This window comes from Lissotriton vulgaris, chromosome 3_1, assembly GCF_964263255.1.
Source record: "Lissotriton vulgaris chromosome 3_1, aLisVul1.2, whole genome shotgun sequence".
Classification (NCBI taxonomy): Eukaryota; Metazoa; Chordata; class Amphibia; order Caudata; family Salamandridae; genus Lissotriton; species Lissotriton vulgaris.
Window position 1 is genome coordinate 314,272,048 of NC_141689.1, and position 144,179 is coordinate 314,416,226.

Below are 144,179 nucleotides of genomic sequence, written 5' to 3' on the forward strand. Positions count from 1 at the left end.
GGCATTGTGTCAATTTACTTCCCATTTTAAAAGCCTTCAGGTGTGAGTGCCTGCCAACCCTTAATGAACAATCCCCTCTGTCCTTTATGCTCATTTATATAATTAGGAAGGTGGCGGTCTGGTTTGCCACATTTTGTTGTCCTGGATTGACAGGCATTCTTCTTTTGTTTTACATACGGCTCCATGAAATTGCACAAAACTACATTAAAAACACATTACCACCGTAATGGGATTCTGTGCCATTTGATTTAACATGTATTACTAATTTTATATGGACTCAAAATGTGAAGGCTATCTGCCTCATTTTTCATAGAACGTGATCTGGAGCAGCAACTGAGCAGAGGCAAGGCCCACTGCTCATTTTACGATTGTAGTAATGGAGTAGTTTGCAGTTCTAGCTCCAACCCATCCAGTTGTAGGTCAGGCAAAACAGTGATCAGTGCAATCTCTCGGAAGACCAGGCCACATGCAGGAGACCGGTTTGGAGGCGATGGTGTCTTGCTGTTTGTCTGGGTTAGAGCTTAGAGGATTGTTAAATAATTTCTGGGCCATTCCCCTTCCTGAGCTTGCAGACAGCATAAAATAATCATGTTTTGCACATTAGACTGTCCAGCCAGTTGTCTCTGGAATCACAATTTCAAAACACAACTTATGGGAGGATGGGAGGGAGGAGCTGGGCACAGCCTCCCATTTACACCTGAAATAGGGCTGAATATCCCCTTGTATTGAACCAGGGCAGGAAGAGGACCTCTGTGCTCTTCAAAAATCCTCCTTTAAAGTCTCTCCCACTTCAAAGGCACAACTGGGTATGGGACACCACCAACTCTCTACTCTACTGGGCCTGTGACCACTCTTCCAGGAAGAAGAAATGCTATGCTGCTGAAAAGACTGCCACTCTGCTGGACTGCTGCATTGCTGGACATCTGTCTTACTGTGCTGCCCTGCTGCATGCTGTTCCCCTGCCTGGATGAGAAAGACTGGACCTTCATTACTTGAACTCAAAGTGCCTTCAGGCGCTTGCTGGCTTGTCTCCAGATTTTAAGTCTGTGGACTTAAAATGCTTCAACCTTACCTTCATCTGCATCTGGACCCTGCAAAGTTGTGCCTTCCCAGTCCTGGACCCTTGGAAGTGAGGCCTAAGGTGCTTCTCCAAACCAACCCATGCATTCTCATCGGAACCAGCGTATTGTCACCTTTACGTGGCTTGGAACTGATGCATCTTCGCCTTTGTGTGGATTGGAACTAGCATATTCTTGTCGGAATGTGGAGCGGACCTGGTGTATAGTTTTTGGAGCTAGGCATCACCCTCGGATCCAACACATCCTCTGCTGGGGGGCAGGACAATGCATTCAGAATTAGCGCACTGCACTCAGACATAACGCATCGGCGCCGTTGCTTGGAGAATATCAATGCATCTCATCCACTGCGTGGCTCGACACCGACACATCGTTTCAGCTGCACCTCGTATCTTTGTCGTTGCTGACGCAGTACAGAGCAAGGTATTTTTATTCACCTGAGCCTAACTGGGTCCCTGTATCTGGCCCGTGCTCTATCGCAGTCGGCCTGAACTTTTGATACAGTCCCAATGCGGCGCGACCAGATATCCCACTTAAGCGCTTATTGCTTGTAAGCGCTATTTTTCAGTTTATTCTTAGAAATTCATATCTCGACTTCTACTTATTGGATTTTTGTTGTTTTGGTCTGGGTCTATTTATAAATATATTCTCTACTTTTCTAATCTTGTGTGTTACTGTCTAAAGTGTTGCACAGACACTTTACAGATGTCTTCTTAAGTTAAGCCTGACTGCTCTGTGCTAAGCTACCAGAGGGTGAGCACAGGATTATGTAGGGTGTGATGTGACTTACACTGACTAGGATTGTGGTTACTACTTGGAGAGGGTAACTTACCTCTGCCAGCCAGAAACTTAAATTCTAACAGTAAGACGCTTAACCCCTTACATGCTGATGACGGCCGGGAGCCGTCATGGCACACAGTGCTCATGTGCTGATGACGGCTCCCGGCCGTCATGACCGCACCCGCGATCGGAATGTGCTGCAAAGGCGCAGAATCGCGGCAGCATGCAAGGAGTTAATGTGCAACACAATCTTTAGTGTTTGAAGAGAAGCCCACCATTTAAAAGAACAGTGAGCTGTCTTTACTCAATGAGGTGCTAGACTAGGTATAAACTACTTTGGTACTGGGTAGCCTAAAACTTACCAGGGACTACAACTGATTGTTTTCTGCAAAGCATCAATGATGATGAACAGAGCTTGCTCCACAGATATCAACAGCAGACAACACATACTTAGCTGAGTGCAGAGCAAAGCAAAGATCACATGGTCACTAGGCAGATCCCACACCTCACCTAGGAAGACTTGCTGAAGTGTTTTGCTTACTTCATAAAACACATAAAACACTACAATAGAACTGCACAGTTAAGAAAGTAAAAATTAAAATAACAGCACTGTTAGCAGGTCTGAAAAAGTGCAAAACTGATATCAGTTAAGACATTGTTGGGTGATAAGGTGTTGCGACCAAAGCGTCTCAGCTGTCTGGACACCAGAGAACCACAATACCATGAGAAATCCTGTAGTTCCTCAATCTAGGAAAACACAGCATGAAGCTTGCAGCTACATTTAGTGAGTTTCACACACGCAGCACTGCCTGCCCTTATGCTCCTGGGCTTCTAGTGGCTGCTCCTTTTTCTCCCTACTCCAAAAAGGCAATCACCTGCCTGAGAGTTTACAGCTGCCTCTGGAAGTTCCACTGGAGCCAGTCCAGGAATTCATTCCTCTAGCTTTCTATTTTCCACCATGGGTGTTTCATCCCATATTCCCTTTTGGCTTTCCCAATCCTTTGTGTTTCCTGTCATTTCCATTTCCTGTTTGTGGTAAATGAAGATGCCGGGTAGCCAGTAGTAAAGTGAAACAGAATCAGGTTCAATCATAGGTAGGAGTCCCAGGCTACAGGTAAAGTAGGTATGAAGAAAGCCCCACTGGGACCAGCATCATTGCTGCTCAGAACACGCATTTAATGGACACTCTCTCAAACCATGCACCCACCAGTATTCTAATTACATCACAGCCAATCAGGCTGAGCAGCAGTGGATATAGCACTAAGAGGAGAATGCATGGCAAAGGTGACAATACCACACTCCTCCCTTCTTTATGGAAAAAATAGACAATATAACTACAAATAAGATAGTAATACACATGATCCATAAAAATTAAAACGAAGAAAGGAAGTAGACATTTAATCGACCAAAGCATAAAAACAAAAGGACCAAAGACGAGAACAATTATACAAGGATAAGACTAACATATATAAATATCACTCAGGAGAAGCACCCACACTCTCCCCCTTTCACAGACAATAAAATATGGAGGAGCAACAAAGGTGACACCTAAAAATAGAATCACCGAGATAGTACATGGGTGCAATTGTGTGTGCCCTTGAGGTTGCCATACACTTGCCCAATAAATACATGGCCCTGTGGGGGCAACACTTAAGCCCCATACACAAGGGTGCGATACACGTGCCACTACAGATCCCATACGATTGCTCAGTATTAAAGTGCGGAGTATATGCCCCTGTGGCTGCAACTCATATGCCCCAAAATGTAACTGTAAGAATGGTTTGAGTGTATTGCAAATGCCCACCACCATGATATGTAAGTACAATTTGTGGTTATAATTAACATATCCCACAACAAGTAAATGTGAGAATGGTTTGAGTTTAACATAGATGCTCACCACCATTTTTTTTTTTTTTACAGAGTTTTATATAGCGCAAACTTGACCCGAATCGGGTATCAGAGCGCTTTACATGGCACCAGTTGCATTACTTGAGGACAGATTCATTTTTGTTAGGCACAGGGAGATTAAGCGATTTGCCCAAAATCACAGGATGTTCAGCGTCATTGCCGAGACTCAAACCCAGTTCCCCAGATTCGAGGTCGACCACCCTAGTCTTTGGCCAACTCCTCTCCCCAAACCATTAAATATAAGTACTGTTTGGGGTTTACCCAATATACCCCACAACAGGTAAACATAAAAATGGTTTGAGCGTAATGCAAATGCCCACCACCATGAAACATAAATGTAAGTATGGCTTGAGTCGCAAGATCCTTGCCAACCACCATGTAACGTATATATAAGTACAGCTTGGAATGTAAGGTTCCTGCCCCAACCACCATGAAATGTAGCTATAAGTACTGCTTGGGTTGCAAGATCCCTGCTCCACCACCATGAATCGTATATATACGTACGGTTTGGGTTGCAAGATTCCTGCCCTATCACCAAAACTGTAAGAATTGATTGGGATGCAATAAACATGACCCAGCTCAAACAAAAGGACAGGCGAAAAGCATAACCCCCACAACAAGTAAAAGAAAGTATAATTTGCACAAGGTGCCACACACCTCCCTATACAGTATGAATCCAATAATCAAAAATAGGCTAACTTAGCATTACTCACACATGCAAGCAGCAATACTGAATAGCAAAATATATATGCTAACTAGGCATTTCAAACACATCCAGTCAGCATAGCAAAACAAAAATGATTAGTTGGACTTTCAAACTCATGCAGATAGCTTAGCATAAATTAATAGACAATACATGTAGAATAGCACTCCAAACAATGCCAAAATGGATTCACACACAAACTCAGAATGGCATAGAATGTCACTACTGCTGACAGTAGCCCAGTTGGAAATGAACTAACTAGAATACTTCAAGGTGTACTTAGCACCGTGTAATAGTAATACAAAGCAAACAGGGCACAGCCCTAGAAATAAATGCCTCCAACACAGGCTGCATAGTTGGTTCCCAAGGACACGATGCAGGCAGATCACCTTTGGCGGACTCCCGGTCTTCTTGTTCTGGCTCCACGAGAAGAGAATAGAGAAGAGAGAGCTTGATCAGCATTTCAAAAGCCACTGACAGAGGTAAGTGCCTTACATGACAACTCACATGGCATTCTTTTCAAAAGCAGCAATGAAATAAATAATGGTGCAGCTCACCAGTCACATCCCTACAATGGGGGACAACCAGTCACATACTCCACAGAAGGGTAATCCCAGGTTGACGCTGCAAATGCATCCACCATGTTTACATGTGGCCGGTTCGAACCTCACCAGCATATTTTTCAACACGATCAAACGCTGTAAATGTTAGTACCAGTCACAGCAACACAGCATACAGTTCAAGATGAATCAAAACAAACGCTCAGGATTTTGTTGGAAGTCGGCTGTATCTGCTCGTCTGTCACACTGCGCTGAGGGGTAATGGACAGAGTCAGCAGAAATGTAATGAATAGTAATTCACGTGGTGAAGCCCTGCAGGGGCTGACTCACTGCTCAAAAACAGCTTAGATTCCTTGGCAGTGTCACATAAATCAGAAGTTCAGCAGGCCCATTACTTGGTACTTTATTAGCTGAAAAGAAGGTTGAACACCCCAGACTGCAGGCTGCCAGTAGTTGAGAGATACTGGTGGGGCCTTGGGGCATTTCAAATCCTTGAGGTTGCAATTATTTTCTGAAAAGTAGAAGGTTCCCTTAGTTTCTTCTAATGGTTCAATTGTCCTTCAATTACAATATCTTCTCTTCTCCTGTTCCTGCAGTATTCACCCTGGTCCTTTCTCCACTTGTCGCCAATGTGGTAAATAAAGAAGAAGATAGCCACTAGTAAGGTGAAACAGGATCAGGTTTATTCATTAGGAAGAGGTCTCGGGTTACAGGTAAAATAGGTATGAAAGAAGCCCCACTGTGAGCAGCATCCTTGCTATTCAGCCCACGCTTTCAGTTGACACTCTCCTAAACCATGCACACTCCAGCATTCTAAGTACACCACAGTCACTCTGGCTGAGCAGCAGAGGACATAGCACTTAGGGGACAATGCATGGCAAAGATGAAGATGCCACACACCTCTCTTTTTTATGGAAAAAATAGACAATATAAATGCAAGTAAGACAGTAATAAACATCATCCATAATGGATGCTAATCCATAGTGCTTTGCATGTGTGGGTGCGGATCCCGTCCTCGTCGCCATTGTTGTAAATGAAGAGTCTGGGTAGCCAGTAGTGAGGTGAAACAGGATCAGGTTTATTCATCAGTTAGAAGTTGCAGGTTACAGGTAAAGTAAGTGTGAAGAAAGCCCCACCGGGAGCAGCATTTTTGCAGCTCAGCCCACGCATTCAACTAACACTCTCTCAAACCATGGATGCACCAGCATTCTAATTATATCAAAGTCACTTTGGTTGAGCAGCAGGGGACATAACGCTAAGAGGAGAATCCATGGCAAAGATGAAGATACCATACAGTTATTTTACTATATAAAGTATTTAGTAGGGTTGGAAAGTATGTCGCAACTAAGCCCAGATCCTTTGTTTATTTCCTCACACCCTCTACTTGAGATCCTGACTCCTTGCTTCTGAAGAATTTTACAAGCAAATGCTTGGTTCCTGATTTACTCCAATCCTCTGAAGTCTTCATCCAGCAAGGAGGTTTTTTATGCCTCTGGCTTCTTCCTCCCGAGAAAGTGGAAGGTTCTTTAGCACACTTTGCTATCACATATTCCAGTGTGTGGTGACATCATGGCTTGCGAAAACAGTCATTTGTACATCCAAAAACAGTGAAAAATCTGGTCCTGGATTACAGCTAAATGCCTAGACCTGAACATATGCAAATCCTTCAAGGGAAAGATAAAGCAAATTAGTAGCATATAAAATCCATGGCCCAATTGGAACATCTGGAGATTTTCCCCAAAGCCATGGCAGAACTGCAGGTATAGCAGTTTACAAATTGTAAGGGCCTGTAATAGTGGTCTCACATGGATAAGGTGCAAATTTGAAATTAGGAAAGAAGGAAAGCAAAACGAGAGGTCTATATCAATATATCACCAAGCTCTTCAAGGTCCATTACAAGAGGACTCCTCCTATCTAATATCTATGCAACAAGTAGGGAGAAGAAGTGCAAGGAATTCCCAAAAAAAAACAGGGAAATATTAATGACAATATTCCCTTTCACATTTTAATCACAATATTCTGCTACCCTTTGAAGCAGCTGATTATAAATGCAAGAGCAATAGGGCAGGGTCAGTTTTTGAGCATCGCCACCTCTCTATTCCAAAATGTCAGTGGTGACTCTGCTCAAGATCCTGCAATTCCATACAGTTTTTAAAATGTGAGTGGTAAGAAACAGCTACTGATGGATGTTCCCAATGGTCAATTCCCAATAGAGAAGTGGCCACTGTCAGTGTGGAGGACAGGGGGAAAATCCTTTGTCTAGAAGAAGATGACAATGGTTGCCTAAAGCAGGAGGAGCACAAATGGGATGCAGGAAGAAAGAAGAGGACTCAGGAACACCAGAAAGATAGAAGAACCAGGGATCAACATTCTAAGGAGGAGGACGTTTTCCCTGAAACAAACAGAGAGTTTACCTTGAAGAGGAGGGGTCAAGGGACATCCCAAAGGGTGAGAGGGGATATATGAGTACAGCCATGGGCAAGAAACTCTTGTGTGAAATCAAGCCTTACTCCCATATGGTAAGCCATTTAGTTGGCTTCCAATTGGAAACGCTAAATATTGATCATGCTTCCACTGACTGAGTGACTCACAGCTGGAGTGAACTAGGCTTATCTAATCCATTTTACTGCCTTACATTATGTTCGCTTTTTACTTGCCTTATAAACTAGGTACACCCATATCAGAAGGTTTCCTTTATACACCTCCATGGAGTTCCCTTGTTACCTGCGCTAACAAAATTTGAGGGATTGCAGATTAAATTCATCAGTATTGCTAGAAATATTTTTTATCACTTGCTGAATCATTTGTTTGGGAGGCTTACACTTTCACTTGTACAAGGGGTGATCTACAGAAGTGAAGCATCACACAGAGATTCTGAACGTACAGCACTATGATTCATCTAACATGTCAGAAAGTGAGGGGGCTACATTTGTCCATAGAATGAATGCCATTTTAGCAAAAATTGACTACCTCAGCCCACTATTAGTATATATGCAAGATACCCACCTGTTGAAACAGGACTAGTTTGGAGTGTATCTCAGTGGCAGGCAATTCCAAGCGCAGGTTTGAGTCGAAGTGACTTAAGTGAGAGGAGTTTCTATCATGGTTAGTAACAGTTCGACGCACACTATAGTTCAGACATCCACACATTCCCACCGTTGATTTGCCATTAACAAAGCAAACATGAGTGTGATGTCTGCTACATTGGCTAATTCCAATGCCTATGCTCCTTATGCAGAACAGGAACAATTACTGGATATGGTATCAGAGTTTGCCGATGTGTTGGGTTGTGCCTCAACGTTGTCACTTCCGTAGAAGTGGGGGAGCTGTTCCTTGTACATTAAATGAAATTAAAGATGTTTCCAATTTACCCCAGTACATCAGTTCATTGATAGGTTGCAGTTGTATTCATTGCCTCTTTTAAATAACGTTGTATTGTGAGGCTCTTTGACAAATACATTTTTGCAAATATATACAAATAATGAACTAATTTCTATCTGTTAATGTAATACTTTTCATTGTGTTGCAGATCATGTGACGTGAAGGAAATAACAAAGAAAGAAAAAAAATACTACATGAAGCATTCAAGAAAAATACAGTTACATGAAGGGTGAGGTAAGCACCTTTATGAGTCTGCGAGGGAACCTTTTTTTTAGAAGCACCTTATGGTGATTAACTAAAAAACAGTTTGAAGTTAGTTACATTGGGCAGTACAGCCTCCTATCTTTGGTATGCAGTTTAATTAATATTTGACACTAGATCTAAAAATGTATGCAAACAAAGGGAGATCGTATGTGTGATGACTTAAAAGACAATTACTTTGTGCACCCTCCTCAGAAAAAAATATATTGCAATGTACAGTGTGAATATCGCACTGTTTTATTGCTGGATTCATCTGTCCACATTACTGTATTTTTTATTTATATAAAAGTATTCCGTACAGCAAACTCTTACTCTCCACTTGGAATTGCCATAATTAGTATTCTCTTTGATACTCTTCCCTACGTTTTCCCAAAAGCCCCTACACCTTTGATATATCAGATTGAATTGTGTGCAGCTGCCCATATTCATTGATTCCTGGGTGCATGCCTTTCAAATGCCTACCCTGCACATAACCTACCACACCGTAACAAACTTTCCACTTTTTTAAAAATAGCACACAATGTCTCTTTGTTGAGCCAACCGTATAACTGAATTCATATATTATCTACGATGGTCTTGTGGTAACTCTATATAAAGTATACTTATTTTTGTGGTGTCCAGTTGTAGTGTGTCACTGGGTTACTGTATGTGGTCACAAATGCTTACCACACAACGCCTCTGAGATAAAGTTTGTCTGCTCGTGCCAAGCTACCAAGGGGGTGAGCAGGGGTTATTTTAGAAGGGTAATCCCCTTATCCTGACTAGAGACGAGGGTCCCTATTTGTCACAAGTACCTACCTGTACCAACTAGAGACCCCCAAATCTAACACTAGTCAGACACTGAAGCAGTGGTTCCCATGCATCAAGGTAATGGGTAATATTGTGACAATATCAACTTGGTCCACAGCCAGAAAAATAACTTCACCTGTTATTGTGGAAACTACATAAATCTGAGTAAATTTTTCATAGTTCGAGTGATGATCTCCTGGATCATTGCTGACATCAGCAAAGGAGCAACAGCTCCCTGTTTCTTGGGAATGGGGTCTGCATAGGGGGCATCGCTTGATGGCATTAAGTTCACAAGTGTGGTCCATGTACCAGTTTCTCTTTAGCCCTGATGTTCTGGGGGAAGCTACTGATGGAAGCTCACCAGCTACAAGTTCCTTTCCTTACTCTGAAAGAGAACAAGTAATTGGGACACCAAAATATATATGTTATCAAATGTTTGCAGATGGAAACATTCCAGCTCCAACCAGTGGGCCCAAAAAATCTAACATATACACTGAGCATGACAGGAAGTCGTGTCTGTGCTCCCAAATCAAGCATAACGCCCCTTCAATAACCTATTCTGCCACACGTGCAACTGGTTGGTGCTCTCGTGTCCTGATCAATATATTCAAAATTACATAAACCCTGGACTGAATTTTCTCCTCTTTGAAATCATTCTGGATTGTGCTTGCTCTTTTGCCACTTGCTGCTTTTCGGTCAAAAGACTTGCCTTTGTGTTTAAGATTGATCATGGAATATCCTTTGGATTTGTTTTAATAACACTTGTGCCTCTGTGAGAATTGTGTTTGTTTAGTAATTTCCCTGTGGGTTAGCACCATCCTGCACTCTTTGGAATGAAAATTCTCTTTATGCCCTCTTGACTGCTCCTTGTAGGATCTGGAGGTCAGATGTACAAACATTAGATAAAGGTGGTCTCAATTTGGACATCGAATTTTAGATAATCTAATGGTCTTTTGTGAACCAACAAATGTACTAATAGTTGGGATGCAAAATATCGAATCTTAGTCGGCTATAATTTGACCTACCTCATTAGTATTAATAAGGAAGGTTGCGAATTGTGCCCCTCTACGCCTTGTTGGCATTGCAGGGATGGTGGCCTACTGGGGACAGCAGAGCACATTGTCTGTGACTGATTTTGAATAAAAACAATCTTTTTTTGATGCAGCCCATTTTCTTTAAATTTTGGAATGCAGAAATGTTCACATGTATTACAATCTTAAGCAAAGCATATGAATGTAAATGTTTCTACATTTTTACCCCCATGGACATTTTTGACTCATGCCTCTGTCAGAGTTGCAAGGATATAAAATACTCAAAGTTAGAAAGGCATTGAAGGATTTCTTAATTGTATGTCATTTTAAATAGTAAGTGGTGGCTGATGTGAAAACAGTGTATACTTGGGCTGCAGGGCCACTTGATGACATTATTGTAGATATGTATGTTGCAGGTCTATCAAGTTAATAGTTGTAGTATTTTGTTTTGCAGAAAGTGTCCATATTGTTGGGTAACCAATAAACTTTTTCAGGTAGTCCATAAAATTGCTTCCTTGCCTAGTAAATCCATTGAAGAAAGTAGTCAAAGCTTCTGTGACATTATCGCCAACACCTTTAGGGACAAAGTTCATAACATCTAAGATCCATTTGAGGTCTCTACCTATGACGAGCCAAGTGAGGAACCTCACAATTCTAGTCCAGATCAAAATAGATTTTACACTTCACCCCGATATCAAGCGAGCAGGTAGAAAAACGTATGATGGAAGCTAAGTCAGGATCCCCAATGGTTCCCTGCCCCACTTCAGCTCTGAGAAGTATAGCCAGCAAAGTATGTACCTCTCTGGCAAAAAAATGTTATTCCATGTTTAAATCTGGAATTTTTCCTTCCATATGGAAGGACAATACTGTTCTCCCGCTCATAAAAAACTAATTTGGACACCTCCAATCCAAGTAATTATCGTCCAATCTCCAGTTTGCCTTTACTTGCCAAACTAGCTGAACAATTCATGAATCAACAGGTAGTTCAATATATTCAAGAGAATGAATTGCTTGATCCATTCCAATTTGGATTCCGTCTGGAACATAGCATGGAGACTTCACTAATCAAGGCTACAGAGGAGATTAGGGCAGTGTTGGACACAGGTGGGGTCAGCTGCCCTAATTCTCCTTGATTTATCAGCAGCGTTCAATACCGTTGACCATAAGCTGCTGAAATTACGCCTCTTAAAAATTGGGTGTAAAGATTTTTCCCTCTCCCTATTATCTTCCTTCTTGACGAACAGAAGACAATCAGTCACCCTGGACCATTTTAAATCGACTCCTTATGCGTTACCTTGTGGGGTTTCACAGGGTTCACCGTTGAGTCAGTCACTTTTTAATATTTATGTGTCCAAACTCGCCCCTCTGAAACAGCAATTTGGTTTTAATCTGACATTTTATGCAGACAACACATACATTGTGGTGGCTGCCTATAGAAATGAATCCTTTCCCCCAGCCCGGTTTCAAAGTTGCATGCTGGAAATTAACAGCTGGATGAGTCAGCACTGTCTGAAACTTAAATCAGACAAAACCGAGATAATGATCTATGGCAATCTCCAACCAGCATGGGATGCTTCTTGGTGGCATGCAGAGTTAGGGGAATTGCATAAACCGGAGCCAAAGCTAAAAATGTAGGTGTTTCTTTGATGATAAGCTCTCCTATGTTCATCAAATAAATGCCATTGTCTCAGCTTCCTTTATTCTTATCAGGAAACTTAAGAAAATCATTCTTTATGTACCAATTGGCTCCAGGAGGACGGTTGTGACTGCACTTGTATTATTGAAGTTGGATTATTGCAATGGGCTCATCAGAACATGCAAAGTCAACATCTAAAAAAGTTACAGATGATACAAAATGCAACCGGAAGAATCCTACTGAATCTTCCCAAATGCCAATCAGTCTCCTAAGAACTTCGGAAATTTCACTGGCTACCTGTAGCGAGCCGCATCAAGTTCAAAGCACTGTGCCTGGCTTATAAAATGTTGAATAATTCAGGGCCCACCTTCCTAAGAAGTATTTTTAAAAGGTACCAACTGTGTAGACAGCTTTGCTCCATTGATGCCAGGTGCACTTCCAATTGGGGTGGCGGAAGCCTTAGTTAAGGAACCGCCAAACTCTGGAATTCGCTCCCTATACATATTAGATCAGCAAAATCATTAACACTTTTTAGGAAGAGTTTTAAAAACAGTTGTTTTCAGAGTTAGGTCCTGACCTAGTTGTGTTTACATTGAACATCAGCTCCAAGACACCTCAGGGTATTTGCATGCTTAATAAGTTGATATAACATAACATAGCATAACATATTGTGTGAAAGAGCCCAGGCACAGAATCAACTCAACACTGAGGGTCTAAATATGAGTGGCCTCAGTAATTCCAGTGGGGGCTGTAGTGGAAAATGCTGTGGAATCGGAATCATGAGTTGTGGTCTTTCACTCAGAGACTTTGACAGGACCAAATCCCCGGGTGAAACTCTGAGGGAAACTAATAAGGAATCAGTTTGAAAACAAAACTTCCTGCATGTTGTTTCCCTAAAACACCCACACTTATTGGTAACTCTGATAGGTGGAGCATCTGGCCATAATCCACCTCAAAATTAATAAGGATCTAAATGAATAACATTATGAAGTAAAAATGTTTTCATAATGACTTCTCCACCTCGAAATTTAACTCGACCAAAATCAAGTATGAAAGTCTGGCATGTCTGCATTGGTCTGTTTGTAGTCAACCAAAACACCAATAGTTAAAAAAATACTAACTTTAAATTATCAACAACAAAAGTTGTGAAGTTTGTTCAACTAAACGATTCAAATATGCTTCAATAAATCTGTCAAAAGACTAGAATGAAAATAAATTACTCACTTAAACCCATACTCCTATGATGATACTGTAAAGAACTATTGCACAACTTTAAGGTTCATGCAACAAAAGTGCAAGTAGCGATAGACGAGGTTTATTAAAATGTCAAGAATTAACATGTCCTATGGTGACAAAGACAAAGAACACACACTCAATCAATCAATCAATGGTTTGTAAAGTGCACTACTCACCCATGAGAGTCTTAAGGCGCTAGGAGGGGTGGCAAAGCTCCAGATCAGTCATAGCTATGGATCAGTTGAAGAGCGAGGTCTTTAGGTCCTTCCTGAATATTTGCAGGGCTGGGGACCATCTGATGATCACGGGGAGCTCGTTCCAGGTCTTGGCTGCGATGTAGAAGGCTCTTCCACCTGTTCTGCTTATGCAGATGGGGGACCTTTGCCAGAGCATAGTTGGAGGAGCGGAGGTTCTTCTTGGGTATGTGGAAGGATACTCTCTAGTTGAGGTATTTGGGTCTGATGTTGTTGAGGAATTTGTAGGCGTGCGTGAGGAGCTTGAAGGTGACCCTCTTCTTGATGGGGAGCCAGTGGAAGTCTCGCAGGTGTTGGGACATGTGTTCATATCGCGGGGTCCCGAGGATGAGTCTGGCAGCGTCTAGAATCTGCATAGTAGGGCTCTGTTGATTTCGGCATATAGGGTGTTGCCGAAGTCTAATCTGCTGGTTATGAGCGCGTGGGTGATGGTTTTTCTGAAGTCAGGGGGGATCTATTTGAAGGTCTTGCGGAGGATGCGCAGGCAGTTGAAGCTGGTGTAAGTGACGGCGTTGAGCTGGCGGTTCATGGAGAGGGAAGAGTCAAGGATGAGGCTGAGGTTTCGAGCGTGTTCCGTGGGAGTGGGTAGATTACCGAGGGTGAAGGGCCACCTCCAGGTGGAGGTGCAGGGTCCAAGGATAAGGACCTCAGTTTTATTTGAGTTGAGCTTTAAGCAGCTGTCTTTCAACCAGTCTGCCACGTTCTTCATTCCTTCCTGGAAGCAGAGTCTGGTGTATTCGGGATTCTTCGTGAGTGAGAGGCGTAGATACAATGCTAAGCCCATGCTGTCTTATGATGGAGGTGAGTGGGGCCATGTAAATGTTGAAGAGCCCCCGCAGTTGATGTCGGTGGGTTTGGAGATGACGGGAGGGAGTCTGATCCTCTGTGTTCCTCTCTGATCCTCATCGCTCCTGCCCTGAGTGGTCGCTCCCCTGTCTCTCTGCCGAGACGCGGTATCGTTGCACTGTGCTGCTTTGTGTATAACTTTATAATATTTGCGCCAGGAATTTAATTGCGTTAACCTTGCTTGGTTGCTGCTTAGCTGGCTTGCTCTATATCTGACTTGCAGTTTCATTACGCGATATCCCCGGGCGCCCTGCTCTTCTCCCCCCTCCATTTTGTTTTTGTTGTTGTTGTGCTCCGTGTGCGTTCCCTTGAGCCCGCCCCGCCTCCCAGCTGAGCCGCCCTCCCACTAACTATTTACAGTGCTCCCGGACCTAGAAGCGCTGTGATCCCCTCATCGCTCCTGCCCTGAGTGGTCGCTCCCCTGTCTCTCTGCCGAGACGCGGTATCGTTGCACTGTGCTGCTTTGTGTATAACTTTATAATATTTGCGCCAGGAATTTAATTGCGTTAACCTTGCTTGGTTGCTGCTTAGCTGGCTTGCTCTATATCTGACTTGCAGTTTCATTACGCGATATCCCCCGGCGCCCTGCTCTGCTCCCCCCTCCATTTTGTTTTTGTTGTTGTTGTGCCCGTGTGCGTTCCCTTGAGCCCGCCCCGCCTCCCAGCTGAGCCGCCCTCCCACTAACTATTTACAGCGCTCCCGGACCTAGAAGCGCTGTGATCCCCTCATCGCTCCTGCCCTGAGTGGTCGCTCCCCTGTCTCTCTGCCGAGACGCGGTATCGTTGCACTGTGCTGCTTTGTGTATAACTTTATAATATTTGCGCCAGGAATTTAATTGCGTTAACCTTGCTTGGTTGCTGCTTAGCTGGCTTGCTCTATATCTGACTTGCAGTTTCATTACGCGATATCCCCCGGCGCCCTGCTCTGCTCCCCCCTCCATTTTGTTTTTGTTGTTGTTGTGCTCCATGTGCGTTCCCTTGAGCCCGCCCCGCCTCCCAGCTGAGCCGCCCTCGCCCCTCCCCCTTTCCACTACCCATATATGACCGTCGCACTTGCGCGCAGCGTTCACGCGCAGCGATCGCGCCCCATCCGCGCCGAAGGTGCGCCAAAGGTAAGCCCGTCTACGCCCGTCCGCGCCTGGACCGCGCCCAGCGCCAGAGCCCCTGGTCCTCGTAATGTCCACCCCTCCCGCATTACTTACGATGCCACCACGCTCCTAGCCCTCAACCCCGGCCGCTCCCTCAACTGCGTCCAAGCCGCTCCTGGACACACCCATGGACCCTTTTCCTGCAACTCCTGCAAGTTCGACGGTACCAAGAACAACTCCTCATCTACGAACACACAACAGATATCCAACCCCAACCACCTACAATGCATCCTGCTCAACACCCGATCGGTCCACAGACACGCCATTGACCTCTGGAATCTACTAGACACAATGTCTCCGGACGTCGCCTTCCTAACAGAAACATGGATGAACGCCACATCAGCCCCAGACATCACCATTGCCATCCCGGAAGACTATAAGATCATACGCAAGGACCGCACCGGCCACACAGGAGGAGGTATCGCTATCGTCCATAAGAAATCCATCCGCATCTCAACCAGCTCAGACGTCAATCTCGCCAACTCTGAACACCTTCACTTCCAGATCCACATCGACCCCAAGACCACACTCAGAGGCACCCTCCTTTACAGGCCACCAGGACCCCGCGCACAGTTTAGTGAAGACATCACGGACTTCATCACTCCACACGCACTCCCCTCCGAGGATTACATCCTTTTGGGAGACCTCAACTTTCACCTTGAAAAGAACACCGACCGCAACACCACCACCCTTTTGGACAACCTCGCCAACCTCGGACTTGAACAACTTGTCACTACCCCCACCCACATCGCAGGTCACACACTCAACCCTATCTTCACCTCCAGCAAACATGTCTCCTTCAGCCACACCACAGCTCTCCTTTGGACTGACCACAGCTGTGTTCACTTCACCTACAACAAGCCCACTTCCAACAACCACCCCCAACCCACTCTGCAAAGAAACTGGAACAAAATCACCATCGACCAGATCTCCTCATCGCTTCTTCAAAACCCCCCAGCCCACTCCTCAAACCCAGACCAAGCAGCCACCAACCTCACCCAATGGTTATCCAACAGCGCCGACATCTTAGCACCACTGAAAAAACGACAAATCAAACTAGGCAGCAAGAAGGCCTCCTGGTTCAATGATTATCTTAAGAAATCCAAGAAACTCTGCCGCTCCCTTGAGAAGGCCTGGAAAAAAGACCCAACCACCAGCACCAAGGACGCCTTCAAAAACGCCACCCGCATACACCACCAACTGATCCGGAATGCCAAGAAAGCCGCTTTCAAGGACCGACAAGATAACAACGCCCACAACAGCAAGGAATTATTCAACATCGTCAAGGAATTTACCAACCCCTCAGCCAACTCCAACGACATCACCCCCTCTCAAGCCCTCTGCCACTCCCTAGTCTCATTCTTCCACAACAAAATTGCAGACATCCACAACAGCTTCGACAACCGACCCGAAGACCAACCCACCCAACCCCCTGCAGGACCCCCAGCCCCCCTGAACATCCTCAATGACTGGAAGCCAATCTCCACTGAGGACACCATCCGTCTGATGAACTCTATCCACTCAGGATCCACCACAGACCCATGCCCTCACCACATCTTTAACAAAGCAGACTCCATTATAGCACCGCACCTCCGAGACGTCATCAACTGCTCCCTCAACTCCGCAACCTTCCCGGAAAGCTGGAAACATGCCGAACTCAGCGCCCTCCTGAAGAAACCCACAGCTGACCCCACCGAACTAAAAAACTACCGCCCTATCTCACTCCTTCCATTCCCGGCCAAAGTCATCGAGAAAGCGGTCAACAACCAGCTCGCCGCATTCCTCGAAACCAACAAATCCCTCGACTCCTCACAATCCGGCTTCCGAGCCAAGCACAGCACTGAAACCGCCCTCATCGCAGCAACAGGCGACATTCGAACTCTACTGGACAATGGAGACACAGTCGCCCTCATCCTCCTCGACCTCTCCGCAGCCTTCGACACGGTCTGTCATAGCACACTTTTACAACGCCTCAGAAACGTCGGAATCTATGGAAAAGCACTGGAATGGATCACCTCGTTCCTCACCGGAAGACCCCAGAGAGTCCACCTCCCACCATTCAAGTCAGAGCCCACTGAAGTCATCTGCGGCGTACCACAAGGATCTTCACTCAGCCCCACCCTCTTCAACGTATACATGAGCCCCCTCACGGTCAGCGCACGCCAACACAACCTCAACATCATATCCTACGCCGATGACACTCAACTGATCCTATCACTCACCAGAGACCCTAACACTGCCAAAACCAACCTGCATGAAGGAATGAAAGAAGTAGCCGAATGGATGAAGCACAGCCGTCTGAAACTGAACTCAGACAAAACAGAAGTCCTCATCCTAGGCACCTCCCCCTCCGCCTGGGATGACTCTTGGTGGCCAGAGGCCCTTGGAAAAGCACCTATCCCGACGGACCACGCACGGAACCTGGGCGTCATCCTGGATTCCTCACTCTCGATGAACAGACAGGTCAACGCCGTTTCTTCATCTTGCTTCAACATTCTTCGCTTGCTCAAAAAAACATTTCGCTGGATCCCCACCGAAACTAGAAAAACAGTCACTCACGCTCTGGTCACGAGCCGACTGGACTACGGAAACACCCTCTACGTCGGTACCACCGCAAAAATCCAGAAAAAACTCCAACGCATCCAGAACGCTTCAGCCAGGCTCATATTAGACATCCCGCGTAAAGAACACATCTCTGGCCACCTGAAAAACCTCCACTGGCTCCCCGTCAATAAGAGGATTACTTTCCGGCTCCTAACCCACGCACACAAAGCACTCTACGAAATCGGACCCGAATGCCTCAACACACGACTGTCCTTCTACACCCCCTCCCGCCAGCTACGATCCTCCAACCAAGCCCTTGCCACTGTACCTCGCATCAACAAAACCACCATGGGAGGTAGATCCTTCTCCTACCTGGCAGCTAAAACCTGGAACTCACTTCCCACTCACCTTCGCCTTACTCAGAACCACCTAGAATTCAGAAAGCAACTTAAAACGTGGATATTTGACAAGTAATTCCCCACCCTTCTTCAAGCGCCTTGAGACCCTCTGGGTATGTAGCGCGCTATACAAATGTATTGACTTGACTTGTGTTCTGCAGGCGAGAAAAGATCGGATCCAGTCAACGGCGGTTCCTTGTATCCTTGCATCATGAAGTCTGGCTGTGAGAGTGCGGTGAGACACAGTCTCCAAGGCTGCGGAGAGGTCTAGGAGGATGAGGGCCATGGTGTGACCCTGGTCAAGTAGGGTGCAGTTGCCATCAGTGGCAGCAAGGCGGTGCTGTGTTTGCAGCGGAATTCAGACTGGGAAGCATCTAGGATTGAGTGCTCTTCGATCAGCTGGGCGTTCACGAGTCTGTCGGTGACTTTGCCCATGAAAGGGAGGAGAGAGATGGGCTGGTAGTTTTTCAGGTCCGTTGGGTCTGCCGTGGGATTCTTGAGGAGTGGTTTAACCTCCGCCCTCTTCCAGTCATCAGGGAAGATGCCCGACATGAAGGAGGCGTTGATGGTCAGACCAAATTCGGGTGAGATGGCGGCGGCGGTCCTGTGGAATATGTGCGGTGGGCAGGGGTCCGTCAGGGCTCCTGAGTGGGTTTTCTTCATGGTAGCAGCGATGCATTCGATGGTGGCGGGATTCCAGGTCGTGATGGTTGGCTTATCGGTGGCGTGAGGGGGGGTGGTGTCCTGTGTCTGTTCATTGAAGTTATCGTAGAGGACCTTTATCTTCAGATAGAAGTATGAACTTAGCTTGTCGCAGAGTTCCTGGGAAGGTGTAACATCTGTGGCTTCACTGGAGGGTTTGTGAACTGCTGTATGACGTTGACAGTTCCTTGGCATTGTTCTCGTTGGTCTGGACTTTGTCTTTTATGAAGGTCCATTTGGTTTCTCTAATGTGCTGGTGGTATGCCTTCAGGGCGCTCCTGTGGTTGTTCCGTGCTTCCGTGGTTTTCTGGTTTCACCAGGTTTTCTCAAGATATCTGCAAGAGCGTCTGGCTTCATGTAGTTCTGTGGTGAACCAGGCGGCCTTCAGAGGGAGTTTGGTAGGGTGGCAGAGGGGTGCGAGTTTGTCGGCGCAGCAGGAGATCCAGTGGTGAAGTTCTGTGACTGCGGAGTTGGTTTCGGGCAAGGCCCTGGAGGGGTCTTCGGAGGAGATGAGGAGTACCTCTGTGACCTTACTCCAGCTCCTTCGTGATGGTCAAGGGGCGGGCTTGGGTGTGGTGGTGGTATTGAAGGTGAAGTAGACGCAGTGGTGGTCCATCCAGAGGGGCTAGGTGGTGTGGTGAAACAGATGTTTGTTCCACCCATGAAGACTGGGTCGAGGGTGTGTCCGGCTTAGTGGGTGGGCAGTTTGACCACCTGCTTCAGTCCGAGGTTGGCGAAGTTGTCGAGAAGAGTGATGGAGTTGGGGTTGTTGCTGTTGTCGAGGTGGAAGTTCAGGTCCCCAAATGGAATGTAGTCCATGAAGGTGATTGCGTGGGGTGCAGCGAGCTTGGCGATGGGGGTTGCTGCCTGGGTGTGAGGCCCCAGCGGTCTGTAGATGAGGGTCCCTCATAGCGTGGTCCTGGGGCTAGTCTGGATCTGGAAGTTGAGGTGTTATTTTTGGAGTGGGGGTTGCTTGTGCTGGATGTGGAGAGTCGCGGGGGGTCTTGTGTGGAATGGGGGCGGTCCTTTCTCTGGATCTTGTAGCTGTCAAGGATGGCAGTGGCGATGTCGGGCCGGGTGTGGCATTGGTCCATGTTTCTGTGAAGAAGGGGACGTTCGGCGAGAGGGTGTCGATCAGGTCCCAGATCTCTACAGCGTGTTGGTGCAGGGAGCGCATGTTGAGGAGAATGCATGTCTGGGGATTTGTGGTGTGTGTGTCAGGTGGGCCTTCGGTGGTAGTGGGGGTGTTGTCGATTGTGAAGGATCTGTGGCAGGTTCTGAAAGAGAACTGTCCTTCGGTGGTGTTCGGCGCGGATCTTACGCAGTCGGTGTTCTGCCAGGCATGAGTGTATGGAGGCTGGCGGGGTGGTAGAGGAGCGGCCTCGGAGAGCCAGGGTTCTGGCGCTGGACGCTGTCGGGTCGCGGTCGGGCGCAGACGAGCTTGCCTTAGGCGCACCTTTACAGACTTTGACATGTCATTTTAATGATTCACCTTGAGAGATGTTGGACAAGTATTAGTTCCCATTAGAGGATGAGCAAAGACAGAATTCTGTAATGTACTGCGTTAAGATTATTGGTGCTAGGATTGCGGTAAAAGTTAAACTGATAACCCTGTGTGACGAGAAGACTTCACAATGACTAAAGATCGAGACGTCTGTCAAACCGAATTTGAGTGTCGCGAGCTCTCAACGAACATGGGCTACCACTTTTTTTCTTTTGCAGAAAGTGTCCAAATTGTTGGGTAAGCTATAAACTCTTGTGTGAACAAACCCAGGCATAAGATTAACATTTAAAGTGTAATTTTGAGTGGCAAGAAGAAGTCTAGTGAAACCAGCTGTGGAAAGTGGCCAGTCGTATCTACTATGACCTACAAATCAAGTACCAAGTACACCCCTTTAGCACTTCACTCCCAATGGTAGATTGTGTAGTCCTTTAAAACATACTTTATTGATTCTGAGTCTCTGACCACAAAAGATTTCAAGAGAGTTTCACAGCTAGGTTTACTGGCTACAGCTTAGGAAGCCACAGCCTTTTTTCCTCAGACATTAGCTGGAAGGAAGGAGGCTCTGGAAAGCTCTTTTTTTAAGCTATCCAAAACACTGGCACACAAAGAGAGGACAGCATTCACACTTGCCAATCAACTAACTTTTGTCTGTGACAAAGTCTGTCGAAAGGAAAAGCAGGTCATGCTCAGGGAAACATTTGCACTTCAAAAACAGAGCTAGCTCATGTCATCCCACAGCCAGTGATTTAATTAACTACTGAATAGCTAAGATTGGGTCAGGGTTCTGAAATTCTATTTGTTTGCCTGGAAGGTGACATCGACCCTTCTTTTTGTGAACATTACCAACCTAATCGAATCAAAATTAATTCAACACAGTTGCTAGGCTATCATGCAACACATACTCCTTGCACCCTTCAGCCATTCAAGGCAGGTATGCCTGAGTGCAAACACATACACTCACGCACACAGAGTTATAGTGAATGAACCTAACAATTTACGCAGCAAGACTGCGAGGCCATTCAACTATAAGAATCATGAAAAAGACCTACCCTACTATTAACAATACATGCTTCTATCACTTTAAGTATCCTACAAACCAGTGAAGGGGAAGTAGGTTGACTCTCTACTAAGTATGGGCGGAAAATCCGTTACGCTCGCGGATTTTGCGGATTTTCGGTAAATTTCCAATCCGCGAGATTTGCGAATTTCCCGCAAATCCGCAAATTCGCACGCAGCGGATTTTTTTTTTCTTGGTGATACAATTTTGCGGCGCGCGGCGTTTATCATCGTTTGCCGAGTTGTTTTTCTCGATATTTTGCGAGTGCTGCGCCATTTTGGATCTTGCTGCGGGATCCCGCGGGAATTTGGCAAGCGCGATTACGTAATCGCGGCTTGCCAACTTTTGCAGCGAGCGTTTGTCAACGCGAGTTCGCCGAGATCACGTCTCGCGGTACTTCGCAATTGCGAGATTTGAGATGCGTCGAGCAGCAATAATCTCGCACACGCGAAAATATAAAATTTGCAATTCTGCACAAGAAATCCACCAGCAAGCAGCATAAACCTTCTTGAAATGATGATTTTTATCTGAATAACTCCTTAGGTTGACATGTGCCTGCACTTTTTTAGCGAGGAGTCCATTTTGGGGACGGGGGGAGGAGGGTGGGAGGAAGGAAGTGCCCCACAGTCTTCAACTTCCTGTTCCTGTCCAGCAGGCTCCTCCCAGTGCTTTGTCCATCTCCTGGTCACTTTTCATTTGGATCTGGAGCTGGAAGGATTACTTTTTGTGGATGCTGCTGGATATTTGGATTTGAGGCCTTTTTGACTTTCTTTGGATCACTGTTGGATTAGAAATTTTACAAGTAAGTTTGTTTGGGGCATTACAGTTGCTGCAACTACAATTTTGGAATTTTTGATTTTTGGGCTGTTTGCTTTTGGGGCCTTTTGCCCAGGGGTACTCAGTGGTGGGTGGACTGAGTCTTTCTGTGGGGTGTCTTGAACTTAAACATCATGGAGGGCATGGATGGATTGGGATTGTGCTGATTTTTCAGTGATTTTCGTTTTTTGTGGCTGTACTTGTGGCCTTTTCACCAGGGGTATTTGAGTCTAGCATGGGCCTAGTCTTTCTGTGGGGTGTCTTGAACTTAAACATCACGGAGGGCATGGATGGAATGGGATTGTGCTGATTTTTCAGTTATTTTCGTTTTTTGGGGCTGTACTTGTGGCCTTTTCACCAGGGGTATTAAGTCTAGCATGGGCCTAGTCTTTTTGTGGGGTGTCTTGAACTTAAACATCATGGAGGGCATGGATGGAATGGGATTGTGCTGATTTTTCAGTGATTTTCGTTTTTTGGGGGTGTTCATGGGGAGGGACAGGCCATGTGGCTGGGGGCCATTTTGAGTGCTGCTACAGGCCCTGGCCATGTGCAGGGAGGCAAGTGGCCATTTTGAATGTAGGCATTGTTGTTAGGCCTGCAACCATTTTGCCTATTTTTCAACCTTTATGCCCAGGGGTAGTGAGTCTTGCATGGGCCTAGTCTTTCTGTGGGTTGTCTTGAATTTAAACATCATGGAGGGCATGGATGGAATGGGATTGTGCTGATTTTTCAGTGATTTTCGTTTTTGGGGGCTGTACTTGTGGCCTTTTCACCAGGGGTATTGAGTCTAGCATGGGCCTAGTCTTTTTGTTGGGTGTCTTGAACTTAAACATCATGGATGGCATGGATGGAATTGGATTGTGCTGATTTAGCAGTGTTTTTCGATTTTTGGGGGTGTTCATGGGGAGGGACAGGCCATGTGGCTGGGGGCCATTTTGAGTATTGCTACAGGCCCTGGCCATGTGCTGGGAGGCAAGTGGCCATTTTGAATGTAGGCATTGTTGTTAGGCCTGCAACCATTTTGCCTACTTTTCAACCTTTATGCCCAGGGGTAGTGAGTCTTGCATGGGCTAGTCTTCCGGTGGGGTGTCTTGAATTTAAACATCATGGAGGGCATGGATGGAATGGGATTGTGCAGATTTTTCAGTGATTTTCGTTTTTGGGGGCTGTACTTGTGGCCTTTTCACTAGGGGTATTTGAGTCTAGCATGGGCCTAGTCTTTCTGTGGGGTGTCTTGAACTTAAACATCATGGAGGGCATGGATGGAATGGGATTGTGCTGATTTTTCAGTGATTTTCGTTTTTTAGGGCTGTACTTGTGGCCTTTTCACCAGGGGTATTGAGTCTTGCATGGGCCTAGTCTTTCTGTGGGGTGTCTTGAACTTAAACATCATGGAGGGCATGGATGGAATGGGATTGTGCTGATTGTTCAGTGATTTTCGATTTTTGGGGGTGTTCATGGGGAGGGACAGGCCATGTGGCTGGGGGCCATTTTGAGTGCTGCTACAGGCCCTGGCCATGTGCTGGGAGGCAAGTGGCCATTTTGAATGTAGGCATTGTTGTTAGGCCTGCAACCATTTTGCCTACTTTTCAACCTTTATGCCCAGGGGTAGTGAGTCTTGCATGGGCCTAGTCTTTCTGTGGGTTGTCTTGAATTTAAACATCATGGAGGGCATGGATGGAATGGGATTGTGCTGATTTTTCAGTTATTTTCGTTTTTGGGGGCTGTACTTGTGGCCTTTTCACCAGGGGTATTTGAGTCTAGCATTGGCCTAGTCTTTCTGTGGGGTGTCTTGAACTTAAACATCATGGAGGGCATGGATGGAATGGGATTGTGCTGATTTTTCTGGGTTTTTGTTTCGATTTTTTTGGGGTGTATAACTGAACTGATGTTCCTCTGTCTTCCATTGTTTTTAGGTGCACAAGACTCAAGAGAACCACCAGTGCCAGGAAGAAGTCCTGCAGCGGTGTGTGTGTGCAGCATAACGTCACGCGACGTCACGTCTGGCCTCAGACAACTCTACAATTCGTGCAACTGCGGCCTGCTGTCTGACCTGCTCTGAAGAAGATGGCCCTAAAAAAAGGTCTCCGTAGCTCCTCTAGCAAGAAAGTTGCTAGTAAGGAGCAGAAGAAGCAAGTTACCAAGGAGGCTGGTGTGCCAACCGCCACGTTTTCTGGGAGCAAAATAAAAAGTACGCCTGCAGCAGCAGGATCTGCTGGGGACCAAGCTGGGAGCAGCACCCTCGCTCCATTGGGTTCAGTGCCTCCACCACCACGCCAACTTAAGTCAAAGCCCTTGAGTGCGTCAGAGGCAGTCAGTGTACTTCTCCAATCACCATCGACCAGTGATGTTGGCTCATCGCAAGAAAGTAGCAGCAATGTCCCTGAATCAACACAGGTTGTTGTAACTCATCTGACAAGTGTTGAACAACCACAGCCTCAACAACAACATGTGCAAGTAGTACAAGCCCAAGTACATGTGGAAGGAGAGGCAGCGTAAGGAGATGCGCAAGCAGAGGTGCATGGAGGGTCACAAGTGCCCACAATAGTTGTTCCTCCCGAAGTAGGGGCGCATCAGGAAATTGACAATCAGACCGAGGTATCATTTGAGGAAGCCACTCCTCCTGATGATCATTCATTGTCTTCCACATCCCTAGCAAGGAAAAGATCAAGGGAGGTGTCTACATCTTCTTCAACCCACCTCCTACTGATGATCTGGATGACGATTGGGTACCACCACGGCAGCCTGAGAGTGAGGCACACCATGATCTGACAAAGATACCTAAGCGTAAAAGGAAGGTCGTCGAAAAACTCATAGCTATGGAGTGTGATGAGGCTCAACAAGAAGTGACGCATACTGCTGCTGATGAAGCCCTTCACGACGACGATCCAGTCATCATAATGGTCACTGCAGCCCCAGCGGGCATGCAGCAAAGAGACATTTTGACCCTATCCCGAGAAGCTGCTGAGCGTGATGATGATGTCGACGAGGAGTCAATGGAAACACAACAATCATTGGATTTGGAGTTAACTAGTACACCAACACCTACCGCTTCCATATTTCTTCCTCGCAAGAAGGGACTTCCATCCACCTCGATCACAATTAGTGGGGGTGAAAGTGCAAAACGTACTGAAGTTCGGCAATCCACATCCTCCACTTTATCTGGCATTAGCAGCAGGACCACCACCACCAGTATCGCCGCCTCCTCCGGCCCCCAAAGTCATTTCAAGTCTCCAGTTTGGGACTTCTTTAGTGTTTGCCCAAGAATGGAAAACGTAGCCATTTGTGGCATGTGTAAGCTTCGAGTTAGTCGTGGTAAGTTTGGTATCAACTATGGTACCGGAGGCCAGAGAGGTCATCTTAGGAGAGCGCACCCTGTCCAATGGTTTGCGCACCTAGAGGCGGTCAAGGAAGCCCGAATTGCACGTAATGAAAACATTGATTTTTCATCTGATGATGACGAGGAGGAAGAAGACGATTCAAACACTTCACTTACACCCAGTACCCCTGTCAGCAGCACACCCCATGTGGGCCACACTAAGAGTGTGGGAGAGAGTGAGACATCAATGCGGAAAAGTTCATCAGCGAGCGTAACTGGGTCGAAGATATCATCATCATCCCGTAAATCCTTGGTCCAGGGCAACATTAAAAAGATGTTGTTTACAGAAGCGCAATATGAACGCAACAACCCACTGACGCGTCTGTATAACACTAAGCTGGCTAAAATGCTAGCTCTGGACCTTCTCCCTTTTTCTTTTGTAGAAGGGGTTGGTTTTCTAGAATTAGTGGCAGCGCTCTGCCCTAAATGGAAGGTTCCTAGCCGGTTCTATTTTGCCCGAGTTGCAGTTCCAGCACTACATGAAGATGTTCTGAAGGTGATTGGGGCAGCTTTGCAGAAGAGTGCTGTTCACACTATACATCTGACAACAGACATGTGGACCAGTGGCGCAGGCGCTGCTTACATGTGCATCACTGCACACTGGGTCTCTTTTTCAGGGGCTAAAGCAAAGCTAAACGCAGGTGTTGACGCGGACATTGTTTTTAAAGCTGCTCGGAAACATGCAACACTAGCCATGTTTGGTTTGGAGAAACGTCACACAGCAGAAAACATTTTGGATGTCTTTAACACAAAGGTCCTTAACTGGCTGACCCCAAGAAAACGCCAGGTTGGTTATGTTTTCACGGACAATGGCGCCAATATAGTTAAGGCCATGAGGCTGGGTGACTATTTCAGTGCCGTGTTTGGCGCATTGTATAAACCTGGTTGTCCAAAAATTCTTGGGTAATAAAGCCAGTGCAGCGTACAGAGTATTGGACACCTGCCGAAAAATGTGCAACCATTTCAGCCATTCTTTTAAGGCCCGGAAGCAGCTGAGGAGCCTGCTATATCAACGCCAAATGCCAGTGAAAGCACTCATCCAGGAGGTGGTAACACGTTGGAACTCAACCTTCTACATGCTTGAGCGTCTGTATGAGCAGTATACGGTACTCGATCTATATTTCTTAACAGAGGGTACAGCTCAGGAGGACCTGAGGATGGGTGCGGCGCAATGGAACATAGTTCAAAGCCTGACACGCATGCTTCGTCCTTTTGAGTTCTTCACGCGTGCAGTCAGCAAGGAGGACTGTCATTTGGGAAAAGCTATCCCATTGTTGTACATGCTGGAGCACCAACTGAAGGAGGTGTGTTCTGTGTTTGAAAAAGATGTAAAAAACCAAGACTCTTTTGTTCTGGCTGAGAAATTATTAGAGCTCCTACAAGGTGATGAACGTCTTAAAATGATCCACTCAGAAGAGCATTACATTTGTGCTACTATTCTGGATCCACGCTACAAAAAGGCGCTGGCAGGCCAAGCATTCTTTCCTTTTGATGATGAACATGTTCCAAAGTACAAACGTTGGCTAGTCTTGTCAGCCAAGAAGTTTGAAAGAGAACGGCAGAAAATTGAAGGAAATGGCAGTACATCAGCAGGCCATCCCCAGTCAAAACAATCCACTTCTGCACCTGTGGCTGTGGCACAAGTGACCTCTCAGCCGTTAAAGACACTGGCAACCGGATCATCTGCACCAGACACAACAGAAACATTGGAGGCTGAAGAGGATTGGCTAGCTCGGCTTGGGTTTGGTTCTCAAAAGGTCAGAGGCACAGCAACAGCTAAGCAAAGTGGAGGAACCTTGGATGAGGACCTTGAGTCGATGGTGAAGGACTATCTGAATGATTCAACAGAGGTCTATGTTAATGCTGACCCATTGGCGTATTGGCATGGGAAAAAAGAATTGTGGCAACAGCTCACCAACCTGGCTTTAAACTACTTGTCTTGCCCACTCGCAAGCGTGTCTTCTGAACGTGTTTTCAGTGCTGCTGGTGGCATTGTAACTTCCAAACGGAGCCGCCTCTCGCCCAAAAATGTGGAGAGGTTAACAATGATCAAGATGAATCAGCACCTCATACCACCAGATTTCAGAGTACGAGAAAGTGCGCCGGATGAAGACGAGGTGGCCAGCAACATAGATGAGGGAATTTCTACTCTGTCGGGTGACACTGAGCTCACCCTGCCTGAATTCGCAGAGTATGATGACGAAGCCTTATTCTTATTCCTGGACCGTGATACCGAGCCCTGAAAATGAGACAACGAATCAATAACTTTCTTTTTCGTCCTTATTCACTTTTATTCCTGTGTGTCTGTCTTTCTTTGTTGTGCACAGTTAATATATTTCAATCAGATAATTACAAAAACAAGCCCATCAGCAGAACTGTCTTCACTGGTTTGCTAATTGATTTGAAGGTGCCGCAGTCTGCATTCCTCAGGTTCACAAGTTCAGAAGAACATGCTCCTCTATCCTCCTCCTCCAGACTCCTATTTCCATCAAAGCAGAGGGCTGGTTTACGCCCAATGAAGAAAGACTCAGCACTTGTGGGGGTGTTGTTCTACCTCTTTGCAGGTGAGTTGACGGCTCTGGGACCATTGTTGGGAAGCTCTAATACCGGATAAAAGTGGTTTGGACCAAATCCGAGGTGCAAATTTTTTAGTGTTTTTGCTGACTTGCTTGCCTTTGAGGTGCTCTTAGGGGGGGTTCCGTCTGTTTGTGGGTGAGTTTCGGGGTCTGTCAGCACTGCTGGGACACTCTAATCTTGATTGCATTTGCTTTTCAGGAAATCCGTGGTGGCAACCCCGACTTATGGCCTAGCTACGCACCGCGTTTGGACCAAAGGCCGAGAAATATTGTAAGTAGGAGATGTTGCTTTTGGCCTGTTTGGGGGTGTTGTGCTTTTTGGCGGGTGGGTTGGCGGGTCTTGGGGCATTCCTGGGAAGGTCTAATACCGGGTAGAAGTGGTTGGGACAAAATCCACGCCGATTTTTTTTTGCTATTTCTGACATTTTGCTCAATGTAGCGTTTTCGGGGGCCTGTTTGGGGGGCTTCCTGGTGTTTGTGGGTGAGTTTTGGGGTCTGGGAGCACTGCTGGGACACTCTAATCTTGATTGCATTTGCTTTTCAGGAAATCCGTGGTGGCAACCCCGACTTATGGCCTAGCTACGCACCGCGTTTGGACCAAAGGCCGAGAAATATTGTAAGTAGGAGATGTTGCTTTTGGCCTGTTTGGGGGTGTTGTGCTTTTTGGCGGGTGGGTTGGCGGGTCTTGGGGCATTCCTGGGAAGGTCTAATACCGGGTAGAAGTGGTTGGGACAAAATCCACGCCGATTTTTTGTTGTTGCTATTTCTGACATTTTGCTCAATGTAGCGTTTTCGGGGGCCTGTTTGGGGGGCTTCCTGGTGTTTGTGGGTGAGTTTTGGGGTCTGGGAGCACTGCTGGGACACTCTAATCTTGATTGCATTTGCTTTTCAGGAAATCCGTGGTGGCAAACCGGACCTATGGCCTAGCTACGCAGCGCGTTTGGACCGAAGGCCGAGAAATATTGCAAGTATGAGATTTTGCTTTTGGCCTGTTTGGGGGTGTTATGCTTTTTGGCGGGTGGGTTGGCGGGTCTTGGGGCATTCCTGGGAAGGTCTAATACCGGGTAGAAGTGGTTGGGACAAAATCCTCGCGGAAAAGCCTTTTGGCACTTTTTGTAACTTAGGGTTCGTTAGGGTTAACCCTAGCAGCAGGATTGCATGTGTTTCGGGGTGTTCTAGATTTTTGCAACTGAGTTCTGGGGTCTTAGAGCACTCGTGAGAATGTGTAATTTTGGTGGCAAGTCATTTGAAGAAAATCCATGGTGGGAAAGGGGGGATTTGGCATAGTTAAAGAAAGCCTTTGCCACTATTCTTAACTTAGGGTTCGTTAGGGTTAGCAGTATTTCTATTGCATGTGGGGGGGTTTTCGAGTCTTGGAGCGATGCTGGCTATGGATACTTTTGCTTGGTTGCTTGCAAGTGGTTTGAATGTAATCCACGGTGGGTAAGGGGGTACTTGGGCCTACTTTTACTTTCAAAGTACGTTTTGTCACCAATTTTCTGCTAGGCCTCGTTTTTTGAGATTTGATTGGGGGTCTTCTACATTTTTGCGACTGGCTTTAGTAAGGGTCTGGGTGGGAGCACTGCTGGGAAGATCTAATTTTGTTCTAAAACACAGTTTACAGTACACCTAGCTTGAGGGGAAAGATCCGCTACATTAATTTGCCCATACTTATTTATCCTTCAAAAGGTGACTCAGACAGAGTACGCACTTTCAAAAATAAGGTACTGTCTACTAGGAAAATCAAAGTGTGACTTTTTGCACTCCACAGCCTACATACCTTATATTTATTTATCAGTGGTGTTGTAATATTATATCACTTCCTGTTTTTCGTTGAATAATTACAGGCCGGGTTTCAGTCTGTGCAATGGGGAAAAAAGGATGGAGTCAGGCTTCACATTAGCGAGCCACAATTCAGCATCAGGCAGGCAGTGGACAGGGTGTCTTCTGGTCACCAACATTGATGGACGAAGCGTCAGCTGCAATGGAGGAGTGCCGCTAATGAGAGGAATTTTTTTCTGCATGCAACTTACTTACCAAATTCAACAGGACAACTACAACAACATACAGATACAGTTTCCTTTGTCTTTTTCTCTGACTGTGACTGCATTTCTTGGATCTCTCTCTGCTTCTAAATTGATCCCTTAACACATCACTTAGTCCACTCCACAATCACATCTGCACCACACATAGCCATTTGTAAGTGCTCCTACGTAATTCTCAAGTCGCAGCACGCCCCAGCCCGTAGAGGACTGGGATGGCCCCAATGATGAAGCATGTCACCAAGGGGCAACCCTGGTGAGTGAGGGGACACCTAGAAAATGAGCAATTTCTCCTTTTCTATCTACTATACGTTCCAGACCAACCCCATTGAGTGTTGTGAATTGATTTATAGTGACCAGCAAGGCTCTCAGGTATCTGGCAACAGAGACCTTATGTTGAATATAGTTATCAATAATTCCACACACGCCCTGTACTGTTGCATTCTTTCTTCCACAGTTGTCGAAAGTACTACTTACTTTTCACTGACATGCATGCAGTAGTGCATGCACTTTCAAAGATTGATGGATAGGTTTGTACCCAAAGATTTGTTTATGTTCAATTGTTTGTCCATGCTGTGCTTTTTTTACAGGGTGTCTTCTGGTGACCAACATTGATGGACGAAGCGTCAGCTGCAATGGAGGAGTGCCGCTAATGAGAGGAATTTTTTTCTGCATGCAACTTACTTACCAAATTCAACAGGACAACTACAACAACATACAGATACAGTTTCCTTTGTCTTTTTCTCTGACTGTGACTGCATTTCTTGGATCTCTCTCTGCTTCTAAATTGATCCCTTAACACATCACTTAGTCCACTCCACAATCACATCTGCACCACACATAGCCATTTGTAAGTGCTCCTACGTAATTCTCAAGTCGCAGCACGCCCCAGCCCGTAGAGGACTGGGATGGCCCCAATGATGAAGCATGTCACCAAGGGGCAACCCTGGTGAGTGAGGGGACACCTAGAAAAAGAGCAATTTCTCCTTTTCTATCTACTATACCTTCCAGACCAACCCCATTGAGTGTTGTGAATGGATTTATAGTGACCAGCAAGGCTCTCAGGTATCTGGCAACAGAGACCTTATGTTGAATATAGTTATCAATTATTCCACACACGCCCTGTACTGTCACATTCTTTCTTACACAGTTGTCGAAAGTACTACTTACTTTTCACTGACATGCATGCAGTAGTGCATGCACTTTCAAAGATTGATGGATAGGTTTGTACCCAAAGATTTGTTTATGTTCACAATTGTTTGTCCATGCTGTGCTATTTTTTCTTGTCTCCCAAAACCTTTCCCAAAAACCCCCGTACCCATCCATTTTTCAAACCCTAACCCTCTTCCCCCGGGCTGTGTGGTTTTGATTGATGTGTGACTAAATTACAGCAATAAATCCACACACTTGCTGGGGAGGATAAGGTGATAGCAACAGGCTGGTGAAGAAATCCGAGGATATATTCTTACTCTGCTTGACAAAGACCCATGGCTAATGTCAAAGAACTTCAACCGAATTAGTCATACTTTACCATTTGTTAGGCTACAATGTGGCACTGTTCTAGTGTACTTCTGTCACCTGCTATATTCTCTATTGTACCGTTGTATTGCTCAGGAGGACAAACCAGATTTCATTTCCTTTTTTTCATACGCATGCAACTGCCACTGTGTCACACCTCTAGTAGCACCGCTATGAGGAAATTCTATCCGCCCAGGATTGCCAACCTTATTCGCTGTTTCCCGTGGAGCCAGCCCTGGGCCTAGCCCTACTTGCAAACAGAAATTACAGGTAAGATAGGCGTTTGGTTGGAGGTAGTATAATGGAGTATTAGGAGAGACGAGAGATTGGATTGACAGTAGTACTACTAAAGTCCTAGGACTATTCAGGAAAACAAACTTACTGTTAAACCCCCACCCACCAGACTCAAAAGCAGTAAAAAACAGGTATGGTCAGATAAAGTTTCAAAAATTATATTTTTATAGCCCTAACAAAATAATCTCCCGCAAGACCCTCCCTAACCGCAACGATTGTCCTTCAAAAGTCCCCAAAAAACCCAACTCCCAATTCCCACCCCCCAAAAGTCTCTAAAAAAGGGGCAAGGGACACTATGCAGGGTGCTGTTGGATTTAGCAGCCAGGGCATCATGCTCCTTTGAGGAGGGTGGCAAGTTTGAAGCGGAGGCCCTCCACCGAGTTCTTACAGTTATGGACCTCCTGCTCCAGGTAGGACAGTCTGAGGGATAAGCGGCGCCGGTGTGCCTTGCAAATCTTGTGAGGGGCAGCTGCTTTCTTTGCTGCTCGGCGGTGGTGTTTGGCTTTGGTAGCCCGGCTCCGTACCGCTGGAGCACTGCGCTGGCTGGCAGCCCGCACGGAGGAGGATGCAGCTGTCCCAGTGGACGTTGTTGTTGTACCAGACTGCGCCTCCTCCTCCTCCAAGGCCACCAGCCGCCGATATTCAGCGACAGTGGCATCCAGCCTCCGTTGCCGGGCCATTCGAGCCAGCTCCTTCCTCCTTGATGGTGTCTTTGATTTGGAAGGAGCAACTACATGAAGAAAGAAAGACATAGTCTGTAACCAATGCTCCTTAAGATTAACACAAAATGATTGAGCAGAAAGTTGTCACAGTACACGTAGCAAATTGAAAGCACAGTACATAACTATTGAGGACAGTATCTATGTAACCTCCGACTTCTTCATCCTTGCTTTAACATTAGTGGGAGTTTAAGGAACAAATTCTACGAGCACTATGGACTTCCATTACAGTCGACTATGACAGTACACCACTCTTATTCTTCTTCTTCTCTCTTGTTTAGGAAAATTGGTACGTTATCTTATGCAAGCCGGCATAATGCCAGCGCAGTGAACTTGCACCCGAGAAAAACAGACGCACACCATGGTGAGTGAGACAGACTTGCGTTACTGTACCGGTCCAGTACATGCAGGTGGTGAAGCTCTTACTTTTCTATTACGGGTGGCACTGAGAAAACTCTGTTAAAAGGGCTACTGCTTAATTAATTTAGCTTTCACCCTACAGTGCAAATGAGTATTAGAAAAGGAAAATGAAGAAGCTAAATTATCTGATTATCTATCACTTCACATGGGATGTATTTGATGACATATGGGATGACTTTAGGTGCTTTGCTTATTATTGAGTGAACAGTGATACCCCCACACATGAATGACGTACTACTACTAAACTAAAATTATTAAGAGAGGTAGGGAGTGTCCACCGTAATAACCGGATATATGCTGTGCTTGCAGTTGCAATACAAACTACTGCTACTATTCATGGTAGTATTTGGACAACGTTACAACTTCTTTTCCTTGCCTTTCCTACACTGGAACGGACGTGCGGGTGCGGTGTTACATGCTCTTCAAAGTAACACTTAGTTCATCCAGTGACCGTCTACTCTCTCTAGATACACATATGCTATCTAAGAGTCAGATAGCACCATGAATGATCCAGGCATCCATCCATTCAAAGTATATGCACACATACAGTTTCTGTCTCACCCACCCAGGCTGTTCTCCTTCCACCCATCCTTGCTTCATCATTCACCCAGCCATGCACCATACCATATTCTTTCCTTCCCAGCCACCTCGGGGACCAAGCAAACACATATCATTCTTCTTTGTCAGTCATCATTACATTTCTCGTCCTTCCACACTTACTTACACCCTTCTTTCGCTTTTCGTTCATCCCATCCATCAAGTTCACCTCAGATCTGATTGGGATTCTTCTCGCCAAAAACTTCACAGCTAAGTCGAAGTACATTTAGAGGAGGCTACTACCTGGTTTATTTATAATACACCCGTGCAGAAAGCACACTCTGCAGTCTTTAATCTCAATGACTAAGGAATGTATAGCTTACCTCTGCCCGCCACCACCGTGTGAACCCTCACAGGCATGTCCTTGTCCGGCACTTGCACCGCCTCCTCCCCAGAGTTGTCCTCCTCGTCCAATGCCACCACCACCTCCGCGCTGGCCCCGTCTCCAGATGTTCCACCTACAAAGTACATTTAATAATGTTAGAATACACCACTCACTACTATATAATATTTGGTCTAGGAGGAAGAAAGAAATGTGAAAAAAACAGTTTACAATTTAATAATTTATGACTGTGTACTCTAAAGTAAAAATGTCCCTTTTTCCAGGGAAGGCTGTTGTCTTGCTGCACTTTTTGGCACAACTGATGAATGTTTGCTTTTTACTTTTTAACACGCAACACTTTTTCTCCTAACAGACAGAAGCTTGACTTCTAAGAACACGAGCGGGATCAAGTTCAATGTGTCCAATTAATCGTCAGCACTAAGCACTTTTCCATTTTCAGTTACACGTTCACTTTTATGACAAACTTGATTTTAATAAATGTGTTTACTTTTACTAAAGCTTTTAAACTTAAATAGACTCTGTGGTTTTTGGTCCTCCAGACTAGAGTGGATGAGCTAAAGGTTTTGGAATTTTTGCAAGCATGAGTCCGTGCCTCTGCCATCGGTGACTTTGGGAGCTAAATGACTCTGCCACACTATCTAGTCAGTAAGGAGATTGGGGGTTCAACTACAAAGTCTGTTATCACTGAGGTATGTGGAAAGTCTAACAGCACCTATTATAATTGATAAGCTAAGCAATGCATTATTTAGTGTCCATAGTTCTATTTGTGCAGATTTGTCCCTGCAACAGTAGTAGAATGGATTGTCCTCCTATCCAAACCAAAACTAAAGTAGTATCTTATTCTTTCTTGGTGGTCATTCACCTTTTTATTGTTGGCAATGGTCAAAGCATAAACATTTAGAATACTTGAAAAGACATTATGGACAATCCCAGAGGACTGCACTCAGTGCATAGAGCTATTGCTGACTAGAATGGGAGTCCAATGGAAATGCCAAATGTGCAATCTTAGTTAGCTACACAGACAGACTAATAAGAATAATCTAGTAATACCACACAGAGTCATAGTCGAGGCAGGATAAGAATTTAGATCCTGTCTACAAGAAGATCAAAGACGATTTAGAAAAAATCGAATGAGGAACGCTAGGAAAAAATAAGTACTCTATATTAAAATTAAAACTTACTGGGGCCAGCAAAGGAGCCATCGCCTGCCCGGTCCTGGCCTGCCTCGTCAACAGCACCCTCCTCCTCCTCCTCCTGTGTCCTCCTCTTGCCCCTGGGGGAAGCTGATGTACAACATGAAAGAAAGAAAAACAGAAAACATGGATGATATTTCTCAACCAAATCAAACATTTCAAAAGAACTAACAAAATATTTTTGCGAAATAGCAAATAGGGAACGACTCCACGGGATATATTATTGACCAATCTCATGTGGTCGACTACGTTATTACTTTAGTATTGCTTGATTTCCGGACCGTCGAATTGGAAACTACCCTATGTAACTCACTAAACAAAGTACTAAAAAGGTTTGCCTAGGATTGGTAGGCAGCAGTCCGCAGCACGCAAAGTGACAGCCAAAGTCCATCGTGATTGAAGATCAGCGACAACACTAAAGTTTCCTACTACATTAACCAGTCATTAAAATACTCAAACTATTAATCCACCACCACTATTTCTTCTTATCGCCATGTGTACAAAGGAAGGACTGGACTTGAGTCTGTAGGGGCTGATTTAGAAGCCCCTTGCGGCTCTTTTGCTCCATTGTTGCGTGACTTTTGTGACGCAGTGACAGCACAAAAGAGGCGCAATGGTGCGGCATATATTAAAAACGTGACGCATATGGGAGATTCATCACGTTGTAAAGCCCTGCGCCAATAGGGGGCGTTCCGGCACAAGGGAGGGCGTTCCTGCGCAGGAACGCATCCTAAAAGTGGCTGAGGGAAATCTACAAGATTTCAATCAGTCCCTTTGAGGACAATGATGCGTGACTCAAACCCTGCGCCTGCTTGAAGCAGACGTACGGCTTGACGCAGCATTGGGGACATAGGGCACCCCAGAGCATTGATGGAGCTGCACCATCGTTGCGGCGCAACTCCAGCAATGAGCCGCATTTACGGCACAGATGCGTAACGCTTTGTTCACGTTTTGGGCCCATGGTGCTCCGCATTGTAAATACGGCGCACCATGGGTAATGGTGGCGTGACGCACAATTACTGGCGCATCCCTGCTACTTTGCAGGGATGCGCCGGTAATTAAAAATCAGAACCTTAGTGTGTAGCATTACGCAGTTCTTTAAACTACACTCATACATAATTTCACAGGCCAATTAAATGAACACAAAATCTAAAACAAATAAGCATAGTAGCAACACTACTGACAAGAAGGAGAGCAGTGTACCTGAAATGCACAGAAGATTTTGAAATATAATTTACCTACAATGTAATGAGCAGCATTATTGCTCTTGGTAAAAAACAAAAATGTGCAATATAATAACACAGCAGGAGAAAACATAGTAGTAAAGAAATAGCTACTACTACTCACCAAGCCCGGGGATCTCAAGGCCAAGGAGGTCGAGCAGATCTCGCTCACGGGTCAGGACATCTGTCCAGCGGTGGGTGGCCTGGTTGTAGATGCGCCAGACCCGAGAGTGGTGGTAAATGGCCTGGCACACCTTCTCCTACCGCTTCCGGCGCTCCCTGACCCCGTACCCGGCACTGATCTTGCCGCCTCCCATGATGGTCCTGGGGAGGCGGCGCTGAACCTAAAAAATGAGTTGGCCCACCTCCTCCGGGTTAAAGATCTCCCTGGGTACGACCTCCTCCCCCCTCAAACGCCCGCATGGGAGCCGGACACGGGGTGCGGGACCCTTCCCCTTCTCGGGATGCTTCCCGGCTCCCTTCACCATGGTCTGGGCGGAAAGGAATAAAGAAAATAGAATAGGGAAGAGAAGAAAAGAAAAGAGTTTAAAAAAGTAGTTTAAAATTAACCAAAAGTAGCAGTAAACACAAAAATATAGGGCTAGAAAAATAGAGGGATAGATAATAAGTAAAATAGATCAAAAAAAACTTCAAACAAGCAAAGGATGGCAGAGATTGACAGAGGATACAAAGACCATGCCCAGAACCATAGCAATGAATGAGAAACAAGATGGCCGCGCCCGTTCACGACCGCGCGGGTAAGTTCGCGCGAGATTTTCCTTGCGAACATGCGCGAAACTGTACTGGCAAGCCGCAGACTTTGCGAGATTACACTTCGCGCCCGGAAACGGAAATACGTCAGGCAAACAAGATGGCCGTGCCCTTGCACGACCGCGAGGGTAACTTCGCGCCTTGCGCTACGAGCGGCTTGCAAAAACGCACATAACCTTGACAACGAACACGCCGCAAAAAAACAAATTGCATATTCGCACGAATTTGCGGCTTCCGAATCCGTTCTCGCGCGTGTTCGCGCCCCGCGAATCCCGCGAAATTGCAGAAAAACGAATTTTTCAAAACTGAAAGCACTCGGCAGGGGCAAGAGTTCAAACTCATCATTAGAAACAATTCCCTGTAGTGCTTCCTGACTGGGGCCCCTCCAGAATTCAGTTGCTAGTTGCAACAATTGTATGACCTTGCTCTGACCCTCACAGCAGGCTCATAGAATAGCTACAAGTAGGCCACAAAGGTCCTGGGAAAAAAAAATGCACTGCAACAGAAAGCAAATTACAGATAAGGAAGCAGGTGCCAGACTGGAATTTTAAAACAGTGCACATTAATAAACTAACCCCAAATTAATTCATGTCAGTTGAAGCAGGGCTGGTGTGCTTGCTTTTGCCCCCCATAATCTACAGTGATGATGAACCAGAGGGTGGCATTGATGTAACAGAGGGTTGCAGTGGTGAAACAGAGGGTGCTGGGAACCTGTGATGATGAACCAGACGTAGAAACAACATAATCGCGACCGCTGCGTGCCGAAATGTAAGTTCGCAATTGCGAACTGGTACGAAACCCTCGCGAACTGGCAGAAATCCTTGCGAACACAAAAAAAATCCGCAAATTCGCTAGAATTCGCGGATTTTGCGGATTGCGAGTTCGCAAATCCGCAAAATTTGCGAACAGGAGATTCGCAAAATTAGCCCATGCTTACTCTCTACAGACCACAGATGGCGCCTCTGGGTGACAGCACATTGTCTGGGTAACAGCACATTACAGTATCAAGCTACATCGTCTTTTATCACAAAACTATGATTTACATGATTACTGAGACCACAAAGAAAATGAAAAATTGGACAGAAACCTGCATGATAGTCCACTCAAGGCAGAGGTTCATGGCCGCAAATCAAGCAAAGGAAGCATATAATAAAGCTCCTTAAATGTATAGGAATTTTGCAAAAAATAAATTGTTAACTTAAGAACTTTATTTGTACTTAATTGAAAAGTCATCTTCTTATATTCTTATAAAGTAAATGTTTCCTTTCATGTTTTTCCATTCTAAAGTCTTCCCATCACCCTTGATTACTTTTTACAGCAACTCCAGTCTGTAATGGTGGCATGGGGTTAGCCAACTTCACTGCTTGTCCCAATACCTTGGGCAAGTACAGACAGGAGCCCCACATCAATGGTCAGACAGCTGTGGCCTATAGGGACACAGGGGCTAGTATCACCATGGTGACAGAGAAACTAGTGCCCCCAGAACAGCTTTTACCTGGGTTCACATACCAGGTGACCAATATTGATGGAGTCAGGTCAGACCATGCCATGGCAGTAATAAATCTCAGCTGGGGATGTGTCACTGGTCCAAAGAGAGTGGCAGTGTCTACAAACTTGCCTGTAGATTGTTTACTGGGCAATGATCTGGAGATCTCAGCCTGGGCTGAGATAGAAAAAGAAACCCATTCCAAAATGGTAGGCCTTCCTGGAAAGGTTGGTAGGGCTGTGATGGCCACAGCCTTAAACTATGGATCACTCCACTCAGACAGAAAGCATTGGGGAGGAAGAAAAGTATCCCTACCAACAGACTTTAAGTGAGGGTCAGCCTCCTCAGGCAACTGACCCTACCCGTTGTGAAGGAACTGCCCCAGAGGTAGTCAGGACTAGCCTGGCAGAGCCCCTGATGACAGTGGACCCTTCCAAGGTGATACCCAGTCTTGAGCAGGTAACCTGCCCCTCTCTACCCTGCCTCAGCCAGCCCAGGGCTGTAGAGGTCAGGGAGGCCAGTGGACCCCAAAGGGCCCCCTGTACAGAGGAACCCCCCATCAGCAGATTAGGGGCACCCAGTCTAGTAGCCCTAGCCAGGTGAAAATTCCTCAACCCTCTGAGGCATCTCCCTTACCCTTGTGTAGGAACCTCCCCCTGATGGACTCTGTTGGGCACAGGCAAACCTGGGACCCAGTGGCCCCAAACCTGACCTGTCCCTCCAGTGGTCCAACCAAAGGGACCCAGCCTCCAGCTGTAGGCAGCCAGAGGTTGACCCTGAGAGCACAGTGCAACTCAGTCATCGAAAGAAAGGCATGCATGGTGGATAGTGATTGGAGAAAGCTGAGCCCAACGTCAGTAGGGCCTCACTTCAGTACTCCGTCCCAGCACCAGCCACTTAGTCAATATAGGCTTACCTGGACAAGGATAGCCTTATCGTCTTTCATTTTGGGGAGGGAGTTGTGTAGGAAGGTGGATATCTGACTATATGGTTACTCCCACTTTCTTCCTGGTGTTTTGCTGGTTTTCGACTTAGTTGGCCTGGGACTCTGCTATTCAGGGCCCCAGTCTATCTGCTTTCTCTATAAAATGGTCCCAACGTACTTTAGGTACATACCAGATTGGTTACTGGGTCACCCTTGTGAGCCCTTGTATAGTGCACCATAGGTACCCAGGGCATAGGTGCACCCTAGGCCTACCAGGGGCTGCAGCATGTATTGTGCCACCCCTGGTCTCCTTCCAAACTGACACCACAGGTCTGTTCACACAACCTGGGTAAGGTGGTGTAATCACCCCTTACTTAGATATAGTATACCTATATCTATATATACATATAGACACATATACACCTATAAGTCACTCCTATGCCAGGCCTTAACAATCCTAGAAGCAGAGTGCTTGGTTTTATGTGAGAGGGTGCAATAGCATGAGCTGAGACCCTCTCCAGCTTTCTGAATCATCTCCTTATAGCTGTTCTATGATATAGCCATACCATATACTCTTAAATGCATTATAATCCTCGCGGTTAATGCTAACTTTGGTTTGGCTTTATCAAAACATGTTGTGTAAGGTGTCAAACATTTTGGAATACTACCCACTCTCCCCCACCCCACGCCAGTCCTGGCGGCGGGGGTAGTATCCCACCCTTCTAGAGGGAGAAGACATGTAGTTACTGGTTTACCCGGTTAAAGTTAAACAGAGCCTCAGCATCACAAAATGGATGCTGCTACCACAGACACGAGTCTGACCTCCTGTTGCTGGACGAAACTCCGGCAGGGGAGGCTTGGACATTAGGTTTCCTGTCCAGCGAGGTGCCAGCATCTCCCCAGACAGGCTTTTGTGTATTGGGGCAGGGAGGGCTGCATTCAGTGAATGCTTTCCAGACACTCCATGCATTTCCCAGTTCAAACTAGTTGCTGGGGCACTCTGGCCCAACTCTGGCGTGAACATGGACAAAGGGAAAGGGGTGGAACCACCCCCTTCCCAGGTCCACCCATAGGAGGGACCATAAGGGTAGTCCAGCCCCTAAACTTAGTATAAGTATAGGAGCCCAGTCACTAGGACTTTAGATTACCCTGGACGAAAATCTGAAACATAAATCCTGGACCTCTGACATTCCATATCGACTGGAAGACGGAAGACATCTCCCTTGTGGTCAAGGAGTGACCACCCTGTCCAAACAGGCACCAACAGCAACTTTGCCATTCTGCATTTTTGAGGCTCCTGCCAGATCCTGAAGAATCTGTGACACAGGACACAGACTTCCAGACATCTCTGACCCTGACCTTCGCTCACAGCAAACCTGAGACCCATAGCGGACACGAGAGATGTGGGCCGGAACTCCTGGACAAAAGGCATTTTGCAAGGTGTACTCACTTCACGAGGCAACTCGAAGTTGTGCATTGGGTTGCTTGAAGCCCCAGACCCGAGCACTATTTGCACCGAAGCTCAGAGACCCCCACTCCACGGGTGACCCGTGGGCCCCACTTTTGCATTTCAAATTGATGCGTCTTTGCGGTTCCTAGACTGTTGGCTAGTGAGCCCCCCGAAAAATTTCCTTTACATCTTACTTGCTTTCCTGGTTGCTCTAGGCTTGCTTCAACTTCCCTACAAAGGAGAAATTCCTCAGACCTTGCTGGTCTGCTCTGAAGTCAATCTTGACATTGTGCATGGGTTGCGTTTGCCAAGGCTTGGGTCCAGTCTGGATACCAACACCGCAGTCAACTAGATCCTTTGTGGGACAGCTAAAATCCCGCTCCTGGTTGTCGTCGACGCCTCCTGGCTGAAGAGACAAACTTCACATCTTCACCTGGAATCACCCGACATCTGGTGGCATCTTCCTATCGCCGCCCTGGTCACTGGCAAGTGACCCAGACTCTGTCCCTTCTGCTTTCAGGTTCTACAGATCTTCGATCCACCCTTGGATCCACCCGGACACTTTTCCTTGGATTGCCAGCAGCACTTCTTTGCAGCTCTCCATTGAAAACGACAATGAAACCCGACACGAAAAGAAACCTATGCACCCGGCTTCCCTGGGTGAGGTAACACGAGTACTCCGGTGATCCCGTGGGTCTTGACTCTCGAAGTGTCCTCGTTTAAAAGGGTTCCATCCTAGTCCATCCGGAAGTGCCCTTAACTTGTATATTTGCAACTTTTTTGTTTCCCATAGAAATTCAATAGTAACCCGTGGCTGTGTTTAGACACTGCACGCGTCTCCCGTGGGCCTCCTACTTCCTAACCTTTGGTTGTTTAGAGTAGCCCCAGCGATTCCACAGGCCCCAGGCCTGCTTTCTAATTCTCTCATGGTTCTTATACCACTATTTTAGTATATGGTTTGTGAGGCCCCTAGGGCATAACGTATACTGTGCAACTTATCGTATAGTAATTGAGTAACTTGTATTGTACTTTTACCTCTGACCTCATAAAGAGTGCAAAGGGGTTGTGTTTAGAATAAATACATATATATTTGATATATACCTTGTGTGGTGTCCTTCCATTTGGTACTCAAAGGATTATAATTGGTAAAACAACTTGCTTAATACGCTCCCTGAAGTCCTAGCCTGATGACTGCTGGTCCATGCTACCACTAGGATAGCTTTCTATAAGGTTAACTTTACAACCACCATCAATAAGGGTCGATTAGACTGGTGCAAGGTGCCCACTGGAACTAGTGGACATCATATGCCAGGCTAACTTCTCACAAATGTTATTCGGAATTAATTTAATGATATTAGCAGCTTTTGTTAAATGATTTTTTACATGTCAATTTAAAAAAAACTCTGTTTTTGAGTAGCTTTTAATTACATCAATATTTTAATTTAGAACTAACAATTACACGAAACGAATGTGTATATTCAGACTGGTCCTATCATATTTATTTAAACAAATATGGAAAAACCATCTGCCTTTTAAAGAAATGCGCGTGACCTGCAGTAGAATGTGCAATCCGCTATTCTCAGATTTAGCAGGATGTCTGATTGCCTCTTTGACCGTCTTGTGCCACTAACCCTAACATTTTGTCAAGTGCACTCGAAAAGCCAATCAATCCAGGTTGCGAACCAATAAAAACTCATCTTGTGAGGAAAGATTGGGGGCATCAGTGCAGTAAAGCATCAGAATGACTAGCTGTACACCTTCACACCTCACAGATTTGTTTTAATGAGTGCGGCATGGCTATGGTATTCTGCTTCTAGGTAGGAGGTGGCATTTTGGTTTGTTTTCTTCAGAAACTCGATAGTATTTCAACACTGCCCATCAAGTTTAACTTTGGAGATTACGCTCACTTCATGATAATCACAGGCATGAGTCTAGCTCGCAAGGGGCAATGGGAGGTGGCCTTTTCCTTTTCTAGCCTTTTTTCACTGCTCCTAAGTTGCAGGTTTCAAGGGGGCATTTACAATAGAAGAGACGGAGTGCTGCGTTAGCCTCCTTCGCTTAACCCTGCACACCGCCACTTCAGAAACGCAGGGGTGAACCAAATGCACAAAAATATGGCACAGACCTGCGTTTCCTTCGATCTGGCAATACATTTAGCTACGTAGCGCTCACGCAGGCACCCTTGCAAAATAGTGCAAGGGTGCCTGCGTTGCATTGCAAAATAGTGTTTTGTCATTTCTATGTGTGCTGCTTAATGCAGCACACATAGAAGTTGCACAACATCATCTTTTAAATGATTGTTTATGTGCAGGAAGGGACACCTTCCTGCACATAAACAATCAATGGTGTTTTGCTGTTTCCATGTGTGTTGCACAACGCAGCACACATGGAAACAGCAAAAACAAGGAGAAATTAAACATGTCTTCTCACTGTGCCAGGATAAGATGAAGTTTTTGCTAGTCTTAATTTTGGCGCTGCCCCATACTGTTATGTTATGTTATGTTATTCACTCTTATATAGCACTCAAATCACCCTGGGGCATCTTGGCGCTGCCTAGAGTGGCACATCGCTGACAGGTCAGCTGAGCTGGGTTGCAGTTTAGTACAAAAAGGCTTTTAGGTGCTTCCTAAATTAAGTACACAATGGGATTTCCCTAAGGTATTTGGGGAGACTTACACCACCCTTTTAAATATGGGCCAGCATCAAAATCAATGGGTGTTGTGGTGGAACGCCCACCGCAACACCCATTGCCCTTCCCTTTCACGCTAAGTGTGGCGCGAAAGGGTGCCTTATTTACAAGGCAGTGTTAAGCCACGTTAAGTGGCTTAAAGTTTCCTTGTAAATAAGGCGAATCCCCTAAGGCCACCACAACATCATGAAAAGTGATGCTGTTGTGGCAATAGGGGCTTGTAAAATATCCCTAGGTCTCTTTCCTATGCCAGATCGGTAACAAAAAGTTTCCTTCTCTTTCTAAGCTGCAAACATCTTTTTTCATTTTATTTGTATTTACTCCAACTAATAACAACTGTCGAACCAGTAGAAAACAATCTGGTCACACCTGATTCCCTACGGTATGGGCACATGTAAGGTGAACCTAACTATGTAAATAACCTTATTTATAACTTGAAAAGCATTTACACCGATAACATTTTGCTTTCACAGCCAGACAATTCTCATGTGTATCTACTTGTCAAAAACTTCCACAGCTAAAACACTGAGTTTTGTTCTTTCTGTATAATTATCAGATGATTTCAACTTGCATGAACATTGTTTTGGTCGCAACATTCACTTCCTGCAAGTTTACTTCACAACAATCTATATGTGAAGTAACTTTGTCTTCAGACTTCAAAACAGATTAATAGATGGAAGTGTCTGCCATCTTTTTGGCAATTGCAATTGCTTTTTCAAAAGTAGGGCCATTTATGCTCAATTACTAGTCCTGTTGATGAACTGATCTTTTATGATCTCATCATGCAAGTCTTTTAACTTTCATGAAGCTGCTAGCACACGTAAACATCCCACATAAAAGGCAGGACATATACTTTTAAGTTTTACATGTCCTGGCAGTGGAAAACCCTCAAATTAGTTTTTCTCTACAGGAAGGCCTATCTTTCCCATAGGATAACACTAGGATTTCTTCATTACACTTTATGAGTGTAATGCCCAATTATGAATAGGTAGACTTTTCAAGTTTGGTGTCTCTGGAATCAAAATTTAAAATCTAATTTACAGTGAAGTCGGATTTTAAATTGCAATTCCTAAAATGTCACTTATTGAAAGCTGGCATTTTCTTACCATAGCCATATGGGACCTGCTGCCTGTCTCTGATCGGGTGACAGCTGGGCATTGAGCGGGTGACACCTGGGCATTGTGTATTCTCCATTGACAGCCAGACACAATTGAAGCTTAGGTATGACCTGATGGGCCATCCTGGACCGAGCCTCACTTAAAACTGAATGGGCTGTTTCCTATCCCCACACAAAGGGCTGCATAACTCCCTGTAGTGCGTTTGCAGCCTGAGCAGAAAGGGAGAAACTCTGTGCACATCCAAAGGCATGTATTTGATGCCCCTCCACTTCAAAGGCACAACTGGGTATAACAATCCATTTCTATCAAATGTCGAAAGACAAATAATGAAATTGTTTATATCCTAGGTAAATATAAATTGAGATATATGTTACCTAAGCCCCCTGTGGGTAACACAGAAATACAAAATGTATACACTATTAAAATACCAGAAGACACAAATAGGTGTCTGGATGTAATCCCGCCTCTCAAATGTAAAAGCAAAAGGAAAATCCTTGGGCTGTTAAGTAGTGAGTTTCAATAAAGGGGGTCAGTGAAAAAATGTTTATTCTGTGAAGTTCAAATTCAATAATTTGATAAAGAAGTATTCATTTTGAGAAAGGGTTGTGGCCAGTATTGTGGAGGAGCTCAAAGAGGTGAATGCACCAAAGGATGACCATAGGTTAGAACACATGGGGCCTTATTTATGAAGGCCTTGCGCCACCGGTGCGTCACTTTTTCCCATGTTAAAAGTGACGCACCGGTGGCAAGGCTTTCATAAATGAGGCCCATGGGCTGGAGTAAAATGAAGATCAATAATTTAGTCTAGATATTGCATGACCTGTTTGAGAGCAAATATATTGATTTGACTCACAAAACATTAGAAATGGATAAGGAGAAAGTATTGAGTGCACCTAGCGTGACAATGGTTATGTCTGTTCTCCACGCTACGCACTTGCTCTGATTTAGAGAGCTCTATATATTAAAGTCGCATCTCTCACCAACACCCACTAGAAATGAAAACTTCCTGTTGATCGTCTCACATCTTCTGCCTACGATTTAGTACTAAAGTAATACATTTCATTAAAAATTAAAAAGAAAGGTTCTTAAAAGCCTTTCAAATAACCCCTACATTTAAAATATTATATTGTTTTAAAATGTTTACTTGAACAAATGTAATGTTTAAAATCCTAAAACTATTCATATATTCATTGTATTTTATACATTTTGTGATATTTTAATGAGCAATTACAAATTTAAAATAATTATTACAAATCTGTTTTAAGTTTGTACATTTAAAAAAAATTCATAGAAACATTTTAGAATGTTCTAGGTAATGATAGGCAACAGTACTTCTTACCAATAGGCAAAGGTCTTTGTTATAATCCATAGTATTTATTTACATGTTACAGGTTGCTATATTAGTCCTATCCACAATGTGTTCAGATGCTTATTATAGATTGCTTAATTACTATTATTAATATTGGGCTATTAGCTGGCCCTACACTGGGTAAGGTATTTGGTTTATACCTGAAGGTTACATTGTACTTGGTATCTTCCTCCACCCCTCCCTTTCCTACCCCTTGGAAGGTTCTGACCCCTGGAGGCTGCTGTAGAATGTTGACAGTAGGAGACTGTTCGTGAGGGAAGAATGAACTGTTGTGTCCTGATATTCTGCTGGCGCTGTGGAGGCCGTGATTAAAGGAGAAGTTAAATCAGACCTGGTCTGTTATCTTTTCAACAGTCTTCTTGACAGCAATGTGATTGGAACCTGGTATATTGTCCAGTTGGACACTTGTGTTACAGGCAAACTTTAAAAAGAAATCCATTTGCTGGTTAACAGTTGATACAGTGGAATAATCGTTTCCATCGAATTTGCCCCAATGACTCAATGGCCACTCTTCTGCATTTCTTTCCTTTTGTACATCTTGATTATTTTAATGAGGTGGGATTATCTGAACATTTAATGGACATGTTGATAGGCCCAAATAAAAGTTTAGATATAAACATGCATTTAAAGGTTTTCACGTGAGGCTTATTTCTACAGTAGGAGTTTGAAATATTGATATTCGTTACATTGCAATCTGACAAAGAATAGTCATTCTGACACGTATAAAATTGAATCCACTTTTAACTCTTGATAAGATCTTCAAGTGGCACAGCAAAGCACTTTTTAAATACCTTAAGCGGCTAATCAGGCAGAAACTTTAAGCATTAGTGCATGTAATAATTCATTATCAGCCTAAGCACAGTTACGCATTAATTATCATAAATGCTTTGTTGACTTTGTATGCTACATCTTGACTCATTATGTAAATTACCATGCTACCTTATCTGTCACAAGAGAACAGTGATAAACAATTTTAAACAGTTGTATGCTTACTAAAGTGAAAGTTCATTTTCTATTTAAATTATATGCACTTTACTTTTGTTCAATAATTGCATTGTTCGGCATTGCATTGATAAATGTTTCTATGGTTTTCGACCCACCAAAAAAGATTTAAATATTAAATAAATTAGTTACTGCTTAAAAATATTAGCGCATGTATTTAACTGATATTAATTTCAACAATTTTCAACTTTGTGTGCAGATTATGTAGTCATGTTATTTTGCAGAGCGTCACCTAATTTTGTAAAAAAAACATAAATTAATTGCCAAAACAATTTTCACTCAAGTTTTTGTCAAGCTTTGTTTTAGAATTTTCAATAGTAATACAAATAACCGAACATTATAAACTATAACTCAAGTGGCATGCAGCGTCTGAGGAGAATGAGAATAAGGACTCTTAAGAGCAATTCACTAGCTAATGCTGTGAAATGTCAAATGCAAAAACCACAGTTGATGGACAGAATGCAGAACAATGTCATACATTCACCCCAGTAGAGAGATCTGGTCCTAAATTCATCGTTTTTTTTGCACTCCACGCCACCCCAGTTCAGACATGGCCATATGCAAATCAGTCTGACCCTGTGCCTCATGGGAACAGTCCAGCCCGAACTGCCAAGCCATGCCTTCCCTGGACCGGAAACAAGCTTCCGAGAACCGGTTTCTGGCATTCCAGCCGTCTTCAGCCCAGCTTGCTTGAATCCAGTGGTGTGGAGAGAATGGGACTCACGTCTGAGCATACCCATCCCACTCGGGGTCACAAATGCAAAAACCACAGTTGATGGACAGAATGAAGAACAATGTCATACATTCACCCCAGTACAGAGATCTGGGCCTAAATCTATCGTTTTTTTGCACTCCACACCAACCCAGAAGGCATGGTGAGCAAAAAAACGATGGATTTATGCCCAGATCTCTGTACTGGGGTGAATGTATGACATTGTTCTGTATTCTGTCCATCGCCTGTTATTTGTGAAATGCCAAATGGGCAAAGGTAACTAACTTGAGAGTTTGAAAATATATTTACCTCCCTTTACCCTAGAAAATGGGCGCATTTCATCCTCGCTTAGATGAAGTGTAGATCCTACACAACATTTCCGGTTCCTCTCATATTACGTCCTTACCTGTCACACCATTTTTCTGTGCTTTCTTGATGTAATAAAACAAAAGAATTGAATCACAGACATTTGCTCCCCTCAAGTTTTTTTTTAAACAGTAGATTTCCCACTATTATGGGATTCGCAAAAATGTACTGTAATGGCTTATATTTACTACTACATTATTCTTATTCTGAAAAACGTTGTCCTCGTCCGTCCATGTCTGTTTAAGTATGGCAGACAAGTATTTGCATGAGAATGTTCCATTTATTCACTGCAGGGGGGAGTCTTTGTTAAGAAACCTCTTCCCCTGCATTCCATTCATGTACAGAGGTGTTTCCTTTTCCACCCAGCACAGACCAGCTGATACTGATAGATCGATCAAGTAGATGTACTTTTCCTTATCGGCAAGGCGGTTTTTGCTGTCAAAAATGCTATTTGTGTATACATAGTGTTTCACCTTAGAAATTCAAATCCAAAAGTTCTCTCCTCTAAATAATATTTAGGAGCGCAAGGGTTTCACAGCCTCATTTAGTTCTGGGCGGTGGCCTGCCAGCCCATGACATCAGCACCTGATTTCCACCTCCTCCCTCTCTTTAGTCGAGTACCTTCTATAATATCAGGTGATCCCTATCTCTCTTACAACAAAGCAAGCCTGTGAGTCAAGCCATTGGACAGTAGGTTTCTGTCGATTGAGTCAAATAAGGGCTATCCACCGTAAACTTGGTGCATCCTCATTTCCAAATGGTGCAGGGGAACAGCGAGGTTAAAAGAGGTACCACTTGTTCAAACTATAAACTATAAAGGCTGCTGCCTTCCACGCAGCAGCCCTCTTGTTATCCAACATTATTCGAATCACTTGTCTACTGCACAAAATCTTCACATGGAATATCCTCAGTAGCTGGCAGCTCCAGAGAAAGTGGGTCCTGTTGTCCACTGAACCACCGGTCACCACCCCCTGCGTTAACACAAAGGCCACCTTAGTTGCCATTATGATGTGTCATTCATCTGGCTCGATTGAGAACAATATTCAACAAGACATCACAAAGATATTAAAAAAGTAATCTTTTAATGTGAGTGTCTGGACTATTCATTTTATATACCGTCTTTCCACACATTTTCAATCCATTCATGGATTGACTCCTGTGCCACCTGACAGTTCTCCTGCATGCCCCCTGCCCACATCTTGCTGCAGTCTCCACTGCACATTCACCTCCCAACTAAGTGTGAGCGTCAAACTCCACTCCGTGGACGGAATTGGCATAGTTTTACCACTCCGCGCCTCCGTTTATGGCACAGAGTTTTGGGAAAACTCTGACTCCGCCACGTAGTGGAGTTTTACATTTTTTTACTAAGGGTGAGTGTTAAACTCACCAGGTTCTGTTCAAGCTCGAAGATGCAGTGGCTTCTCGCTGTTGTGGTAACCAGGCGCCAGTAGGGGACAACCACATTTGGTCCCACCATGTCACGTGACTCATGTCACCTCCAGTGCAGGACTCAGGAGGGATCAGGATGAGCTTCTGCTGGAGTGGCAAAAAGTAAATGTGAGAACTGTCGTGGGCGGGCACATGACCAAGCCGCTTCCTGTGGCTGCCACTGTCTGAGCCTGACCTGAGGGACCATCGTCGATGGACAGAAAAAGGTAAGGACTGGAGGATCCCCGGCCTATGGCGGCCTCCTCTAAGCCCCCGCACCAGAGTCCTAATGGATCTGGAATGAGCTAGCATCTTCCCCTCAGCACTTAGTCAGTGGAGGAGCCAGTAAATTGGCCTGTTAACAGAACACCGCGTATTGCTGTGGAGTAGGTCTTTCACTTCACAGAGTTCTGCATAGCGTGGCTACGCTGACTCCACCCGGGGTTACTCCAAACACGCATACACCCACCCACACACTTCACATCAGTTCCTCTCACAGCTCTCTGTCCACCCTGTCATGCCTCCTCCTTAACACCAGCTCACTCTTCAGACACACCATCGAAGTCTGGGACCTCCTGCAAGACACATTGTAAATAAAACCTGGCTCACCCAAACTTAGGTCGCCTATATTACCACAACTATCTCCAATCGAGAAATGTGTGAATTTTGTAACCCCCCCTCCAATGATCTTAAGACTGTAGTGCAATTGTGTGTTCTCTGTAAACTGGACTATGGTAATACCATCATCACTGGAACTCCAAAACCCCCTAAGAGCCAATCTCAATGCGGCAACCAGACTTCTCACAGGATACAAGTGGTTTGATGACATCTCGCTTGCCTCTAAGAGTCTCAACTGGCTTCCTATTGAATGAAGATGCATCTTCATGACTGCCTGCATCACCCATAAAGCCCTTCATACAAAAATAAATCCAAATGCGTAGAAACCAAACTTTCCAGAGCAGGCAGACGCCAGGCAGTGAGAATTGACAACTCACTTCTTCTCATAGCCCCTAAGACGAAAAAGAAATCCACCTAGGCCTGCACGTTCTCAGGAAATGCTCCCAGCATATGGAACTCACTCCCCAAAGATCTTCAAGGCAACCATTTCTTTTCTTGCTTTAAACGAGATCTCAAATCTCTGCTACTTAACAACTGCTTCAACTCTCATACAAGTTATACACGTTTCCCAAAGACCTTTCCCCGCTCTACAGACTCACTGTGGTCTCCTGACCCAGTCAGTGACTACTTTCACACTAACATCATTACCTTTTTGCTCTATTGTGTAACATCATCATGTTATTGTGTACTTTGCTCGTGGGATCTCACTATTTTAAATATGTTAAGTATATACTTCCTGCTGACTGCATTTAACCTACAAGTATCCTCACATGTATCTCGAAGTAACCTATGCACATAATTTGTAAAGTGCACTGATACCTTCAGGTCAAGCTAGCGCTATATAAAACTCTAAATAAATACAAAATAAAGAAGTTTAAGATATTGTGGTTCACATATAGTGCATGTCATACATTGTGTATGCCTACACCTAGTGACATGTGTACAGGCCTTGATATAATGTGGCAGATATATCAGTAGTGAAAATCTGTGCCTTGGGATATATAGCTGATTCATATGTTTGTCGAGTGTGCGGTAAGTGGGTAAAGTAGGATGAAAGGTATGCTCTCAATAGTTGTGTGTTTTCAGATAAACACTCCAAAAGTGAAATAGTATTAGGAAACATTTATTTTTCATAAAACATTTTAAACAGCTTAGCTAAAGAGTGTTATAATTATATGTTAGTGTGATCTTGTACATTCATAAATAATGTACTGTTACTCTAGGGACTTACAAATCTACACCCACCAAGGTGACCAAGGGGGTCCCGCCGGGCTCGTGTCTGAGCCTCACCCTTTTTAATATTTATGTTACCCCCTGGCTAAACTCATGAGATCCTTAGGGTTTAATCCCATATCATATGCAGACGACACCCAGCTCCCCCTCACATTTGGTAAAAACAGACCAGATACAGCTCATCTTCTCTGAAGGCATGAAAGCTATTGCTGCCTGAAAGCGGATTAATTTTCTCCAATTAAATGCCGAAAAATCTGAAATCATGCTGTTTGGAGAAGCAGCTATATGCTGGTCGCCCAGTTGGTGGCCTGAGGAGCTGGGAAATGCCCCGTCCCCCAAGGAAGTGGTCAAGAATCAGGATCAATCAAAACCTCACTTTTGACTCTCAACACCACTGCTGGCACTTGCTTCTACATTCCTAGTCCACTTAGGAGGATCTTCCCCCTTCTACCCTCTTCCACTAAAAAAAACCTTGATGCAAGCCCTGGTACTAAGTAGACTAGATTATTGTAACGCTCCTCTATTTTTGGCAAACAAAGCCTCCCTTAATAAGTTACAAGTGGTGCAAAACACGGCCGCCCGTCTCATAGCAGATGCCACATCCAGAACAGCCTCTGTTCCGTCCTCCTCAATAAACTCCATTGGCTCCCCGTGAGAAAGCGGGCAAAATTCAAAATAGGCGGCACCATCTTTAAGGCCCTTAATGAACAAGGTCCTTCCTATCTCTTTAACAAACTGATCAACTACACCCCTTCACGTCCTCTTAGATCAGGCTCTAAACTTTTATTATGCACCCCTAGAATTAAAAAGGCATGCATCGGCGGCAAGGCTTTCTCTTACCTTGCCCCTGCCTTCTGGAATGAGCTACCCCTTCCGCTCCGTAACTGTCAGAACCTTTCTCAGTTCAGGAAGCTTCTGAAAACCCACCTTTTCTGAGCCCTTTGCTCTGGGTGTTACCCTCCTTCCAAAGCGCAGAGATACCCCTTGGGGTGATTCAGCGCTATACAAATCAATAAAACCAAATCAAATGTGCATTTAATTACTAACTTGAGGTGAAGGGGGAGTAAAATTGTACTAGGTGAGTATTTAATTTGGTCCTCTAGAGTGAGACATGTGGCCAGACAGGGAGACTGGATTTATTGCTGTTAGATGCGGTTTAGTGTTCATAAAGTTAATAATAGTGGCATTGATACTTACAAATCACATTTTAAAATGCTTTAAAAATATTCTACTAACTTCTTTTGCCAGATTGGAGATGGAGTACCAGGGACTTGTTGTTTGAGTAGGTGGTTGTAGTGGGCACGGTTGAGCTATTTATTCTCTTTTCCCTCCAACAAAGACATTGAGGATGAACTGCCATGTCAACAGAATATATACTCTAAAGGCAGTGAAGAGAGTAGTTGCTTTATTTTGCTCCACCTGTCATATATAGTATATAACTCTGTCAATGCAGGAAGGTGGTGGATGCAGCAGATGGTTGACGAACATTTGCCCATTAAACTGCTATATCTAAATGTAGTATCTTCATGTTGTGTTATAATGTTCTATGTTATCTTGTTCCTAGCTGCTCAGCCAGTGTGAGTGTTCGGTGTGGAATGCTTGGGTGACTGGTGTGAGTGGTGACAGTTGGTGGATGGGCTGAGCAGCTAGCAGGCTGGTGGGGCTGCTGTACAGGATCTATGCTACATGTTGTCTACTTCAATAAACCTACTTAAACAACATATACTAGCGTGGACTACGTTATTGCATTATTTTTGGCGATGAGTTGGAGACTTGTTACTACACTAAATCATACAGATGGAGCTCTATTGATGCAGATGTGGCAATACTCAATACACAAACGCATTTCACGCTAAAATAATAGTAAAAAAGCACAGTGAACAACAACTGCTCATATTCTGCAAAATGCGATGCAGTGCGCGCTACGAAATTCGTTTCATTATTTAAATTGTTTACTTACCTCCAATTATCCATTTGCTGGGTTTTAGCATCCCCCCACCCTGCCCCTCCTCGTCCCGCCTCTCTGCCCCACCGCAACTCCCTCCACAGGCCGCTTGACAATGGTGGCTATCTGCCGTAAATACTATAAAATTGCGCTAAAAGAGCAGAGGTCCTCATTACAGAAACAGGCCTGGGAGGAGATGGTATAAGCTAGTGAACTAAAGGATAGCACACTTTTCTGGAAGGTTATTAATAGACCTTGTTTCGCAGAACCGGATAAACTGAACCTTGGCCATCGTATAACCCAGGTCCAATGGAAGGATCGTTTCCAGGTGGTTTATAATCATGGGAATGGACAACAAGGTATTAATGATTTGGTGTTTTTCCCATGTGATGTGCATATTAACTTTCTTCTTGATGAGGTTAAAATTGCCATTGAGGGACTGTCCCGGAATAAGGCCCCAGGTGGGATTCCCCCAGACCTGTTCCGGAATAATATAGGTGTGTGGGCCCGGTTCTGACTAAGGTATGAAACGCAGCATCGCTATCATCCATACCTCAGTCATGGTCCTCCCATTATTGTCCCCATCTACAAGAAGGGTGATAGGGACAACCTTCACTGTTATCGTCCCATATCCTTGATAGACGCTACTGTTAGGGTTATGGGTTGGGTCTACCTAAATAGGCTATCTGAGTGGGCAAAGAACAATCAAATCATTTTGGAGGTTCAATATGGCTTCAGAGTAGGTAAATCAACAATTGGCCTGTTGATATCAAAATACACACTCGCCAAAGCAGGCTCTATCTATCTAGGATTTATGGATCTCAGGGCAGCGTTCGACAGAGTGAACCATAGTAAACTGTTCACTACTAGATGAGTTAGGGGTTGAGCGCACAAAAATAAATGTTTTAATGACTGTATATGGCCATACATCAGCTGCAGTCCGATTTACACAAGAGGGGGAGTCACCGATAATTTTAAATGCTCAAGAGGTGTGCGTCAAAGGTGCATTCTTGCTTCTTTTTTATTTACATTGTATATTAATGGGCTAGAATCTGCCTTGTTAACACTGCAGGCCGATACTCTGAGAATAGACAGCAAACCAGTACCAGTTCTGTTGTATGCGGACAATGCTGTGCCTATAGCATCCACGGTTGTACCTCGGCTAGTACAGCTACACACTTTTCCAGACCTGGTCTGCTCTGTTGTGTTTTCTGTATCTTGTATTAGGGGAATGAGCAGACAGGTCATTAAATATTCCCCTCGACCCTCCACATACCTGTTTTGTTTTTTGGTGCCTATAGCATGTACAGTCAGAGCATTGCAAGCCCTAATTGGCCTGTTTGTCTCCTTCATGAATGGGTTGGATTTGTCCCCCAATTTCACCAAGTCATTTGTGATGGAAATAGGGTGTTGCGGGACTAGTACAAAAACGTATAAGGTACGCCCTTTTAGCTTAGCCAAAGTCCCGGTTTTAACGTATCTTGGTGTTCTATTTGACGCCAAATCAAATTGGAATAATCTGAAGGACGAGAAGGTAAGGGACACATGAATAAAGCCCTGGGAGCTATTGCAAATTATGCTCACAGGGGTGATTTTAATTAATTGTGGGTTTCTAATGCTAGAATCGACTCCTGAAGGAGTATCGACTCCTGAAGGAGTATCTCTGCGCAATAGACCGCCGGGGAACCCGTCCTGGCTTTCCCTGTGAGATGGTCCCTACTGGGTATCTCCAAGGTGAAACCAGGCATCCCCGGCGTATGTGGGGGCCGTTGTGGAGATGAGGCAAGCTAATGCCCAGAGTTGCCAAGTGTGATCCCTGGTTAGAATAGGCTCAGAGGTGAGAATTATCAAGTCCGCTGACCCTGGTCCACGACCCTGCCGAGTCAGGAATTGAACCCTGGTCCTGGGCAGTCCTCTGCTCCTGGGTCTGCCGCCTCTAACCAATGAGCCACACCACTCCACAATCTAATTTTAAAATTAGATTAGTAATTTTGTATTTCCAAGGCCTTGTACGGGAAAGAGATTTGGGGCTACAAGGCAGCTGATAAATTACAGATTAAGCAAAATAAATGGAGTCATCTTTTAACCAAGCAGTAATTTTGTACTGCCTTAAAAAAATTCCTGGTTAAGATATATTAAGGAAACACTCTGTGCCCTCGGAAGAACAGATATTTTTATGAATTATAATACAGTGAAGAGGGAGGATAAAAAATGAATTAAAGGTTTGCTTCTTTAAAACAGCTTGTGCTGAGCGCGAAGGAAAGGAACTCAATAAACCTATGGTAAGAGCACACACTCTAGTCAAATCAGTGCCGGGAATGGAGTCTTATCTTGCCATTTTAACCAGTGCCCATGACCGTTTTTTAATTACCCTTTTTATATTAAATATGTCTCATCACTTAGTGGCCTTTCCTCCTGGCTTTGCTGTACGAGCCGAGGATAGAGGGCCCTGTGGCTGCGACAATAGGTCTCAACAGGATATTTCACATTTTGTTTTTTTACGTTCATGTTTTACGCACACCATGCAACAGTATCTTAAACCTTATTTAAAAGAAATGGTATTCAGGCAGGCTCGTATAGCACTTTTGCACTTGCAACTTTTGCAGAATGATCGCATATTGTTTGTTGTTACGCACCTTTTGAGAGCAATGATAAGATCAAGGAAATCCAGATATGATTGAGATAATGAGGGCCATTTGTGAACTGTGTTATGATAATAGAAGGCTTTAATGAACTGGTAATGTTTTTATGGACAGGTCTATTCCACAGGATATTTATATGACTGTACAAAGCCGATGCTATGAACTTTTGAAAGCAATACTAAGACTAAGAAAGTTTAGACACGGCTGAGAAAGGTAGGGACATGTGTGAGATTTATTATATGATGAAATATGTTTTTAATGGATTTGCTACTGTCTTTTTAATGTATTGTATCTTTTATGGCTGTGTTCACTGCAGAATATAGATTGTTTATTCTTATTCCTATTATCAGGTTGGTGCCAATAGAAGCCATATCGAAAGAATTCGCATTTTGCTTCTTTAACTACCTAATCCAATGATATTTCATTTTTGGTGTAATGCATGTTTCCATGCACTGACACACATTTAGCACTATGTTCTTTATAATGTTCATTGTTATAGCTAGTAAGCATTTGTATTGAACACATTCTTTCATTATATAAGTTCCACAATTTTCGGTAGTCTGGGCTTCCATTTCCAAACATTTCTATTGCAGACTGGATTCTGATTTAGTTGTGAGGAATTGTGGGGTATGTAAACATCTGCAGCTGGGTGGTCAAACACTGAACAATTTCACAAATCCATATTTACTCATATCCTACTAGAAAACAGCTCCCTGAGCGAAACCAAAACTATTTTGACAGTGTTTCTAGGTCTGCCCAGAGTGCAAGCTTATGTGGGCTGGCACTTGTTAAAATGTAACACACGTTCAGAAATATGAAGGGAAGCGTTCCCGGAATGTTCCTGGCACTCCTTGTTCAGATGTTTCTTTACAGTAGGTCATATGAAACAACTCCACTCTCTAAAAGTGTTCAACGAAGAAAAGAAAACTCTGCTACAGGCTGCACATAGCATCTTGCCTGCAGATAAACAGACAAACGCCAGAAACCCTTACATAAACAATACAAGCATTTGATCGAGCAAAAGCAACGACCACAGTCTGGTAATGGTTTAAATTGTCATGCACAGAAAATACCCTCTCTAACACCAAGGCCTTTATTGTGAGTTGACCTGAGTTCCTATTGAGGTCGGTAATAGGGTTCATTTAACATCCCCAGGCCTTTCTATAAACATATTTATAATAAGAATTTCTTTTTTCCTATTTACTCCCACTCCTTTCATCAGCAGTCTGGCCATATTTGTAGAAGTTTGCATCTGGGGGTAGAGTTGTGCAGTTTGGACAATGCAGTGTGGGGTTCATCTTAACACAGGATCCATCTTTCAAGTCAATAATAGCAATTAGCAAGAGAGAAAGTACACTGATGTCTTGTGCTTGTTATTGTAAGTATGCTTGTAATATGCTGGTAACAAGATAGAATCAGATAGGGTAAATTAGGCTTTCTTCCTTCTGAACTCAATGACGTGTGTTCAATTGGTTCTGAAGAGATAATTCAGAATATTTCCTGTACTATTTATGTGGATGTATGCCAATGTGGGCCAAGGAAGGGTGGATCCATGACAGATATTCATGACACAAGACTGGTAAGATTCCCTTTCTACATTTTTTTGGAAACGGTCATTGCAATTTATAATTCCTTCCCACATTATGACACTAACAAAGTAAAGAATCCTCAAAACGATACTGAAGACGCTCTCCCTTTGTTACAAGAGTTCTCCATGTTTACCTCAGAGGAAGTGATAACCGCCCTGGCTAAAATTAAATCAGGTTCTGTAGTAGACCCGGTTCCACCACGTTTCTTTCCCACCATTGCCCCATTACTTGTTTGAAATCTTACTGACCTATTTAACATGTCACTTGCACAAGCAGCAGTCCCAGTCATATGGAAAGGTGCTAGGGTCAGGCCTGTTCTAAAAAAAATGACTGCTGACCCCAAGACGCCAAGTAATTATCGGCCCATATTGTTGCTCCCTTATTTTGGAAACGTGCTTGTGTCGCTGATTAACCAGCAACTTACTGTACATCTAGAGAATCATGGACTACTGGATCCCTCACAGTCCGGCTTTAGGGCTGCACATAGCACCGAAACAGCACTGGTAGAAGTCATGGATAACATCAGCCTAGCCCTGGACAACGGGCAGTCAGCCATGCTCATCTTGCTGGACTTGTCAGCCGCCTTTGACACCATCTGCCACAGCATTTTAAAACAACAGCTCTGGGAGGTGGGTTGTCAGAGGTAGGGTTCTAAATTGGCTTTGTGACTACCTGACGGACCGGACCACTACTGTTCAGATGGGAAAGATGGTCTCTCACAGCTGACCAGTAAAGATGGGAGTTCTGCAGGGCTCTATTTTGAGCCCTCTGCTCTTTAATCTTTATGTGGCACCGTTGGCAAAGGAGGTCAGAACCTATGGTTTTGATGTAGTGTCATACGCTGATAGCACTCAGATTCTGATCACCCTAGGACCTGATCCCATTGATAAAACTCTGATTTAAAAACTGCATGATCCATATAGATGACTGGATGAGTGCCAATCATCTACAGCTGAACGTGAGCAAGACCAAGGTCATTAATTTTGTAAGCACAGGAAGTTTGGTCCGAGGACTGGTGGCCTCTCAAACTAGGTCCCTGTCCATCTCCAAAAATAGTGGTGCAAAATCTGGGTGTGTTGATTGATAACCAACGATCAATGAAAAATCACATAGATCACCTAATAGGTACTTGCTATGGAATTATCCGTAGGTTAAGAATAATCTTCCAGTGGATCCCAATCTAATCAAGGAAGCCACTGATTCATGGCTTGATCATAGGTCGTATTGACTATGGTAATGCCTTGCTGTCCTCAATCAATGAAGAACTCTTTTCCAGGTTCGGATCCTGCAGAACACAGCGGCCAGGCTGGTATTGAATCTTCCTTTCAGACCCTAGCCTGAAACACCTTCAGTGGCTTCCCATAAGGAAACATACTTGTTTCAAAATCCTCTGTCTATTACATAAAACTATGCATGGAAGAGGACCCAGATATTTGACAAAAAAACGTAGCTGGAATAAGCCAACGAGGATGCACAGATCTAGCACTAAATCCTATCTCACTTCACTCAGAGTGCGTACCTCAATAAAGGGCAGGAGATCATTTTCCTTTCTTGCTTCCACTATCTGGAACAAACTTCCATCCCATCTGCTCTCCATTATAGAGCATAACCGATTTTGTAGAGAATTAAAAACATGGTTGCTTGATTCCTAGTACCTTCCGATCTTTCTCTTAGCAGGTTCTGGAGTCGTACGCTAGCACCATGAGACCCTTGGGTGATATGTGCTCTTAATAAATATACTTGAATTGACTTGACATCAATTCAAAATTACATGAAATTAATCTACACTGAAAATCTGACAGAAATCCAACCATTCTTCACCTTATAATAACGAGCACCCATTGGCTAAGTATAGTCTCTGTATACATACACGCTAAGTGCTACTGACTGGACTAGAGTCATTTAGCAGAACATCCATCCTTCATGCAAGAGCTGATGCTAGCAACATGTGTCCAAAGCTGGACTGTCACAGTGGAAGTTCCCCACCGGACTGTAGTTGGTGAGCTCTCTGTGGCTGGCTATATTCTTAACTCATGCATACATAACAATTTTAAACCCTGCTGCAGGGAGATAGACACATTGGGCCATATTTATGACCTGGTATGCATCGCTCTTGCACCACGCAATGTGATGCAAAAGAAATGCAAACCTTAAGTCAGGTTTTGGAAGACATGCAAAAGCTCTTTGTGTGGCTTTGAGTGCCTCCAAAAATCTGGAGTAACGCAAGGCAGCTCAAATCGCTGAGTTGTGTTACTCTGCCCTGGGTAGGCATTCCATAGGCGTCACGTGGGTTTTCCCACTCAACTGCCATGGTTTATGACACATTTTTAGATTTGCAAGACTTTGTAAGCCTAGAAATGCGCTACAAAGATACTCATCCCCAGGAGAGGCATAATGCGGAGAGATATCTTTATTTCTCCTTGTTACTTCCTCTTTCTGTGCTGAATTACATCAGCACACATAGAAAGAGGAAAATACCTCTCAGGATTGTTTTTGTGCAAGAAGGTGCGCATTCCTGCAGAAAAACAATCCTGCATGCAATGCAGGCACCCTTGACCCATGGCGCAAGGGTGCCTGCATTAGTGCTAGCCAGTTCCCAGTGACACAGTGCAGCACAGCAAGGTGGCTTACTGCCCTGCACTGCACTATTTCATAAATATTCCCCTTTGTGTCTAGTCAATGTAGTAAGTAATACTGACAGAGCCCTCCTTGCTGCTCCTCTACCATATGTTCAGCAATGCATCTTTCACAATATTTCCTCATATCATCACTGGACTGGGCATGAGGCACACCGGCAGAACATAAAGAAAATAAATGAGTGCTTAAATCAGGCTGCAGATTCAGTAAGCCTTCTTTCCTGTACAGTACCTCAACAAAACAGCTCTTCTCTCACAACACACAGCTACCCATCAGATCCACAAAATCTGCTATGATAATGTAAGGGTTCCAAAGAGAAGGCCTGTACTGCTGGGATCTTGATGTTCACTGTTAACAGAGTTCCACAATTGCTTGATGTTGGGCATGGCCCTTTTTGCAGGGTCATCCCTGAACGTTTTGCCTTCCTCCTGTATTTTTTCTGACCTGTTGTTGGCTGTTTTATGACTTTGGGAACTTTACCACTGCTGATCAGTGCTAAAGTGCATATGCTCTCCGTATTGTAAAATTGATGTATGGATAAGTGATTCCAGGATTGGCAGGTTTGGTTTACCTGCCAGACCCTAGTACAGTGCACCAGGAGCACGCAGGGCTGGTAATCCTAATGCTGTTGGTGGACTTGCAGCACTGGTTGTTGCACCCACAGAAGCAGCCTGTAAAAGTGTGTCTAAGGCTTGCCATTGCAGAACCTGTGTGCAGTCTGGTACTGCCATGCTGACTGGGCAAATGCACCCACTTGCCAGTCCCTGAACCATCCCTTTTCTTAATATTAGATAACAGTGAATTACAGCCATTTTTGCTTTTCACTATGGCAAGGCTACCTATTCCCCATAGGCCAGAATGGGCGGTTTGATTATTACATCTTATAATCCTAACTGACTCAGGGAACTAGGTAGAAATTTGAGTTTAGTATGCCTGAACTCAGAATGATAAACTACATTTGTTAGTGATGTCGGTTTTAGCATTCTGTGTTTGAAAATACCACTTTTAGGAAGTAGGTATTTTCTTGTCTAACTATCCAAGCCTGCCACAGCTAGGTTGCGTATTCCTTCTATGGAGTTTGAGTGACAGGGGCTGGGGGATTCCAGGAGACAGAGAAAGTCAGCCCAGTGGTGAATAGAGAGATCTGCATCTAGATGGTAGGGAGGAGTTGCACCTGGGACCTGAATAGGACTGTGCCTTCCCTCCACAATGCTGGCTCCACCTCCTGTGGTGCATCTGATGTCTCTGCCCTGCACTATGAAAGGAAAGAAGGAGTCACGTCAACAGAGTGCTCCGGGATTGTCCAGAACTGGTTTGGACTTGGCAAAGGCCTCTCTGCCTTCAGAGAACAAAGAGAAACTGTGTATAAAAGAGGCGACCCAAACCCCAGAGGATTAGATCACTTTTGGACAACAAGGAGAAACCTTTGCTGAGGAGTGGAACCACAGAAACTGAGGAGAGATTATCCCTAAGCTGGAGTACAGCTTGGGGGATTGGCCTGCAGTGGTTGCCTGACTGCCAAATAAAGGAGAAAGGAACTCTGTATGCTTTATTCAACTTGTGAAGGATCTCCAAGGGCTTGAGAGAAGAGCTTACCTCCTGCTGAATTCTCAGAGACAACAGGCTTAAACCACCAGCTCCCCGAGAGTTCTTTGGAAGTGACTGCAGCTGTTTTGAGGCCTTCTGAGGGACTGTGTGTCACAAGGAGCTGGAAGTGTGACTCACGAAGAAGAAGCGTGTCGCCGTCGCAGCTGCTGCTGTCGCATTCCTGAAATGAAGCCGCTGTAGCTGTCGCATTGCACCGCATCACGAGAAACGTCTCGTAACACCGAATAAGCGCGTCGCCGTCGCAGCTGCTGCCGTCGCATCTCTGAGCAAGGGTGTTGCCGCTGAAGCTGTCACATTGCACCTCAGAAGCACCTCGCATTCACGGAGAAGCGTGCCGCCGTCGCAGCTGCTGTCGTCGCATCACTGAACAAGGGTGTCACTGCTGCAGCTGTTGCATTGAGCAGAAGCGTCTTGCATCGTCGGAGAAGAGTGTCACCGGCAAAGCCGTTGTCATCGCATCACTGGACAAGGGTGTCGCCGCTGCAGCTGTCGCATTGAGGTGAGAATCGAAGAAGCGTGTTGCATCATGAAGGAAGCGCAATCTTTGTTTCTTTGCATTGGATCTTAAACGCATCACCGTCTTTGCCTGCAAGGGACTGCTGCATCACCATCCCTGCAACACTTTCGTTGTAGAAGCGTTACGCATCTTAAAAGTCACACTCAAAGTATTGCACTTTAAGATCTAAAGAGAACTAAGCTAATTCTACCATTTTAAGTACTGTCTTGTGTGTTTTTTGCTTGTGGTCTTGTGTTAAATCTATATAAAGAATACTTATTTTTAATATAAAACTTCTTGTGGTGTCCAACTGTAGTGTTGTCACAGTAGTATATGTTCATAAATGCTGTACACACTGCCTCTGAGATAAGCCTGTCTACTTGTGACAAACTACCAAGGGGGTGAGCAGGGGTTATTTTAGGAGTGCACCCCCTTACCCTGACTAGAGGCAAGGGTCCCTATTTGTCACAAGTGCCAACCAGTGCCAACTAGAGACCCCCAAATCTAACACTTGGAAATAGGTGTGGTGTTTTATTTGTCAAGAAACACCCTACACCCTAGACATATACACCATACCTCAGTAGTTACAGCCCCATTGCAGGTCTCTTATTACTGTCAAACACTAATAAACCTGAGTAGGTCAGATGTAATTGAGCTGGTTACGGAAAAAAACGGTTGAATGACTACTTATCTGGCTCCAGACAAGGGTGAATCATTGAAACCTCAGCCTTGCAGGTCTTGATGTCCTTTCCACATTTAAAACTATATAATTTCACACTGTCCTATTGTATCTTCAAGCAGTATTTGGTACAGAGAATTACCAGACACCACGCAACAGTTTGAAGATCTTAATAGGTGTTAATGGCCCTGTCCGCAGATAGTTCACCTCCTTCCTAAAGAACCAAGACCGGTTGATGCACAATTAAGATTCTTAATTTTGCCTGTACTTGATGCTCCACAAGGTAAACCTAGGATCATTCCATCTGGATGCACTTTGGACTGCACATGAAACACTGTACAAAATACAAATAAATCATGGGTCTAACAATCCAGTGACACAAAAATGACACTGAACTGCGTGTGGGTTACTTCTTACTAAGGCACTGTCTACTTGACTAAGGGCCACAGGCATCAAGGTAAGGAATTGCGATTCCTAAATTGCGATGTTTAAGGAATCGCAATTTAGGAATAGCACAAGTTGATTATAATTTGCGATTCTTAACTGCGAAAACACAATTTGCAATTGCATAATGCATCGCATTTAGGGGATCACAATTTGCGATTCCCTAACTGCATTCGCAATGAAGAGAATGGCAAAAAAATGTAATTTCCTTAATTGCAAATTGCAAAAGAGGTACATGCAACTCAAAAGGCCATTTTTGCAATCGCAAATGGCAGAATTTTGCGATTCGATGTGATCACAAAATGGTTTGATGCATGTGCCCCTAAGTGCTCTAATAAAACACGGTGCTGGGTGTCACAACGATACACACACAGGAAGAGCACCATTTTTCTTCATCTTCTTCACATTATAGTAACAGGTGTTTGGATTTTTCAAGCAGAATTAATTTCAAGGTTGGTTCCTCATGCAAATGTTTTGACAGAAATCTGGATCTCGTACATCATTCCAACATTGTAGTCATGGCTGATATAGGGAGGGGCACACGACAGGGATGCCCGCCATCGCTACTGTTGTTTGCTTTTGCGATGGAGTGACTCGCTATATATCCTATAGGTCGGATGCAGGTCTGGAGTATACTGGTTTGAAATGGACGACAAGTTGTGTCATCGTATGTGAATGACACGTTGGTGCATGTGAAGGAACCAGAGAATCGGTCCCCCTCCTCTTGCGGTTGCTAGAGTACTTTGATGAAACATCACAGCTTCATGTTAATTGTCACAAAGCGGTCCTTTATCCTCTGGCCACTTCGGTGGGTAGGGAGAATGTGGATCTCCAAAGTGTGGGTCTGCACACACTTTACGGTACCTTGGGCTCCAGATCACGCTTGATAGTCACCTCAATATGAGTTGAATATGGGAAGAATCTTGGATGGACTTGAGCGATCAATTCGGTTTTGGACCACATTCCCTCTGTCGGTGATGGGCAAGGTGGCACTGAGTAGGAGGGTTTTCTTACCCTGCTGCCTCTAATCAATGCAAAACTCCTTCTATACACTGCCCCGGGTGATGTTTCGTCATAAAGATAGGCTCCCAGATGAATTGGTGTGGTCAGGCAGAGGATGTAGATTGCGACTTGAAATACTTAAGTTGGATCTCAGTGAGGGTGGACTGGATCTTCTCGATCTGAAGCTGTATTATTTGATGGGCCTCTTACAGTATGCAGCGTTTTGGTGTGACGATGACATTAATTGGGAAACAGGTTTGATGTCAGGATCTGTTGAGACTGAGCAACTCCCCAAGTTACTGATGTGTGGCGGGGGTACCATCAGATACTTCTCTCTGCGTTATTATAGTGGCCTGGGAATGGGATCTTGCAGTTAGAAAAGTTATTATTAAAGCACTGTATATCCCACTTTTTTAGAGTCTATGCAAAATGATGGTAACAAGATAGAATCTGATAGGATAAACTAAGCTTTCTTCCTTCTTTAGGCAATAAAAAGTGTTCAGTTAGGTATGAGGAGATAATTCAGATTATTCCTTATACTAGTTATGTGGCTGTAAGCCAACGAAGGTCAAGGAAGGCTAGATCAGTGCCAAATTTTTACGACATCAATTTAAAATTACATGGAATTAACCTAAACTGAAAATCTGAAAGAAATCCTGCCATGCTTCACCTATTCTGAACACCACTGGTATATAACATTCCAAGAAATTATGATTACAACCACTCAAAGGCTATGTATATTCTCTACAGACATACACGCTAAGTGCTTCTGACTGGACTAGAGATATTTTGCAGAAGAATGTAACAGGAGTCCATCCTTCATGCAATACTAGCAACATGTGTCCAAAGCTACCCCAGTTCTGAGTTGGATAGCGGAAGGCTGTCGGACAGCGGGGAACGTGTACTTAAATAGCTCCATTATGTCTCTGGGGGATATGGAAACTAACTAGGGAACTGATGATCAACAGTATTAATAGTATGCGAGTATTTCAAGTACTACACATGAGATATAGCCAACCTTCCCAGAGGAGCCAGAGCATCTCACATACTTGAAGTGATCCTAGATCTGGGCTCCTTTAAAGGTATCATATCTTGCCTGAATGTGGCCATGATGGCGGATAGGAAGATGGCGACAGAAGAATGTAAGAGGATGTGGGACAAGGATTTGGAGTCTCCACTGACGGACATAGAGTGGCGTAGGGGGACAACACAGGTACGAGAGGTGATAGTAATACTCCTTTCAAATTAGTGCACTTTTATTTTCTCTACCATGCCTATCTGACTCCGGCTAGATTACACAGGGTGTACCCGGCCAGCAAGGACCCCAGGATGTAGTAGATGTGGGCTATCCTGGCTGACTACAGTCACGTGGCATTGATTTACCCACATCTCGGCTCGTACTGGAGTCCGGTGGGTGAGGAAATGTGCAGAGTGACAAGATTGGTAGTGGAAAAAGTTGTGATATAAATTTGCCCGGTTGGGCCTGTTATTGACCCGCTGACAGATAGCCATACACTGGGTTAGTTTTATGCCCCCGGCAATTGCGAAATGTAGGGCTCATTTGTTGGAGTGGGCGGTAGCCGAGGAGTGTAGACTCTGGAGAGTGCACAGAATAAACATATGGAGCAGGGCCTTGACTTGTGGTCGAGTATGTTGGACAAACTAGAGGAAACTATCAGGGAACAGTATGGAGGGGAAAACTCAGATGGTAGTGATGGGTGGGGTAGCAGTACAAACAAGGATTCTGAACGGAGAGAGTCATCTGTCACTGTTGGCTGGTGACAGCATATTGGTGGCTTAGACCAGCTCTGATTGTGGTGTATCTGAATAGCCCCAGAGCTGGGTTTGGTTGTAGGGGCTGGTTGCCCGACTCCTGTCAGCCGCACCTCAACACATAAAGGGGGGTGGGGGGTGGGGGGTGAGGAGTGGGGGGGTATGTTCCCCTTTCTTCTACCCATTGTGAGGTGGAGGGCTGGCAGCAGGCTCCCCTACCCAGAGACTATACACAACACACACACCTGAAGGTAACTGTATGGAATCCTTGTAACTGTGCTGCTATATTGTTTTTCTGTATTGTTTTTGTTGAACAACTTAATAAACAAACATTTTTTTTAAAACAATGTGGTCAAGGAAGCTCAATCTTAAGAAGGTTAAATGCAGTATTCACAGTGTTTGATTTAGATCTGTCTCACAAGTGGTGGATGTAGGTGGTAGTGCAGCACATGCCTTTTCAAAGTTATGCTAAAATTGCTACCTTCCAATATTTTGAATCTGAAATATATGTATACCTTGAACAAATGTGCAGCAAATAAAGTTTCATTCAAAATATACTTTTACAGAAGAATTCTAAAATTTGATTTTGTTTTTTTTTCCCTCCTAGAACACATGCCTTATACAGGATTGACCAAACTCCAATATGTCAACTTTGTAGGCTAAAATACCATATCCTCCCTTGCTTAGCCTTTTAAAAAAACAGCTTGCTCAGGTAAAAACAATACAACACCAAGCCTTCGTGGTTATAGGCACACACTTTAAAACACATCGTGCTATTCATTTGTGGTTTACAATGAAAGACCCTGGCGGGACAATCTCTCAATTTCTCTGACGTAAGGTGGAAAGAGGTCAAGCTGGATATTTACTGCATCAAAAGGATATTTGTAACCAAATCATTCTCAGAATTTACCCCAAAATCTTCGAGCACACGTTCTCTTAAGCTTCCTTTGACTCTATTGCTCTTCATGATCTACAGTGTTCGCAGATGCTTGTTTTTGAACAGCTCACCGGTGATGAATAAGGTTTTTTTATTCCAAACTATCCTATTCAGTCTTCGTAACAGATGTCCCCTCCTTTTACTCCGTCTCATCTCCTGAACTGAAAAACTTTTGTGCATGACTAGACTTGGAACGTATCCATGTTTGCTCCACGCACCTTCTCTAGTGTAATACTAATATCTGTTCGCTATTATACCAGGCAGTGACTGGTTTGCAAACTGTCAGGTTTTGGAAACTGCCCTCGGCTGTGTAGAACTGTTTCAGCCTCCTTTGCTTAGGTTTCCTCCCAACCTTTATCATGGTTCTTTTCAGATGAGTTCAAGTAACTTCTGTAGCTACAACATACACATTTAGCTGACACCTATTGGAGCCTGATCCTCCCTGTAACAAAATGTGTGGATACTCAAGTTGACCAAATATAAGTCCTTTCTAATATTCAGAAAGGTTTTGTCACTTCATTTCTGATCAATCTTCAGCCTACAATAATGACAGTGTTTTATAGCAGTGTTTCCTCCATAGCATTAGCAAGTCAGCTTTACAGATGGAGGCAAGAACTTAGAAAGATTATTATAATGAATGTCATTTTCCCTTTTAGTAAAGGAGACAGCATCAAATTGCATCTGCCTTTGGTGACAATTTTGACAAGCACGACCTGAAAGGTAGTGTTTTTAAAAAGAACGATACAAATGTGCCTTCATCTAAGCAGTAAACTGTTGTTAAAACACAATTAAACAATATAGCTTATTTCAAAGTAGATAAAAAAAAGTATCATATGCATTTAATCAAACCATCAGTTTGATTAAATGTAGTTATTTTTAATCGTTAGGCATTGTTGCTTTTTAATTTTGAATAGCTAATTTGCACAAAAATGTTCTCCTTTATTTGGCAACGGGGACGATCTGTATCACATTTCCCATTAAAGCCCTGATTATGGTGAAGAGGTAAAAAATGGGGGCCAGGCTCACGTTAACTAGCCACTGCAAAACTGAAGACTTGATTATGGAGTTGATTGTGTGTACAGCCAGAGAAAAGATAGTCTCATCACTTCATTATATTTATTTGTATGCACTAAATAGATTAACCATAAACATATTAGTACACCAAGATTTGCTTAATGTAGTGTCCTCAGGGATCAAGCCACGTGCAAGTTTGTATTGTCCAAAGGTCGCCAGATATATTTATACTGTAATAACACAGGGCAACCATAATATTTTACCTGATAATTAATGACACATTTTGAGCTTGCAGTTTGGAGCTGATTTTGTGATCCCAATCCTCAAATCCAGGAGAAAATGTTAAAAGAAGTTATCTCGGGTTAGAAAGGTCGAAATGAGTAATCATTTTTACTTGATCATTCAAGGCTAGTGTCGATCCTGGAGCACTTCACTGATTCACAGCTATCTGTCTTAAGAAAAGTGCAAGGTAATCAGTCTCGAACAGGCATACATGAGGCTGATTGAATTACGAATTCTAGGACAAATGATTGTTAAATATTCATAACTGCCTGAATTTGCAAGAAGCTGGAATGAAGCAATCGAGGAGACTATATATATATATATATATATATATATGTGTGTGTCGCCAGTAGGTAGTTATAGTTAGGATTATTTCCAATAGGGAAATCGCAAAATTCTATTGGGAATAACTTTGGCGCCCGTTGAGGAATCTGCTTGAAAATTTCCTCAAATTTGCCTTGCGACGCTCCGGTCCTTGCCTGAAAGTTTGGGGGGGATTTGTCAAGCGGGGGCCGAGAAAAAAGGGGGGTCCCAAAACGTGTTTTCCCCATGTTAATTTCCATAGGGCGGTCGACCTCACTTTTAGCCCGAACGGCTGAATGGATTTCCACGAAACTTGGCAAAATTGTAGGAACTGGTAGCCCGATGTGCCTTTGCTATGTCTCAAGATATGTGCTCCAGTTGATTTTGAGTAATTTAGGTTAAAAAAACATATATATATCTATTAGCGCGCCCCGGTACGCGCACCGGGGAGCTAACCAGCTCGCTACGCGAGTTCGCGCACGGAAAGTTGATTGGCTCTCGGGTGTCTGTAAACATTCGAAACAGTCCGGAGCGGCCGCCATCTTGTGTCTCGGTAGGATCGAGACACAAGAGGTGGCAATAACAAAGAGGGAAATGACCAAAGGGGGCAGGATAGACCCCCCTGATCCACTAGGTTTGATGTGGGGGCCATAAAAGGGCCCAGCGGGGCAAACAAAAAAAATAAAAAATGTCGATTTGCGCGGGGGGATCGCCTGGTACGCGCACCAGGGAGCGGACCGGGGAGCGTACCATTGGGAAAAAAGAATGACAGAGTTTTAAAAAAAATTAGCATTTTTTTTATAAATTGGAGGTAGTTCTAAAAAGAACTGTTTTTTTTCTTCTTTTTGTTGTTTTATATTTTTTTGTTTTTTGGAACATTTTATACTTTTTTTGGCTTTTATGAACAGTTTTATATTTTTTTTAATATTATTGGGACAAACAAAAAACAGGGAATTGTAAACAGCTCAACTGGAGCAAAAAAAAAACCAGGAAAAAATTAAGGCTTCTTTCGGCACCGGTGGTTGTCTCCAGCACGGTTTATAAGTTTGATGCTCTGCTCCCCATAAGGAATGGTAGTCCCACAAAATATACAAGTAATCTTGTATTCTCCAAACTGGCGTTGGATGCATGGGATCATCTCTCTAGTTTCAGGATCCGATGGAGTGGGTTGTTTAGAGGTGCTCCGAGAAGATTGGGGAGGGTTTTTGGTCAGTTCTCTGACCTCTGCTGCAGAATAGGTATTGGGGTGCTTTCGTTGCATGTGGTGTAGCATTGTGTGATTCCCAAATGAATATTTTTTTTCAGGGTTCCCCCTGGAAAGTTCAGCGCCACAGATGAGACAGGTCACTTTTGCAGCATTAACTTTTTGGAAACCCCTTGGGATTTTAAAAAACTCCCATATAAAGTGCTCCATAGGTTTATATGGGGGATTGTTTTCATGAACTGCCTTCTCTCCTCCTCCTCCTCCTCCTCCTCCTCCTCCTCCTCCTCTTCTTCTTCACCCCCAATGTGATGTTGTGGTGGTCCTTGTGGTGGTGGTGGTGGTGGTGCAGATGCTCCAGCTGCTGCTTCTACTGTAGCCATTTCTCTATCAATAGAAGTAGGTCTTCCTCACTCAAAGAATAAAGTGAGAATGAGGAAAAAAGGTGGGGGCTTTCATCATTTGGAAAACAAAACTGTTCTGAACCAATTAAAAGTGTTATTTTCAGGTCACATGAGCCGTGCTTTCATCATTTGGAAACCAAAACTGTTCTAAACCAATGAAAAGTGTTATTTTCAGGTCACATGACCCGACCCGCCCCGTGCGCGCTCGGCGGCGCTTACGTAGCGCGTTCGTATGCGCGTGGATGCTTCCGGGTGCGCTTACGCTGTGCGTATCACGCGGATGCGGCTACGCGATACGTCACGATGATGTTCTCGTTCGCGGCAATAGCGCTAAGGGGACGCTCACCAGTACGCGCCCTCGGGCGCGCCGCAAGACCGTGCTTACCGGTGCGCTCACCAGTATGTGCACCGGGAGCGCTCCAGGGCAAAAAAATAAAAAAAATAAAAATGAAGAATTTACATATAAAAAATAGTATTACATAAATATACAATATAGGATTCATTAAAAAAATATTATATTTCATAGCTATAGAAATTTGCTATTAAAAAACCTATGAAATAAACTGAAAACACCATAGGTTTCACATCAGTTATAGTTAGGAATTAGCATTTAAAAAACCTATGAAATTCACTGAAAAAACCGTAGGTTTCACACCAGTTATAGTTAGGAATTAGCATTTAAAAAACCTTTGAAATTCACTGAAAAAACCACAGGTTTCACACCAGTTATAGTTAGGAATTAGCATTTAAAAAACCTATAAAATTCACTGAAAAAAACATATTTTCACACCAGTTATAGTTAGCTGGAAATTTTACTGACATAAAACCATTGAAATTCCCACGTTATAGTTAGTTGGACTCACTTTAACTTGCGCGCCTGCAATGCACTACTGATGACGTCATATATTATATCACTCATGACATGGTCAGTGACATCACTCATGACATCACTGATGACACCATCCTTGGGACAGAGTGACAGACCTCCTTTCAGTGTAATGTAACCCTTGAAACACATATTCAAAAATAGAAAATAACATTTTCAAAAAAATGGAGATACCCATACCAGTTACAACAACCAATTCAGTAATACCACCATCTATATACATATCCACTCATTCACCAACAGTTCTATATAGTCACTCATACATATATTCTCTCAACATATGTAGTGAAACACCTATACATCCTGTTACACACCGACAGTCATCCAAAAGTTACTCACACACATACTCACACATGCAAATAAACTTTTGAACATCCATTTATTTGCATATACAGCTATACACACACTACCACCTTACTTCTAAGGAAACTTACACATACTTATTCTCTTAAACAATCACTTATAGAAACACATACTTATTTAAACAGGAACTCTTACAATCTCTTACTCTCACATATACTCACTTATATACATCAATATTCACATATATTAGATTAAAACATATGTAGTTACTGATAAAGACACTAGTGAGACAATCATTCACTTAATAACACACACATATACACGCTCATCCACCCATACAGTCCTGCACATATGTTGAGTTCAAAACACATACAAACAGAGAGTCAGTAATTGATGCATCTATGTGCTAAGTCATACCCCCACCAAACCATACAGACACTCATACTGATACTAAAAACAACATCTAATAACCCATATACACACACATGTAGCTACTCAAAAACCCATGCAACCAATTATACACAAAGTGAAACACTAATACATATATTTAAATATTTAAACATTTTTCACTCATATATGTATTCACTAAGATACACTTAATAAGCCAGTTAACCAATCAATTTTTTTTTAAAAAACATCAATTTACACACTTATTTACACAATTATTCTTCCATTGACTTTTACATATACATATATAAAACATATTTATTTTTCAGAAAGACACACATTCAGTGGATGGTGTCATCAGTGATGTCATGAGTGATGTCACTGACCATGTCATGAGCGATGTAATATGTGACGTCGTCAGGAGATGTGCAGAGTAGAGAGTGCAGAGTAGGGAGAACGCATTGAGTTGTGCTCCTGAGGCGGAAGCCGGGAGCGAGCATCACTTTTTTAAAATACGTGTATTATTGTCACAGAATAACTTGTATAATTTTTAAATAAGCACTTACTTCTTTCGTAAAACTTGCTGTCAGAAGCAGCGGAGTCAGCGCTGACACAGCACGCTAATTGCCAAACACTCCTTGGCGCCATCTCGCCACGAGCAGAGGCCACGCCCCTTTTTAGGCCAGGCCCCCGCTGACTCCAACTTAAGACGCCGATTTAGGGCGCCTAGTAGACGCATTGAGTTGTGCTCCTGAGGCAGAAGCCGGGAGCAAGCATCACTTTTTAAAAATACTTGTATTATTGTCACAGAATAATTTGTGTAATTTTTAAATAAGCACTTACTTCTTTGGTAAAACTTGCTAACAGAAGCAGCGGAGCCAGCGCTGACGCAGTACGCTAATTGCCAAACACTCCTTGGCGCCATCTCGCCACGAGCAGAGGCCACGCCCCTTTTTAGGCCACGCCGACTCCTACTTAAGACGCCGATTTAGGGCGCCTAGTAGACGCACTGAGTTGCGCTCCTGAGGCGGAAGCCGGGAGCGAGCATCACTTTTTAAAAATACTTGTATTATTGTCACAGAATAACTTGTGTAATTTTTAAATAAGCACTTACTTCTTTGGTAAAACTTGCTGTCAGAAGCAGCGGAGCCAGCGCTGACGCAGCACGCTAATTGCCAAACACTCCTTGGCGCCATCTCGCCACGAGCAGAGGCCACGCCCCTTTTAGGCCACGCCCCCCGTCGACTCCTACTTAAGACGCCGATTTAGGGCGCTTAGTAGACGCATTGAGTTGTGCTCCTGAGGCGGAAGCCGGGAGCGAGCATCACTTTTTAAAAATACTTGAATTATTGTCACAGAATAACTTGTGTAATTTTAAATAAGCACTTACTTCTTTGGTAAAACTTGCTGTCAGAAGCAGCGGAGCCAGCACTGACGCAGCACGCTAATTGCCAAACACTCCTTGGCGCCATCTCGCCAGGAGCAGAGTCCACGCCCCTTTTTATGCCACGCCCCGCCAACTCCTACTTAAGACGCCAATTTAGGGCGCATAGTAGACGTATTGAGTTGTGCTCCTGAGGCGGAAGCCGGGAGCGAGCATCACTTTTTAAAAATACTTGTATTATTGTCACAGAATAACTTGTGTAATTTTTAAATAAGCACTTACTTCTTTGGTAAAACTTGCTGTCAGAAGCAGCGGAGCCAGCGCTGACGCAGCACGCTAATTGCCAACACTCCTTGGCGCCATCTTGCCACAAGCAGAGGCCACGCCTCTTTTTAGGCCACGCCCCGCCGACTCCTACTTAAGACGCCGATTTAGGGCACCTAGTAGACGCATTGAGTTGTGCTCCTGAGGCGGAAGCCGAGAGCGAGCATCACTTTTTAAAAATACTTGTATTATTGTCACATAATAACTTGTGTAATTTTTAAATAAGCACTTACTTCTTTGGTAAAACTTGCTGTCAGAAGCAGCGGAGCCAGCGCTGACGCAGCATGCTAATTGCCAAACACTCCTTGGTGCCATCTCGCCACTAGCAGAGGCCACGCCCCTTTTTAGGCCACGCCCCACCGACTCCTACTTAAGACGCCGATTTAGGGCGCCTAGTAGACGCATTGAGTTGAGCTCCTGAGGCGGAAGCCGGGAGCGAGCATCACTTTTTAAAAATACTTGTATTATTGTCACAGAATAACTTGTGTAATTTTTAAATAAGCACTTACTTCTTTGGTAAAACTTGCTGTCAGAAGCAGCGGAGCCAGCACTGACGCAGTACGCTAATTTCTGTAAAAACAGAGAGGGACCCAGAGACCCAAAGGAGTAGGGTACCACAAGACAAGTCTGTCAAAAAATAACCCCCTTTGGGTAAGTATGAAAATAAACCGCAGTTTTCTATCAGACACACATATATACATACAATAAGGAGCAATAAATGATTAACATGAATCAGACATACAAAAGACCTTGTACATTTTATTTATATGAAAAACAAATTAAAAAACACAGTACATTGTCAGAATAAAATTCATAATAAAAATGTGGGACAGTATATAAGGAAAATGATTCCAATTAAAAAGCAGAGAGAGCTACTAGTATTGTGATAACACGTGATTAATTAGCTCCAGATCTATTAATTCCACACGTCTGTAGGAGTTTCTTATCCCTTGTAGCCTAGTGCTCCTCCACCAGAGCAGAGCATCGACGCGTTTCGGTTTATGGCAGAAAACACTTCAAAAAAGCCAAAAAACCTTCTTCAGGAAATGACAATAAAATATCCCACTGAACCACAATGTCTGGAAAACACAAATACATACAATAAGATATACAAACTTTTGACTGTCTAATTGCAAAATGCAACAACATGAAATACAATATTGCTCCCTGATCAAACACAGTATCACAAACCATACACATATCTGCGGAAATACAAAACATATATTATATTCATAGTATACATTAATATATGGCTATTCATATGCCTGTTACATATTCCCTAGTACATATGCGCCAATCCAGTCACTTTGACTTGGTATATATACACAACATCAATTCATATATATCTACATCTAGCATGTCCAGTTTTTTTAATTTAAGAGGTCCAATGGAAGATGCAGAAAAGGGATAGATATTAGTCTTATACCCTTATTAATGTTTTAAAAAAGATTTTTTGAACATTTACCTTCGTGGAAATTCAAAGCAAAAGTTGTTTTAGTTATGACCACTTCTATTGCTTCGTCACCATCTTGGTGTGTCTACATCCTACATCGGCAAACAAGCAATGTATCGAATTGCGCAAGCCCTCGTCCATGTATGCACCTTTGGTTGCAGAATAATTGTCTCATATAGATAAATAGAGGGTGTCTTTAGTGACAATGAATTTTTCTTTCTAGACACACCTGCACCAATTAAACCAGACAGTTGGGTCACCCTGTTTACACTCATGGGACCTCTCTATCCAACATCCCACTTAGAATCAGTGTGGATTTCATTTCTCCCACAGTGTAAAGAAACCCACATCAATTCTGATGCTGCTGCTTAACTGCCGCTCACTCCCCAAACACTCTACGGAAATCTCCTTATTGTTGGAGGAGATGAGCCCAGACGTTCTTTTCGCCACAGAAACATGGTTACAGGAACACTCTGAGCCTGACCTGGTACAAGCACTCCCACCTGGTTATCAAATACTCCGCCTTGCGGTGGTCTGGCAGTAATCCATAAATCAGATTACGTTGTCACTAGCACCCCCGTAAATTTCCCGGATTGTGAATGTCTTCCTTTTTTTATAAAATTCAGCGCCACACATACCTTTTCGGGTATGCTGATATACCGTCCGCCAGGACCACAAGGGCAGTTTCTTCCGGATCTTGCCTCGATAACGGCAAGTCTCGCAGTTAGCTCTGCCAATTTTACAATCTTGGGTGACCTTAACATCCACATAGATGACCCTAACGACTCGACAGCCAGAGAACTATCGTCAAGCTTAATTGCCCTTGAATTACACCAACGTGTTACTGGGCCCACCCACCTAAAAGGACATCTTTTAGACCCTGTCTTCAGCAACTGCAAAAACCTTCACCAAACCCATCAACACATCCACCCCCACTCAAGATACCGAGAACTATGAAAAATGGATCACCAGCTCCCTAGATATAGTATTACCACTAAAAAATTCCCATCCTAAACGGGGCATTCCCACAGCCCTGTGGTATACGAGTGATCTACGTGAGGCCAAACGTGTCTGTAAACGACTTGAGAGGAAATGGCGCCTCAGTTACCTCCCAGCAGACAAAACGAGCTATCGAACGGCAATCAAAAACTACAAAGGAGACATTCATCTAGCCCAGGCTAAATACTTTGAACTCAAGATCGAGAAGGCAGCGTCCAAACCCAGGGAAATCTATCAGATAGCCAAATCCCTTTTGCAACTTCACGAGGCCCCAAAGCATCAAAACAACACTCAGACCCACTGTGAGGAAATAGCTGAGTTTTTCTACCAGAAGATAGAAGCCATCAACTCTTCTTCCCCCCCCCTGGCACTTTGCCCACAGACTCCGTTAACATAGGCTGCACGACAGCTCCCCCTTGTGTTCTTGATAGCTTCCCCCCGTTAGAACTTATTAACCTGGAAAAACTCTTGGGACAGGTTAAATCAGGATCACCTATCGACCCAGCTCCTCCCAGTACTCTCACCCAGATAACCCATCTGATCTCGCCCACTATCCAAGACCTGCTCAACTCCTCCCACCATACTGGTATTGTCCCACCTCCATGGAAAAGAGCAATGGTCAAAGCTTTATTAAAAAAGCCCGGTCTCGATCAATCTAACCCCACTAACTATCGACCCATCTCCCTCCTGCCATGGCTTACTAAACTTCTTGAGAAGCATGTTAACACCGTTCTCACTGACTTCCTGGAAGTCAATAACATACTGGACCTCTCTCAGACCGGCTTCAGGCCCCGTCATGGTACAGAGACTGCATTGGTTGCGGTCACGGAGGAGGCAAGAAGGATCTTGGACGATGGCGGATCTACGGCCATCGTCCTACTCGACCTAAGTGCCGCCTTCGACACTGTCAATCATAATATCCTACTCCATCGTCTTGACAAAATAGGAGTGTCAGGCACGGCACTCAATTGGATGAGGTCTTTTCTCACAGACAGATCCTTCCAAGACTTTGAGAGGGACTTCACCTCTTCCAGTAAACCCCTCAACTGTGGAGTACCTCAGGGCTCCTCCCTGAGACCTACCCTTTTTAATGTCTACCTACGCCCCTAGCTGATGTCGTCCGCCCATTCGGTGTGAAGATCGTCACTTATGCGGACGACACGCAGCTAGTGGTAGCACTGGACCCCCCCTGAACTCTCATCATAGTTTACACACACATGCCTGGAAGCCGTCGCTGCTTGGATGTCTGGCTCTTGCCTTTAACTCAACGGGGACAAAACAGAGATAATTCTCCTTGGAAATAACATCGCAAAATCCATTGATCCTATCTGGCCCCTCTGTTTAGGAAGTCCCCCGCAACCCAAGGAGCAAATCAAGAGCCTAGGCATCTGGCTCGACCATACCCTAACCTTCAACTATCAAGCTACCAAGCTTGCTGCCACCTGCTTCGGGCTGATGAGACTACTCTGTAAAATTCTCCCTCTCCTTCCGTTCCATTCAAGACGGATTATGGTTCAAGGACTGATCCTCTCCCGTCTCGACTGTGGAAATGCCTTATATCTTGGGGCCCCACAATCCACCCTTAACAGACTCCAGGTTATCCAAAACTGCGCGGCAAGAATTCTCCTGGATATTCCTCGCCGAACCTCAGTCAGAGCCAGACTGAGGGACCTTCACTGGCTCCCGGTGAGATCCAGAATCGAATTTAAGAGCATGTGTATCGCACACCGCTCCTACTGGGGAACAGTCCCCTCTATCAACTCCCCCTGGTGAAAGCCTACCAGCCTTCTCGTTCACTCACAACCGCGAGCTCCCACCTCGCCTCAGTACCACGCATTAGGAAGGCCAGGTGTGGAGGCCGCTCGCTCTCTTACAACCTAGCCAAGATTTGGAACTCCCTTCCCCTCCCTATCAGATCAGAACCTAACCTTCTCACTTTCCGCAAACTTCTTAAAACTTGGCTCTTCAGCAAAACTTCGGCTTAAATTCTTCACTCAGCCTCTCCTATTCCAACCTCTCCGGCTCAACTCAATCTCTTCACAGCGCTGGGACGCCCCTGGGTAGCCAACGCGCTTTACAAATCCTCATTCTATTCAATCAGCAGTGCATTGCAGGCGCGCAAGTTATAGTGAGTCCAACTAACTATAACGTGGGAATTTCAATGGTTTTATGTCAGTAAAATTTCCAGCTAACTATAACTGGTGTGAAACCTATGGTATATAATATATATATTAAGGCTCCCGGTCCCACTTGAACAGTCGGGGCACTCGCGGGTGGGTGCAGTCTGCGGTTGTAGGCTCCCGCAATAACATGCAGCTCAATATTCCTTAAGAATCCCTCAGTAAAACAGCACTCGTAGACTTGCTGATGCTCACACTCGTGTTTATTTTTCACAGACTCTGTGAAAAATAAACACGAGTGTGAGCATCAGCAAGTCTACGAGTGCTGTTTTCCTGAGGGATTCTTAAGGAATATTGAGCTGCATATATATATTAACCCTGGGCGAAAAACTACGCTCCGTTCGCGGAGTTTGCGGAGATTCGGCAACTCCGCGTTCCGCGGAGAAAGCGTAGCTGTCGATTACTCCGCGATCCGGTGCGTAGCGTAGTTCTCGCGCGCTGAATAACATTATCGCGTGCGCGGCAATGGCTTACCTTGGTTCTGCGTTCGCTTTTTCGCGGTCGCGTGTGCCACCATGTTTGTAAACCCTCCCGCACAATTCCGTGCGACTGTGCGAACGCGATAGCGTCATAAGGACGCGCGAGGATGCTTGTTGGTAAGATCGAGTAGCCAGAGTGTGTGATCCAAGATGGCTGCGCCCATCGCGACCGCGTGGGTAGGTTCGCGCGATATTTAGCGCGATCATGCACTTTTGTAGTGCGAACGAGAAGATGAGTTCCCGAACATGTCTTGCACAACCCGAACACGTTACTTGTGACCCGGAACAGGAAATAAGGGAACGCAAGCGGGCGGGACAAACCTCTTGGGTAATTTAGCACGCTAGCCATCCTGAGCATGCAGGCAACGCCCCGAACACGCGCACCGCGCTCCCGAAGACGAAAAATGGCGCGCAAAAGGGTCTAGCAAGCAACTACGCATGGCTGTGGAGCTACGCGTAGTTCGCGGAGTGCAAGTGCGTCTTCGCGTAGCTCCGCGGAGTCCGACTCCGCGAACTACGCCCAGGGTTAATATATATATATATATATATATATATATATTTATATATATATATTGTCGCTCAAGACTCCTCTTCGTCTCACAAGAAAGAGGCAGCACTCGTAATCCAAGAGTCAACCAGAGTTTTAATTAAAGGGAACAGATAAGCACAAACGCGTTTCGGCGTGAGCCTTCGTCAGTGTGTCACTCGTCAATTTCAGACATCCCATTAAATAAACAAGTTCATGAGCATTGACATAGACATAGGACTTTACCCCTTTTGCCTCTGTGGGCGCCATGTTGGAAAGGTGTTCTATCCTTATGGGGGTCTTATCTGATTCATTCGTGTGTGTTCTCACATTGAAATAAAGCCGTGGATCGGCTAGTGTCCTATGATATAATGTAAAATGTCATATTTACAAATAAACAAACAGTGCAATTCATAAGGCAAATCATCAGGCACATAGAAAGAGTAATGGCATACTTCATATGGAATTAGTCCAAGGTTCATCAAGGAAGTTCATCAAGATATAACAAAAAAATAATTCGTTTCATAGAGTATATAACAGAAGAATACTTATTCAAAACCATAGGCTAACAAAGGAAAAAAGAAGAAAAGAAAGGCAACATCCGGGGTATGTATGTATAAGCAATAAAACTAGTTTGGCCAAAGGGAAGCTCCAAGGACTTAGATTTCAGTTGATTCTGGATACTAGTATATACATCGGAAATCATGATACGACTGATATGAAGTACAATCCCTTATGATATCAAATGACCTCTGGTGATGAGTTATGATCACAGGAGACCTCTCACATCAGGTCATGTTTTCACACTGGCTAATTCTATTCATATATGTACACATATTATCATATACATATCTACATATTTACATACCTCTGGTAGCTTGTCAAAATCTGCAAAGGGGTATCACAGTCAAAGTCATAATCAAATTCAAAATCAAAATCAAAATCAAGATCAAGGCTAGGGAAATACGGTATTACAGTGAACCGATTAAAGTACTATAGACAAAATGTACACATTATTGCTGGACAGTTAATGTACTAGACCTCCTAAGAGAGTTTCTTATTCCTATAGTCTTATTTTCCCAGATGACATGCTAATTCCTCACCGCTATTTAGTCCTCCAGGGTGTTTGGTGGAAAGATCTACAATATATCTGGACTCAAGTCTGCGGAGTCTCCTTAACCTGTCACCTCCTCTTATATTGGGTGGAACAATGTCCAATCTAAAAAAATCGGAGTAGTTGGCGGTCTTTACTGTGCTCCTCTGCAAAATGCCGGGCAACCGAATATGTGGTGTCTACCTTCTCGATTGCCCGTTGGTGCTTCAGGATCCTCAGTTTGAGTTCCTTGATAGTACTGCCTATGTAGCGTAAGCCACACGGGCAGACTAGACAATAAACTACAAACTGGGAGCTGCACGTGATAAAGTGTTTAATCGGCACTTTGTTACCGGTGTCAGGTATATCATATGATAACACCCGTCTGCTACCACTACAAGCCTTGCAGTGGCCGCAAGGGAAGAAGCCCGCCATTCGCTTCAAGGAATTAGTTTTAGGTGTTGGTTTGTCTAGATGACTCGAGACAAGCATGTCACTGAGTGACCTGGCCCTGCTGAAAGTGATTAAGGGATGAGCAGGTAGGTCATCCGCGAGTACACTGTCCGTTTTCAAGATGTGCCAGTTCTTATTAAGCATGGCTTTCAGATCTTTTGCTCCCTTGGAATATGGAGTAATGAGTCTGAATTTGCGGTTTTTCTTGCTTGATTTTCTACTCCTGCCCACAATAGGATCGTCAATTGCCAAGAGTTGGGATCTTTGCATCTTCCTTACCTTCTTCAAGGTGTCTTTTAGTAAGGTATTACCATAACCCCTCATGGAAAATCTTGTTATACATTCTGAAGCAGCCGCCTCAAAATCGGAGTCCTTTGAGCAGTTCCTGCGGATTCTTAATAGCTCTCCGTAGGGAATGCTGTTCTTTAGCTGGGTGGGATGGCTACTGCTGGCAAAGAGTGTCGAATTGCCAGCAGTATCCTTTCTGTACAGGGTGGTATACAGTTGGTTACTCTCAATATACACCTTCAGGTCTAGGTACTCCGCTGCCACCGGACTGACCGAGCCCAAGAAATGTAGATTGAGGTCATTGCTGTTAAGAATTTTAATAAATTCTTCTGCTGAGTCCATTCCTCCATCCCACACAATAAACAAATCGTCAATGTAATGATGCCAGCATTTTACATGCCCTGTGTCTGTGCCTGCTGTGCAGCTCCTGGGTACCTGCTCCTCCCACCAGCCAACGAACAAGTTCGCATAGCTGGGAGCGAAGCAGGTACCCATCGCCGTCCCTGATGTTTGTATATACAGCTGGTCCTCGAAGAGGAAAATATTGTTGGTTAGGCAAAATTCTGTGAACTCCGTGATCATTTCATTGTGGCGTGCATACTTCATTTGGCGTTGACCCAGAGCATGTTTAATGGCTTCGAGACCCTGCCTGTGGTCTATACAGGTGTAAAGACTAGTAATGTCTAAAACCATTAGCAGGTACCCAGAGTCCCATGTTAGTTCCTGGATCTTGGTCAAGAAGTCTTTCGTATCCCTTATATAAGATTTCAGCTTGGTCACTAAGGGAAATAGGATGTTGTCAACAAAACGTGACATGTTCTCAGTCAAGCTGCCAATAGATGATATTATTGGGCGGCCGGGGGATTTTCCATGTTTTTATGAAGTTTGGGGAGATGGTAAAAAGTTGGTAACATGGGGGTGTGGTTCCTTAGAAATAGATTTTCGTCCTTCCCGAGCATGTTGTGATTGTACCATTTTTGTACTAGAGCATCGTATCTAGTGATGCTCGTTTGGTACACTGCATTCGTGCATTCCTTGTAGAAATTTCTGTCTGCAAGTTGCCTCAGGGCTTCAGTTCTATATAGGTCTCTACTCATTAGGACCACGTTACCCCCCTTGTCCGAGGGCTTGATCACTATGGATTCGTCACTGATCAGACCCTTCAGAGCTTGGCGTTGGCATTCAGTAATGTTGTTTGTTGAAATTGACGGTTGCGATTTTCTACATAATGTCAGGTCTCTTTTCATTGCCTCCGTAAATACATCTATTGCATCCCATGATGTTTGTGGTACAAAGGTTGATGCGGGTTTGAACAAGCTTTCTTCTCTTTCTTGCTCGACCCCTTGAAGGACAGCCCGTTGTGCGATAGTCAGGTTTTCCTGTTGTTGATCGGAATCCTGATCTAGTCGTAAGTCCTCCAATGCCTCGATAACTGGTAAGTCTTTAGCGCTGAGTATATCCATTTCATTCATTCTGGGGCCTTTCTTAGTATTTTTTAAGTGCGGGCGCAGTTTAAAATGTTTATGGAGCTTCAGCTTTCTGGTGAATCGAAACAAGTCAATTCTAGTTTGTGTGTATTCGAGGTCATTTGAGGGACAGAAAGTGAGACCCAGACTTAAAACTTCCATTTCTGCTTCCGTCAATTGTTTGGATGTTAGATTCACTACAGTCAGGCTGGCTTGGTCAATGTTATCTTTAGGATCCACAATCACTGATTCTTGTTCGTCTGACGGCTCGTCCATCTGGAGGTTCTTGCATTTCCTCTGCCTCCTATACATATATAATAAAGAGAGAGCCCAAACCTTTGAGGCGGGTAATCTCAGGAACCACAGCACCAATCACAACACCCAATACAGCGTTGGAAAGGGCAGTGGCAGCAGAAGGACATAGGCTATGCAAACGCCCACCATATATATTTAAAAGGTAAAAGAACCGTGCCAGCAAAGTAGTCCCTTGTGGGCGTGTCTGCATTGTGCTGGGGGCGTGACAAACGCTGGGGCGTGTGGTACGTTCCGCCCTGCATGCCATGTCTCATATCGTGTGCTATGGGCGTGTGCTGGGGGCGTGGGCTTGTGCGGGGCGCGGGATTACGGAAAAAAAAGCGAGCGTTGTGCCCAATATTTCATTGTTAGTACATTCCAGCTCCGGGTGTGCTTGCCCTGCGCTCCCAGTGACGTGCACCTGCTTTACTGTATGGAGGTCAGGTATGGCGCTATTCCCAAGGGCCAGAAGGAGCGCAAACAGGGGCCATTGTGCAGGAAATCTAATCTTGCCTTAACTTCCTGTGACGCCTGAAGCGCACACTGGAGATTTTCCACTTCTGTTGCGCACAGGCCTCGCGCCACGCACATCCAGACACAAGGCCCGCCTCCACGGAAATGGCAAGAAATGGACTATCCCTCCCCCGGTAAGTACATTTGTGGCACGGCGGCCCACATCTCCAGCAGCATACTCATATTTTTTCACCACCCATTTGAAAAATGCACAGGTCTCTCTCATTGATGGCCAACACCTCCTGCCAGAAGTTCTAGAATTGCGAAGTTTAGAGCTGGGGAGCTACGTTCGAATCTCAGCATCAGCTCAACATCCTGTGATTCCAGGCAAATCGCTTTGTCTCCCTGTGCCTGCCACAAATAAATGTGTTCTTCTGTAACGTACATTGTGCTCATGCCATGTGTCGAGTTCGCGCTATATAATATTACAAGGAAAAATAAAGTAGGGAAACTCGAGTTCACACACTACTGACCACGCACTCTTGAGTGCATCAGCAGTGCACTGTGAACCGGAGAGTTTCACAGGCCTGTCACAGATAAGAAATGCTATCAAAACGAAATCCTACAAAACAATATACTCCTGGCCGGCAGCAATTCATACACGGACAACGTCGGGACGGGCTGCTAGTATATATATATATGTATGTATATATATATATATATATATATATGTATATATATATATATATATATATATATATATATATATATATATATATATATATATATATATATATATATATATATATATATATATATATTACCTACTGGCGGTCGCCAGTAGGTATTTATAGTTAGGACGGTTTACCATAGGAAATCCCCAACATTCTATTGGGAATAACTTTGGCCCTGGTTGATGAATCTTCGCAAATTTCTCAAAGAAGATGGCTCGCTCCGCTCCGCTCCTTCCCGGAAAGTTTGGGGGGGATTCGTCAAGTGGGGGCTGAGAAAAAAGGGGGGTCCCAAAACGTGTTTTCCCCATGTTAATTTCCATAGGACCTTTAGACTCAGCTACAGCTTGAACCCTGAAGGGAATTACACCAAACTTGTCAAAATGGTAGTGTCTGGTATGCAGATCACGCTTTTGGTAAAATTGTGTAAATCCCTCCAGTGGTTCCTGAGAAAATTATAAGAGAAATAAATTATATATCTATAAGCGCGAACGCGTGCGCGCACCCCACGATTTTTGGCGATTTTTTTTTGGGCGGGGCTTGGGGGGGGCTTGGGGGGCTTCTCTCTTTTATTGTAATGTATTTATTTTGATTTCGAGGGTGCCCACTCCTCGTTTTACCCCCGAGATCACCGCCGCGGCCCGAGCTGCTTCAAAATGGCCGCCGCCTGGTTGTGGGCGGGGCCGGGAGGGCGTTGTTTCTGCTTCCCCCTGCCTGGGGGAAGCCTTCGATGTGCCCGGCCGGTCTCCCGTGCCGAGGGGGAGACCGGGTGATGCTGGCGGCTGGTGCGGGGCTCCCGTGAGCCCCGGGAAAAGAAGAGATGCCGCCCGTATCGCTGTGGGGCCCCCGTCGTGTTGGGAGAGCCCCGCAGGTGCCGGCGGAGAGGAGAAGGCGAGCCACATGAGAAGAGCCCCGCCGTCCGTGTACCGGTGAGTAGTGTTACAGGACAGCCCGCTAGAACAATTGCGCTGCCGCATTTAAACACGAGCAGCGCTAATAACAATAATTTTCTGTTTGGGCTTATAAGGAGCGCTCCCCTGACAGGCAAGGACCCTCAACTTTAGTCCGATGAAGGAGGAGATACACATCGGGCCCAAGGACGCCGTGGGTCTTTTGGTCTACTGCTGCAAGGCAGTTGGGGGAGGAGTAGAGCCCCGATGTTTCAATTGTGCACTATAGTCTTTAGCATGGGCATCTGAAGCGATGCAATGGTGCAGACTTGGGATGGTCTTGTACTGCCTATGATCACTGCCATTCGAGGTCGTGGCTGCAGCCCTGGAGGCAACACTTGGGTTTCTCTACCAATGAGGAATGGAGTCGCAATATGAACTGATGTATGACAGCCGACAAGGTGGAATGTAAAGGGAGGGGCTATCTGAAGATACTTATAAAAATCTTGGACGATTTGAGAGAATGGACTTTGGTAAATGAGGATAGCAAGTCAAGGAGAATAGGTAGCAATGTACCACATAGGGACTAACAAAGTCATTACTCATTGTAACATTTCCAAACCCACCCTGTAACAAATGTTATGTAGATGAAACTGCTTATAAGTGCACAGTGGATTATCATGGCATTTTGTCTGCATTAGGCTCTTATATGGTCATAACAGTAATTGTACATCTTGCAGACTCCATATTTCCTTTCACAGTGCTGTCACAAAACGTTACCAATTGATTAAATGAACATAAACAATGAAAAACTTGAGCAAATAAATATTTATGGCTGCCAGCGTTTGTTTGTTGCTTACTATGCAAATAAACTAAAAGGCATTTAAAATTTGCTTAGTGGTCTTTGCTCTCTGTGTGCATCCCGTGAAGGAAAGGCTGCAACAGTTGGAGTTTGTGGTGATATATATATATATTCACTAAACAAAACATAGGTTTTAGGCCTTATATAGTTAGGAATTAACATATAAAAAACCATTGAAATTCCTCCTATATATATATATATATATATATTAGCATTTAAAAAAACCAATGAAATTCACTGAAAAAACCAAAGGTTATACACTATATATAGTTAGGAATTAGCCTTTAAAAAACCAATGAAATTCACTAAAAAAACCATAGGTTTTAGGCCTTATATAGTTAGGAATTAACATATAAAAAACCATTGAAATTCCTCCTATATAGTTAGCTGGACATTTTATTGACATAAAACCCAATGAAATTCCATATATAGTTAGTTGCAATAACTATATGGCTGAGATACCCGCCACCCCCTCTCAACACAATCCCCAAGGATGGGAAACCGGAAACAGTTCTAAATTTTTGGAAGACGGGAGGGAGTGACCCTCCCGGCCGTATTTATTAAAATATGAAACAAAATTAAAACATTAAAATAACAGTTTCATATTATGTACAATTTCATTACCACATTGCGATGTTTGGCTAACCTTAACATATTCTCTAATACAAAGGTTCTCCTAGCCGAACTAACATCCTACAAAACATTTAACTTGAAATTTTTGAAATTGTACATCCTAACGTTTAAGGGCCAACGGCAAGGTCGTAACCGGTGTCAAGATCCCTAAACCAGAAATATCCCCCTCACTTGTGAGGGGCGACCGCACAGAGGTGTACCTCAAGTGCAACTACCAATTTCCCTTGACTTGACGTGGGCCCCAATAAACTCGACGCCACTTAAAGGTCGTCCGAGGACTCGTGTGAGGTATCTAGAAGGTAGCGTAGACCCCCCCCCAAACCCCACACAACTTACCACATCTGCCGTCGCAGATGTCCTGGCCCCGGGAAATTCTCCAGGAGGGGGCTGTAGCCCCTCCTACCCAGGAAGGGGCCTTGACCGCCTTTCCTTTCCTTTTCGGCGGCCCATCATTAGAAGGGACCGCCTCCCCGTTGAGGGGCCAATGGCCACCTCCCTCGAGCGCTCCCATCCGTAATGGGTGACGCCCACTCATAGGGATCTTCCAATTAGTGCTCACCGATCATGACCTTACCGCCCGACCAAAATAAATACTACAATTCTAAACTAAATGACTAATTTACTTAAAAGACAGTAACACAACAACTTTATTAAAAGCATGCTTACTGATCAACACTATAGCAGGATTACTTTATTTGCAAAACATACCACAAATTGACCATTCTTTATTGCATATTCAAAGTTATCACGATAGTAATCCGAACCTGTAAACAAAATTAGAGTTACCACATCAAACTTTATTCAAAACCACTTGCTGTCCTCAGGGGCTGGTGGGTGGGTCAAAATTGGCTCTTCGTTCTGTCTCGAGCTCACGTGCAGCGAGGTGGTGCAGCTTCAGAGCACAGGAACAAGAGGATGCTTCCTTGGCTTGTTGCTCCTTTTATCCGTCTTCAGGGCGGGCGTAAACCCGCCCCTGCCTGCCCCTGGGGCGTGGCCGGCCGCGTCAGTGTCTAGGCCAGCCCACTCCAGGGCGGGAAAAAGGCGCGCCCCGGCTACGCCGCTTCGGGCATACCAGCCGAGACACGCCTCCCGCCCAAGATGGCTTCCCGGGGGGATCGTGGTACTCCGCCATACGTTCGGGGGGACCGAATGGTCGCCCCTTTCCATATGGCTGAGATACCCGCCACCCCCTCTCAACACAATCCCCAAGGATGGGAAACCGGAAACAGTTCTGAACTTTTGGAAGACGGGAGGGAGTGACCCTCCCGGCCGTATTTATTAAAATATGAAACAAAATTAAAACATTAAAATAACAGTTTCATATTATGTACAATTTCATTACCACATTGCGATGTTTGGCTAACCTTAACATATTCTCTAATACAAAGGTTCTCCTAGCCGAACTAACATCCTACAAAACATTTAACTTGAAATTTTTGAAATTGTACATCCTAACGTTTAAGGGCCAACGGCAAGGTCGTAACCGGTGTCAAGATCCCTAAACCAGAAATATCCCCCTCACTTGTGAGGGGCGACCGCACAGAGGTGTACCTCAAGTGCAACTACCAATTTCCCTTGACTTGACGGGGGCCCCAATAAACTCGACGCCACTTAAAGGTCGTCCGAGGACTCGTGTGAGGTATCTAGAAGGTAGCGTAGACCCCCCCCCCAAACCCCACACAACTTACCACATCTGCCGTCGCAGAAGTCCTGGCCCCGGGAAATTCTCCAGGAGGGGGCTGTAGCCCCTCCTACCCAGGAAGGGGCCTTGACCGCCTTTCTTCTCCTTTTCGGCGGCCCATCCTTAGAAGGGACCGCCTCCCCGTTGAGGGGCCAATGGCCACCTCCCTCGAGCGCTCCCATCCGTAATGGGTGACGCCCACTCATAGGGATCTTCCAATTAGTGCTCACCGATCATGACCTTACCGCCACAGGCCGGATAGTTGACCGGCTATCCGGACCCCCCACAACACTCCTACCTAAAGGTCATGTCTTAAAGTCTTTAGCCAAGCTATCAAGTCTCCTATGAGTAACTCGTTCCCCACCCGGGACAAATGAACACCATCCCCCAAATACATACTGTCACCAGTAATACAACCATGCGAAATAGAATGCAGTGTATTGGAACGGAACAATCTACTCACTTTGTTATTAACTTTCCTTACTAAATGATTCAGAGCAGAAACAGAAATAGCCCCCCGCCATACTTTTCGTGGGATCATATGGGACCATGCAATTGTGCACCCTGGAACTCTTCCTGCTAACCAACTTACAGTGGAAAGTATCGCCTCAAGAAGCAGTCGTCTACCAGTGGTGACCAAATCATTGCCCCCAAGATGTACTATGACTATAGACGGCGGTGACCTTGTCCGCCCTAGTAAACCCTCAAAAAATGATTGAAACTGGTCAATACAGAGTCCGCCCCTTCCGTAGAAGGACACACTGTACCCGTATTCCCCAGCCACGTGAATCATGTCACCTGCTTTGAATACGTCCGCGGCACGCCTCACGTATGAGTGGCCCACGACCCACACCTCCTTTTTCACAGCCGGTGATGTCTGACCGCTGGCCCGGTGATGGGTCGACTGCATAGTCCGCCCCGCCTCGCAGGCTTGCGCAACTGAAACCAAACAAAAACAAGAAGCGTGAGTACATCATACAGCTTCACAACATGTGCAACCGCACATACCTTTTATAACAATTGGAGGACCAACGCCCCACACGTTTAACTTGTTCGACATTCAGACCCCTGGCTGTAGCCTCTGTAGCAGCCCCTATCCGAAAGGAATGGGTCCCAAACTCGCCCGGGTTCAAGCCCGCAGCGGCAATCGACATCGCAAGCACCCGCTGAAACTGAAACCTCGTCAGTGGGGTGGCGTCAGCGTGTCTCAACAAGGTGCCCCCCCATGATGCCACCCTTTGTGCTAAATATTCCTCTACACAACTCACCGGGCACATGGAGGACTCGGGAATCCTTTGTATGATTATGCAATCACCCATCGCACCCTGATCGGTCTTGGACCTGGCAAACGAGACAGTCATTGTCCCCCCTCTGACCTGAACGTGCTCTCGGCACAGTCCCCCCATCACATCCTGCTTGTTCCTTGCCACTAATTCGCTTACCCGCATAGCCCCATGGAATGCCAGCGTAAAAGCGGCTCGGAATAACACTGTTTCATACTTGGATGAACACGTTGCAGGGAGTACGGATAATAACAGGGCCAACCTATCCAAACCTATTGGGCGCCTTTCATCTACTCTGCGACCCTCAAGGCGTTGCCACCCACGTAGCGCCTTTTGCACAACGAAAGACGCTGTCGGGTCCTGGATCCCATGAGCCCTAGCAACAAAGGAAATGGCGGCCCGATGCCTCTGGGCCGTAGCCACTGATTTGCCTGCCTGATGTAAAGACAGCAGGAATTTCACTACCCACTCCTCCTGGCCCCAAAGCTCCCCTCTAGCAGCCCCCAAAAAGGCCCAATAGGAACGGAACGCCCCTTCATATGCCTTCCTCGTCCTGGGTGTTAAACTCTCTCCCACGAGGTTACGAAGTTCGGGGCACCGAGAGACCAGAGAGCTTCGGGAAAGGGTGCCGCCACCGGGTCCGCTGTGGGCAGAAAACCCCAGAAGGCCTGCATACAAAAACGAGAAAGCGCATCAGCCGCCTGGTTCATCACCCCCGGGACATGTCTTGCCTTAAATAGCACATTCAATTGCATACACAGTAATACAATTTCCTTGAGCAATCTCAGAATCCATTTGCATCGTGCTGCCTGGCTATTGATACACTCAACCACGGTCATGTTATCAGACCAGAATACCACAGAGTGATCTCTGAACCCCTCGGGCCAAGTTCTCAGGGCCACCAGAATGGGGAAAAGTTCCAGGAAAGCAATGTTACTTGTCAGTCCACTATCATGCCACCATGACGGCCATTTTTGTGCCGACCACTGAGTGCCGAATATGGCACCAAAACCAATGCTCCCTGCCGAATCTGTCCACAGCCCCAGCTCCTCAGAGGACACCGCCGGTTTATTCCAGACAATTCGACCATTGAAATCCGCCAGAAATGCAAACCAAATGCGCATGTCCTGGCGAACCTCTGCCGAGAGCCTTGTGCGATGATGACCCTCCTTCAGGCCGACCATGGCTTGAGCGATCGAGCGGGAAAAGGGGCGGGCCATCGGTATTACTCTTAGGGCAAAATTCAACTGTCCCACCAATTGTTGTAATTGATGTAGCTTAACCTTAGACTCATTTATACACATTTGCAGGGATGCCCTGAATCTTAACACTTTGTCACCTGGTAAACGGAAACAACCTTCTTCGGAGTTGAGCTCGATCCCCAGAAACTCGAGGCAAGTCGAGGGACCCACAGTCTTACCTGGTGCCAATGGCACGCCAAACTGATTCATCAAGACACAAAATTCGGTCAAAGCCGGTCCACATTCCGGATCCCCGGCTGCCCCCAGAAACAAAAAGTCATCGAGATAATGCATAACATGTTGAAACCCCGTCTTCTTTGTGAAGACCCATTGCAGGAAACAACTGAACTTTTCAAAATAGGCACAAGATATAGAGCACCCCATCGGCATACACCTATCCATGTAATAGTGACCCTGAAACATGAAACCAAGGAGACGCTGATCGTCTGGATGTACCGGGAGCAACCGGAACGCTGACTCGATATCAGATTTTGCCATCAGCGCACCGGGCCCCAGGCGATTCAATATGGCTACGGCCTCATCGAAGGATGCGTACCGCACCGAACACACTTCCGGGTCTATCGCATCGTTTACGGAAAGACCACGTGGGGCTGATAAATTATGTATCAGCCGAAACTCACCCGGGTCCTTCTTGGGGACCACCCCTAAAGGGGAACAAACAAAGTTAGCAACTGGTGGCAGATTAAATGGACCGGCGACTCGACCTCGAGTAACCTCTTTCCCGATCTTTTCCTGTACCACGGTCGTATGCTGCAAGACTGATATCTGGTTTTTACATTTCGCTATACCCTGAAACTCCCCCACTGGGATGCGGAAACCATATGAAAACCCGTTCCGCAACACCCCAGCGGAAGCGTGATCCGGGTATTCGCTGAGCCAGGGAATCATTGCCATGGTATCAATCGGAGTAGGTAAAGGCGCCCCTCGGACTATGTCAGACCTGTTTGGCGCCTCCTCTACCCCCGTTATCACCCGTTTTGGCTCTGCACATGGACTCAGGATGGGATGATTGCCCACACCCACCACATTCGTGCCTAAATTTGCATGACCCCTGGGGCCTGGTACATTTACCCCTGTTAAAGTTCCAACAAATCCCCCTTTTTCCTGCGTTGCCGATTGGCCTCGAGTGGTTGTCGTTACTCGTACCTGATCGAAAGGGCGTCCCAGCATATTGGCGGGAGGATTCACCCACGCTACTCCCTACCAATGGCAACTTCAACATACCAGTATCTTCCATTTTGGACCAAGACACAGAATCATAACAATCCCAAGTTAAGTTTTTATCATGTTCTTTCGCTTTTCTGAAAATATTATCGTAACAGAACCATTGATTGCCCTCGTGTGATACAGAATACCCCATGATCCGTGACTGATAAATCGGCAATTCGGACAGCAATTCGGGCCTACGTTCACCCATGATGGATGTAAAAATCCCCCATGCTTTGCCCCAATTGCCAATGTTTTCATTTACCTTAAAGGCGGCCATCTTTGCGCGCCAAACACTCGGATGCATGAGCTCCTTCTGGCTCTTAACATGCTCCATCTCATAATGATCGGTAAGCAACGAGAAGATGTTTATATACTCCTCTGCCCATATCTTCTCTTTGATAGCCAGAGGGACATGTTGACCCAACTTTTCCCTTCGAGAGGGTGCAGACTCATCCCTCGCAATCGGCAATGGCCGCTTACCTGAACCGGAAGCTGTATCTGCGACTGGACCTGTCCCAGGTGGTTTCTCTACTGCCGCAGCCGGCGATGGTGCCTTCGCCGCTTCCCTTGTTTCACGCAGTTGCTTCATCAACACCTGCGCGTCGTCAGCCGTGGCGCCCTTGCTACCTTTACCCAACCACGCTGCTAATTGTGCTGCCAGCTCGGGCGGCATATCCTCCCCGGACACGGGGGTGACCACCACGGGAATCGGATTCCCTTCCTCCGGCACGGGAGTTGGTGCTTCGAGTGGGGTACAGGGAACCGGGATGTCTCCCCCAGCTGCTCCCCTTCTGGGCCTCTTGCCTTTTCCTCCTGGAGCTGCTCCTGCCAAAGGACGTTTCGGCCCCCCTTCCTCGTCTTTATCCGCCATTCGCCTCTTTAGGTCGGTCACCTCTTTCATAAGAACACGCAGCATCTGGTCGGTAGTCATTCGCTTTCCCGCCTTCTTGGGCATTCTCCGACAGAGTATCTGCAAAACAAACAAGAAAGATTACAACGCTCAAAATTGGCTCTTCGTTCTGTCTCGAGCTCACGTGCAGCGAGGTGGTGCAGCTTCAGAGCACAGGAACAAGAGGATGCTTCCTTGGCTTGTTGCTCCTTTTATCCGTCTTCAGGGCGGGCGTAAACCCGCCCCTGCCTGCCCCTGGGGCGTGGCCGGCCGCGTCAGTGTCTAGGCCAGCCCACTCCAGGGCGGGAAAAAGGCGCGCCCCGGCTACGCCGCTTCGGGCATACCAGCCGAGACACGCCTCCCGCCCAAGATGGCTTCCCGGGGGGATCGTGGTACTCCGCCATACGTTCGGGGGGACCGAATGGTCGCCCCTTTCCATATATCGCGCACCCGCAATCCACTGCTGATGATGTCACATATTACATCATTCATGACATGGTCAGTGACATCACTGATGACATCACTGATGACATCTCAAATGACATCACTGATGACATAACTGATGACATCTCAAATGACATCACTGATGACATCATGACACACCAATACCACTTACTACATACGCACTCACTGATTCCTACGTCTACGCACACATTCACTCATTCACCCATACAATGACTCGTACATACAGTCACTCATTATTACAACACTGTCATATGCACTCATACACCTATGCAGACACTCACACACTGCCACTCATCCATGGAGTTACTCACACACCTAGTCAGTCCTGTAAAGAATCAATCACACTTCGATTTCCTCATCTATACAGTTAAACACAGAACACCTTACTTTTTCAAACATATCCTAACACATACTTACTCTCTTATACAATTACTGATACAAGTACACATTGATCTGCACAGAGTCACTCGCCTCCCAGCCAGTTACACACACACTCAGTCTTCCATACAAATACTTGGGCAACCAATCAATAAGCTATATAGCCACTCATATAGCTACTGATCAACACATGCAGCAGCTTGCACAACAACAGACATATTAATGCACACTTTCAGACAGTTTAGTCATTAACCCATGCATTCAGTAAGACACATTCATTCACTCGCTCAGTCAGTCACGCACCTACTAAATCCTTCATCCAGACACTTATACATCCACTCATTCTTCAATATGTAAAACATATTTAAACTTTATAGAAACACACAGTCACTGGATGATGTCATCAGTGATGTCACTGACCATGTCATGAATGATGTAATATGTGACATCATCAGCAGTGGATTGCGGGTGCGCGATATATAGTTATTGCAACTAACTATATATGGAATTTCATTGGGTTTTATGTCAATAAAATATCCAGCTAACTATATAGGAGGAATTTCAATGGTTTTTTATATGTTAATTCCTAACTATATAAGGCCTAAAACCTATGTTTTTTTAGTGAATTTCATTGGTTTTTTAAAGGCTAATTCCTAACTATATATAGTGTATAACCTTTGGTTTTTTCAGTGAATATATATATATATATATCCAAAGCACACTGGGTTCTTCCGGGACCTCCTCCCGTAGTCAGGTGGCGCGAAAATTCGGCAAACCCTCAGCCGAATGGTTTAAATGAAAATCCAAAGTTCTGCCCATAAGCAAAGTCGCGCACTCAAGAAGATTCAGTTGTGAAAGTTTTATTCACCGGATATCGCTACGCGTTTCGACACACCAAGGTGTCTTGATCACACGATATATATATCACCAGACACTCTCCAAACGAAAGGACAGAGGCCATCACGGGGATCATTCACGAAAGCATCTTTATTTCTGAATAGGCAGCATGACGGGCGTATACATTTCGGCTGCGTGTAGCCTCCTCAGCGCCGAGCGTGGTAAGTGATGAAAGGTCAAAGTGCCAATGATTGACCTGAATGTTCAGCTGTTGAAATGTTTGCAGAAACGCTCCGCCCTCTTTAATGGCCAATTGCCAGCATGAGTAGCGTCCCAGTCCTGAGAAGCACTGCATGTCCCAGCATGCAACAGTTTTACCGGGAACGGGCGGCCAAATGGATTTGTGTTCTGTGAACGTAGCTATTGACCCCATCTCCTCTTTTTTCCACTTTTGCCGAAACAATAGCCTTCTCCAGTCCCCAACTACACAACCTTGGCATGCAGGACGCATCTCCACGGGGGTGAGTTAGCAATGCGTCTCTCCCAAGGCGTGGTTAATAACTCCGACACTGCTCTGTTATGTCCTGTTTGCCGAAGGTGGGTCTGATCAATTTCAATAACTTGAAAGAAGAAAAGGCTTGTCGCCGAGGCAACACGCAATTGCCAGTGTAAGATCAGTCCAAAACTTGCGTGCAGGAGCCTCTGTAACATGCCGCTGGCAGGCATGAATAATATCACCAGACACCCTCCAAAAGAAAGGACATAGGCCATCACAGGGATCATTCAAGAAAGCATCTTTATTTCTGAATAGGCAGCATGACGGGTGTATGCATTTCGGCTGCGTGTAGCCTCCTCAGCGCCCAGTGTGGTAAGTGATGAATGGTCAAATATATATATATTTCACCTATTGGTGGTCGCCAGTGTGTAGTTATAGTGAGGAACTAGTTTAATAGGAGTATCGTTTTTTGATTTGCTTATAACTTTGCCGCAGTTTGATGAATCTTCATGACATTTTTCAAAAAGCACCCACCTGAATTTAGTTGTGTATGGAAAGTTGTGGGGGTGATCCATCAAGCAGGGGCCAAGAAAAGGGGAGAGGGTAAAAGAAAGTGGGTTTCCCATGTTAATTTCGATAGGGATTTCGAACACGACTACAGCCCACACTGACGGAATTACACCAAATTTGGCAGAAACCTAGCTGTTGGTCCAGAAAGAGCCCTTTTTAGGTCTCGCTTAGCGTAGGCTGCGCATGCGCAGTCTCGCTGGCGAGATCTTATGTCTCAGAGTAGCGAGGCATAAACCCGCCCCTCTTCTCCATTGGCTGGCCTTCTAAACAGCATCCAGCCATTGGAGAAGAGGTCTCTTTGACGATCTCTTTTCGCTCTAAGCCCCGTCCTTTTTGAGGGGCGTGTTTTTTTTGTTTCTTTCTCTAAAGAAAAACACGCCCCCAATCCGAAAAGGACGGGGTTTACGGACTCCTCCTACCCGTCTGCCCGCGTCTCCTCTGTGCGTCTTCCCCCGGGGCCTCCTCTCTCTCCTCCCTCGTCTCGCGCCAATGCCAGGCGACTGCCCTGGCCGGGAAACGGCCTCCCCGCTGCTCTGCAGCTGCTCTGGTTCCACCTCACCCCTCCTCACCTCGTGGTTCCCTTGTAGTTTCTCAGTCGGAGTCCCTGGCGAAGATCCAGGCGCAGGACTCACCACTCCGGCAACCGCCAGCAGTTCCAGCAGCAAAGCAGCAACCGGAGGCCCGCCCAGCAGCCCCTCGATGCTCGCCCGGCCGCAGCTGCGCCCGCCGCATAGACCCTGCTCGCCACCACTCCCAGTGGAGCCCTGTGGAGAACCCCAAAGGCGTCAGTGCTCCCCATGTGTCCAGGCGCCGTACGTCTCCCCGCTCTCCGTGTTCAATGTTTAACAAAGGTGCTTTGAAGATGCACCGAAGCACACCAAACCTTATCCCAGTAATTGAAATACATTAACCATGCCCAATAATTTGTACACGAAAATAGCTAGCAGGGAAATTTGGAATGAAAAATTCAAATTATGCATTTCATAAAGCTCTCCCCTCTGTGTGAAACCGCATTCCAGCGAGGTAACATCAGTGCTTAGGCAATAATTGAATAGGGAAATCCGCAGGCATGTTCAGCAGCTGTTGGGGAGACAGGTTACTCGGCCCCACAGTGCCAGTGTTTTGGTGTACTGACGAGAAGCCGTGCTTATCCGTGAGTTGTTTATTTAGAAAAACAAGCGGCGCGCATTCAAACTAAGAGCTCCTAGCTCATGATAATTACAACGGTGCTGAAGGTGAGTGAAGGCTGGGGGTTTGTTTATTGTGCTGCGCCGCAACGCCGCCGCAAGGTAAGCGCAGGAAAACAGGGACCTGGTAAGGGACATATTTGGCATCTCTTGAGACGGTTTTTGCTGCGTGCAGAAAACGTGCTATGTCTACCTCCCCCCCTCTCTATTTTCAAACCCACACTCCCACAGAACAGGCTGGACCATGAAAATATCTGAGAGAATAAAAGGAAATACCAAAGGATTTTAGACCTGGCAACATAGGTCAGCAATATAAGTGATGGCTGCAGTTATCTATCTGTGACCTGCAGGTTGCTAGGGTCAGGGTCAACAGTTGTTTTCATTCTTCCAAGGTTGATAAATAGAGAGCTATTAAATGGGATACAATGACAATTGGTTAAATGGGCTTATAGATGCCAGAACGGTACTGCTGAACGCTATAAAACCATAATATTTTTTTAGGGACTATGGCATACCATTTTGTATCAAATATAAGGATACATATTCCAATTCTAAGCAAATTAGCAAAGTCATATTTCGTAAACCAGTATAGTTTGAAGGCCACGGCACACAGGGATTGAAGTTCCCCCACCACGGAAATCTGTGTGTAATGTCGTGCAAATGGTGCTCGTTAGTTAACAAAGTCCAGTCATCTGCTCACAACATTTTAGGATTTAAAAACTTTTTTACAAGGAGTTTTGAGAACAGTCCTGCAATGATTTCTAGTGAAAAGTAGAGCTACTGTCCTTTTGCTTTCAAAATATTCCATCCTTCAAGCTATGTCACACAACACGAACATACACTGCCTCACCCAACCTACTGAGATATCAAATTGAAATTAAAACCTCTGACTGTTAGCTACATGAAGGGATTTGCAGCTAGCACCTTAATCTGTGTGGGTATGTTTGTTGGTGTGTGGCTCTGTGTGTTGGTGTGTGACTTTGTGTGTTGCTCAGTGTGTTTGTGTTTGGCTCTGTGTGTTTGTGTTTGGCTCTGTGTGATTGTGTTTGGCTCTGTGTGTTTGTGTTTGGCTCTGTGTGTGTGTGTGTGGCTCTCTGTGTGTGTGTGGCTCTGTGTGTGTATGTGGGGCTCTGTGTGTATGTGGGGCTCTGTGTGTGTGGGGGGGGCTCTGTGTGTGTGGGGGGACTCTGTGAGTGTGTGGGGGGCTCTGTGTGTGAGGCTCTGTGTGTGTGGGGGGGCTCTGTGTGTATGTGGCCCTTTTTTTGGTGTAAATCTGTTTAGTAGTTGTGGAGATATTAGAGGAAAACCAAATTTGTACATCAAGAAATGTGAGCCCTCAGCGAATCTTGCTGATCTCAAGCAAACATCTGATTGGCTGGCAACACTTCAACCAGGATGGGTTAACAGGCATCATGGGACTCAAACTCAGCTGAGTCCCAATCAAAAACATAAAAAAGTAGGAGGCAGGGTAGGAATACCCTGATACCCTAGACCTGGTGATGGGGTCCCTCATGGACCCTGCTAAGGCCAAAAATATTTTTTTAAAAACATTTACTGGTGTAAATCGCGACGGATTCATGGCAAAAATGTGTGTCTCCTGCGCTTGATTTTCTTTCACCCCTCGGGCGGGTCAGGTCCCGGGGGCAAGTATGAATTACAGAAAAGGGGAGGGGGCGCATGTGGCCACCCTCCCAAGACCAGTTTAAACCCTGGGGACCGCCACCTGTGGTTTATTTTAAAAGAATAAGAGAAGGGTCTCCCCTCCTTTGGCCTTTAAAGGACCACCACCTCCCAGTGGCATGGGAGTGACAAATAGAGAGGGGGCTGTGTGGACCCCCCACCCATGGTAAAAATTGCCCCGGGATAGCCATCTCCCCGGGGGACATAACAAGTATGCAGTGGGCCATGCAGCCCCCAACGGCCCATATTTGGCCCAGAGGACCACCACCTCACTGGAGCATGGTTTAATGAAAGTGGGAGGGAGCCATGTGGCCCCCCTCCTGGGCCATTTTTGGCACAGGGGACCACCACCTCCCTGGAGCTGGCCCAGTCCAAAGTAGAGGATGGGGGCCAAGCGGCCCACCTTGTGGAACCATTATTGGCTGTGGAAAATACCAGCCCCTAGGGCTTGCTCCCTAGCTCCCCATTGAGATAGCAGTTTGCTTTTGCTTGGCAGAGTTTTGACAGCTCCCAGCAGGATAACTGCTCCTGCTAGCTAGGAGCAGATTTTTCAGCTGCCAAGTGAGCAGGAAAACAGATGAACAAATTGCTCCCACTAGCAGGGAGGAGCATTTTTGGCTGCTACCTATGTGTGGGAGTAATGCTGGCTCCCACTGGAGGCAGGGAGCAAACTGGGAGTGCAGGAGAATTGAGGCTCTCCATATGATCCCCGACGTTGCTCACTGGGTAACCTGGATGGGCTTCAGGGAACCCTCTGTTTGGTGGAGATGTACGTCTTTGTAGTCTTGTCATGTTCTCTTGATGAGGGTTCATGTTTTCACAGATTTTTGGATGAAGACGCTGCAGGAACAATCACATTGCCAAAATTAAATGCACACAAGTTCACTAGAGACATTACCTCATGGTTCTTTACGCAGCTGTAGTGAAGAATATGCACTATACATTTACCCAATGAGGTAGCACTTACGAATCTATGTTGAAATCCCGCAGCCTTTTCCCCCGCAGGGAATCACAAAGCGGTTGTTACAACGACTGCGTTGTGATTCCGCATACCATTACTCCGCAAGTCGGAAAAACGACTTGCGGAGGGGGGGGGCGCTGGATGTTGGAATAGTATAATTTACTATTCCAACTCCAGTCTGTGCGGACACTAGGGAAGGTGTTGGATTTTAAATCCAACACCTCCCCCACCTCCGTAAGTTGTTGTTCTGACTTGCGGAGTAATGGTATGAGGAATCACAATGCGGTCAATGTAACGACTGCGTTGAAATTCCCTGCGGGGAAATAGTTTTGGGGTAAAGGTTGTTTACCAGCACTTACTAAAACACCAGCAGAAAATACTCCAGTTGGGTAGACATTTTTGGCAAAACTATGGAGTCTTCTTGGAGAAAATGTATTTCCATCCTGGCCCTGATGCTCATTTCACAGATATTAAACTTCAACTGGAAGCACTTACAAATATAAACATTTCAGGTGCCAAAGTTGAAACTCCACAAATGATCCTAACTTCTTGGGCTTGGTGAAGGCAGAGCAAGTGTGATTCCTCTTGTTTTCCACGTTGAAAAACAATCTGAAATCCTTAATGGAGCTGAATGCATCGCGGATCTATTGGAGCAGAATCTGACCTGTAGTGACTGTGATGAGTGGTTTCTTTCTTGTCATGAGAGCAGAGTCCATAGTTCTCCCTTTAAATTACCCTGAGTATGCAAATGCCCAAATTCATCTGCAAGTTCTGCCTATTTGGCCCTGCCCCGTTTTTCTTGGTAGTATGCAATAGTTTTCCTGCCTTTTCCCATACTAATGGACAGCTTACCAAAAAGCTTCTGCACATGTTTCCCGCCTATTTTGGTGACTTGTTTTTGGTGCAGAGTAATTTGGAGGACATCTCCAGCAAATGGATGAAAACTTAGTTCATAAAGTTATGAGGAATTACCCTTATTTGGTTGAGATTCCCCTCTTTGTAGTCTTGTCCTGTTTTCTAGATGAGGATTCATGTTAGTAAATATTTGTGGATCAAGACACTCGAGGAACAATCACATTTTTGAAAATACATGCACACAAGGTCACTGGAGACATTTCCTCATGGTCCATTATGCAGCTGCCGTACAGAATATGCGCTAGTTATTACACAATGAAGTAGCACTTAATATTTAAGCAGTAGAAAGTACTACAATTGGGTAGACAATTTGTGCAAAATTGTGGACTCTTGTTGGATAAAGGGGCAGGTGAGGTTCCGTTTTGGCCCAGTCAATCACACAGCTAGTGACACACACACAGAGAGATACCCAGACACCCACTCACGCACCCATTGAGCCACTGACACATACACTCACAGACCCACACAGCTACTCACACACCCACACAACCACTAACACACCCATACACCCACTCGCACACCCACTTACTGATCCATACAGCCACTCACACACCCACTTACAGAGCCATATAGCCACTCACACTCCCATTCACAGACCCATACAGCCAATCACACACTCACCCACTCACGGACCTATATAGCCACTCCCAAAATTGTTCACAATCCCACACAGCTGCTGATGCACCTACTCACAGACCTACAAAGCCACTCACACACCCACTCACTGACCCATACAGCTACTCACACACCAATTCACAGACCAATACGGCCACTCACACACCCACTCACAGACCTATACAGCCAGTCATACACTCACTCTCAAAGGTTAAAGGTCATAGTAAGGAAATACAATGTTAAAGATCTTAGAAGTTCACTCAAAACAAAAGTTACAGGGACATTAGAGTTAGAAATAATATTAAATGAACATTAAAAAGTCGATGAAAAAAACAAAGGTTTCAGGGACGTTGTAGTTAGTCTCAGATTTCACTCGTGCAAAACCAGTGAAATTCAGTAACAATATAATACTTTAAACTAAAAACCACTGAATTAAATTACTTTATCGAAATTAACCCAAAAAAATTAACATCACAATTTTCACGAAAGACACTAGCAACGTTCAAGACTTACGGCTTGATTTAAAGTTTGGCAGATGAGATACTCCATAATAAATCTCCTCCAAATTATTACAAGTGCATTATATCATAAGGTATTTGTAATATGGCAGATAGAACATCCTTCAAGGTAGTTAGAGTGCATCCCATTTGCTAAACTGTAATTGAGGCCCTTGGTGAGTTACCCTTGGAACATTTGATGATCATGTCCAGGTATATTATTTAGAAACAAAAATCCTTGTCACATCTTGCAGTTGTCAAGGAACAGTGGTGGCTCCTTCGCTAAGGTGGAGGAGCGTCGACCCATGAGCAGGTCAAAGGAGAAAAAATTAAATGATAATTACTCATTGTTATTATCATTTTATTTTTCCCCTTGCTCAGCTGGGTTGGGGCGGGGCTGCTGTGCTCACAAAGCAGGGCAGGGGAGGAGCGGTTTCCCCACTTCAAGTGTGCAGGACACTTTGGCTGGCCATCTCGAGACGGTCAATCTTTCATGCACACTTTGCATGTTCTCCATGCAGGCTGCATTAAAGCCTGCATGGGGAACATGCCCAACCTCTTATTCTCTGGATGATCACTGATCCACGGCACTCAGACTAATCACAACACTTCATTGCAGCGTTGTGATTGGCTTTTGGGAGGTTGGGAGCCGGGAGCTTCCTGACCTGGAAGCGAGCAAACAGGGAGAGCAGGCGGTGGTAGAAATGTACGTTTTTTTTCCGTCATTCCCTCCCCCACCCCCCGGCCACATGACCCGCCTCCCTACTGCTATTAAATACTAGACACCACTATCAAGGAAAGCTCATATCATTCATGGTAAATTCAAAGAATTTCCTACATAAATTTGGTGGACAGTCATTGAAGCTTAAAGAGGAAAAATACACTCTTCTGTCTTATCATTTGGGCCTTATTTGATTCCCTGATCTTTCAACACTTTTCAAGGGAGTTATGTAAGCGTGTTCCAGGACTGAGAATTCGGAAACAAAATCAAATTGGAACTGATTATCATTCGCATGGATGCTTTATGCCCTACCTATTTTCTTCAATTGTCTCTATCTGACAACTTCTATCTCTTTCAGATTTCAATTTCTCATGATGGTTGGTTTGCTGAGTAGAATACACCAGGAAACCAATGAACTATGACAGTTTGCTCATGTTAACATTATTGATTCATTTTTTCATGGTTTATAAAGCACTATGGGCCAGATGTAGGTAAATTTTATTTTCCGACCTCTTAAATACCGAGTCATACCGACTCGGTATTTCAGAGGTCGGAAAATAAAAGTACCGAGATGTAGGTAAATGCAGATGTGCAATTACCGAATCGGAAACAGTCGGTATTTTCCGATGCGGGAAATACCGACCAGTTAATGCCCATTCATTCCTATGGGCTTTGAAGCCCATAGGATTGATTGGGCATTTACCGGTCGGTATTTACCACATCGGAAAATACCGACTGTCACAAGGGTGCAGGGGGTGTCACTTTGACACCCTCTGGCACCCCCAAAAGAGGCTCGGGTGCCATGTGGCAGGCATACCTGCCCTAAGGGCAGGTCTGCCTGTCATATGGCATAGGTGTGCATGCACACATGTGCATGCACACCAGAAACGGTATTTTACCATCAAGTAGTATTTGATGGTAAAATACCGATTTCGTACTGCTTGTGGGACTCAGAAGAGTCCCACCTACATACCAATTTACCGGAATCCGTAATGATACCGACTCGGTATTTTACATACTCGGTAAATTTACCTATCGGTAAATTTACCGAGTCTGTAAAATACAGGGACCTACATGTCAAATTGCTCTTACCGGTCGGTAACGGCCGAATTCGGCCGTTACCACCCGGTAAACGCCTACCTACATCTGGCCCTATATGTCACCTAGGCCACTTCATGGTACCCTCCATGACTAATAACCATTTTAAAGCATGAGTTATTTCCCTACTGACCATAAATTTATCTTAAATTTTGACTTAGGAAGGTGAAATTGCTTATTTCAAGGATCTCACAATTTGAGATTTTCCTCAATGCCTTGTCTTGCAACCTCATTGCTATTTGATAAAATTCATATTTAGCAGTGGATAGGGCCTGGGGTCATGATATGTCCTCTGCGGGCAGCTGATTGCATTGAATCTATTGATCGTATCATTTGCGAATGTCTGATGCTCATTGTCTCCTGTTCTTTGTTATTTAACATATTTAAACTATTTCTAAATCCCGAGCTTTTTTACATCATGTTTGTAGCTATATGGAGACAACCTATTTCATAAAATGGGTATGGTTCTGAAACCATGCAAAGAATGAGTCTGAAAATTATGTCTCGATTTTACTTTGTATTTACATATTTACTGTTTTTATTACAAAAGTTTAAGGGGCAGATGTAGGTAAATGTGAAAAACCGATTTCTTAATACCGAATTTTACCGATTCGGTATTAAGAAATCGGAATTTCCTATGTAGGTAAAAATTAGGTAATTTTTACCAAATCGGTAATATTCGGAAAAAAAATACCGAATCCTTAATACCGATCGGTATTACCGAATCTGAATTACCAAATCGGTAAATACCGAATCAGTAATTCAAAATTCCTGCAATTGAGGATTCAGCCAATCCTGTGCATCCTATTTACTCCCAAAAAGGAAGTGGCCACACCCCAGTAGCTGCACTGAACCAGAAGCTGTTGGAGAGGCAGGCAGGAGGAAAAGACAAACAGGAGCAACTTTACTACCTGACAACAAACACCAGAATGGTCAGCCAGGACAGGGAAACTGATGGTGCAGTAAGGAAAAGAAAAATTAAATTTAGTTAGAGGGAGTTGGAGATCTTAATTAAGGAGATGGCAAAGAAACACACCAAGCTTTTTGGTAAACAATCACTACAAGTGCCAGAGTCACAAAAGAGAAAAATATGGATTGGAATCCAGGACCTCATCAATGCCATAGGTGTGACCCACCGTGACGTGGACGACCTAAAAAAGAGGTGGTATGAACTCAGGAGTATTGCGAAGAAGAGAATGTCAGAAAGGAAAAAGCAAGCAAACCTGACAGGTGGAGGAAGAAATAGAGCAACTGCATTGACTGCCCTGGAACTGCTTGTGGAGTCCACCATTGAGCCTGAGAGCGTCAGCGGCATCGGGGATGAAGACAGCTCTGCCAGAGCTGCAACCAAACAAGGTAAGAATGCATGCACACCAAGCTGCGACCCCCCTCCCTATCCCCATTCCCCAATGAGGCAGTGTGAAGCCCACTCCAGTACAGGTTTTACTTAACACCAGCAATGCATTATGGGAGATGTAGTCAGTGTAACGCCTATCATAACAGTCAGCCCACTGAACCCAAAGGCATGTGACGCACATCAACGATAAGCAAGCAGAGGACAGCAGATACATTGCCAGACATTAAATTTATTTGTATGCAAATGCTGCCAGACAAGTGAACTAATATACAATCTGTCTCCACAGGCAAGACATCGCACAGGGCTGTGCCAGGCAAGGCAGGAAAGGCACCCCGGAGAGATAGAGCGAAGGAGGAGGATGTCATTACGCCTGCAGGACACACCACAGCACCCCCACCGTTAACACCACCACCATTAACACCACCACCATCAACACCGGCATCACGACCGGCATCACCAGCAGCGTCACCAACACCATCACCTCCAAGACCCAGGAGGCATGCAGTTGCCAGCCTCCAACAGATGGAGTTGTCCAACGAGGACTGCAGGGGAGAAGATCAGCCAACGGTGCCAAACGATGGCAATAATGCTGGTACACAGTCCCCCACAGAGCGACCACACACAGGTGCCAGACGCCACAGGGCTAGGGCACACAGTCCACCTTCGGAGGGTGAGGAGATTGTCTAAGCAGGTCTGGAGGTGAACATGTTAAAGGTGCAGTGCCTGCAAGGAAAGGCAAACCAATCAGTTCAGCGGCAAATGGGGCACATGACAGCACATTTGCAGTGCATAGATAAGGGCATCTGCACAATGAACAAACACTGGCTGAGGGAATGAGGGACATGGATGAGGGCATGAGGGACATGTCCGACTCAGTGAGGCTGCTGTGCAGCAAGATGGACGATGACAGAATGGCAAGGCGCAGGGAGAGGCACAAAATGGAGAACTATACCAAGGCAGTGAACCGCCTCTCCACTGCCACTTCTCTGCTCTGCAGGCGCTCGGTGACCATGCAGGAAGAGATGGCACACTGCAGCCGGGATGTGGCAAGGGGGCTAGTGACAGTCACCACTGCACTTGAAGTGCTACAGAATAATCATACTGCCAATATTGGTGCAGGTGATGTGGCGGACAGTGAGGAGACAAATAGCCGCAGTAGTGAAACGCCCCTTGTTAAAGAGTCCAGGAGGCGCAGTGGATGGCAAAGTGGTGACACAGGACAGATTGCCAGTAAGGACAGTGTCCACAGAGGAAGAAGCCATGTAGTGCGTGGGTGCAGGAGGTAATGCCAGGCACACTTATGTTTGATACATGGGTGAATTAACCTATGACAGCTTTGTAGGCTGTTTGGAATTGGGACTGCTATGTTAAGCCCTTCATGATATGGCGTAGTGGCATGCTATTAAACTAACTCACTCACACACAATTACTGGCTGTGTCTCCTTACTTACCTAGAAATAGTTCTGTGTAATCTCAGCCCGTCTTTGTCTCCCATCTGCTGCTGGTGTCGCTCCTGCTGCGCTGGACTCTGGCTGTGGACAGTCATCGTCATCGTCCTCAGAGTCGGTCAAATCAACTGCTGCCCTTTCTTAGTTGGCAGGTTATGCAGCATCAAAAGAAGAGAGGTCTAGTCTGGTCAAGCACAAGGCTACCAGAAATATGGAGCAAAAAAATAAGTGTATAGTGTTGATCACAGTCACTCTATTGGAGTGGGATCACAGTCACTCTATTTGAGTAGGAAAGCCCTCACACACCGACCTGGTCAGTGTCATGCTTCATCATCGGGCCCCACTGAAGAGACCGAGTGTCTCTTCGGTGTGCTGCGACGCCAGAAAGACTGCGGAGCTGGTCGTGTGGGGAGGACGTGTTGTGGAAATTATAAATTTAAAAGTGACTAACAGGGTATCAAAAAAACTTTAATGAGTGATCCCTAAGACACGTGTAAGTGGCATATGTGTCTGAATTTAAAAGCCAAGGTTATTAGGATTTTGTTTAAATTCAGCTAAATACCACGAGTTTATTAAAATTAATCAGTCAACATGTTTCTGCCTTTAATGTGGTATATATTCACCATGGCATTCTTCAGGACTAAAACCCCGGCGGTATGGACACTCTAATAGTCCACCCTAACCTGGGGACGTGAAAGTGAAAAAGAAAAAGTGAAAAAGTGCTTAAAAATGGGGAGAGCAAATTGCTCAATCCAAAAAAGCCCCAAATTCAGGGGTGTATCAGCACTTTAAAACTGGGCGCTACTTGCACCATGGGTCTCGGGAGGGGGGTTGGAGCGCGCTTGGCACATCGCCCTCAGCGCTCAAAACCCGCTTGTCAACCTGCAAGAACCCTCTGAACCGGACCCCGACACTTACACGTGTCTTAGGGATCACTCATTAAAGTTTTTTTGATACCCTGTTAGTCACTTTTAAATTTATAATTTCCACAACACGTCCTCCCCACACGACCAGCTCCGCAGTCTTTCTGGCGTCGCAGCACACCGAAGAGACACTCGGTCTCTTCGGTGGGGCCCGATGATGAAGCATGACACTGACCAGGTCGGTGTGTGAGGGCTTTCCTACTCAAATAGAGTGACTGTGATCCCACTCCAATAGAGTGACTGTGATCAACACTATCCACTTATTTTTTTGCTCCATATTTCTGGTAGCCTTGTGCTTGACCAGACTAGACCTCTCTTCTTTTGTTGTTTGACATTTAGAGAGTTGTCTGACTCTCCCTACCTCTCTCCTTGTTGATATATAGGTTATGCAGCATAGCACATGTAGCGATGATCTTGCATCAGATGATAGGTCGGTACTGATGGGCGCCTCTGCTTTTGTGGAGGCAGCGGAACCTGCTCTTCAACAGTCCAAACGTCTGCTCCACCATGTTGCGTGCTGATTTGTGCGCAGCATTATATCGTCTCTCACTTGGGGTTGATGGGTTCAGGTAAGGGGTGAGGATGAATGCCGGCACGGCATATGCGCTATCACCTAGGTGAGAAAGAAAATGCCATAAATAACAAACACCAACAAATTCATCAGCAGTATACATCAGGGTGTGTCACAGTGATTTACCTAGCAGGTATCCTTCTGCAAATTCGCCCCAAGCCAGACGTGTGTATATCCCACTGTTGAGGAATATGTAGGAGTCATGGGTGCTCCCAGGAAGTTTTGCCACAATGTCGTTGATGATGTTGGCCGCATCACAGATTACCTGCACGTTGATGGAGTGGGTGGATTTTCTGCTGCGGTAGATGTACTCGTTGGCTGCAGGTGGGCAGATGGGTATCTGTGTCCCATAAATGCACCCTATAACATGCAGGAACTGTGCCTTTTGGTAGAAGTCTGTTTCTGTTTTCAGCAGTTTGGCCTGTGTAGTGGAGAAGATTATGTAGTGATGCATCCTTTGCATCATGGCATCCAGGAAATTGTTGAAGAACCGAGACAGGCAGCTATGCGACACACCACCTACCGCGGCTATCACCCCCTGGTAACTTCCTGATGCTAATAGGTGGAGGCTACAGAGCACCTGGACATGTGGTGGTATAGCGTGCGCCCTTGGTGTAGGATGCTCCAGGAGTGGGTGCAGGTCCCGTATCAGGTCCAGGATAGTTTGGGGGTGTAGCCTGTACCTTTCATGAATTTCTACCTCTGTGAGTTGAAATAGTGTGATGTGCTGTCTGTAAATGCGCTCCTCCCTTCTCCTTATCCAGATCCTCATTCCTGCTGCCTGTAGTCGTAGCCACCTTGCAATAATGTAGAGGGCGGCCATTGTGTTGAGTGTGTTGCATTTTGAGGCTGTTTAAATGCTGTGCACATGATTACCACCTGCTTTGAGTCAGTGGCAATTACCAAATCTTAAATTCCGAATTTCATGAGATTCGGTATTACCGATTTTTGGCACATCCCTTTTACCGATTCTTATTTATTGAATCAGTATGTGGGGGTTTCGGTATCTCCGATTCAGTAATAAGGAATCGGTAACTGGTTTTCCCTATTTTACCAATTCCTTATTACCGAATCCATTCGGTATTACGTACATTGCAATTGGCTAATTACCGGTTGTTAACGCTGACATTTACCTAATTTCACTGTTACCGACCGGTATTTCGCCACCTACATCGGGCCATAAGTCATTGTATGTCTCAATATTGAAAGGTGAAACAATGATGTAGTCAACATGATGAGAACAACATTTAGATCAGCATAAGTCATGGAACCCTGGAAGCTGGTCAGTACAGCACGCACTGGAAATACTAATACTGTAAAAGCACAACAGGAGACATTGATAGTTTAAACAATGTTTGAGGTTTCTTGAAGCACCATATTTCGATGAATCTACAGCAATTTTTCAATATTCCAAAAGAGTTCATACATTTACATCTAGGGGTCATGTGTTTTACATTATAACTCTGCCCAGGTGAGATGGTGGTGGGATGGAAGGTCATTAATAGACAGAGATGGAGAGCTATGCACTAGCTTCAGTACTGAAAAGGGTTAGGCTAATTTTTGATATGGTGTCTGTTGTCATTGCAGGCACATTTGCATGTAACCTTCACATTCATTACTATAAAGGAGACAGTGTTCATTCAGGCACTAAAGGGGCATGTACATACAACATATCCAACTACCTAAGTTCATGCAAAAGTCGAACTGGCGAAAAAGAGTTGTAGGCATTTTAGCAAGCGATCACACATTGCTGTAGTCTCAGGCCTGTAACAAAGCAGCTATTACTGACTGCTGGAGGATCTAAATGTTAGAGGTCTAACAAGGGAAATTAGGATATAAATGGAGGATTTAAATGCTATAGTGGTTAAAATAAATGTGTACAGCCCAGTGCATCAACCAATCAGTCAATCAATCAACATTTATAAAGTGAAGCAAATCACCAGCGAGGGTCTAGAGGCTCTTGAGATGGCAGATGCTGCATTTTGGTCTGGTCACTCAAGCATCCAGGTCTTGAACTCCTTCCTAAATTGCTGGGGCGATGGTGCGGTCCTAAAGGTGTAGGGGAAGGCTTTTCCATGCCTTGGCCGCCAGGTGCCAGAAGGAGCATCCTCCGCTGTTGGATCGGTGGATCCGTGGCGTGTGTACGAGGCAAAGAGGTAAGCGGATTGAGGGTTTCTGGTTGGTTGCTGGAAGGTCAGGCATTTATTGATGTATGTTAGTCCTTCGTTGTGCAAGACTTTGTAAGCGTGGGTCTGCAACTTCAACTAGCATCTTTTCTGGATAGGGAGCCAGTGTAGTTTTTTGAGGTGGGGAGTGATGTGGGTCCGTCTGGGGAGGTCGATGATGAGTCTTGCCGCTGAGTTTTGTATTGTCCTGAGTCTCTATTCATGAGGCAAGCAATGATTTCTATGTAGAGTCTGTTTCTGTAGTCCAGTCTGCTGTTGATGAGGGCCTTTATGATGGTCCTCTTGAAGATCTTGCGGTGCATGCGAAGTGTGTAGAAGCATGCAGTGCATCAAACATTTTTAGGAAATACTGGGGTATGTATTCCTTGTCCTGACTGGAATAGGATTGTAATGCTCTGCTGCATGCAGCTGGCAACAGCTATATCATGCATTACAAGTAGGAAAAGTAGGAAACTCTTGCTATGATACAGGGCCCAGATTTACAATGGCTTCACACTCTTGCAAAGTGAAGTAAGGGGAAGCATGGGTATTTATGTTCCAGGTCAAATGTATTCTGAATTGAATAGATGCTCTTGATTCAGCGAAAAAATTGCATTGATCATCTTTATGTAGCTTTGTGTTATGAGGGCATTACTGGGGACTTATACAAGGGAATCAGTGCAAGCACCCACAGGTTCTACTGCAAAGCCTGATCTATTAATAGAGACAGACTAGGCATTGCCCAAAAAATGACCACCTCCATGAAGCAGCAATAACAAGTAGAAATGTTATATTTTGTCAAAACCCCATGCGTTAGATGTGTGCTGAAGGGGGCAGCACTCGTCCATTTCATGGGATACTTCTGAGTGTGCCTAGCCATTGAAAGTTGCACTGGAAGGTTATGTGTTCATGGTGTGAAGCTGCTTATCGTACAAGGAAGCCTAATTAGAGCACCTACACAGGAAATGAGAGCAGCAGCGGACCATTCTTTGTAGCTATGGCTCTGCACTATAACCAACCCCCCCCCCCTGTTCAGCGCAGCAAATATGGCTGCCATATTGTGTTGCATGAAAAATGTGTAAACTTGCCCCAAAATGTTGTTAATCAAAAATACCATAACGTTCATGACAAGAGCAGAGATCACACGGCAGGCGCGCTCATTCAATCATCATATATGGTGGATGCGTAACCTCTGAAGCACCTATTTTTCTGTAATGTTAAAGTATGTGTGCATTGCCTTCTCTTGTCTAGACCTCTAGACAGCAGAAACATATCACTGTGTCCCATCTTTTGGAACTTTGGGGCATATTATCAAGGGTGTTTATCTCTGCTTTTTTGGCTTTAAAAGCCAAGAAAGCGGAGATATATTTATCTCCCTATTACCTAGCTGTCACTAACACCAGTTAGCGACAGCTAGTAGGCGATAGCGACCATCTTGGGCCACACTTTGCATGTCAGTGATATTTACCACTAATGACATGCAAAGTTGGCGTGCCAAGATGTTAGCGACTGGAAACAGTCGCTAAGATCTCTATCTCCTATTACCAACTTTTGTAGATATTCGCGCTAAGCGCGAATATCTCCAAAAGCTAACTCCTGCCCTGAGCAGTTCTTAGCCATGTTATCCAATGGGAGGTGGATAACATAGCTAGGAGCATTAGCTCGCTAATGCATGAATATCGCGGACTTTTCAGCGATATTCATGCATTGCGGCCTATTTTTATCGCATTTGCGATAAACCTTGGTAATACCAAGGTTTATCTGCGATAAAAATCGCCACAGCTCGGCGATAATTTTTTCACCCTAACCAAGCAATAGCGCTAATTATCGCTATTGCTTGGTAATATGCCCCTTTGTTCATAGCATCCTAAAGCTGCCATACATGACAACTGTCATTGATTGGATTACGTTACAGCAGGTGGAAATGCCCATAACTCGTGGTTGAGAATCACCACAGTTGTAATTGCCATGTTGGGTGTGGGCAAATATTCTCAATGCCTGGTTTTGGCCACTTCATTATCACATAACATAGAACAATTCAGTGATTCCATGTGTGACAATTGAGTACCCCTATATTTTAGTGCTCATTCACAGCTTATAGTTGCAAACTTAAGAAACCCTGACATACACATTAAAATTCCCAATATAAAGGGTAACTTAAACTTCTTCACGTTTGTGAATTCAGCTCAGGAATGTAAGTATAAATTATGAAGTTCCAGTGAGCGCAGGAACTATGAGAATCAAGTTCCCTTTGTGTGAAAAACAACCCATGACCACATGGATTTTGAGGAAGGATTTCAAAAAGGCCAAGGTTGCCAGTGGTGCTGTAAGAAGCTGGGATCTGTGCACATAGGACTAATGAGGACACAGAGGGCTAAACATACAGCAAGAAGCAGCTCTGGGAGTAACTGATGTTGAAACATATCAATAAAGTAAAGTACGGGCAGCACAGCTGTTAATGACATACTTCAGACTTAAAATACAACTTCTCTGCCTTCATCTCTGCTCCACTGACTCTACCAGTCAACTCTCTACACTAAGTATATACCTACAAAAAACAGTTTGTTGATAAAAAATATACAGAAGAGAATGTCTTTCTCAATTTTAGACAGGACTTGAATAAGAGCAAGTGGATCGTTCTGGTCAGCTAATGAACTATGTTGATAAATTGCTCCCAAGCATCTGAAAAAGATACTTGTGGTTAAATACTACCTATGTTATAAGTTCCCTCGAAATTAGTAGGAGAGCTTATTAGGTCAACAAAGCTTCATAGTATATAGACTAATTCTACTCGTGTCATGAGTAAATGTTGATTCGCCTAGCTCACAGTACCACATCTAAACTCCTAAACCTTCAGAGTCATAGATGCTGTCGGTGGCTCGAACATGGCCACTCCTATTTCCAAGGAATTCTTGGAAACAAATCGAACCCTTTCGTTGTTTTCACTTTTGCATGCCTAAAGTGACTACAAAAAAAAGAAAAGGTAATACATTTTCAAATGTTCATTGAAAAGATCTATGCCTTGAAAATAAAACATGAGCTGTGATTATTAAACTGATGAAACACATCATTGTTATAAACATTATTAGAATGGTGAGAAACACAAGCAATGTTAACATGTCACTTGTTCTTAATATGACTCCTCTCTATCATTATTAGTCCTACACCAGTGAGAGTGTTATGGGAGTACCCTTCTCTGCCTGACCCAGTTGGAAAGATCCAACCCCTTACCTTGGTGTCATGTCTCAGGAAACCGGTCACAGTGCATTAAGGATCGCACCCTGTCCCAGTGTGCAAGCATGCACACATCTGGGCTTGCGCTGCTATCTTCCGTCTTAGGATGTATGACAGAGTCTGTGGGGTCCCATTCACATCTCCCTGCAGCATTCATGATAACTCTGGTGTGAAGTGCCTCTCACTGACTTTCAACGTGGGCACATTTTAAATAATAAAACACTGGCCTTATCGCATTCTGCTAAAGATGCAGAATAACAACGTAACTAAGCTGACTAACTAACTAACTAAGCTAGATCATCGCGTTCTAGCATGTGTCCCTGGAACTAACAGTGCATACTATGAACAACAATGTCAACTAAAATCAATTGAATGCATTGCATATTCATGTGCTAGTGAAAAACATGTGCAAAGATAGTAAAGTTAAAAAGAAAAACTAAAATGGTGACTAAGTAAAATCCCTCAGCATTAACACTCAGGTGATGAGGATAAAATGGCAAGATTACAGTAGCATTCTTGGCTATGCCTTGGAATAGAAGGCCCTGTAATTTTATTGACACAAGCTGGGGTGAAGTATAAAATGAGAGGGCATATTTATCATAGGGTTGCGTTGCTTTTGCACCACGCAAAGGATTGCAAAAGCGGCACAGCCCTGAAGTGCGATTATCAAGCCACCTTGCATGGACCTGAGTGGCTTTATTAATCTGGAGTGACCCAACACAGTGCAAATTGCTGCATTGCGTTACTCTGTCCCAGTGAGACATTTCATAGGTGGTGTGTGGGTGATTCCATGCAACACTCATGGATTTTTGAGCATTGCCAGATTTATCATTACTGGTAGACCTGGGAATGCTCCAAAATGCTACACATCCATAGGCGTAGCATAATGAGAAGGCATATGTTTGTTTCTCTTTGTTTTTCCTCTTTCTAGGAATACTGCATTCTCACACATAGAAAGAGGAAAATGCTGCAGGTGAATGTTTTTGTGCAGGAAGGTGTGCCTCCCTGCACAAAAACAATCCTGCTTACAATGCAGGCACCCTTGCATCATGGTGCAAGGGTGCCTGCATTAGTGATAGGTAGCACATCGGGTGCCAGCATTGAGAAAAGACAGGGATACACCGTATAATGTTAAATACTAAACATACCTGCTTTTTCCCTGTCATGTAGCACAGCAAGGTGGCTCATCGAGTCAACTCTTTACTCTACTTATTTGATAAATAGTGCCCTAGTTGACTAAGGCAAAAGCACATTATCTTCAGTAGGCAATATTTAAAGCAAACGTTAGATGTGGGGCATTTTTCTGTGTGCTAAAAGATACTGTTCATCAGCCTTGCACTGCATTGATCTTGTGATGTGAATTTCCTAAGTAGTGTTCAAAGAAAATCTTTGCTTTTTGCGGCTGCATGAATCAGAGGCATACTGAGATGGCTTTGAGTATGCTGACACTAAAATCTCACAATGTTTACATAGACACCTCCCCACCCCTAGCAGATTGTATTCCGTCCTGTGTCAGAAAAACTGTTTGCCATATGCCTCAGTGAGACATAGCTGACTGACAGCTCTTCTTCTCTGGTTTTGTTTTGCGACTGTCTTAACCTTTTCCATGCTCATGACGAGCTGAGCTCGTCATGTGGCACGGTGCTCCAGTGCTCATGACGAGCTCAGCTCGTCATGAGCCGTGAAACGCTCTGGTGCGGGGAGAACTCCCCTGTTGTGCTGAGCGTTCCACGGGAGCCACTGCACCTGTGATGAGCTCAGCTCGTCATGAGCACAGGAGCACTGTAGCTCATGACGAGCTGAGCTCGTCATGACCATGGGGGTGCTGTGCGCGTCCCACTTGCCCCCCAGCACAGCGGGGGAATTACCCCTGCAGCGAAGGGGTTAAGCTTTTGTATGTTTCACCACTATTTAAATGTATTGTCCAACTAATGACCTATCATTTTTGAGCAAGGTTATGAAGGCATGCATGACAGCCCAACTCACGAAGAACATTTCTAATAAGATGTCTTACTAACCTAGATTTTGCACAGGCCGTAGCACAGAGAGTCTTACATTACAAGTGCTGGATGACACATATCCCTAAGCAGCTGATGGCATTTCCTGTTCGCCAGTCCTGTTGAACCTCTCAGTGACTACTGATGTAATTGACCATGGTCCTGCATTAACAGGAAGGGACATGGGTGTTTTGGTGGAAAGGATCCTACATAGTTCTCCTCTTCTTTCTACAATTGCTTTACCCGAGTTAGCGTGGACATGGCCACACCAGACCATGAGCCAGCTGCTATTGGTCTGCCATAAGGTTCATGGCCAACAAGTTCTCTATCTTTAAGAGGAGCTGTTGGCTGCCCTTGAGGACATCCTTTAAATTTCCATTCACTAATATACTGGGGATGTTCCTATAAAATTAGTAGGACTGTGTATTAGGTCAACAAAACCTCACAATATAGAGGCTGATTCTACTCATATCATCAGTAAATGTGCGTACCCAATGTCATGTATTCACAACATCATGGACCGAGGCACTGCCCCAGTACCATTGTATTGAAGATCTCCCAGCACTGATTTTCATCAAATCCATCCAAGACTGATTATCTTATTATGCATTAAAATAGGAGGAGGAAAAATATCAAGTTCACTTGGAACTATAATTGCTATAAAGCTTCATACTCTATTTACTTTCAGACCTACAACCAATCAGTATTACAAAAGAGCCATTCGCAATGTTCAGTGAAATTCAATGTAGCAAAAAATAATGTTTAAGAAGATACCTTCAATAGCAGTTGTTTTCAGTGGGACTTCAGATCACCAATAATGAAGAATATTTTACCATGTGTTAAATGTGTCACGCATTAGACTCAATCCTCCTTAAAATAAGTTCAGGTGTGTATGCAACCAGAACGGCTCAAACAAGACTTGCAGTCTCCCAGCTTGCAACAGTGTGATTGTTTTTAAAACTCACAAGATTAGAGATAAACAAAGTTTATAATGGTCCCAAAAAGCAGGTAGCCTAAAACTGTTCCCACTGCAGAGAAGAGCTCCACAGAGTGTCGGTGCACTGTCGATCCTTGACAGCGGTACCATTTTCTGTTCGGACGATACCCTACACTACCAGAAGTCCGGTTCCTGGCACCTGAATTCTGCAGAGCTGCTGCTTCTAGCTATTGCATCATCTCAGCGCCACATGCCTTCCACACTGACTCTTGTCTTTTAAAAAAAGCAATCCCCAAATACCTAGCTTTTACCGGCTGATATCAATGCTGGATTCAGCTGTGAAGATTGTAGGGATAGTTGTCCTTGAGCTCTTTTAAACATGGGTAAGGGAGTCGGACACTTTGACGGAGGTCCAGTATGTATACCGTGAGGGACTCGGCATGGTGGAGCAATGTTTGAACCTCCATTTATTGATTAGCAAATATACCCTCACTAAGCAGGGCTCCATCTGCCTGGCCTTCAGGGATCTCTCCTGACAGTGTGGTAAGATCAAAACTGTAGAAAATATTAACTAATCTGAGGGTAGATGGAGGCCTAGGGATTTCCTGTGAGCCCTACACTTTGATCTTTCAGCCTCAGTAGCGTTTGGTCCAGCGGGTGAGTGCCCTTATAGTTTTAAGCTTGGGAAGGGGGGGTGTCAGGGCTGTGCCTTGTCCCCGATTTTGTTCCTTTTGTAAATTAATGGCCTAGGCACGGCCCTTTCAAATGTAACCTGGGATATCCCTCTTATCAGTAACAAAAAGGTCCCAGTGTTGTTGTATGCCGATGATGCTGTTTTAGTCACCGTGGCCTTTAATGGCCTTAACATGCTCGTTCCAGGAGTTTATCACCTTCATGGAGACACTTGGCCTTGCGACCAATCTAACCAAGACATTCACTATGGCCTGTGGACCCAGGCATCATAATATACATAATATATATGTGTAGGGCCATCCTGTGGTCTCTACGCAGGATTATTCAAATCGGGCCACTGTTTTGGACACTAGGGGGAACTAGGGAAACTGCACCACAAAGATATGCCACAGATTTGTACGTTATTTTTGCTGCTGGGTATACACATAATTTAGCCTCCGGTATTGGAAGAAAACCACTAGCCCCTTACTGGAACTATAACCCGGAGTAAATGCCTTCCGATTCTTACCTATGACGTGGGCATTTGGGGATACTCTAATATCAAGCCCCTCCAGGGTGAACAAAATAGAGTCTTAAGGCAGTTTCTGGGAGTTCCACCCGCTTGTGCAACCTCCATTGTCCATCAAGAGCTTGGGGCTGAGTATGTGGAGAACAGTATTAAATTGCCGCCCTTGCCTTCTGGTGCTGGAGATTATCTTGGATTGCTTGCATGTGATCGTGGATTGAAACTCCCCTGGTTAAAATATGTTAAATCGTAATTGGTTCACTGACAGAATATCAACCAATAAAATATAGATATAAAAAATTATCGAGTCAAAAATATAGGATACAAAAATATTGACTGTCTATACTTAAAAAGGTTAGTACAAAAATATCGAAAACAATACATGTCAAAACCCATTAAACATGTACGGTTTGAACCAGCATGAACATGAAATCCATAAGGCCCTGTGGAATTACTGCTGCACCATATGAGAAAAGATTGCAAATGACATTCTGTGAGAAGTTTAAAAATGCTCCCCCTGAGCAGGAGGTAAATATTGGACCAGATGTCTTAGCTGATGGCACACAACACAGTTTGTCTCAACTTTCCAAGTGTTTTGACTCGTTACATATTCGTATTACATATCTGGGTGTTGAAGCAAATCACATTCTTATTCCTTCCACCCCCTTGAAGCTGAATCTTCAGTTAACATCACTAGCACCGTCAGCCCTGTTTGGATGTCTGCTGCTGCTTCAAGAGAGATCCTACTTACCTTTCCTCGCGTGCCCCCTCCCCTGAAGGCCTATTATTTCCGTAACTTTCCACCCCCTGGAACAGCCTTTCATGCTATACTGACTGACAGGTCAGAGCATCAAAAATAGGCAGAGCATCTAAAAAAGCCTTGATGAAGTAATGAGTCCATCTGCATAAACATCCCTGCACCACGAGGGACAATCTTCCATGGATTTTTCCCATCGATAGATTTGTGTCATTACATTTTCTTGCAGCACCACTTTGATAATTGCCTGATACATTTTTGCAAAATCCACACTGCCGTCTCCATGGCATTTAATCAGGTGGTTATGAGGAAACGTTACAAAAGTATTTGCATTTTTCACTCTTTATCTAGCCTTGTAGACATAAAAGTATTGCGCTTGCAACAGTGACTGGCGTATGGAAGCGACAAACTATTCCACATTTCTGGGCATCAAATATTTGTGCCTGCCATTAGAGAAAAAAGCAACCTTGAAAAGAGCAGGCTGTGCAGTGGGCATTAAAAAAGGAATTAGTGACATCAATGAAGCGTGAAGCAACAGTAAGTAACCTTGCCAGACTTTGTCAATCTGTTCTCAGGTTCATTTGATCCCTCGAGTGCCCTTAATATTTCTTGCTCTCAGTCTGTGTTACATTTAATATTCCAATGACTAGCTGGAGGGTATTTGGTCTCTTCTGTGCAGGAAATAAGTAATATTATTTTTAAGCTTCAAAATCCCAATCTGTATAACTACAATACATATATAACAAAGAAAATGCATTATGCTAATGCAGCCTGGCAAGGGAATGTATTATTTGTACATTTCAGAAAAACAACCATAGGAGAAGTTCTACAATACTGAAATAATATTCCAACAGAAGATTAAAAAGATATTTATTCAACTTGTGCACACCTTTTAAACCGTATTATACAAAATCACCTTGTTTTGCCCATCAACACCATGCACGCCCATTAAAAAAAGCTCCTGCGCTACCATTTCATCGAAATACATTGCCCAGAATCATGTCAAGACTCAAGCCTCATTTTAACACTTGCCACTCTCAGTTGCGCCCAATTTACCCACACATGAAACCCTCCAGCATTACATATTACTGGCGAATGTAACTATAATCCAAACATTAAGATCTCAAACTATTTCATAGGCACACATTTCTTCTTCAATGGATTGCACACAAGTATGTCAACTAACCGAGCTCCTGGGAGCCCACCCTACAAACACTTGCGGCTACATGCATCATTGTAAGGTTTTGCGATTCCATATTTGCGATTTGTAGGGAATCGCAAATAATGAATCGCAAAATGGGATGCGTGATTTTATGCGCATAATATTTGCGATTCGGTAAAGATCGCAATTTTTACCGAATCGCAAATATTATGCGAATTCCTAATTGCGGTTTCGCAAATCCCATTGATTCCTATGGGCCAAAAGGCCCATAGGAGTCAATGGGAAGGCATTTACAAATTGCGAATTTGAAAATGCGATTCGCAATTTATTAATGCATTCCAAGGGTGCAGAGGGGGGTCCAAAGGACCCCCCCCCCTGCACCCCTGAAATGTATTTTAAAGTGCATGTTTCACACACACATGTCCTAAGGACATGTGTGTCTGTAACATGAAAGTTTAAAAAATGCATTTTTGAGCATTTTCATAACTTTTCGCAAATTACCACGAGGTTCAACCTCGTGGTAATCTGCACCCCTAAATTGCTAATTCGCAATTTGAAAAACAATCATACATTGCTTTTAAGGAATCGCAAATTTGCGATTCCTTAAAAGCAATGGCATTTTTGGAAATCGCTAAAAATAGCGAATTTCACAAAAATGTATGATGCATCCCAAACACTTATTTAGGAATCGCAAACGGACGAATTTACCGATTCGCACCGTTTGCACTTCCTAAATAGGTTGATGCATGTGGCCCTTCAATACTAAAGAACATAAAAAAACTGACCCCTAAGGCCAGTCCTTAAACTTCAATGCAGCGTTTTACAGGATTTAACAAAACACTAACCCACAGACATTTCATAAACAGCCCACTAACCACTGGTTAGTGAGCTGTTTATGAGTGGGTTTCAAACAGAAAACAGTGCAAATGACTCCAAAATGATGGAAGAATAACGTAGAGTGTATTAGGGCCATCTGTCTTTTGCTTATCAGAAACTAAACCCATCTTTTGTTTTTTTTTCCCCTTGGCCATCATCCCTACTACTACAATAAAAATGAATGGTACGTCATCTACTTGATAACTCTTTCATTCTATAAAATGGTTAATTTTGCCTTCCTCTCGTGTGGTTATCTAAAAAGCCTTAATCCCAAAAAGTTTAGGTTACATTCCTTCAAATCCATTCATTCCTCAGTGATAAAAAAAAAACAGTCCTTATAATCTGTAGGTCTCTGCAACTTGCTTGCAGTAAAGAATCTTCCCTTGCATCTCACAAAATAATGTCAATGAAAGTACAGTACAACTCTTTAAATTGACTCCTAAATATTTTTCAGCTTAAAACAAATTGTATATCTTTTTAACTAAACGTTCCAACCTTTAGACATTTTTATCTTATCTTTTATGGTTGTTCGAACTAACAATTACATTTTTGAAAAATTCGATAACAAAGGTGCAAACTGTTAGGTAAATTACAAAATTCGAACAAATGACACGGACAGCATCATGTAATTTAACAGTCAATTACTAAACACTTCGTTTTAACTGATTCACTTATTCCTAACGTCTCCCTGAAGAAAAGACTCTTTAGTTAGCATTTCCAACTTCTTTTGAAAATGCTAACAAACTTTGTTTATGCTATGCTATGCTATGTATCGTTTTAAAAGAAACATACAAAGGTATAGATTCACAAAATGAATAATCTACTTGAACTTTCTTTCCTTTAGGCAGCAGCCATATAAACTAACTACATTACCCTGCAACACTACGGCAAACTGGTAGTCCAAATATATACTGCCAGTTTTAAGGTCCAGCATAGTGGCAGCGCACATGCGCTGCTCGCTCAGCAAGACTGCTGTAGTAGAGTATGGGAGAGAAGCTGCACCCACTCTCCTCCCACATTTTTCATTGACTTGTGTCATTCTCTTTCGTAAATGCTGCCTTCGGTTTCGTTAATAGGCTTGTTAGATCCTCCTTAGTACAGCTGTGTCTTCATTTGTACCCTCCTATGGTAACTTACCCTTTTACTTTAGTTGGTACATGGGGCATGTTATTTAGTCTCTAAGCACTATTTACTTGATTTAGTTTCTCTTACTGCAGGTCGGCATGCTCTGCTTCAGCTAACACCGCTTGTGTTTTTTTAAGCATCACGGAGGTCCCTCCCCCCCCGTAACACTGACACCCGCTTTTAATCACTTTAACCCGGCATTATCTTGTGTCTGTTTCAATCCTCCCAAAGTAAAATGGATTTAGAAATTATTAGTGAATTAAGTCATGTGAATTCCAGGTAGCACATAATCATGTGCTCATTGGCTGAAGCGAACAGCACATGTGTTACATGTCATCTGTACTAAAGCCACCTGATCGGTTGTTTTCAAAAGTCTGCGTTATTAACAACACCACCACCACCAATACCACCACCATCAATACCCCCACCACCACCAGTACCACCACCATCAATACCACCACCTCCACCAATACCACCACCACCAATATCACCACCACCACCAATACCACCATCACTGCCAATACACTAGCACCACCACCAATACCACCACCAACACCATCATCATCATCACCACCAATACCACTACCACCACCACCACCACACCCACCAATGCCATCACCACCAATACACCACCAATACCACCACCGCCAATTCCACCACCATCAATACCACCCTCTCCACCAATACCACCACCACCAATGCCACCACCAATACCACTACCACCGCCAATACCACAACACCAATACCACCACAAACACCATCAACACCAACAATACCACTACCACCACACCACCAATACCACCACCACCACCAATACCCCCACCACCAAAAAATTACCACCTCCACCAATACCACCACCACCAATACCACCACGACCAATACCACCACCAATAACAGCACCAACAATACCAATACCACAACCACCACCATCAATAACACCACCTCACCCACCATCAATACGACTACCACCACCACCAATACCACTATCACCAGCACCAATACCATCAGAACCAATGCCAATACACCACCACCACCAATACCAAAACCACCACCACCACCACCAATACCACCACCAGTACCACCACCAGTACCACCACTACCAATACCACCATCCACACCACCAATATCAACATCACCAATATCACCATCAATATCACTACCACCACCAAAACCACCACCACCACCAATGCCACCCCCACCAATACTACCACCACTACCAATACCACCATGAATACCACCACCACCAATACCACCAACACCATCAATACCACCACCTCCACCACCACCAACAAAACCATCAATACCACCACCTCCAACAATAACACTACCACCAATATAAATATCACCACCACCTATAGCACCAACACCACCACCACCAATACCACCCCCATCACCAATACCACCATCAATACCACTAATACCACCACCAATACCACCAACAATCCCACCACCATCAATACCACCAATATCAATACCACCAACATCAATACCACCAACACCAACACCAATTCCACCACTACCTCTACCACCACCGCCAATACCAACACCAATACTTCCACCACGAATACCTCCACCAATAACACCACCAATACCACCACCACCATCAATACCACCACGCCCACCACCACCAATACCACAACCACAAATACCACCACCAACACCGCCACCAATACCAACACCACCCATGCCACCACCAATACCACCACCACCAACATCACCACTAATACCACCACCACCACACCCAATACCACCACCACCAATACCACCCCCACCAAGACCACCACCACCAACACCAAGGTCACCACCACCAATTCCAATACCACCACCACCAATACCACTACTACCACCAATACCACCACCAATACCACCACCACCATTCCAACACCATCACTAGTATCTCCACCACCACCAATACCACAAATACCATCACCACCAATACCACCACCACCAATTCCACCACCACCACCACCAATACCGCCACCAATATCAGAACCACCACTAACACCACCAATATTAGTACCACCACTACCACCACCAATTCCAGCACCACCACCAAAACCACCAGCACCATCAATACCACCACCTCCACCATCACCAATAACACTACCCCCAATACCACCACCACCAATACCACCAACACCAACATCAATACCACTGCCACCATCAATCCCACCACCAATACCACCACCACCAATACCATCAATACTACCACCACCATCACCAATACCATCACCAACACCACCACCAATACCACCACCACCAATATCACACCTAATACCACCACCACCCCCAATACCACCACCACCAATCCAATCCATCACCACCAATACCAGCACCACAGCAACCACCACCAATTCCAATACCACCACCACCAATACCACCTACACCAACATCAATACCACCACCACCATCAATACCACCACGAATACCACCAGCAGCAATACCACCACGACCAATACCACCACCAATACCATCAATACCACCACCACCACCAATACCAAAACCACCAATACCATCACCAACACCACCACCAATACCACCACCAATATCACACCTAATACCACTACCACTAATACCACCACCACAACCAATACCCCACCACCAATCCAATCCACCACCACCATTAATACCAACACCAAAGCCACCACCACCAATTCCAATACCACACCACCACCACCAATATCTCCACCACCACCAATACCACAAATACCATCACCACCAATACCACCACCAGCAATACCACCACCACCAACACCACCACCACCATCAATACCACCACCTCCACTACCACCAATACCACAACCCCCACTACCACCACCACCAATACCACCAATACCACCACCAACCACCAATACCAGCACCACCACCAAAACCACCACCACCATCAATACCACCACCTCCTCCACCACCAATACCACCACCACAAATACCAATTGCACCACCAATACCACCACCACCAAACCAATACCACCACCACCACCACTAATACCACCACCAATACCACCACCACCAATACTACCACCAATACCACCACCACCAATATCACCACCACCAATACCACCAACACCAATACCACCACCAACACCAATGCACTACCATCAATGCCAATACTACCAACACAATACCACCACCAATACCAACACCACCAATACCACCACCACCAGCAATATCACTGCCACCAATACTGCTAATGCCACCATTACCACATCCACAAATACCACCACCACCAGTTCCACCACCAATATCACTGCCACCACCACCACCAATACCAGCACCATCACCAAAACCACCACCACATCAATACCACCACCTACACCACCACCAATACTACCACCACCAATACCAATACCACAAACACCAATACACCACCACCATCAATCCCTCCACCAATACCACCACCAGCAATACCACAACCAACACACCACAACCAACACACCAACACCAATACCACCATCAATACCACCACTAATACCACCACCCACCAATACCACCACCACCACCACCAAGAATGCCACCACCAATACCACCACCACCAATACCAATACCACCATCACCAATACCACCACAAATACCACCACCAATACCACCACCACCATCACCACCAATACCACCGTTAATACCACCACCACTGATACCACCACCACCAATAGGGCCACCAATCACTCCACCAATACCACCACCAATACCACCATTGCCGCCACCACCAGTACCAATACCACTACCAATACCATCACCACCACCAATACCACCACCAATACCAGTACCACCACCACCAATACCAATACCACCACCAATACTAGTACCACCACCACCAATACCAGTACCACCACCAATACCACCACCTCCACCAATACCACCATCACCAATACCACCAATGCCACCCCAACAACCAACACCAGCACCACCAATACCACCACCACTAATACCACTACCACCACCACCAATACCACCCCCCATTGCCTCTCACTCACTAGTAATAGAGTAGGGGCACTCTACAAGGTTGGAGCAGCAGCAGAGACCATCCCTCCCTCCCTCCATGCCTGCCATAAAGCACAACCCTTCCTGCACCAGGAGGTGAAGCCAGGGCACTACTACAGCTGGAGTATTTTTATTAGGCCAAAGATAGTAATGACATTACACAATGCCACACTGCTAACTTTGGTCTCTTGAAGTCATTGAGGAAAGTCCTACCCATCCTACCCCCCAACTCCCAAAAGTTGCGTATTCAAGGCCTAATAATCTCGAGGCTTGATTATAGCAACGTGATATACCTGGGCGCCCCGGAGATGACTCTGAATAAACTGCAAAGAATTCAGAATACCGCGGCCCGTATCCTCACGAATACTCCTGCCAGATTGTCGGCCAAACCGGCCTTAAAATTCCTCCACTGGCTCCCTATAAGAGAGCGGGTCAAATTTAAGGCCCTGTGTCTGGCCTACAAACTACGACGAAATCAAGGCCCCCCTGCTCTCAAGAAATTCATCGCCCCTTATAAATCCTCAAGACCTCTCCGTTCCGACACCGAAAACCTCATTGTTGCCCCCAAATTTAAGAGAGCCCGATCGGGAGGAAGGCGTTTCTCAGTCCAGACTGCACGACTTTGGAACACCCTCCCCCGAGTCCTGCGTCTCGAACCTCAATACCTCCGGTTTAGGAAACTGCTTAAAACCCACCTTTTCCCACAGTGAATCATTCCTGGCCCTTATCTCGTTCCTTTGTTCCGCCCTCCCTGTTCTCTTTCTTGCCCCTCCTCTCCTTTTCCCCTCCCTTGGTCCACTGCACTCAGGAGATAGGATTTTTTTAGCGCTGGGATACCTCCGGGTGACTACGCGCTCTACAAAAATAAATAATAATAATAATAATAATAATAATAATAACTTAAATCACAGAGAAGGCAGGAACTAGCCCCCCTCCAGCTCTTCCTCCTGAGCCACAACAGTGTAATTACAGAGCGAACGGTGTTGGAGCGCTTTGTTAGTGTTTATAGATTGGATCATTTGTAACTTTCACTACACCCTTTGTGCCTGTGTAATTTACAATCCTCTTCACTGCACTATTTATCACTACTTTGAAGATGTTGCAGGCCGGTCTCTTCCTCTGATATTTACAATCTAACAAGCAGCTGAGAAGGCCCTTTATTGCAATTCTTTAGGTTTCACATTTGCAAGAGTTAAAGCTATTAGTATTGTAAATGACAATGTCTTTTATTTATGTTTTAAAAACCTAAACATAAATAAAAGGCATTGTCCTATGCAATGCCAATAGCTCAAACTCACGTGAATGCGAGACCTATTGCATTGCAACTGCTTGTTATATCTACAGATCTTATAACCCTTGTGTTACACGTTCGTTTTGGCCTACAAGGGTTATTTGCAGCACCATAAATTGATTCTTGCAAAACTCCCTAATAGTTCATGTTTTTAGAACAAGGTATGGCATTTAGGTATTTAGGATTGAAGATGAACAGGGACATTTAATTGAGATGGATAATTTTTAGTTTCTTAAAAATCTTTATTTAACAAATAAATAAGCTATCTTTTAATTAAATTGAGATCATTTTACAGAAGTGGCCAAGGGCTGCAAAGGGTATCTGCACCTGATTTTGCACCTCAGACACTTAAGTAGTCTCTACTGCAATACAGACCACATAGGAACACATGTTATGCGCTCATTTTATGCATTGTCAAAAGAGATATTTGTTTATTGCTGTAACGAGGTATGCTGACAGTGGGTCACTGTTAGACCTGCCATTCTAGGTGCGGTTTACCATAACATTTTGCCTTTAGGCCTCCTGTTTTTGCTGGCTTCGTTTTTGTTGGTCTTAGTATTCTGCGCACTTTACCACTGTTGACCAGTGCTAAAGTACTTGAGCTCTTTCCCTAAAATGTGGAAACCCTGGGATATCCACAATTTGCATATTTAATTTACTTATAATTCCCTAATTACATGTGCTACCTGTGCCCATGGCATGCAAATGAAATGCTACTAGTGGTCCTGCAGCACTGGTTGTACCACCCACTTAAGTAGCCCTTTGAACATGTGTCAGGCCTGCCATTGTAGAGCCAACGTGTGCACTTAACCTGCCATGTGGACCTGGCAAGAAAAACCTCTTGCCAGGCCCAATCCTTCCTTTTAGGTACATAAGGTTCACCTTTCAGGTAATCCCTAGACAGCCCCAAGGACAGGGTTCGGTGTATTTACATTTACATTTAATTTTTACATGTCCTGGTATTGAAAATCTCACAAAGTCATTTTTCACTACTTCAAGGCCTATCTCTCCCATAGGATAACATTGGGATTACCTTGTTATATTTTATAAGAGTAATCTCCAAAAGGGAAGATATGACTGGATCAAGTTTGGTGTCTCTGGAATCCTAAGAGCCTAAGTTATGGTGAAGTCAGATTTTAAATTACAGTTCTAACAATGCCACTTTTAGAATGTGGGCATTTTTTTGCCTGAGCTATTTGGTGCCTGCAGACTGTCTCTGATCACATGTCTTGGGTGGGTTACAGCTAGGCTTTGTGTATTCCACCTAGACAGCCACACATAATGGGAGCTTAGGTTTGACCTGATGGGCATCCTGGCAGGATTAGATAGAGGATCTTGGGACAGCCTCACTTACACCTGAATAGGCTGTGTCCTGCCACACACAAAGGGCTGCATACCCCCATGTAGTGAGTCTGGAGTCGGGGCAGGAAAGAAGGGCATATGTGCACTTCAGATGTATCTCTAGGAAATTTCCTCATTTCAATAGCACCACTGTGTACAAGTACTGGACCTCAGACACCACCACATCAGTATATTTATACACCTGTGAATATTGTGCCAGAAAGCAGGACTGCTGTGTTGCCACTCTGATGGACTGCTGCTCTGGAAGACCTGCTGCCATGCTGTGCGGACCTGCTGGCTGCTGCCCTCCTTGCCTGGGTGAGAAGGACTGGAACTGATTCACTTGAACCCAGAGTTACTGCAAGGGCTAGTTGGCTGGCCTCTTGATCTGAAGTCTCAGGGACATAAAAGACTTCCAACTAACCTTGCACCTGTACCTGGACTCTGCCATCTGTGAGTCTACTCTGCCTAGTTGTGCCAGCCCTGACCAGGACCTTTGGAAGTGGACCTAAGATGCTTAACAGCGGACCCAACAAATTGTCTCTGCTGAGTTGCCCAGCCTCAAAACGAAATGATGCATCTTCTCAGCTGAGCAGTGGATCCTCGAGCAGAACCATTCTCCTTGCTGCTGCTAAGTGGATTGGGCCTGGTGCCGATGTTCTGCATCGCCCTTGCAGTCTCCGGAACAGGGCATTGCTAAATGCTAGTGCATCTCTGACTAGGTCACCACATTCCTCATTGACAAGAACTTCACACCGATGCTGGCCTCCACATCGAAGCCTCACATCTCCTAGGAATCAACGTAATGCCTCAGCTGTGCACCTCATCCTCGATGCCCGAACTTCACACCGCAAACCATGTCGATGGGATCTTAAGAAACAGCGCATCCAACCTCGCTCTCCAGCCTCAGTGCATCTCGGAACCCATGCTTCACTTCATCTGGCCAATGCTTCTTGTCTTGGATCCACACAACACTCTGCAACCAGGATTTAAGATACTTTTTTCAGTGAGCCTAACCTGGTCCCTGTAGTCGGCCTGCATTCCATCGCAGCTGGCCTGAACTTGTGACTTTGTCCCCAACCGGTGCAACCAGACAGCTCTTGTTGGCCCTTTGTGCTTTTTGCTGCTATTGTAGCCTAATATCTCTGGTTTCCCAGATTGGATTTTTATTGTTTTAGTCTTGTTTTATTTACTAACATATATTCTTTTTTTCTAAACTGGTATGGGCTCTTTTTGTGTGGTGTTTCACAGTTTTTACTGTTTGAAGTGTTGCACAAATACTTTATACATTGCCTTCAAGTTAAGCCTGACTGCTTTGTGACAAGCTGCCAGAGGGGGAGCACAGGATAATTTGAGGATTGCTGGTGCCTTACCCTGACTAAGATTGTGGTTAACGCTTGACCAGGGCTCACATCCCAGTCAACCAGAATTCCAACCCTAGTTGAGAATCCGAAGTTGTTTTTGTCTGTCAGTGTGTGGGGGAGCTCTTACTGGTCCATCTTGATGGGACCCCCTAACCAGGTACCAATTTAGCAGAATCTTTAACAGGGCCCTGCGCATGGCGTAAATTGGGTCTCACTCCTTTAGGTTTGGGGCGGCCACAACGGCGGCATCAATGGGGCTCCCTGGCACAGCAGTGCGGAGGATTGGTAGATGGTTTTCAGATTGTTACACGCATTATGTGAGGCTGCATATTTTATGATGGTGGTGCCAGATTCCTGATCCCTGTTTCCTTCTTTCCCAGATGTTCAGGTGGTAGGTATTGTGAGTAGAACAAACAGCTGGAGGTGACTGGGATTACAAAGGTTTTGGTCCTAGGTCATTCCCATGTCGAGCATGCTAAGGGGAATTATCTTTCAAGTGACTTTGCAACAGAGCGTGGCAAGCAGGTTACCGTCTGCAATTGGCCAGCCATGGGGGATTGCAGCTGGCCCTGCTGAAGACTGCTTTGGACACGATGGTACCTACGGGGGTCACGCTCCCCAGGGTCACCTTACTGCATTTGGGTGGCAACAACTTAGCGCATGTTGGTTATCAGCAGCTGTTGGAGATGTTATTGAGTAAAATGCGTTGTCTGGCATGAAAGTTCCAGCAAGTGGTCCTGGCATGGCCACACATTATCCTAAGGATGGAGTGGAGAAGTGGTAAATCGATAAGCGCCCTGAAACACCCCTTAACGCGAGTAAATAACAAAGCTAGTACACTATTCAGAGTACCTAGGTTAGTGTCTATCCCTCATGGACTCTTTAAAGGATAGGGTTTTTTCATGGAGAACGGTTTGCCCCTTTCAAAGATTGGTAATGATATATTCATTGAGAATATTTTGGCCTGGCTCGTGCATGCCCATGGTGGAGGAGAGGTTCGCTTTGTGGGGAGGTCAAATATTAGGTGAACTGTGCTGGCCTGAGGCGGGTGAGGTCATGACGGGTGGGGGGGGGGGTCAATTAGGCACTCCTGTTCCGTGACTGATGGCAGTTCTGCACAACTTTGTACAAACGTAGTAGGACTATTTGACTATTTTTCTCAAAGGACTGGAGAGGAGTAACTCACATCAATCGTTTGACTAGAGTCTGCTTTTCAAAGGCAATCAGGAGCCGCTCTCACCCTGCATAATAAGTCAGGACAGGTTGCTGTGACTGCTTAAAGTGGGTATTAAGTGATGTCCTCAGCTGACAATTGCAGAAATCTATCATGACACATGGTTGTGCATGACAGCTCCAAGTTTCTCCTTCAGGCTGAGAACACGTTCTTCTCACATACTGACGCACTGTCCTCCGCTTCCACATGCTCCTCCTCGGAATATCCATGGCAGGATTATTTCACTGAGCCTGGCTTTCTCTCAAGAAACAGCATCTAGATTTCATTTTTAGAAAATTATGGCATTTGAGCCACGTTGCATAAATTAGTAGCCTCTTGAGTTTATGCTTGCTGAAGGCATCTTCGAAGACCTTTAGGTTGACAGGTAGAATACAGGCAAGGGTTTTCTTGCGGTGCTAAAAAGAGTGCCATTAAATTCAGTAACACCAGTGCCTAGAAACAACAGAGGTACAGTATTAAGCGCTGTATACAGATAACATTAGTATTAGTGGTGTTGGTATGATTGTTTTTACTATTTTATAGATGCTAACACATCAGCAAAATCTAAACAGTTTGTGAAGTCTTTACCCTGATGATTAAAATTTCTAAAATGTTGACGTTTTTTGTATATATTTTTTGCCCTTTATGCTTTGGATTATTGGGAGTAATCAATAGATACTTTTTTGCTCAAATAACCATAGACAAGTACAAGTTTGTTTCTCTGTCTATTTATGTGGTGCTCTCATTTCTCTTGAATCCAATTCTCATTCATAGAAATTCTCAAGACTGTTCATAGTCAATAAAAGTGTTGCCATAACATTGCCACCCTACACAAAAGTGATTCTGTTATTTTTTTAAATCGAATCTTGGCTTGTTGGAAAGTACCTACTTCTACATACTTTCTCCAGTCTTGTGAGTAAGCCTGGGCGTAGTTCACGAAGTAGCGCTACGTGTAGCTACGCAAAGAGTACTTCGTGAGCTACGCGTAGCACTACGCGAACTGCGTTTAAAGCAGCTGTTTTGCACAGTTTTTAAAGGAATTTGCCAACATGCACTGCAAATTGAGGCTGGTTCTCCAGTTGGTTACTAGCTATGTGAAAGTCTATATCAGTTATTGATTAGTTAATTGAGTATTTGTATGGGAGAGTGAATGTGTGTGTGGTTCGGTGGAGGGTGTGTGACTGCCCAAAGATGTGTGACTAGTTGATTCAGTAGATATATGAAGTTAAAACTACACGTTCTAACAGTTGTTTGAGTGAGTGAATATCTTTATAGGTGTGGTGATGAGCAAATATATTTCTCAATGGTACATGTCCAACAAACTAGAAAAATAAAAGGCAGTGTATGTGTCAGTTGTTTTATATAAATAAGTATACATAAGACTCAATGATTGTGTGAGTGACTGTATGGATAACTGTATACTTGTAATAATGATTTTATAATATACTAAATATGACTTTCTATCTAAATGAATAGATGAAGTGGTGTTTGTATAAGTGTGTAGCTAAGTAAGTATGTAAGTATGATCCATTGTTTGCATAAGTGAGTAGGATAACTTCATATGTGAATAGGTTGTGTGCTGGTCTGTAATGTCGATATAGGTGTATAAGTATTTTTGATAGTGTTCTATTGTTCATTGACAGCATGCATGAGTGAATCTACAGGTAAGTGATTAGATGTGTGTATACCTCTAGGAATCAATGAGTGGGTTTTTAGATGCTTGTATTGCTGTGTCAATGGATTCAAATATGATGCTCTGTATTTTACAAAGAGTGATGAAAGATTTTACTAGTGTATGAAAAGGTGTATGTGATTGTCACGTGGATGATGTCATCATTGATGTCATTTAAGATGTCATCAGTGATGTCACTGACCATGTCATGAATAATGTAATAAGTGACATCATCAGCAGTGGATTGTGGGTGCGCGAAATACAGTTAGTACAACTAACTATATAGGAGCAATTTCAATGGTTTTGTATGAGTGAAATGTCCAGCTAACTATAAAGCCCCTAAAACTTATAGTTTTTTGAGTGAATTTCAAAGGTTTTTTAAAAGCTAATTCCTAACTATATAAGGCCTGAAACCTATGTTTTTTCTGTGAAAATATATATATATATATATATAGAGAGAGATAGATAGATAGGTAGACAGATAGATATATAGAGATAGATAGATAGATAGATAGATAGATAGATAGATAGATAGATAGATAGATAGATAGATAGATAGATAGATAGATAGATAGATAGATAGATAGATAGATAGATAGATAGATAGATAGATAGATAAATAGAACAATACTGGGTTATAAACCAAACTCTTTGAGGTGTTTTTGTTAAGACAGAGCTCAAACGTCTGTCTAAATCACACTAATTGGTATTTGATTCTTACGTTGCCACTCTCGAAATGAATTAAATTTAACAGAAGATCCTGACATCAATATCTTTAGTAAGCTATGGTAATAACCAATTGTAACAGCACACAAATCTACAGTTTGCCCGTTTTGAGTGATCAATTTTTGGGCAGCAGCCTTGTATCGATGAACAACAAGGACGAATAAAGGTGTCATAACATTCTGTTACAAAGGACATTAAAGGAGCCTTCCAGTGAATCATGACTAGAATCCCTGATGTTGGTGATGGTTATAAATGCAGGAATGGCTAAAGAGATATTTTTATTTCTCTACATTCTGTAGCCCTTTAATTCTAGATTCATTTAATTGAGGCCTGTTAGGTTTCCCGCCCATGCACTAGTGTGGGACATTGGAATGTTGGGAGTGGAAGGTTGGTGAGGGACATGATCAAGTATTAGAATACAAACGTTCGGTGGAGCAGTTGGCCAAGAGTAGTGGTTGTGCTAGGGCTTGTTGGCATCACTCTCTATTCATGAGAATCCAGGAACAGATGAATAGACACATTTAAGTTAATATTGCTTATCTGGGGTGGAGTTGTTCTCAACAATGGTGACGGGATGGGTGAGCGATGTCGGTGTGAGGAAAATAGCTCTTGCTGAAGAGGAGGGGAGGAGGTGTTATGGATTGCAAAATGTGGCAGTTTGCAGCCCTGCCTAGTACCACGCATCACTGGTTAGACTAACGCATTTCAGTGTGGTGGTCCGTATCACCGCTCTGAAATGCGCAGTCACTCATGATAGCGCCTCGTCAGCAGCACTAAGTTATCATGCACCTTACCGACTTGAAACGAAAACGGATTTGTCTGTCTGGATTGGCAGTGGGCAGTGCGCGCTGCTTCCAGCAGGCTTGGGGCGAGTCTGTGGTGATAAGCTGCTACAAAGTAACAGATATTCACCTGACACGTGCTGCGCTGCAGCACGATTAATGACATCACCTTCACGACGCTGCGGCACAAATAGTGAGCGGGCGGCTACAGTTAGAACAAGTATTTGCAATGCAAGTGGTCTCGCATTTATGCAAATTTGAGCTATTGACATTGCAAATAACAATGCCTTTTATTTTTGTTTTTTATTTTTAAAACATTAATAAAAGGCTTTGGGCCTGATGTAGGTGCCCTAATACCCGTCGGAAATGGCCGAATTCGGCCGTTTCCGACCGGTATTACGGTTTTCAGATGTAGGGCATGCATTTACAGAATCGGTATTTTACCGAATCTGTATTTACCGATTCGGTAAAATTACTGAATCGGTAAATACAGACTCAGTAAAATACCGATTCTGTAAATGCAGATGTAGCTGGCACATGTCAGAGTGCCACAGGGCTTTAAGAATCGGTATTTTACCACCCAATCCAATTGGGTGGTAAAATACTGAATCCAGGTGTGCATGCACATGTGTGCATGCACATCTGTGCCATGTGACACACAGACATGCCCATAGGGCATGTCTGTGTGCCACATTGCACACAAGCCTGTAATTGGGGTGCTAGAGGGTGTCAAAGTGACACCTTCTGCACCCTTGCAAGAATAGGTAATTTCCGAATCGGTAAATACCGATTCGGTATTCCACATTGATTCCTATGGGCTTCAAGGCCCATAGGAATCCATAAGGGATAATGATTCGTTATTTAGAGAATCGGTAAATACCGAATCTTATTTACCGATTCAGAATTACCTACATTTCCCCCCCTCTAATTTACCACTTCTTAAATACCGAATCGGTATGATTAGGTATTTTAGAAGTGGTAAATTAGATTTACCTACATCGGGCCCTTTGTCATTTACAATGTCAATAGCTTATACTCGCATAAATGCAAGACCTATTGCATTGCAAATGCTTGTTTCTTTTGTGTGAAGCTTTTCTTAAGAAGGTGTGTGTTGGGCCATCTCCCTCATGTATATCTCTCCCCCTGGACTCTGTGTTGGTCTCTGTTGTCCGACTGCTTCTCTCTGTTCCCTCCCTCTTGCACTCGCTTGTGTACAATGCCCCACCCAAGCCCCCCATGTTGATTTACACCAACTCCTGTGTTGTTTTCAACTCCAGCCCTCCTCCCATGGTTGATTGTCTATCTCGTCCTGTGTTGCTTTAGCATCCTCCTTCTCTCTGTATTGCTTCATCATGCACCCCCGCCCACCCATGTTTTGCTTTGCTTTCCCACATCCCCAATCAAGTTGCTTCCGATTCTTAGCTCCATCACTTTCAAAAGAAAACAAAATAATTAACTAACACTTTTGCTTGTTTTACATTCTTTTAATTTAATGATTCTACTCGAACCAGTAACTAAAAAGAAAAAAAATATATCACCAGCCTAATTGTGAAGGTGTGCGCATTTGAGGTGTGTGGGTTTACAAAATGACCCAGGGGTAGCGTGAAAAGCTTTAGTCGTTTTTATGCTGCACAGCAAAAGTGAGACGTTTGGTTTTGTCAATGCTTGTGGTTCTCTTGCTGTAGTCCGATGATGTAAAGTAAATTTTAGTTCCAAAAATGAAACCATGGACACTGAATTTACAATCTTTATTGCTTGAATAATTAAAATCATTGCAATCACAACATCTTAATTCACCAAGAAAAACACAATTACATTTAAAACAAGAGAACTTCTCTTCACATAATTCAAAAAACATCCCATAAATACAATTTAAAACCTTATTAATTAGCCCAAATCTAGCCACCTTACATCTTTAATTACATAATACAGTTTAAAGTGACGGTGTGCTTTACATACTTTTCCATGCATATCACAAAGAAATATTATCGACCGATAAACGTTCAATTCCCATCCTTTCGAAAGTGCTAATGTGCAAAAAGTGCATCAGTCTGCTGCGATGTTAACCCTGCTGTTATAACATTTCAAATTACTACCATCTCAACAAAAATATTTAAGTAGTCAAAATTATAAACTCTTAAAATCAATAGCACCAAGGTCATAAAATTGAATGGGATCTGCCCCTCATTAAACATTTTTCAACTGCCAATAAAAATGTTACCAATTGACATAGTAGTGGAATCGATTCACCAGACAATGACATGATCAACGCCTGTCGTGCAGATCCCACACCACTCATAAGGAAATAAGGTCTCAGAAACAAACGACTAAGATTAGTCAGCTTTGTGCACACACATATTATATGTAAAAGAGTTTCCTGTGGTCATCCACAGAGTCTTCAATTAAAGTCCGGCCACTGTTTGATCTACGAACAAGTTCCCTCCTTTGTTGGGTTTATACCCAGACGTAGCCTTAGAAACATTTTTTTAAACTTTACAGAAAAGAAGACATTTAAATATGGCTGGACACATGGGGATTGATAGGAATTGATCGCGTACCATGCAAATTTTTTTCTCAGCCAAAGCAATTATATCCAATTGAAACGATTCCACTTTGATATGCTTTTTTTAAATTAATTTATAGTTGGGCATTTTCAGAGCTGACAGTTAAATTTCTAGGCCAATATCTCGTAAGGATCCTAAAATATAATCTCTCCATTTTGCAGTGTAAGCAGATTTATCAATTTCTTGCCAACAAATATTCCCTAAAGATTCCTGGGCTGAAGTTGATAATACAGCCATTCATTTTAGGAAGGATCCTTTTGTTACAAGGCCCTGTCTTTGGAGACCACATTCCAATCTAATTGCTGCTTGACACACTGACCTGGCAATTCCAAAGGTTGCTTTAAAAACCTTAACAATCAGTAATCAAGCAACATCACATTTTTTCCTCTAGTAATCGGAGAACCATAAATGAGGCTAGGTTGTAACTTGGATTTAATTACTTTTAGAATAAACTCATACGATTGACAGTTCAGTGATTTCTTTAAACATTTAAAAGCATGGATCAACTTCACAGTCTTGGCCCTCAGATCTTTAAGATGAAATTTAAAAGACATATGATTTTCAAATATTACCCCTAGGTATCTATACGTCTTAACCATATCAATTGTGCCTACTCTGGCTTTCCAGGAATTAAACTTCTGTTTAACTACCCCAATTGTCATCACTTTCATTTTTTTGACGTTCAGTTCAAGCCCATTCTGCTGTATATAATCATCAAAGGCAGTAATAAGTCTTTGTAGGCCGATGGGGGTATGGCTCACAAGAATCGTATCATCAGCATACTGGAGGTAGCTAATTGGCACTCCCCCAATCCTAGGAACATGCCCATTAACAACCTCCAAGTGCTGCGAAAGATCTGATAGGAATAAATTAAATAAGCAGGGGGCAAGAACACAGCCCTGCTTTAAGCCATATGTTCTGATCCTCCTTGATAAGCAGGTACCCTCCCCAATCTTAACTTGAACCCAAGTGTTAGTATACAGAAGCATAATAGCTTTCAACAATTTCATTGGAATTCCCAGATCTGACAGTTTTTTCCATAATAAGGTTTGAGGCACAGAGTCAAAGGCTGCATTAAGATCTATAAAAGCAATATATAGATTTTGCTTATTCAAGACAGCCTTCTCCGCTAGCAATGTTAGAGCCAACAAATTGGTGATAGTGGATTGACCTTTCTGAAAACCAGTCTGATTAAATGGAATAATATTCTCCTTCGTAGCCCAGTCTTCCAGATTTATTAGAAGACAGGAAGCAAACACCTTTGCATCAAAATCAGTCAATGAAATTAAACGATAATTAGCGGGGTTTGAAACCGTACCGCTGTTATAAATTGGTTGCACTATGCTACCTTGCCACAACTCTGGAACAACCCCCAATTTCAGAACATCCCTAAATAGATTATGCAAAAAGCCTGCCCACAGATTACTATCAACACAAAAAAGGGGCATTCGGTAATCCATTAGGTCCTGGGGCACCATTGGCTCGCAGCCCTAGTAGCAGGGTCAATAGTTGAGTACAGCTTGGAAATTCTAAATCAAGATTTGGATCAGGACTAGAATCTATAGCATGATCATTAGAGTTCTGATCGAGACAATCTTCATTCCCCACATAAATTAATGATATATTATTTACCTCACCTGAGGCCAACCTATCTGAGTGTTTTCCCACCCCAGCAGTTACACCATAGAAATTGGTTATAAACATTACCCACCTGGGTTTGGGTATATTTACAGAAAAAGCCCTACAGCCACCCCTTTCGAGGTTATTAAAAACCCCCCAAAGTTTTTTGGCGTTTTTTTGCTTAGTGGCGGATAATAAGCTATTCCAAATCCCCGTTTGATATTTAAGCTTTGCTTTCCATATTTCTTGTATGTAGATCTGCTTAAGTTCCTTCATGTTTTCTTTATACACTGAGTAGGTCGGACACAATCTACGGGCGTATGCCTCACAAACAGCTCTATTGAGTGCTTTCTTTAACCTTAATAATTTTGGGGGAAACCATATTTGATGTATATTCAAATTGGTATTCAATTCCCCGATCTTACAAGTAGAAAATCTCCCCATGATAGACTCTATGATAAAATTCCATTTAATAATCATATTCATATCACCCTGGGTGCCCTGATCACTTTCCTTAATCAATGCCTCAGCCATTTGCATAATATCCTTTTTGGCTAGATTCCAAACCAGCCTCCTCAGCTTGTATACCGAACATGCAGAGTTGGGAAGATCCTTAGATTTTAGAAGACTTTCTACCAAAAAATTAAATTTTACAACCTGGGGGTTATGATCACTTTCTGGCTGGCTGATTGCCTTATATTCAGACACATGAGATCTCATATTGTCCGAAATAAATGTATAATCGATGATTGAACATTGCTTAGAGTTTTTGAATGTGGGAATTGATCCAGATTTTTCTTTTAACTGGCTGGTTCCAGCCTTAGACATAATATCACAGCAATCCTTAGCTAAACCTCCTGATTTAAAGTTAGATTCTGAGTACCAAAATAATTGCAAATTAAAATCACCCGATAGTATTAAAACACTCAGTATATTCCGAAAAATATACAGCTGAGCAGACTTATTTTTACTTGCACTCAGATATATGTTAGGAAAAACTAACCTTAGATCAGAGGTATTAACCACAAGGCATTGCAACCAACCCATATAAATATCTACCACTTCCACAGTTAGATTTAAATTAGCTGCGATATAACACGACAGTCCACATTTTGCACTGCCAAATTTATTGGATTTTACTGCCGGAATACTATATTCATTAAGTCCGGACAAAGGATTTTCCTTGGAATAATAACAATTGAAATGAGTTAAAAAAAAATATTGAATCTGGATCAGACAATAAATGATGCAAACTGTGGACATTCCAGGAGAAAAAACAAATTTCATTTATATTATCTTCAGTAACACCAGTTGCTCAATTGCTGTCGATACGGGGCACCTTTGCCAGTGATGCTGGCAACCAGGACCAATCCTCCATTTGCATATTGTTTTTGGGTAACCACTCGCAAATATGACCCCCTGACTGAGGATTGGTGATCAACAAACGAGAACTGCAAGATTGGTTATTTGTTGAATCTACTGCACCTCTAAGCATCGGATTTAACTTAGTACCTTCAGTAATTTTACAACCCATATCCATCTTAAGGGCCAATATCTTCAAGATCGGAGGATATTGTACATAGTTCTAAATCTCGATCTTGATTCCACAGTCCATAAAATTCAACCTGGATCCCAGAATCTTAGTAACAGTATCACTTGATGACCAAGTGGTAATAGTGGACTCACGAGGAGTATTGAGCTGAACCTGTCTAAATTGGACTGACACCAAATCAGAGGATTCAATAAATGCTAAATCAGGCATAGTTGAATTGATTTTCAATATTAAACCTCAGTTAAGGCCATCATAGGATCTCTGAGATTCATACAACGGGTGCATTACTAGTTTGGTGAACCCATTATTACTACTATGGGCCTGTCTGCCACATGGGGTGCTTAGTAAACCTGAGTTAATTTCTTTAGATGCAATAGATTCAGGAAATAATTGTACTGGGGTTGACACTGGCCAATAATAGGTTCTAGCGTTTCTACCTCATTTGATCGATTCTGAATATCCACAGCATGATCATTAGGCAAAGGAACTTACCCCTGCGGTTCATTAACCAATTTTGTCACACATTCTGTATTGTCCAAATCTGATTTTATTATATCATTTGGTTTAGGAACATCAATATTTTTACCATTTATTGGTCCCTGATCGCAGACCCTCATAGGGGATGGCAAAGCAACAGAAGAATCCTCATCTACTACAACTGTGACCTGTGGTGGACATTTCTTACCAGCTGGTTTAAATATGGGATAATCCCTGGACTTTACTGCAATAGCTGCTAACGCAACTGCACTTCTGGCCTTATTCCACTCTTTCCGCAGCCTTTTCGGAGGGCAATTATTTAAACCTTCCCCTGGGCTTATGCTCTTGGGTTTAGCTATGGGTATTGCCTTGCCTTTCTTATGTCCACTAGAGACATCACCATCCTCTACATATGCATCTAGACACTTACTGCCCACGGCCTCCCCGTCTACCTCCTTATGTTTACCCAAATTGTCACAACCCACATTCACCTCAACATCTTGAAACTTCTCATTTTCAAAATGTAAACTATCATCCTCTTCCTTTGTACAGAACTTTAGTTCAGGATCAGAGACATTTTTATTGAGAATGAAGAATGGAGGCACATTGGTTTTAAAAATATTTTTGCAGAGCCTGTTGGCATATTGTATTAATACATTATTGACGTCTGCTACAATTTAATTACACTTAAGGTCATATTGTTAGATCGAAATATTAGATTTGTTTATTTTGATAATTAGTTTATTAGGTGATTAAATGCGCAAAGAAGGAGGCCTTATTTATAAGTAGGTATTTGCATATTCAAAAGTGCATTACTGGCAAGTAAAACACGTTTGGTTCAAACCATTAATTTAAATAAGGGCTACTTTTCAACCGGCACCAGACTACATCAATAACTTGATTTGCCATAAACCAAATACATTTTACTAACGTTCTTGAGCCACAGGGGTTCATTAACATCACAAGACTTGCTTCTAGTGGTAATGAGAGATGATTTATTAATATGATAATGTGCACTTCCTGACAAAATGTTTTTAATTGGTTCAGTAGATGAGTGCTTTGCATGTCTGAGCAATGTCATAAAGACATCTGCTAGTGTTTTATCGATTTATTTTAGTGTTTTATAGAGCGCGAACTTGACCCGTTAGGGTATCAGAGGGCTTTACAGAGTCAAAGAGTCGTGCAAGAGGCATGGTATCATAAGAATATACTGTAAATTAGGGTGGGGGCTGAATACAAGAAGGATGGGAGTATACCGAATAGTCAATATTACAGTTGCTGAAGACAGGCCCCCGGTTTCTTGGTAGGGCGAGGTCGAAGAAGGAAGGCAATAGTCTCTGTGGTGGTTGTGGGCCGGGGATTAGCCGAGGAATTTACCCATGACGAAGGATTTAGCCTCCTTTATGAAGTGTGCAAGAGACGGGATTCTTCTGATGGCGGGTGGGAAGGAGTTCCATATTCTTGGTGCAGCCCCAGCGAACGCACGATTATAGGTTGTTTTTTTCCGAAAGCGTGCAGGCTGGATTAGGAGGGCACTGGCCAATAGTGAGTTTCTGCTTCCTCCGGATATCACAAGTTTCCGTGCAAGATACGCAGGGGAGTTTGAGTGTAGGGCCTTGTGCATGATGCATGCCAGCTTACTGCAGTACTGTCCATTAGCCCAGGTACACAAAAATTGCCATCAATGGTGTACAGGTGAGAAGAGCGAGAAATACAAAGGACAGCAGGGCCCTTTTGTAATGGAAACGGGGAGAGTCCTTCAAGCGCTCCTCGTAATTAACAGTGACCTGCATGCTACCCGGGCGATCACAGTGAGTGCAGGAATAAGGAACCAGCAGTAAGACAAGGGGATCTAAGACTGCAGTTGAAGTTTGCCACACTTTAGCCTACATCACCAGAGGCAAGCTCTCTGCCCTGACCGCATCCTCCACTTCTGAAGACACTGGAAGGCAGTCCGTAGACATAAACAACGGACAACAATACTAGGTTCGGTGCGTCTTGGACACAAAAGAAAGAGCAAAAGAGGCCAAAGTAATCCAAGCTGCGTGACGTAAATTACATTTATGAATATGTGGTGGCAAAAAGTAATGTTTAGCGCTGAGTCGTGTGATAAAGTAATATCTTAATGAACACTTTTAAAAATATGTATTTTGGCTGGCCTATTGTACTGTTTATTTTCAACCCACTTTGACATACCAACATGAATTCCACGCAGCGCTACGGAATGGCACATCTGAACTAGTAGCCTCTGCTATTGGATACCTATGTTTTATCAACCCAATCCTTCACTTGCTATCGGCAGGCATGCGCAGTACAGCACTTTCTGTCTCGAATATGCACGTGGACAAAACGTGAAGAGATGCAGTGAGAATGCGCGCAACGCTAGGCGAGTGGGTGGAGCCTAAGAGAGACAGGGCAGATACCAACCCTGCTTCTAAAGAAGCGGGACACAAAACTAATGACTATAGATCTCGTCAAGGCGAAGCAGCGCATGCGCTGCAACGCAGGCAAGACCTAAAAAGGAGCAACTCGTGGGTCTGATCCGTTGAGGATTTTAAAGATGTTGGAAGGTGCAGTGAAACTTGAAGATTGCAGAGTGCAGAATTCACGCAATGTGAGTGTGTGCAAAGGGGTTAGCTCACATAAAGGTCCTGAGTGTGGTATGCAGGGACATGATCGTGTATTAAAATACGAACGTTGGGCGGTTGCAGTTGGCACGGAGAATTGGTTGTGCTGAAGCTTGCTGGCATTGCTCTCTATGTACGAAGAACCAGTAACAGATAAATAAACACTTTGATGTTAAAATTGCTTATCCGCAGTGGAGTCATTCTTAACAAGTAGCCATTCCCGCCAACGCTATTGGACAGTGGACAGGAACACTCGTGGCCCTGCCGTATTTCTCAAAGAATGACAGAAAGATACCTAGATTCCTGCAAATAAGTCCATAAGGAATTCATAATTATGTAATGAAAAAGCAGGTCTTTTGATTTTCTATATAATATGTTTTAATAAAATTTTATATTTTTGTGTACACGTCATAACATTCCAAGAAATTTGACCCTGTTTGCAGTTGTAAATACACTATGAGTTGGTAACTGTGACACATTATTTTTAGGCATCTCCTCAAAAATGTTACCAAAAAGACCGTGCTCATGTTATCAGTTATCGGCTTTGGAATGATGAAAGGCTGGATTTGACTGATAGAATTTGAATATGAGACCAACATGAAATAAGCAGGGGTGGCTGGAATGGCTCGCGGTGGGAGAGGTTGGGGAAGGGGCTGTTTTAAAAAGAAATTAAAACAAAATAAAACGTACCTTGCTGCTGCCACGGGGTTTTGCATCTTCTCTCCTGCTCGCCTGTGCCAGACTGCAGGTCGGAACAGGAAGCAGGTAGCCGATCACAACGCTCCAATGGAGCATTTTGATTTGTCTTATCGCCGTGACACAGCGCTCAGCCATTCATTGCGCACTGCAGTATCTATCACTCCTCCCCTGCGGCTCCACCCTGCCCACTCAAGCACTTCCGCAGCAGGCAGAAAAAATAAAATGATAATATCATTGTGTTTGCAACATTTTATTTTTTCCTTTCTATGTTGCACCTGAAAGTGGGGCAATGCTCCTCTGTCTTAGCGGAGGAGCCTCCACTTAACATAAGTATTTATAAAGCACGCGTTCACCTAAGGGTATCTTGGCACCAAATGACATATATTTAGTGTTACCCAATGGTACTCATTTTATCGACCTCAGAAGGATAAAAGGCTGAGTGGACTCGCTGGCATTTGAACCTGTGGCCATGAGATCAAACACAGGCCCCTACAGTGGACACATTAGTTGACTAAGCCACCAGACCCAGCATTCGTTTTAAAATCATATTTGCACTGCTGGCACAGCAGAGATAGGATGTCTGCTTTGCCTGCATCATCTAGGGTATTATCCCAGGGTCAGACTACTCTATATGGTTTT